Consider the following 144179-nt stretch of genomic DNA (forward strand, 5'->3'; position numbering starts at 1 on the left):
AAAGAAATAAAATGGATTTTTGAAATCATTGTAATCTGAAGCCACTGGAAAATATGTGGGTGGAACTGGGGTAAAGGTGGAGGAAGAAAAATGCACCAGGACACATATAACAAAAACACATCTTCCTTGAAGTTTACTGCTTACATGCCTTTTGATAGAGAGGGATGCAGGAGCTGAGATGAATGATACAGTGTAAATCTGAAATCAGTTATGTTCGGTGTGCTGTGTAATGCCAAGGTTTCAAATCTCCATTAACGTCTCCTGTACATCAGTTTTGACACTAGCTGTTCAAAAGCCACAGAATCACTACTGCCTCAAATGTCAAAACATAGACACTCAAAACTACAAACAACAATTGCAAGGCTGTCTTAAGAAACTAAAATATAAGGCTGAGGAGCTCAGCAAAGTAGCCAGATTTTCCAGCCTTTCCCAGTCAAAAGAGTCTCCAGTCTCTGTGTCTGTGAAAGAGAAGGTATTCCAACACCTTTTGCAACAGCTATCCAAAAGCCGTATGAAATGAGACCAGTGTGGAGAATTTAAGGGTCAGTATTTGCAGTTATCATATTTTTCTACATTCCATTATAAAGGGCAAATTCTTTTTCCAGACAGCTGAATATATGAAGGAAGCTTTTAAAGAAACTATGGACATATCAGCTCCAAGCATTCTAAAAACACACACAAATGTATGACCTTCAGGAGTCATAAATCCACCTTAAACATCTGAAATGAAGACTTATTCTCAGAAAAGTAGATGGCAGATTTGATTTCAACAGAGTATGGATTCCACTCAGTCAGATTTCCTAAAAAGCTTCAGGCTGATTTTATTTGCAGGTCAGGTTTCTAAGCCTGCAAGGTGCATTCAAGTTACATTTTCATTTTTGTCCCTGTAGAAGAGCTGAGAAAAAATTACTTAGATTTTGAAGGACTTAAATTCTCATTAAAAAAAAAAATTAAAAATAGAGACATCTGGAATTTTAACATATGCCCCCTTTTGAAACACAAAATGATGCAACACTTGTGTAGTTCAGGGTATTAAAATCTATCCAGTTAACACACTATAGCAGGAAATAATGCACTAGTATTGTCAACTCTGATGAAACTTGGATTGGGTTTTGTTTTGGCTTTTGTTTGTTTTTCAATAATAGGTTCTGAAGTAACCTGGTAAAATAAAAAAGCTGAAGTTTAATTTTAAAACATAATTTTGCAATATGGTAAATGAGCCTTGCTCTTAACTTGGTATGCACCAAGCTCTGGAGTTTTAAAAAGTCAGCAACACAATCTACTATTCATCTTATCAAGACAGGATTTCACATGGGGATAAACTCTTATCTATCCAGACAGGTAATTTTTTTGCCAGCAACAACTATGAATAAAAGTTGTGCAGTGTTAAAAATAATAAAAAACAAATCTATTACATTTTTAAATTATCAGAAACAGTCCCCATTGGTATAGAAAATTTAGAGAACAAAGGAGTCAACAGGCTCTAATGTATTTTTGTTAAGAATGTAAATTCTATTCAGAAACACACAAGTTAAAGTCATTACAACCTACCAAGATAGAGATTTTGTAGGCTATTAAGAACCAAAAACACAGCTTGTCTTCAAAATGCTTAGGAAAGAAAAAAAAAAAAAATTACTTGGTCCATCCAAAACATTACTTGACTCAACAATTTAAAATTGCCCACAGGACTACCTGGTGGTAAACAAGGCCCCCAAACTGTGCTCACACTGGCTGTGAGATGCACTAGTAACTTGTAACCATGCTGAATTGCTTCTCTTATCTGTTTCTCAATTTCTGCTTTCCTATCTCTCAATAAATCTGATTAAATTGTGCTTGCTTAGTCAAGGGCAAAGGAAAGAGGAGATGGAACTGGTTAGGAGTGAAAAACAAGGAAATGAAAAAGGCAAGAAATAGAAGTTAGGTTATTTTTTAAACCTTCTCTACACGATGACACCTCACACCATGCAACTGGAAACAAAAAGTGTTTTGGAAAATCTCAGAACAAATACTGTAAAATAAAGGAAAAAAATCCACTTCAGATAAAATATTTTTCTCAGCCTTGTTATTACATTGTAATAACATAAGCAGAGGTAGGGGTTGATTTTTAAATTACCTGTTTGACTCCTGTCTCTCCAGCTGTATAACTAGCTTTTTTTTTCCTTTGAAGTTTTTTTTCACTTTGAAGAGTTACAGAGTTAGACACTGGTTCTTCATACTGTTGTATAAGCCTTTGTGTCATGACTGCTGAAAAGAATTTTCTGAAAACACTTTAGACATGGGCATGGAAACAAAATACAGAAAGTAGGGGGGTTTTAATTGTTTGGTTTAATCCCTTGAACAAGAAATCACAGCCTGAGAGGAGAGGTCAAACTCAGTTTTCAAACCCTACATTCACTCAGGCTGCAGCATTACTGTCAATTGTGTTCATAGCTGTCCCGTAATGGAATTTACGAAGGATTTTCTAAGTTTTATATTTAAAAAAGCCAACAAAAAACCAAAACCAAAGCAAACCCCAAGACTAATAAAGAAAAATCCATGCCACTTGATCAGGTTCACCATCACACTTTTTAGACGACTACTCCATATGATCTTTTGTCTGTCTCCACTCCTCCCCGTCTGTTCAAATGGAACTGTGCCCACTCTCAAATTGGACAGTCCCTGTTGCAGAGATGGCAGATGTGGAATGAATACTTGAAAACAGGGAAAAAAAGTAGCTTACAGACTAATGCTGTGCGGCGGTGAGACACAGCTGCATTGCAGAAAGAATATTAAAAGAAAAAGTAACCTACACAAAACCCTCCAAGAAACAACTGTGGCTAACTTTTAAAATTATGTAGCTGAATTATAGCTGCAGAGCAGACAATTGCCTCCTCAGTCATGCGTGTGACTGTGTTGACAGGCCAGCAGATACTGGAAGCACAAAGTTATTAAGAGTTAAGATTTGCTAGATGCATTAGTCAAAGAATAAAAACTTTTTAGCAGGTCAGATAAGAGGGTGTATTATTTTCAGTGGCATCTCAGTGCCTGAGGAAGTCCTGGCCAAGACTGCTTTATCCCTGCTAACATTTTTCCTGCCTCTGCTCTTCTGGTACTTAGGTGGTAGGCTGCAAACACAACCAGATCTGAGAAGAAACATTTTCTACATTTTTTACTGCACCAAAGCCACAGGAAATGTCATCTACCCACACATTTACTCCGTCAAATATTGAGATCAATATTTTATTCAAGTCTATTCCATTTGTTTGCCAACAATTGCAAAATAGTATATTCTATTGTAGTATAGGAAAATGAGGGAAAATAACAGGGACATGAGGGGGAAATTAGGACACTGCAAAGTGCACCCAGCAAAATGCCAGACATAGTGATGCTCCCCACTAACCCCATCCAAGAGTGTGCACCTGTAAAAAAGTACATTTTCAGATTCCTTCCAGATGCTGTGAAAATGGACTCAGGGCAATACATAAAGCAGCCATTCAGATATATAACCAGGGTCAAGTCTTGACAGAAGTTCAGGGAAAGATGTCTAGGAGAAGAGAGCAACTTTTGCTGATGGCTGAGGAGGTGGCAATGACCTATGGAACTGCTGCTCTGCCAGGATGGGAGGTGAAGCCAGAGGCAGCATTTGACTGTTTTATGACCCCACTATAACTTCATGTAAGTAGCTGAGACAGATACTGCTTAAATTTTAGGCCAGCGGTAAAACTTTTAGGCTCAATCTAATGACTGCACAGTCCCAACCAATTTCTGTGGCCTACTGGAAAACCCAGCAGCTGTCACCGCTTCCCTTCCACTACAGATTCAACTCCATGCCCTTTTGCCTTAAACTGCTATAAAAAACAACTGGATGGAGAATACAGTTCTAAACAGGGAAGAGTTATTAAATGTTAAATTTCTACCAGTAAGTCATTTAGTATTAATAACTTCACTTCATAATTTACTTTGCATGACAATAGTAGCCAGATAGCCTCATGCCATGAAAAGCAACGCCTCTCTGCCTTGGAGATTATAAAATCAAAACAGATGAAAGATAAAAAAGAACAATATATGGAGAGATTAAGTGAATGTCCAAGGTCACAGAAACCATGTGCCAAACAGGATTGAGCTGAACTTAAGTATGTGGAGCCCCATTGCAGCTGCGATTAATTTAGTATTCCTGAAGCAGACAGCCCTAAGGCAGCACAGCAAAAGGATGGTGTATTATGGATTTAACTTCCACGTAAGGATAAGCCAAATCAACCACCAGAGTAGGGTCTGGTTCATCTGCAGTCTGGAAGGTGGTCTGTCATCCATCACACCTCCACAGTGAAAGGTAAAAGCAGTAACTGACATCTTTGGTGGCATCATTTAATTTGATCTTTTAAACTGACTCTGTCATTAATGCTACAGAGACAATAAAAAAGTAGATGAATGTCACAGCCATATTAATCTGGAGTGATCTTAAGGTTTATTAACCTAAAAATGTTTGGGGAGCATTAAGAAATGAAAACAGCTGTGTGTTCTGCAAAGTATTTTTTCCTTCCAAAGCCTTGTCTTACTTGATTGCTTGTCACCATGATTGTCACTTAAGTAATTGTTTCTTTTTGTCACTGAATGTCTAAGCATTTTAAATGTCCAGTGCAACGAGGACATCTCCTTACTTACTTGATGAAGAAAAGACAGGAACAGATAGTGCTGTTTATCTGCTTTTTTATTGTTGGAGTATTAGAAGGTTATCAGTACCTCTAAAACCTATAGCAATTTGACTTTGATATTGGTTTCATTGATGCCCTTTTCATCTAATTTCTCAGGAGATTTGGAGTCCCATTCTCCTTTGATTCTCTTCCTCAGATCCTAGAGAGATTGAAGAGATACTTAGGTTCAGGTGTAAAGTTCATTAAAAACTCGAGAAAATCTCCAACACTTTCTCTATCACGGCTTTATCAGTCTCCTGCCATGTTTATCATCTACTCAACAAGCTACATACTTAAATGAGATAGTGATCTTTACTATATTTACAGAATCATCCAAGAGCTGTTTATTAAATTATGTGCTGCAATTATCTGCGGCTGAAATTCAATCTGAAATGTAAACAGAAGTTGTAGAAAACAAATTCAACCAAGTTCTTTCTCAAATATTGTGAGCAATTGTACAATTTTTTCTCTTTTATTGACTAAATATTTAATACATACACATATCCAACTTGGAGCAGTCTTTTAGATCAGAATAATACTAATGATTTTCTGTGTTGCCTTTCACATTTGATCAGGCAGAAGAGAAGTTCACATCCAATCATCCAGACTTGAAAAAATTGTCTTAGAACACAAAGATACTTAAGCGCACACTGTGTATTCCTTCTGCAAGGGACAAGGGCTGAGCTCAGCCCTGAAGTACTCCAAGTTGGTGGCCTGCACAAGAAGGCTTAAAATTGATCCAGTGTTGGTAAATCAGTCAAAAATCTGGACTGATAATTCTGGGTTACCTATAGTAAAAACAACAATAAAATCCTGCCCTTCTAAAGGCATGATTTAAAGCACAGTATCTGGTCATGTCCCTGGTTTTGGATAGGACTTTGAACAGTTTTCTTTGCTTGTGGAGGAGGTAATGGCATGTAGAAAATGAGTAACTTTTCTGCATCCACAGGGAATCATTAATTCTGCTGAGCTCCATGTCCCTGTATTGAAGATGTTTGCCTATTTCTTTTTTTCCCCAGAAACCCATATGCAAAAGAATATCTGTACTACTGCAGAGAAACATCTCTAGAATTCATCTATTTTATTTCATCTTCATCCTTTCACCACTTATTCACATCATCTCTCACTGTATTTCCACTATTGAAACAAATGTTTGATTCAAAAGGCGTAGGAAAATATTCTACACCCAGAGGGTGTTTGGACACTGGCACCAGGCTCCCCAGGGAAATGGTCATAGCACCAGCCTGAACTGAGTTCCAGAAGTGTTTGGGCAATCTCTGAGGCACATGGTATGACTCTTGGGGTGTCCTGTGCAGGGCAGCAGTTGGACACGATGATCTTTGTGGCCTCCTTCCAACTCAGGGTACTCTATGATTCTATGATCCTAAGAAAGCTTCTGCCATTAATGTCTTCACTTAACCTGCATCTTCTTAAACTTACCTTCAGATAGGCTTCTACAAGTTACAGCCAATCCGATACTGATACTATTTTATGTCACATAATTATGAATCATCTTAGGAAAAAAAACCCCAAAACTAAAAAAAAAAAATTTTCTTCAGCCCAGCCAGGCATTAATGACAGAAAACATATTGACAGTAAGTTCATTGCACTGACATAAACTTTTTCATTGGTAATAGATTATATTTAAATATAAATCACTCACATAAATAAATTAATGAATAATAGATTAGGAAAGAATCTGATATTTTGCAAATGAAAATCCCTGCTATTGTTATCACCAGGTCAGTCAGGAGCTAAGGCTTTGCAACTTGAATTGCCTGATCTGAGTTTCCCTTTTCAACGATACTTTTACCAAAATTCTTCATATATATATATATAAAGTTATTTTACTTCTTGAGAGATCAGTCATGTTATCATCTCAATCTAATTAGAGACAATTGTCCTTAAAACAATATTGATTTTGTACTAAAGCTTTCCGTTGTATTACTAGTAGGCAACATATCCCTTATTTAACCTTGGTGACAGATAATGTCAAATTCAACAAAAAAACCCAACTGTTAGAGAGCATAGTCAAAGCAATTTTGACTCTTAAAAAAGAAAATTAATTAAACTGTGCTAATTGCTCTAACAAATACAATGCATTCTCTTATAAAAGGGGAAGTTACATCATCTTATTTTTGATTCATAATTTTTCAGAGCCATTAGAAAACATTTCTGCTGTACAAACAATATATATTTAATCTTTGCCGTACCTTCAGAGTATGGTGTGGCTCCACTGTTAAATTTCATGATTGTTCTCAAAAGTAGGTGAAAACTAGTGTTTACTCATCTGGTGTTATGTCCAGTTAAGAATCTGTTTTATGTTTTCCCGAAGTACTTTTGCCAAATGAAAATAAATCCTTCAGTCAATCAGGGAACATGAAATTTGGAAAATTAAAATTGGGAACATTTATAAACAGGAGCTCAGGTGCCTCTCCTGCAGTAGTTTGAGGCAATGAGAGAAGTTGCTTCAGTGCAACAGCCGAAGCGCCATGGGGCTATTCCCCCTTACATCTTCAAAAGTGCAGCAGACACCTGTCATGGGAAAGTGAAAGCTGGCACCAAGCTGAGAGCAGTTATTAGCTCCAGATTTCAGCCACAGCATTGCAGGTATCCAGCACAGATACTTGTCCACAACTGTAAAGCAGCCCAGATTTGAAGCAATGGAGGGGGGAAAAGTCTACTGGCCTGCTAGCTGATTCAGTAGCCACTGGCCCGGGCTGTGAATGCACTTTAAAAGATGGTGACATTTTTACCGTCTTCTTTCACTAGCCCCAAGACAAACGTGAGGAAGCCATGAAAACATCCTCCAGAAGTTTCCAAAAGATATTTGGAAAAAGAGAGTGGTAAAGAGGGAATAATATTTGGCTTGACTCAAACTGCGTATTTTATCATTACTACAGAAACTAATACAGAAGCAGTTTTCAGAAATACATTTGCAAGATATCCAATCTTGAGGCTGTTTTGTACGTTCAAAACATGTCTACACTTTCAACTACACTCAAAATAGTAGGCTGTAATAACTGCACTTTTGCTGGTAATGGGAAAATTCCAGTTATTTTGGTAATGTTTTCAGTTCATCTTGGTTACAATGCATATTTTCATGCCAAAGCCTGTAGGAATTAAAGAGAAAGTTGACAATTTTGCATTTACTATTATTGTGGTTGTTCTTTTCTTGGCAATATAGGAATGTACTGCAATAAAATTAGCTAATGTGTATTGGATGTTTTTGTTCAGTACAGTTTAGTGAACTCCTGGCTCCTTGGAAAGGATCTGGAAAGCTACACCTGGCTGAACAAGTATATATTACCTTTCCTTGCTGATACTCTATGTTTTTCATGTATTAAAAACTATGAGAAATGGTTTTATCTTTTTCATCTCTGGTCACCACTAGAAGTTACAGAAAAAACATCTCCCTTGACCTGAGCACATACAGTCACAGTTCAAATAGGCGCCTGACCACAGCCACATTGCTGGAATCAATGCTCAGGACCAAGACAGAGAATGGCACTACCAGCTCAATGATGCTGTGTCAGGATTTTAAGAGAGATGGGACCACTGGGAGACACCTTAAAATATGATTTATTGACTCAGTCTCAAGGACTGAGAACATCTTAACTGCATACACTGGGAGTTCCTGGTCAGTGGTAACAAGACCTGAGGTTACAAGGAGTTTTAAAGGTTTATTAGCCAATAAACTACTGCCACGCGTATTTTTTAACTTTTGCACCAACAACTAATTAAACTGTATCACATGTCCTGCCACAGTGCGGGCTTTTTAATGCAATCATATAGTGACACACAAACTACTTGCCACACCTCAAAACTTTTTACTATTTCTGTAACTACTTCTATTCAAACTTTAAGCTTTAAAACTTTCCACTACCAAGCTTAATATGTCTCCATCTATATTACAAACCCACATTCTTGCTTATGGGCTCTGAATTTGGAAGCCTTTTCCAAGGTTTCAGGTTGAACCCAGTATTCTCTTCTGTATTTGGGGCTGCATGCGCAGGATTTTGAGAATTTTCTGTGCCTGGAATTCCCACAATACTGCACCTGGACAGGGACAGGGGTTATAATTTTCAAAGACCCTCCAGTAAACCAGTGGCTGATTATAGTTAGTACTCATCCTCAGTGGTCCCATTTTCTCCTCCATACACACATAAGGCCTTGGCCAAGATAAGACAATTTTTAACACCATTTATTCTCTGAAGCTTGCTTTATCCTCCATTATTTATATATATATGTGTGTGTGTGTGTATGTATGTATGTATGTATATGTATGTATCCAGAGGCACACTCCTCTTAATGAGATTCTTGTCTGGAAACAGCATCAGATTTTGGCTCTGCCAAATTAGGATGGCTCATCTTTGAATATATATTTAAAGTAAAAAAATCCTGTAAAGTCCAAACACAATCATCGATGTTATTAACATCATTTTATGCAATAAATGGAAAGAAGTAGAAGTTCCTCTAGAGACAGACCTGTTGCCTGGACCTCCATTTGTGTGTTTACCATCAATAGGACTCACACCCTGAATGACTAGCTGAGCCACCCAAGTTCCCCACTCCTGCAATACTAATTAAAAACTAAAATTTGAGAAGCAAGCCCTTAAATGCTAAATCTATCATAGGCAGTAACTTCTACCATGCCTAATATATTTTGCAGCATTTACATAATTTATTGTCAGCCACTGATTATGAGCAACAGGCCTAATTAATTCCTATGAGTTTTTTCTCAATGGTAACTGAGTCATCACAGAAAAAATCCAGAAAAACACACTAAACGGTCTGGATCCTCAGTGAGCTCTATTACTGCTTATAATTTCCAAAAGATAATCAGGCAGGCTTAAGCAGGCAATCCTTTCTTGAGGAAAGGATTGTAGGAGGAGCATTTTCAGACCAACTGCTGTTCTATGCCAAGAGTGACCACTGACCTCTGCAGCCTCTAAGTCAAGTTATCTCACTCTTTCACTGTGCAGGCTGGGTGAGTAGGCATCTCTGCAGCAGAGATCAGGCTGTGGCTGCTCATGCCTGTTAATTATTCTGGTGAAGCTCAAGGCATTTTGCTCTGGGCTGGGTCCCCATCCCCACAAGAAGATCTGTTAGCAACCTATGTAAGAAACCACCTATTGGTCCTAAAAATAAAATGCATGTATGTGGGAAATAAACTGGCCACTAAACATGGACTGGGATATCCATGAAAAGTCATATGGAGAAACAAAATTCCAAAATAATATGAAATGCATCAGTTTACAAACAACTAAAAATATTTTTTAAAACAGCTTCAAAAAAATTCCATGCAAACAAGTGAAGAGTAACCAGTGTCTCGCTGAGCAACAATGCGTGGAGGAAGTAACACAGATTTCTAAATGCTATTTTATCATAGCATTTGAAGTTTGGATATACTGTTCCACTTAGCTAGGATAACAGTCTTGTAGAGCCAATAACCTTCCCTGCTGATGGACAGCAGATCAGACATAACAGGATTATATTATTTTCTTTCACGAGTTCCCTTATCTACTCAGTCCTCACTCTGATTTATCCACTGGAAACAATTGCAAATGTTCTAGCACCAATACAGGAACCCTAAAATTGTCAAAATAAAAAAAATTGTGCTGAAGTTAATTTTTAATTTTCTGTGAAGTCATTCCTTTAGTACTTCATGTCTTTATTTCTTGCCAAATCTTCTAGAATGTTTTGCAACAAAATACGAGAGGAACCCCTCAGATTCTAATATTTAAGATTATTTTCATACATGTCTGTTTTTCTAAGAAAGTTGTTGACTGATTAAACATGAAAAAATAAGAAACTTTTATTTCAGTTTTAGCATCAGTCTTTTCTATTTCAGTGGCTGCTGCTGTTCTTTCTACCTTAAATATACTCCTGGGCACACTTCTGGACCAGTAGTTACTGTATACTGTTTTCAAAATGTCTGAAGTACACCAAATCTCATTGACTTTCAGTTTTGCCCAACATGCCCAACTCAGAACAGGAAGTGACAGATGTGTCTATTGTCCACAGTAGGACTTAAAAGGCATCAGTGCTTTTTTGACAGGATTCATTTTCCCACATAAAATGTTCTGTCAGACAGAAGTTGGCTGAATTGCGGTAAAACTTCCTTTTTCTTGGGTCATAACCATTAAAACAGAGCTTTTAGAAAGGCATCTGGAGGGCTTCTGGACCTGGTATGCTCTCCCACATCATCTTGCTTGATGATGGATTCAGGAAGAATCCAAAGCTTTGAAATCCTTCCTGTGAAGGATCCTGTGAAAAAGAGAATTAATCTACTCTCAATTGTACTGTATTTTGGACATACAACTCCACTCTGCTTTTGGGTTTTTTTTTCACGAAACTATTAAAATTTATTCTGAAATAATGGCTGATTGTAGAAAAACTCCCATGCCTATTGCTCATATTTGAAAGGCTTTGGCCTTTTTCACCAATCAAGAGCAAAAGAAACATGAAAAGTGATTTTTAAAATGTTCTTCAGCTGAAAAACAGTTGGCATCATTGTACAGGCACAGCAAAAAGAGGCCAAAGGAAGCAGCCAGGTGTGGTAGCTCCCCAAAATGAGCCAGGCAGGGGGCTGCAGCGGAGCTGCTCCCATTTCTGATGCTGACAGCAGAGCAAAGTGTACCTCATCAATGTTCCTGGTGCTCCCTGGTACAAACAGTAACTTGTCATCATCGCCAGCTTTATGTTCATACTAAGGTCTCCTATAAGGGTAGGAATCTGCTCAGGATGTATCTGGCCAGTTTAATGCTCTTTAGTGCATGGTAATCAATCCTAAAGAGTGAAGTTAATGAATTTAGGTTGAAAACATAAACTTGTGCAATCATGTAATTTTATATTGCAAGTAGCCTGCCTCTTTTGCAGCCCTCAAATCTTCTGCACTGGCCTCTGTAAAAGAGCCAGATCTCCAAGGAAAACAGTTCATCCTGTGCAAAAAATTTAACAGCTAAGGCACAAAAGAAAATAATAGTACCTGGCAACTGCTCTCTATATAAATGTCTTCTTTGAAGTTGGATCTGCTAGTAAAGCTCCCTTTTAAGTTTGATGAGCAAATGCTGATTGCACCATGGAGACAGTTTCTACAAGTAACCACAAAGTAGTGAGAAAGTAGACAAAAGCCTGTAATATTCAGGGAACGCCTCCCTCTGCTAATCAGAGAAAGCTGAAAGATCAAATGCTTGCTCAGTGGGCAGCTGTTACTGGGTTTGCTTTTTAGTTCAGTTCAATAAATTGACTTGCTCACTTGTTACTAAAGCAGATTATTGTTAATGGGCTTCTTGGTCAACAGCACCTCTTGATAACATTTTAATTAAAATGAATATGTGTCTCATTTGTTTTTGGGGGTCTAATATGTGACACTTCAGAACACTGACAGTGTCAGATGTCATTTTCTTCAATTAATTGGTGTATAATTATTCTCAAATGGCTGGAAAGCATACAACGTTTTGCTTTTGCCACATTTCCCACTTTGATACTCAGTCCACCAGCCCATTAAAAAAGTCATGCCTTCCTTCTGAAAGGAGACACCAAGTTGAATTTGCAGATCAGACTTCTGTTGCTTACAATCATTCTCAACTCAGCATAAACACTTTTTCAACTGGCTCTGCCAGGCAGTCCTGTGTAGTCTTGGCTCAAGAAAGCGAAGGGATAATGCCAGGAACCAGAGAACACATTCCTGCTCCCGGCTTACCCCTGCAGGAGAGTCACAGGCAAAGAGACTTCTGGCCAAGGTTATCCTGGAGGTTTGGGAATACCACTGCCACACTGTGCAGGATCAACATGACCTTGTGAGAAAGAAAATAAATAAAAATATAGTGCAAAGCAAATGCAGCCAGACTCCCCAGTCTTTTCTATCCTATGAGGTCTAACAGGAGCTCTTTCTGCCTAGCTGGGGCTCCTGCCAGGGCCATCTCTTTGAGACACTTGTACACAAACCTGAATATACTTAACTCACACTGCTGCTTTAGGAACAGGAGTGATATCCTTCTTCTTCTTCTACATTTAGAAAACTAAAGCACAGGGACTGGTTCAAATGCACACAAAAGGGCTCTCAGGGAAAAAGCAGCAAAAGGACATGGGGCTCCCATGTTTCCGGCTACCACATGAACCCCAGCATCAAGTGTCGCCAGCATGAATGATAAGTAATCAGAATCACAGGTTTAGATCTTGTACCATGTGTCCTTCTGGCAAATATAGATCTAATTCAAATCAATAATAGATTTTCTCCTCTGGTTTCATCTTCAGAAAGGGGACTATTTTTTTCCCTTTTGTATGAGTTCCACTATGCTAAGAAACAATGATTAAAAAACATGGACATCACCTGCTTCTTTTGTTCTGGCATCCCTATCATTATAAATATTTTCCTACACTGTTACCATTACACAAGTTCTGTAATGAACTATTTGTTCATCAGGGAGCTAACTTGTAAGCTGTAAAGATCAGAGCTTTATTTCAAAGGGAGGGAAAACATTATAGCATTTCATCTTATGTGCATTTGTCGGGGTTTAACTCCAGAAAGCAATGAAGTCGCTCACTTGCTCCCCACTCCCTCTACAGGATAGGGAAGAGAATCCATTTAATTAGAGTTTAATAATTAAAGAAAAAGCTGTGCATGCAGGCAAAGCAAAACAAGGAATTTATTCACCACGTCTCATGGACAGGCATGTGTTCTCAGCCATCTTCAGGATAGCAGGGCTCTATCATGCACAAGGATCACTTGAGAACAAAGTCAACAAATACCATCATTCTAAGCATCTCCCCTCTTCTGTCGTCTTTCCCCAGCTGTATATGCTGAGCATGACACCATAAGGTATAGAATATCTCTTTGGTCAGTGAGGTCTGCTGTCCTAGCTGCGTCCTCTCCAGTCTCTTGTACAGCCTCAGCCTCCTCACTGGCAGGCTGGTTTGAGAAGCAGGAAAGGCCTTGACACTTTGTGAGCATTGCTCGGAAGTAATCACAGAACTGTAGAATGGTTTAGGTTGGAAAAGATTTGTAAGATCATCCTGTCCAACCAGATGATGCAATGCAGCTCTGGAGGCAGTGCACCAAAAACTTCTGGCCATATACCACAGCTGTGACCAGCCACAATCAGTATCTCCCAAAACTTGACATCAGCTAAATCTTGTCACCACGCAGTCAAACCTTTAAAGTCAGCTGCATTTTCCTCTCCAGGTCTCCAATTGCTTTGGAGTAGACATGAATGTGGCTAAGACCACTATCCAAGAGTAAAAACATCTTCTAACACTGTTTTCAGCACAAGTTCAAAACATCCTCCCATACTACTACTATTACTAACAAAATTAATTCTATTCTGGCCAAAACCAGGACAACATAGAGTAGAATAATAGAATAATAAGGTAAGATCATTAAGGTTAGAAAATAGCTCTAAGATCATTGAGTCCAGCAGTTAATTCAGCAGTCCTGTATTCAACCATATGATTTCTCTAGGTGCCACAATCCACATTTTTTTAACACTTCCAAGGATGGTGTCCTTCCCTGAGCTCCAATGCCTCACCAGCCCTTTCACTGAAGAAATATTTTCTAATATCTGATCTAAACCTCCCCTGGTACAACCTGGGGCCATTTCCTCTTGTCTTGTCATTTTTTGTTTTGTAGAAGAGACCAACCTGGCTACAGCCTTTCTACAAATAGTTGTAGAGAGCAACCGAGCATCATTCCAGGTCAAACACCACCAGCTCTCCTTGTCGTTTTCTAGACTTACTCCAGCACCTCAATGTCCTTCTTGCAGTGAGGTGCCCAGAAGTGGAGACAGGAATCAAGGTAGGGCTGTAGCAGTACCAAGTATGTGGGGACAGTCCTGCTTGCCACATTATTGCTGATCCTGGCCAGGACGCCTTCTCAGCCACCTGGGCACAGCTGGCTCATGCTCACCTGCTGTTGACCAGCATTCATGAAAGACATTACAGAAGCTTACTCACAGCTTCGGGTGCACCAAAGGGGTACAGCAGGATTTACAAATTTTAGGTATTTCCATAAAGACCTGTGGACTCCATTTTGCCACACAATTTATCCAATGATCAGAGAAGTTAGTCTGTTTCCAATGCCCATAAACTCTCTGCTGCTGCAACCCTCTATTTGTGCAGATGATTTTTTTTCTTCTGTGATGGACACCTGTTCACTTGGAAATATATATGTCACGAAACAGCTGTCAGACACTAGCAAGTTTTGGTTACTCAGAACCAAGGCTGGATTCAACTCAACAGTGACTGAGAACTGAGAGATTTGGTATCATCTTATCAACTTTCTGAGCCATCTGGTTCAAATTTGGTGCAATTTAACAGTGAAACATTACCACAAAGAATCTAGTAGCATTTATGATAACCTCTGAAAGGATAATCCCATCAACTTCAGCATATTATATGTTTAAAATATACCTACAGTGAAGCAAAGATACATACTTCCCAATGAGTTTGGAAGTGTGGACGTCAGCCTGGATAGACAGTCCTTTCAGCCATTCAGAAGCTTTATTAAAGTTAATACATATCTAGGAAAAGGAGGGCTATGATCCCTACTACTGAAACAGTACTTCAATATTATTTAAGATTTTATTTGAACTTTTAGTTAAATATTAATTCCTATCCTGGTCCTAATATAAAATTCCTTATTATGTACTGGCAGTAATTTTAAGAATCTTGTGGTTTTAAAATAGGCCAAATGTTAGGTCTAAATATCCTGGAAATGTATTTCTAGAAGATAATAATCAGTCAAATGCAAAACTGAGCTTGAAAGGTAATGTTTGTATGCTGGTTCAATTTTGAAGACTAAATCATATCTAATTAACTAGGCTAAGATAGCAGCTTTTTTCCCACATAAAATTTAATTTAATTGTTAAAAGCCACAATCTATACAATAACCAGCTCTCCACCTGAAATGTGGGGGAGTGCTGCTTGCAGAAGTTTCTGAAACCAGACCTAACATATCAGGCTGTGCAGTTACTTACAGCTAAGAATTTTGTCAAATGCTGCTCTCTGTATCACACGCCTGACATTGGCTTTTAAGGAAGGATTCAGCCTGAAAACCGCTTTGAAGGGGAACAGAAACTTTGAAGGCATCATCAGAACAAAATCATGTTACACTCCTCACATCTGTCTGTGCACTTGGCAGATTCCACACACCAATAATTAAAATTAAGGCATTTTTCATTTTCAGGCATTGTGATAATTCCAGGGCATTTCCTCCATCATATTTGTAACCTATTCATTATACCATTTCACTGCATAATGAAGACAAATGCCAACACTTTAGCAACAGATTTGGATAATGACAAGATGTACAATAACACAAAGTAATGTGACCAGGCCTGCAAGTTCTAATTCAATATTTTTCTGATCCTGCTTCCATTAATCTTTCCTCCTGTTTCATTTTTCTAGCCATTTTACATCGCCTTCCCCTTTTCCCCCTTCCCCTTCAAACCACTCTCAAAGCTTTTTGAGAAATAGATTCTGCCTCCGTTGCGGGTTCAGGCTTTCTCCTTATCAATATACATGGCTCACTTGCCGATGAGCCATTGAGCTTCTGACGGAGGAAGCAGCGAGCATCCCAGGCATGGTGCTTAATTGGTATGCTGGCCGATGCAAAGCTATCTGATTACATTCAGTAACTGGCAGGGACAGAAAGCATTTCCAAGGGAAATAAAATCTAGCTGTGAATGTGGAATATGTGTGTAAGAACTGAACAGTAAACACCAGCCTTAATTTTAATATCTCACATTATGCAAAACTTGAAAAAGATGAGTGTTCCAATATTCAAGCAGACCTCTGCGGGATAGGAATGTTATCACAAGAATATTATAGAAACCAATGTAAAATATCCAGCTGCTGTGAGAGTTTAAGGGGCATCAAACGATTTTGAATCACCATTTTCCTTCCACAAATGAATGTATTTACCTATTAACAGCAGCAAAACTATATTATTTTACTGGGCAGTACGGCCGCAAGCAACATTGCCTTTCAGTTTAAGCTCTGATATGTTAGCACTTAATGTCCCAAACAGCCCTTAAAAGCTCCAAGGTGGAAATGTAAAACCATAATCCAGTCCTAAATGGTCATTTAAAAAAATGATCATCCCAAAGCTCAAGAGTACCTTTATCTGTTTATGAGGCATTCCAGTTAAAATAGTTACACTAGGAATGCAGGGCGGATGATACCCATTTAATTTTATGGTGTTTTTCTCTCTCTCTCTCCAATGATAAAAGGTGGCTGGGACCACAGCAAAAGCCAAATCCTGTTTGCTTTGTTCACACAGCTTGTCACACTGACTACAACGGGGCTGTGGAAGGGATTTGGCCTCACCTTTTACTGTCTAAATTATCTTTCTTTATAAGCCACTTTCTGTTTGCGTCCTACTCTCTAGTGAACTGTTACTCCTAGGCTTCCACAAGGAATGTGGGACAGATAAGAGCTAAGATGTGAAAACAGAAAAAAGAAACATCCATTATGTTCAGATTAAAAAAAAACCTTGACAAAACAGTCATGCTGACATAATTTTTAGGGAGCTGGTCAAGGAAGATTTGCACGGAGTTGTTTAGATAATACCTGTTTTGTTCATCCCTTAGGACTTACAACTCTTTTCCCAGAAATGAGAAGGCAGGAAAGAATTTGTGATATTCAGAGAAAATTCGTGTGCAATTTAAATATCATAAAGATGTACTAATGTTCTCAAGTTGAGTCTATTTTTTTTCTTTTTTTTTTTTTTTTTTTCCCCCTAAAGTAATGTGTGACAAAAAGAAAATTAAGCGCCGATCTTGCTGGGCAGTCATTTAAGCCAGGGCAATTAGCTAACAACCTGGCAGCACCACACAGCTGTGTTTGAATCCTGCCCTGCAAGCAGCATGATAGGCTCTTGCTGATCACTTTTCACACCTCAAAGATAAATTTCATCAGTCTGGATAGACACATCCAGGAGCACCTCAGGAAGATGGTGCTGAGAGACAGCAGCTGCCCTGGTGTTGCTACAACTGTTTTCAGCTATCCAGAAGGACCTTTGCCACTTCAGACGTGTGTCCCCACTTTCCCAGCCTGGTTCCAGCTCTGCTTGCCAACTTTATCCAGGCTCACTCCTGAAAATAAAAAACATAAAAAAAGTCTGTTCTCCCATGATGTCCACTCTGGGTGAGGAGGAAGAACTGGAATTCCATGGCCAACTTTCCAGGTTCCCCTTGAACTCTCTGCTCTTGAGGGATAGGGAGAGGGTTGCTCTTTAAATTTTTTTTGTTCTGCAGGTGGCAGAAGAAACCTCAGCAACTTGGGCAGACAAGCTCCTTGCAGAGCTCCAGCCCTGTGAGAGAAGGGGATCTTGGCATCACTGTTCTCTGGCATATGCCTCAGGAAGGAGGAAAAAATCTCTGCAAGAGCCCAGATATTCATCCTGAGAGACTAAAAAGCATGGCATGGTACTACTGGGTCCTTTTTGCAAGCCTGGAAGAAGCACAGAAAGGCCTTGGGGAACTAGCATACCTACTGAACAGAAAAACTTGCTCTGCTTAAAATCAGGAATTTTAATATCACCAATGCAACCCAATGAAAAAATTCCTCGGAAAACACTATTATTTCCAGAACATAAATGCAATATTTTAAACACTTGCCATTACTTATTGTTCCAGAAAATATGTGAATCATGAATTTGTTTGAGACCAAGTCCAAATCATCCTCAGTTCTTGAAGATCTCTTCCTTCTTGTAAAATAATAGTAGGGAAAAGTGAAAATTCAAAAAAATGTTTTAGCACTGGAGATAATAGCAACAAATCCCCACAATGGCATAAACCTTCAATTTCCCATATTTAGGCATTCAGGTTCTTTCAATTATGGACATCAGGGACAAAGATTTGATAAACCATTGATTGTGCCCTATTCTGGGTGTGGGTCTCCTACCCTGCAGCAATTGAAGATGTTAAGTCTAGCTATCAAGGCAAAAAAGAACAGAGATAAATGGTTACCCCACCTCACAACTGTACTTACTGCCAACTAAGCACAAACACTGTGTTTAGAGCCCTAACATTTGAATAGGTTACAGTGCACCTCCAAATGAAAGTTTCTACAATTAAAAAAAAAAAAAAAAAAAAGTGACAGAATTTCTTTGCCTACTTGCATAATACTTTTCTGAAAGATAGAATTTGAGGGAGACTGGATTCACCTCAGCAAGGCATGCTGCCCAGTCAATTGTCTGATGTTTTCTCAGTACATTTTGCCAATTTGATCACCAGTAGTAAATTGGGTGAACTTTTGGATTTCAATGCATGAAACTCCTCATGCGTCAGGATGAGACAATTCTGTGACTTGGATGATTATTTCTGAAGGCAAAAGGCCAAAGTTTTCTCCTTGAACTTTACATAGGAATTGATCCACTCAAAGCCTTTACATAGTTTTAGTTACCTCCCAGCTTTGCCTAGCCACATCAAGGGAATACGGTGGTATAAAGCCATTTTCTTTCTACTTGCAGAACACGTTAGCATTTGACAGGAAAAAAAAATCTATAAAGTACCCTATAAAAATATTACAAAAATGCATTAATCCCAGATATTTTGTTCATAGTTCCTCACAGAGCTATTGGAGTGTGTAGGTTATTGACCTATAATCCATTAATAGGATTTTTAAGTTCTGTTATGGTTACTCTTCATGAGATGAGTGAACAGATGGATAGGATGGTCACCCCCTGCTATAACCTCTGCCTAACAAAACTGATTAATTCAGCCTTTCTAGTTGATAAGGCATCAACTGTGGCTTTGTCTACCGATAATTAACTAAGATCCAAGACAGAGGAGTCAGAGGAGGTGAACAGCAATGTGAACTCTCAAGGCTAAATCCAAGAGATTGGGGTCTAGAAGCAGAGGTGAAGTAAGTGATGCTGTAAAGTATGTCAGTAACCACCACTATGTCAGCCCAAGCAAGAAGCAAGATAGAACCCAGCAGATGAGCAGGTGGTGAGTGATGTCAGGCACCAGGAGCGCTTGCAGAAGCTCTGACAGGGTACCATACCTGCAGCCCAGCACCTCCTTCACTGCTTATTACACTTACCTGAACAAAACCTTGAAGTCACCTGAAGATAGTTGGTGGACTATTTGTGCATTAGGCAGTGCTGGAGGTGGCATAGAGCAACACCCTTGTCCTGCATAGGGACATTTCCAGAGCAGGCAGAGAGGCAGAGGGAACAGTACTATAGCTGCAAATGCCTTGCTAACCCGTGATGACATGATTCTCTCCCTTCCTGCTTGCTTTTGTTTGGCTCTGTGGAGCGTTTCCACAGGCCTGTGCTGCACCAGAGGCTAGCCTTGCCTCATTAGACATGAGCGGTAGGGGTTGCAGCCACCTACCACACTTAAGATATTCAAAAGCACACAGACACATAATTGACTCTTCAGCTCCTTTCAACCCCAAAGCAAGCTAGCTACAGTCAACAATGACAAATAAAGAAAGAATTCAGGCCTGGTAAATAACCTGAAGTAGAGCAGCTGCAATGGGAAGGGAAGCAGCCAAGTGAATTAAGCCTTCCATATTCCTTGCTTAGCCTTTCTTTTCTCTCTCTGACCTACAGCTGAATACAGCTTTTTACCACTGCTCCTTGTTGCTTGCAGCTGCAGCACTCTAAGGCTGTCAGGAGCCTTGTAACACTCCTCTGGTCAGTAGCAGGGAATTTGCAATACCAAGGCAAGTACACCATGGTGCTGCCCCTTTCACTTACTCATCTAAAGGCACATCTGCCTTCCTTGGCATACTCCCAGATCATCCCCAAGGCCAGTCCAGCACACACCACTGACTTCATGCTTGCAAAGCAGGTGTCCTAATAAAGTACCTTAGGAGTCAGCCTCAGCCATCAGTTTGCAGCCAGAGGGTTGACATAGGTACAGGTTAGCTGATCCACTGCCTCACCTTGCAGTGGGGAGCAGAAGAAACACACAATCCATACCTTGTTGGGAAAGTGGAGGACAAACTGTTTTTCACATCTTCAGTTTAGAACTAACACTTTCAAGTGTTGCATCTTATAAGCAGCTGTGCAGAGGTTTTAATTCTGTTTCTGAATAGAAAAAAATTAAATTCACTGTGCCAGAGCCCCACCTTTTTTTTTTTTTTTTTTTTTTTTTCCCCCCCCCCCCAAGGACACTGGCTGAAATATTATCAACAGTGAAACAGGAGGTTGTGCAAAAACTTTGGGAGATTTTCACACTTAGACACCAATTTCTGATTTACTAACTGTTGGTCCAGCTGTGGAATAGTACCATAGCTTCCCAAATATCTGCTTTGGGATTGCAGAATTTTGCATTGTGCAACTCCCAGAAATATTTGAGTGTTTCTAAGACAATCCAGCTCTAACCCCATCTTGTGCTCATGCTTCATCAGAGGGCACAAATACGCAGCCCTCTTCTTACAGGTTAATTACCAAATTGAAGGCTCCTCTGGGGTGGTGTCATGTTGAGGCTGGCTCACTGGAAGCAATGAATTTTAGTTCAGTTTCTGCCCCAAGATCTACTTAATGTATTTTAGTATCTACCTATTAAGGTAAACTACATATGCAGCCCATAGCAGAGAACAGAAACCAAGACCAGATTTGCTTTGAGCCATGGTCAAACTGACACTTTGCTCCCATAAGAAGCTACGATTACCCTCTTTATTAGCTTGCTTTTTAGATCACTTTCTTAGAAGCTGGAAGACTTTAGTGCCATGCAGGCAAAGAAGAAACTGAGCTCATGTTTATCTTGTCCTAGATGAGCACTTTGAGCACGTAAATGGTGTATTAAAATGCCACAGTGACATTGGTGCACGCACAATGCTTTACGGCAAGGTACAGATAAGAATGAATCCTGTCTTAGCCAAATTTTAAAATTCTATACACCTACATCCAAACTTACACTGAAGATTGTATATAGACCAAATTTCAATAGATGGAATTGGAAGGAACATGCACAGTTAAGCATTTTAACCAGGCATTTATGAATGTTTAATGCTTTTCTGTCTAGCATGGGTGTATTTTCTCTCTACTAAAATGAGCAGTGCCACCAGAGATGTTATTCATGTGAGCACAACAGCATGATTTAGCTCTGTCTGATTTCTAAAACTCATAGTAATCAGGATACAAGCTTCAAAATCAGGGCTGACTTGGCTATTTATTAGCACAGTTATGTCTGCAACCCTTCTTAGACTGAACACAATTTCGGTAGCAATTTTCAAATCATTAGCACACTCTTTTAGCAACGTCTTAGCTATTAGACAGGCTGTACTTAAATTGAAGTCATTAGCAAACACTCCATTACCATATTGTTTTGCAGTATGCATTTAGTATATTGGATTATATTGTAAAGTAAATATCCTCTGCATATGAAACAAATCAACAAATATCTATAAAACATAATTATAAGGGCTACTTAACTTTGCAATGTATAAAAAGTACTTTCAACTTTCATATGAAGTAGCTTCTAAATAATAGAATTCATGGTACATGATTAATTATAGCAATCATCTCTCTGTGCAAAAATATGACAGTTTAATCTTCTAAATCGCAACAGAAATGAAACAATTCTGAATCCAAGATATCCCTTTATAGGTTCTAAGTACAGATCATAAATTACTATGGCTTGTAAATCTCATCTATTTTTCTGCAGCAGACAGGCAAGACAATACTATGTTCAAGTCTACAGTCTTCTTCAAGTAAAATTCTCGTTCATTAAAATATTTCAGAGGAGTTTTCATAGCAACAGCTAACTTCCTCTGGAAGAACAACTTCAAATTCAGTGTTTGCTAGGGTAGGTAATTTTTACCTTTGGGGATTTTTGAGAAATAATCCCTTCGGTGGCAGCTTTGCTACATGGCACAGGTGAAATCTCTGTTGAGAAACCCCTGTGAGATGAACCTCAGGTGTTCAGTTCCTTCCTTTTTTTTTAGTAACATTAAAACCTTATAAAGAATCATGAGGCTCTTGCCTCATAAATGGCCTGAACTGTGACTTTCTCTGTGGTTCACAGCTGTTTACGGCTGCCCTGATTCAAACTGGGGGAGCCCACGCTGTGACCGAGGTAGCTCTGCAACTAAGTTCAGGGGCCCCCTGCCCCTGTGCACAGGACATTGTGTCAGGACAAGCTCTCTGAATCACCTGCGGGCCACTTTGGTCTTCAGTGGGAATCGGGGAAGCTTGCAGAGAAGACAATCACTGTGAGCACAAGACAACAGAAACAAGCACAGAAATTTCTTTACTTTCATTTGGAAAGAAGAGTTAGCTCAAACCTACCCCACTAGAATGTAGATTCTACATCTAGTTTTAGCAAAATAGTGCTGAATAATGTCCAGATTAATTTAATCTGATGGCTGAGGTGCATAGAACCAACCACGGTTCAATGGTAATAAAGACCTGGGGTTTCTCAGTAACTCAGAAAAAGAAGAGGAGACAAGAAGCTGTATCATTGTGTGTGCAGCTCTTGGGCTTTTCTGTTCTGCAAGACTGGTGGCAGGGGAGCAAGTTCAGCACAGGTGGCTTTCCTGGGTGTCTATGTTGCCATCTTCATTCACAATTCTTTGCCAACCCTAACTGTTCCTGCGAAAAATACGGGTTTAAAGGCAAGACTGGGAAAGATCTAGCTATGGTAAATCTACTTTCCTTTATTAACCTTTTCCTAGGACTTGTTTTTAAAAATTGCCAAAAGAGCCGCAGTATTCCATGGTGGTGTGAGTAGGCAAGGGGAGAGGTCTCAGTAAAAAAGACAAGTTCCAAAACAAATAGCACAAAGAGTAAAAATTATGGACAAGTTCTAACAACATTTACAGAAAGTGTTTAACCAAGTGAGCCACTGGCTTTTTTCTTGACCCTTACTATAAATACGTAACACCAGTGTGAAAAAAAAAAAAATATTCACTGCACATATATTTGCTTATAAAAGTGATCAAAAAATATGTTGTTGTAGCAGAAATTCTTACCAGGATGAAGCAAAAGAAATGCTCAGTAAAACGTTGTTTTATTGCTCCTGGAGACCTAAGAACACTACTGTGCCTCATGCAATGACAAAAGGAATGACTCTGCAGCTGCCTTTCAGAAGAATTTCTTTCCACCATCACACTGATGCTTTTCCAAAATATTTTAATGCACATTTCAAGCTCAGCAAGACACTTGGCTGAAAATTGTGATTGGATGTATATTTTCACAATACAAATAAAAATAAGTTTCATTTCAGCTTTCTAAGCTGAAATGGTGCTTAGATGTCATACATGTATTTCCAGTTCTCTTCTCCAAGGTCAGAAGAATTAATAGCTTAGTGGCTGAATTGGCCAACAAGCAAATCATCTCTTGAGTTTTCAGTGAAAGAATTCCTCTTCTGTTTATCAGACTGCATGAAGGTAATTTGCCTAACACAAGAAAAAAAGGGGATTTCTGTTTTGTTCAAAAATGTTTTTTAAAAAAATCTGATTTTCCTTCCTGAGAGGCTTTCAATGAGAATAACATATTCAAAAACAACACTTTAGAGTTTTCATTTGGCTGTGTACTTTTACTTCTTTCAGCAATCTCCTCCAAGTTGTCCCTGATTTGAAAGCAAATGCAGGGGAAGAGGAGACTGTAAAATGTGGGAGAGACAAAGTGAGGCCTTGAGATGAAAAATAGCTGCAAAAAGCTTTTATTTTCTTTGTTTGTTTCAATCTAACTGCATTTTTATTGCCTAAGAACTTCATGAGAAAAGAGCATAGTTCAGTAGTGTAATATATTATAATGTTAGGTGCCCAAACACATAATCCAACGTTGCTGCACATATGGATATCCTCCAAGGTGTTTGTTATTTTTCATTCCAAGTTACTTTTAAGACTTTTTTCTTTGTACTCCTATACATCATCTTTTTGATTAGTTTCACCTTTCATGTTGTTATATGCTTTGACATAAACTCATGGTAATCCTTATTTATTCCTCATTTCAATGCTTTATATCCATTTGCCCCTGTTGAGGGCACCTTCATAAGCTCTCAACAGCAGCAGGGGAAGAACAACTACTGAACCACAGGGAAACATAATTTAGGAGCAGGTCATCCTCTGGACATCCTCTGCCTCTCTCTCCTGTGTTGGCAGCTCCCAGCATGTTCCCACAAGCAAGACCTTGTACTGAAACATTGAAAATTCCATTTTGCTCTTTCACTCAATTTCAGGAATAGCCTTTCTCAAAACAATTGAAAGTTGATGGGCTTGGTTCAGGAATGCAAACTCTGTGAATTAATACCAATACATTTCTGCCCTGTTTTTAGCAGCTCAAGGCAATGGACTTAGGAAATCCCTGCAGCAAGGCCTGGAAACCTGTCACAACTTCCAACCCTCTGGGTACTTCCTGATTTTTCATTGCTGTTCCCACCTGTCATCATTTTGAGACATCAATATTATTCTGCACGTTATAGTGTGTGAATATTTATGCATGGCTAGAGAGGCTCCATTCATATATTGCCCTAAAGATAAAATATCAGCTCTCAGATTTTTTCCTAGTTTAATCAGATATATATCTGTTTAGTGTATTAGATACTATAACAGCATGATAAATATCCACAATTTATATGGAGATATATATATATATATATATATATATAAAAAAAATTGATTATTTATATATCCATTTATATATGGATAAACCATATGACTGATTTAATCATTAATGAGCCATCACATACAAACTTACTAAGGATTTTTAATAACATCAGTACATTCTCAGTTTCACACATTCTGAATACCAATGAATGGTGATCTGTATATTTACTAAATGAATGGCATACTCTATATTTGTCCACTGCTACTTCAAGGGACTTCATTTTTCTTGCTGTAATTTTTGAAATATCTTCTAATGTCAGTCTTTCCTCTGCTATATCTGGAATCTCCTCATCTTTGCTACAGTATGCTAAATATTGCTTATAATAGTGTAAAAAATTCACAATTAGACATTTTAGAAATTATACTATATACATTGCTTTTAAGAACTGCATTTTTTTTTTTTTTTTTATCCAGAGTATCTGGTATTTCCACCAAAGGGAAACCTGGGACCAAACAATGCTGTATTGTGATCAGGGAAAAAGCATGTTCTCTCAAGGGGGTTGGATGCCTCTGGGCATTGATGTCTTTTGGATAATAGGTCTAAACATAATAAATTCGAAGAAAAAAATCTGTGTAATGGAAAATAGATGCCTCCTCAAATGCACCTATTATCCTATCAATTTTAAGTTAAGGTGAGATTTCAGGGTAATCTAAACCATTTAAACAACAAATTGTTGCCTATAACTTGGTCTAAAAGGAGATCAATGGGATTTGCAGATATGACAGGACTGAGGTGACAAACTCACCAGCAGGATTTCTGGTGTGAATGACTGCAGTTTCATTATCTATTACTAATAAATCATTGCATTTTCCCTCCTTCTGCCTTGATTCAAACTTACATAGTTCATGTGTGTGGAATATGACATGGCAGAACGTACTGCCCTTGACAAATGACTCCCCAGGAGAATTGTCTGAAGCACAGGTTGCACTGATGATCCATAGCAATTATCAGTGTTTTAGTGTTATTCAGTTTCCTATTTACATGGAGTAGGATCACAAATGAGAACCTTAATTCGCACATGCTTCAAGACTTATCCCTGCTCAGTAACAACTCACCAGGGAGCCCCCAGTGATGCCTCTGTCACATCTGTGACAGCCAAGCCTAGGCAGCTCCCCTCCCACTGCACAGAAAAGATCTGGGAGTTCTGATATCCTGGGGTGATAAGGGGCTCCCAGCTGCCTGGCATGAAGCTGGTACTCAAACTACCACATCAAAACACGGATCATAACAGCTCCCACATACCCAAACTGTCAAACTGACAAATCTTCTAACTGCACCACTTCTTACCAGCCATTAGGTATGAGTCAGGTTTTCATGAAGTTCTGCCTTGTAGTAACCAGAGATTTTTCAAACCAAAACCAAAACAAACACAAGAAAACAAAGAAAGAAACCATGAAAAACGAACCACCAAAACAAAACCCCAAAAGAAATCAAAAAGTAAAAAAACCCCTACCAAACCTCCTCATTTACAAAAATGGAGGTTTTCGTCAGACAGCAATAGTTCCAATGACACAAGGCTTGACGTTTCCACACCTGAGGATCAGATGCATGGTATTACTCACGCAGAACAAGCGCTTGTAAGACTTTTGTGTTCCGCATTTGCATCATTGAGGTATCAGTGGAAAAGAGGTGATCACAGACTAAAGCAGAGGTACATATTAGCATTATTGACTAACAACACCGAGTGATCTGTTTTCTTTAATATCAGATTTATCTCCCTGCTGTCTACAATGACAAGAACCTGAAGAATAGCAATTTACAGGAATTGTCACATGGAAAGACAAGATGAAATAATGTAGTGTGTTTCCATACCAAAATCAAATTCAAACTCAAAATTACCCCAAAACCAAACAAGCAAGCAAACAAACAAACAAACAAACAAGCCCACTTCACAGTGGAGGGTGATTTTTGTTTTGTTGGGGTTTTTAAATCTTTAACTGCCAATGTTGCATATTGGCTTGAGGTTTTAATTATTCTGTAGGTGCTATTCCAAAAAAGTAGTGTCCCTGGAGAGTTAATAGTATATGATCACTAGAATAACTCTTCACAAGTCCCTTGAGTCTCTGTAATTAACACATTAAACTGCACTTAAAGGGAATAAAGTACCATTATAAACAGAATAAATAATTTCAAATTACTGAATTATTTGTCTGTACAATTACCCAGATAATTATCTAAACTTTATTAATAAAAGGTTTCACTAACTACCATTTACCACTAACTACCATAGAACTAAACCATCGAGCTTTTACTCTCAAATACTTGAACAATGCAAAATACAACATAAATGTTATAGACAATTTAAAAAAAAAAAAACACAGAACTTAATTATATGCTGAGCTGAGCTCATTTTGAGATCGTCTTTTTGTTACATAGGGTGCTTTCCTAAACTGAGTTGATTAGAGGCAGATACTGCATCATAACGCATAAGAAAGGAACTGAATATTTACAAAGCAAAACCAGCCAAGGAGAATCTTAGGCTTAAGATACAGGGTTGAAATTGAGGAGAACTGACCTGTGACAAATTCAAGCAAAATTTCATGCACCAGCTTGCCTATATTTAAAGGCAGAACCTTCCTTCAGCAATTTGGAGTTTATCTAAGCTATTTTCATGGTGGTACACTGTGGTGGTGCGCCTTTTTGCCTTCATTATCTTCTCCAATGGTTGGCTTCTATTTTTCCCTGGTTAGTTACAGTTAATGGTTTCCCCCAGAGTTGTCACCTCTCTTTCCCAGTTGTCAGTCACCCCCCTAACCCTGCCCTTCTTCCCAGAACATCCTATGTCAATCTTCCCCAGAACTAGCCCCTCACTTGTCACCCCATCTATTTGGTTGTCAGTCAATACTTACTCCTTCCCCCTGTTCTAGCAAATTCCATGTTATTTGATGCCCCATTGGTCTGTGTGGACTGTACCCTCCCCCTGTATTCTCCCATAGGTCTCAGCTTTGTAATCCCCTCCTCAAGCTCCTCCTCGGTTTATCCTTGATTGGTTGCTGTATTTTACCCTCCCCTTGTACCACCCCTGTTGAAAAGTCTGGGCACAGTGATTGTACTTGGTTTTCGGTCCCTGTCCCCCTTGAGGAGTAAACCTCTTTGGGACACACGCTGAAGACTCCTCTTTCCTCTTTACCCTGGTCCTCAGTGCTTGGCACACCTATGCTGTGGTAGGCACAGCCTTCTCTCATCCACCACCAAGGTCCCTCAGTGGTCTGGGGGTGGAAGCTTGTGGCGTAAACCAGGGATTGGAGCTAGCTAGGGATTTTCTCCAGGCTGCGTCAGTAGACAGTTTGATCCTAATACAAAGGTAAGATAACAAAGTGAGAAAATTGACAACAAGGTGGCATTACTGCAAAGGCTAAGACCAGTGCTTAAGCAAGGTCTTCCTAAGCAACATGGCTGATCACGCACATGCCACTGTTCTGAGGGAAATGAAACCTGAATGTCACGCTCTTTCTACAGCTGAGACACACCAGATGCAGATGTGTGACCCAAAGGGGATGACTTTAGAGCTGTGGCTTAAACAGTCTAAATAAAACTGCCATATGATCTCATTATCAGTAAGATGTAAAACCTTTGGGAAATTTGCTTTCTTTCATTTTAAATCAAGTCAGTAATGACTTTGTCATTGTTATAGCCTGCTGCACATGCAGGATACATGCATGGACTTGATATCATGCTATGGCCCCAGATTCAGCTCCAAAATCCAGCCACCACACATCAGCTGAACTCCAGTAACTGCTGCCAGCCCTCAGCAAATGCAAATTGAAATGACTGAGGTAAAAGGTCATATTTCCTTTAATTTGCAGCAGACTAAAAGCATGTACGTGGACAGCTATAATGTTATAAAGACCCATTCTGCAGCCACCTCAACCATAATTCAAATACATGTCTAAAACCTTAACCATTATGGTACGTGAAGAGACATGTAATGTTTTATACACAGACCCCCTTGCCATTTATAAGTTGCACAATCACATTTTTCCTCCCACAAATCTCACTTCTGGTCGCATGGTTTTCCAGGAATTAGGCACAGAAATACCCTTGTTTTCTGGCTCTGAGAACCTACCAATTCCTAAACTTCACATATTAACTCTTTCCTTCTGATACATCCCAGCCTCAGCTGCACAACTTGTAAACGTACTCTAGAGCTGTACTCTAAACCCTTTGACTTCTAAAAACACCCCATTCCAGAGGTGATAACTGGTGGTGTTCATAGTTAGCCAGCTGATGAGTTATTTGGATGCTTAAGGCTTTACCTGAAAGCTCTTTGTTGAGGTTTAAGTCTCCTGTAGAATTTTTTCCTCTTCCCAAGTTGCTAGGAGAGTAAGTGCTGAGTGCTTAACCTGGACAAAAGAACTGATAACTTAGTTTTGGGGGAGGGAAAAAAGCTCCCGGAGAGAGCTGAGGGTGGGGGGATCTCGCGGCTCTTTTTTCTTCTTCCGGGGGGAGCACGGATCGGGCCACGGCTGGCTTCTGGAGTCCACGGTTAAGAAGGAGTCTGGTCCTGGGAATTCTACCATCTGTTGGAGTATCCAGGAATTCGGAGTTTCTTCGCTGTCCTGCTGGATTTTGGGTGAGACCGGGTCCCGCCGCTGCGGCTTTTCCAGCACAGCCACCTCTGCCTGCCGAGGACACCCCCTGCCTGCAGAGGACAGTCCACCGCACCCGGCTAGCTCAGTCGGTAGAGCATGAGACTCTTAATCTCAGAGTTGTGGGTTCGAGCCCCACGTTGGGCACCAAATTCTGTCTTGGTTTTGAAAAGACAGGTGTCTGCTAAGGAGAGGCAGGCCTCTCTAGGAAATGAGGAATTTGAATCCTTCCTTCCGTGTTATTATAATTTGGAAGATTAAAAATAAAACTTTTCAGTCAGAGCTATGGGGAAAAGGAATAACAGTCCTTTACTAGTAAATATAACAGGACAGACAAAAAAACAACAGCAATTATAACAATAGTAGAACAGAACCAAGAACCCCGAGGGCAAACGGTGGAAGCTCCGGCGCTGATGGCTGGAAGCCGGGCGTGGTGGACTGTCCTCCGCAGGCAGGGGGTGTCCTCGGCAGGCAGAGGTGGCTGTGCCGGAGAAGCCGCAGCGGCGGGACCCGGTCTCACCCAAAATCCAGCAGGACAGTGAAGAAACTCCGAATTCCTGGATACTCCAACAGATGGTAGAATTCCCAGGACCAGACTCCTTCGTTAACCATGGACTCCAGCAGCCAGCCGTGGCCCGATCCGTGCTCCCCCCCGGAAGAAGAAAAAAGAGCCGCGAGATCCCCCCACCCTCAGCTCTCTCCGGGAGCTTTTTTCCCTCCCCCAAAACTAAGTTATCAGTTCTTTTGTCCAGGTTAAGCACTCAGCACTTACTCTCCTAGCAACTTGGGAGGGGGAAAAAATTCTACAGGAGACTTAAACCTCAACACTCTTGAACTTGTATCGGATATCTGAGTTGGGATATCTGGTGTGGAACTTTCCAACTAAAGTTGTTCCACTTCAGGTGAAACTCTACCTGTCTTGGTAGCCATGAAGAAGGTTAGGTCCCAAGTGCCCTTTCCACTGGATTTGCTATGCAGTGTGGGACTTACTATTAATATGTAACTGAAGACTTTGTCAAAATGCATGTTAAGATTGCTTCTCCCTTATTTTGAGATTTGTCTGTGCATACACTTCTAAATAGAGAACCGGGCATCTTTTTGTTCTTTGATTTTGTGTATGTTGTTTCATAAGTTTATGTTATTTCATAATTCTATCATATGAGCGTAGATACTCTTGAGGAAATAATGCAGTAACATAGTTCATTAATAGTGTTGGAAAGGCTATATTCAGTGGATAGACCCTCACCTCAAACTATTACAGCAATAATACTTTTGACACTTTTTCTGTAAGTAGCTTGTGGTTCCAGGGTTTTGGTTTGAATATTTTTGGTAATCTGCTGAAGAAAAGAACAGGCATAAAAAATTTCAGCCTGATCATGGTACTGACAATTGGAAGCGACATATTGTAACAAAGCACTGCACAACTTTGACTTCAAGAATCACTACTTTGGGTGAATAATGTTGTATATAGACTTACACAGTGTCTTCTGACTTTACATTTGAAACTGCCCTGTAGCAGAGAAATATCAGAAATGGATAGTTTTCCCTCAGCTAGAAAAATTGTCAAAGTCGGGACAGACTTGGCTACCATACAAATTCCAGTTCAAGATATAATCTCAGAAAAAGATTGCTAATTACTGGGATCCTGCTCCCACTCTCAGGAAGGGAAGCATGGCAGGTATGAGCATCCCTTCTGAACGAGTTGTAATGACTGGAAACAAATGTGGATTCTTAGACACACAAGTAAGAACTTCCTGTCTTGCAGACACATCTGTAAGTGGTTCAGCTTGGTGGCTGAACAGGAGACTAGCTTTTCTTCTTGCCATGGTGTAGGGAAAGGAAAGGATCACACCTTGACTTTTGTGAGTTTATAACCCCCGTTTTCCATATTCAAAGGTATTTCTCCATCTTGGAAAGCACAAAAGATGGAGATGTATTATAGAAAGTCATGCTTAGCAAGAAGTTTTGTGAATAGGAAGTGGTGTGTACAATTTTAACTCTTCATGAACCCACAGCTCAAAAAGCGTGTCTGGAACTCACAGAATACCATGTAAATATTTTGCTGTATGTTAGAAACTCCATTGCTGATGCAGGTTCTTGAAAGGAATTTTTTGGAACAGAAATTTTACCAGGGAAGTGAAATTCTTACAACTTTGTCCTCAGGACTGTGTAGCCCTAGACTGCTGTCCACACCTGTGAGGGAGGAGACACAGACCCCTCTGAATGTAGCTATCAAAGCAATTAGACTCAACTGTACACACAGTATTAGAAAAGACACAGGCTTAAAACTAGGAGTCCCTCACTAAGCATAACCAAGAATTTCTGCCACAAAAATGCCTAAGTACAAGACATTGAAGGTCTCATTTCACCTATGTGCTTGCTATCCAGCTCCACGAAATTTGTGATTGAGAAGCGTGGTGGTGCAAAACAACCTATAAACCCTCATGAGCTGCTTTTCAGTAGAGAGAGGTGTGCAGTTATGCTGAAAGCAAGATTTTTTTTGTCTGACTATTGCTCATTAATGATATGAAGTGCAATTTGGTAGTGCATTTGCTTGTTGGTATGAAGGTGACGATGGCAATTGGCCTCCAACCTAACTGGTTGTCTCTGAACTGTAGCCCAAAGCTGCTGAATGATGTTGCTTCTTGCCCCTAGGTCAGCAGAAACCTGAACATTGTCACAAACTGAACAAAACACCCACCACTTTGCCCAGCTTCCCACACTCCAGAAAGTGTGGGTGGTGGAAGGGTTAAGAGCCTCTCTGGTAGCAGACTGTTCATGTTGAATTCTTCAGTACCGCTGTTGTGAGGTGTATATAAGTGTTTTTCAAGATTACATATCTCCATAGGTTATACTGTCATTATTAGCAACTGCATTTACACAGCAGGGATTTTAAGTTGGAAATGTGACACTCCTAGCAAAAATGCAAACTGGAACAAAAATTACCCAGGGAAGAAGCACCTAAAACCTTTCATTTCAAAGAATCTGTGCTAAGCCTGAACAGAGCAAATAATAAGCAATGAAAGGAGTCTTTGTTTTGCCATGATTTCAAAGCTCTGCCAAAATGTCAAATAATCCATTTAATCAATCAAAAAATTAAAGAATGTGGTAGATTCCCGAGGTAATTTGACATTTTAGGTCTGCCAAGTAATTCAGCATAAAGCTTATGTCACAATAGCAATTATTTAATGAGGCTTTTTTGTCTAACTGTGTTGATGTAAAAATACTGTTTAGTTTTCAAATTATTTTCAGCTGTGCTCCTACTTGGATCAAGCATGCAATAACTCAGATGTTTACATTTGTTAAGGCACTGATGTAATTCAGTTTTTATCATAATACATCCTTCAAAAGTTTGCTGTTATCTCAACACAAGAAGAAAACAATTTCTTAAGATAGGCATTCATGAGGTCACGCAAGGAAAAGGAGACACTATCTGTTGTTTCACATACAAGACTCATAACGCTCTTCAGACACCTCTGGCAGAACTCCTATGACTTCAAATACAGATTCTTTATGATGTTTACATTTAAAAATTAGTTGTTTATTTCAGGACAAAGTTTGACAATCTTGGGGATCCTGGATTACCATGAATTAAATTCTGGGAATGTGAAACAGTTTACACTGAACATTTTTTATATTATAGGTCCTTCATTTTCTATTTCTCTCAAAGGACAATTTTGATAGACTTGTTAAAAATGTAGATTTTTTTTCTTCTAATAACAAGCCAAATAAAATTAAGGATCCATTTTGTTAATGTGTAATTAAATACAAAAGTTTTATTAAGGTAAAAAGTTCAATGACCACTTAAATTCATTGTTACTTTAGAAAATACTTGGGTGTACTAATATTGTCTGCCAAAATAAGACTCCTCAATAAAAATGAAGTTCAGCTTAAATCAAATGTTTTAATTTTAAATCAAATTATTTGTGATATTATTTTTTATTATTTACACTTGTGCATATTCCAGAAACTTCTCATGTGTTCTACCTTGTGTCAGTGGCAAGAAATACATCCTATGTCTATTTGTAACTATATGGACAATGTCTGGTTTTCTTTTTTAACTTTTAAAATTTAAAATTCTGACATGAAAGAATCATAAACTCTGCCAAATATATACCTACACTTCAGTTTTTAAAGAAAAAAAGCATTCAGCACAGCAAACAAAGCCTGACCTGTGGTCATGGCAGCAGGTGGTGAGTGTCTTTGTGATCCTGGAGCCTATTAGTATGATCTCGTTCAGCGGCCGGATGAATAGGGAACTTCCTTTCAGAAGCCACTGTGAGTTTCACAAAAGCTTCTCTGCAGAGGAGGGCTGGAATGAATCCAGTCATGCAGCTTTCACTAACCCCTACCTACCTACCTCTCTCTGTCCCCCTACATTTTGTTTCTTGGTCTGGTTTTATTGCCAATGGGAAAAGACTGCAAGGAGGACAGCAAAAATATCCCATAGAAATGTATTGAAATAGACCATAAGTGGGGAGCTCCTCAGCATGACCAGACCTGCACTCACAGAAAATTCTGCAGAAAGTGCAAGAACTTTGGCCAGAGATTAAGCACCAAATTTTTATCACCTCTGAGTATTGTTAGTCTCCACATTTTATCAGACCGGGGCATCTCTGCACACTCTTACAATTGCACAAGCGCTTCCAGGGCTGAAGCACCAAGGAGACACCCTCCCCATTGCATTTTCTTTTGGAGGTAGGAAAAATGACCATGAACACCAGGAAGCGTAAGTGAAATAACAATAAAAAACCTATTTGTCCCAAATAGGGACCAAACTTTTTTTCTGTAATGATTCTTGAAATTTCCCTACTTGTTGATGTCCTAAAAGTGACCGAGTTAACTCATTCAAAACAACACATGGTATTGACCAAATCTATTGGATACTTGGGTTAAGCCAAACTGTTTAATTTCAAAGTTGAAAAAAAAAAATCCTCTGAAAACATTTAGCTGCCCAAGTAGGTAATTAGGAACAAGGATTCTGAATTTTACCCAGAAGTATGAACAATAAAATAAAGAGAGAAAAATTTGTAAGGATGCGTAATATCTTTAAGTAAATCATATTGAGCTGGAAAAAGATGGGCACAATTCTGGCCATAGGTGTCTTTTTCCATGGAAAGAAAGTGCTAGTTTTATTTTAGCAATAACTGCTGTAGATTATAAAACCAGAAACCAACTCACCTAATGTGTGCCAGAAGTTTTGGGTGATAACTTGTAATTAAAAAGCATGTTTAGGGAGAGGAATGAAAAATAACATATTGTGTATAATTTTTTTTTTTAAGAAATCAAGAAATACTAAGAAAATTAGAAGAGAAAATGATTTAAAGGTAGTAAAGCAGAGCAGCAGGTTGACAAGGCCCCCCCTTTTAAACTAACTCTAGAAATTCAAATAACACAGAAAAATTTGGTCAGAAAACCTTTTTTCCCCCTCTCTGTATAAATCTTTCCACCCCCTAACTCCACAAAGTGACACAACTCCCCCAGCTTTTGTCAAAAGCCATACCTGATTTTTTCAAAACCCACCATGGGGTTGTGGATGAACAGTGAACTGATGCTGACATCAGCATGACAATGATAGTGCTGGGAGAATAGGTAAGTGCCAGCCTCCAGAAATAACCTTTCCAATTTTATGTTTGTAAAGAAATTGCAAACCTCTCTTCTCCCTTCAGTGACATGGCCTTCCCAACAACTAACGAAGACTTTCTTACATCCAGATGAAATTGCTGTAATTTATTCTCCATGATGCTGCCCTTGAAGACTGCTTTAAAGCACTAGCTCCAGCAGAAAACCATGGCTCTTGATTTTATAATCCAGGCCGTGGAAAACACATTACACTTGCTTTCAGAGACTTGCCCTCTTTACAGGTGACACTAAAGCTGTTTGCATTATCCAGGAAAGACTTGGGAAGTCCTCCTTGAATCTGAGATTACCAAGATGCTGCGTCTCCTAAGAGCTGGTGTGTCTACTACCTCAGACAGTATTTTGAAGGTATAAGTAGAACGATGTCTTGCTCTTGACTAAGGCTGTTAATTTATTAAGAACACACATAATATCGACATTTATAATATATTTAACAAAGAGGTAACTTTAACATTTTATCTTTGTGACAAGATCTTACATTTTTCTGACAGCTGACTACATTTTAAACATACACACTTTTTACTCAATTTGACACTGACAAGAAAAATACTCTCTTTGCCATCATGCCAAGGTGTCACTTAAAACCTGATTGTCAAGGTCCTACAATGCATGATTCAAAGAAGTATGTATTAAGTCATATTTCAGGATTTGTTGGAAAGCATATTTCGTGATCAGAAAATAATTAAATAGATCAGCTCTGCCCTGGAGGCAGAGGGAAAAGAAAATAATTAGGATATAAATACAAATTTTTTTCAGAAAAGAACAGAGTAAAGAAGAACTACTACAAGAAATAAAATATAATCCCAAAGTAACACTCTCTCCTCCACTAACACCTTAAGGTGTGACCACTCCAGGACAGGTCATCGCTCATTAACTCTAGGGCTGAACGCTCATGGGCACTTGGAGTTGCTTCTGAAGTAGTCAAAGGAATGCAAACATGCCTGAAGAGGGTTGTTGTTGTAGCACATTTAGGCCATTCTAGTGCCTGGTTTCCAAGGATAAGCTCACCTCTGGTGTTATTTCAGAGTACTGTAATTTTTGACTCTTGAAATAATACCAAAGTAGGTATGGAAAAGATGAAGACAATTTTTTTTTTTAGCCAAATACAAAGTTGAAAAAAACCCACGGTTTATTCTCTTATACTACACATCCTGGATACTATTGGAAAAAATCTTGTTAATACGTAAGGAAGAAAACAGTTTTTCTTTTAATAGGAGTCTGAAGATAATGTGTTTTAGAGTGGTTTACAGTGTGGTTTTTATAATTTTCTTTCACATGGCACCATTCGCACTATTGAAGCAAATCTGTGTCTACCCTTTTTAAGCCCAAGTAAGACTGAAATAATTGCCACACAATGTCTGGGAAGTTAATCATGATTAATTTCTTCATGTGCTATTTGATTTAAAGAAGAAATTAAAATTTATAATAAAATGGGAAATATACATCTTGCCTGATATTGCTGGGATTTTTTACCAGAAGATGACCTTAGTTACAATAAAGTCAGTATTTTTAGCAGGGAGAAAAAATCACACCTAAGAGAAATAATAAAGGAGTCAAAGTACCAAAAAATCAATAATGTTTATTAACATATGGTTCAGAGAAATATTAAAACAGAAAAATTGGAAATAGTGGCATCAGAATAAATAACATTCCCCAAAACATTCCCAAAGGAAATTGGTACACAAAAGCAAAGGAGACAGAGCAGTAAGGCAATATGTGGAATAGCAGCACTGTAAGGAATTTGTCAGAAATTTTTTCTGAGCCCAACACTGACAACCTTCATCTCAATTCCAGAGAGGAAAAGAACAAGAACTTTCAGAAAGACATGCAATAGAGAAAATAATTATTTTTTAATCCCTGGATTACCTCTCAGATTTGCTCTTAAACATGGAAGCAAAGAATCTGGACCAGTTGCTAACAGGGTAGACCTTGCTTTCTTTCCTTCCTTATTTCTAAGCATTTAGAAATTAATTGGCATTTCTTTGTATTCATTTTGGCATGTGTTTATTAGCTATATTAAATTCTTAGCTAAGGGTTTCATATACAGTGTTATCTTTGGCAGAAAATGAAAGATGTATGAGCAATTTAAATACTGAACACTGATGTAAAGATGGATCATCTCATTACAAACTGATTTCCTCTCATCAAACTACATGGGTGAAGGATGAAGAAACAAAATGCAAAAACATGGTAGTCAAAGTGATGACACACTAAACCATCTTCCAATCATTCTCAATAACTCTACAACTACAGCATGCTATCCTGATGGCCCCATCTGAGTTGATGATTTTTCACAATGTATTTCATGGCTTCCATCCCTACATGAGACTTTATTACTATCACATAGGAATAAAAAGCCATAAAACACTAGAGTGAATTTATCTTGATCAGATGCAATACTTATTTTCTTCACATGATTTCACCACCATTCCAAAACTAACCAATGATTTCATGCTACATTACTGAACATTTTGAACTACATTTCAATGACAAGAAAGACACTGAAATGGTTACATCACAAATCAACAGAGCTTTAGCCTTTAAACACATTCCTACCTATGAGAATCAACAATCACAAGACACAACCATTTAGTTCACTGATAAAAGACAGGACACCACAGAAAAATATCACTTCCACATAAAGCTTTCAAGACATTAGGAAAGACAAGAGACACAAAAGAAACTGGTATAGATAAACGCTATAAAAGCACCACTACCAGTATCTTTTTCCTAATTTTCCTTAGTAACTTCCTGGCATGCATTATAAAAAATCAGACTCCAGCACTAAGACATCTTTAAGATATCTGAACTTAATTGCAGAAACAGAACAAGATTTCCTAGCTATGACACTGAAACAGCTACTGTCACAGAGCACCTGTCAAATATGACCCTATCATCCCTAGGACTTTTAACCTTCTTGGCTGTGACAAATTCACTATAGCTCCAAAGTCCATATTTCTCCTGATGAAAGACCAAATGAGACAAATTGTAAAGTATCCTTATTTTCTAACCCAGACTATAATACTGAGGTCCTGGTCTGAACACAGTTATTTATTAGTGTAATTACTATTCATCTTCTTATTACTACTAATTGGCCAAGTAGAAACACAAGTCTCTAGGGTCATTGAAAAGTCAATACAATAATTTAACTGCCATTTGAAAATAATTTTGCTTGTGCACTTGCAAGCAAACTAGGCTGCATCAGAAACGTCTCAAGCTAAAAGTCTATGCTTTTACCAAAAATATTTTACATATTCCCAGCCATGTAAACCCACTGGCATGGTAATATTAATTCTGATCTAGTGTTGACACTAGAACTCAAAATAAACTTGGGTTTGATGTATATACTGCTATCCTTTGTCACCTACCACATCCTACTTGTTGTATAATATAATGTTGATAGCATAGAAAAGAGCGAAAAATCATTAAATGAAAGGAAGTGCATAAATAAATTCAATTGTCATGCATAAAACATGCAAATGACTTAAAGACTGCATATGAAACTCTAGTTTATATTCATTAATCTCAGGTTGCACTTTTGAGGGAGAAGGAGACAGTAATTGGGTCTAGATTAATGCACAACCAAACCTTCCCATTTGTTTTTAGGTGAGGGTTAAAATAGATGTATTTAAGTAAACACTTCCGCTCACTTCCCTCAACTCTGTTTCATTCGTGCAAGAAAGTGAAAACTAAAAATTATACCACAGGTTTGGGAATCTGGGTTTTTCCTAAGCTCCTCGGGACTGCCACTTATCCACTTGTCACTGTTTTGTTTTGTTTTTTTTTTTAATGGAAGACAACTTGGTCTGTAAACTAGTCCAAAACCAAGCTGGTGGCTTGACAGAGAGAGCAGGGTGGGAAGTGTTTGGGCTTGCCTAAATCACCCCCTCCTCTTCCCTTCCCTTCCTGAATAATGATGCAGATGCATCATATTAAACTGTATGTAGTCCAGTCCTAAAGTGGCTCCATCCAAAGCTGGCACATTGCTGCTTCATTGTGTGGGAAAAGGGGATTCACCATGTGGCTTATGCAGTCTTGCTTTGTTCACCCAGCCAGTAGAAACACAGTACAGAATAGGGCCAAACACCTTTAACCTGCCACCTGATCCAGGTTTCACTGCCCAGGGATTTCCTCCCCGCCCCCAGCCTCTGCCCAATGATCTGGCTATAAAAATACCAACCCCCCAGCTCCCCTCCCCTCTCCTGCTAGAGCTGGGTGCCGGTCCCTGCCGCTTACCCTTGCTTAGGGAGCACCCAGGGACAAGCCACTGAGGATGAGACCAGTACCCACAACAGTGAACAAAGGGGAAGTGGGATTCCTGGGGCTGATCCTGCCCCAGGAGAAAGGTAAGCATATGGAAGAAAAATGGCCAGAAAGAAAAAAAGAATGGAAGGTCCCATTCCCATCTGCTGGGAGAGGAAGGTTAAATAAAGCAAACAAAAAAGGTCACCAAACTAATTTCGTACTGGAACCAATGAATTTAGATTAGGGGCCCAAAGGGGAAAGGTTAGGATGTTATCAGTGACATAATTTCTTTTCCCTTTTGTCAAAATGATTGGATATTAAGCCCCTCCAACACAATGGGAGACACTTTCTGCAGGGTGGAGGGAAGCCTTCAAAATCTTACATTTCTTTGATTATTTTTTACATATTATTCTCCTGAGCTACAGACATTACACCATGAAGGCACAAAAACACATACATGTAGACTCAAACATATATTCACACATATAGTTTCAGACAGAGACCAACTTCTGCTGACAGCCTGATTCAAGAGAGCTTTTTATAAGAATTAATTTCTGCATGTTTGCAGATGCTAAATTATTTGCAATAAATAACAACAATAAGACTGAAATCTGTCAATATCTTGGCAAATATTCAGAGAGCTATTTAGTATATGCTTATAATATTCATTTCTCCTAAAAGAGAAAATGATTATACAGTAACCAAACCCTAAGTAAGAGCTAAAGATATTCACCTCATGAAGCCATTTCTCAACTAGCCCCTTGGCACTTGCTGGAATTATTCGCAGCACGAGCTCTACTTTTTCATTTTCTGCTGACTCCATGTGGGTAATTTCTCTCTTGTGATTAAAAGTGAGCTTGTCAATTCCTTCAAAGCATTTCCTTAGGTGTGGTTGGAGGTGGATTGGATCCTTAGTCTCAAAAAGGATTCCTAAGAGATCATTGCTGCATCTAGGGAAAAAAAAATCTGAAAAATGATAAAGAAATGGACTTTAGAGGTATTTATATTAACATATTTTACACCAACAGCAGACAGATGAACACCCAACAGATGAAATGGACTGTTTACCTTGGAAAGAATAGTCTTTTCTTCACCAGATAATCATTCAAGGCCTTCCTGAATGTCATCCAAAAGTGATTCTGCCTCATTCAACTTATCCAGCATCTGGGGCTGTGAGATAACCCTCGTGGCATTGGTCTCCTTCACTGACTCCTTCGTTATTAGCCTCCTGGTGGGTGAGATAGAATACAGTGAATGTAATAACCATACTTCACACAACAGGCTCTCTCTCTCTTTTAAATTGAAAATGCCCTTATTACAAAACAAGGGGTGTTCTTTTTCTTCTACCTTTAAGTAGGACTGCCACATTCATTGCATTTTACAAAAACGCAGCTGCTTTTTAAGCTACAGATAAATAGAATCTGCAAGGCAGTAATTCTGCTCAGTCTGAATGTATTATTTTCTAAGTCACTTTGGTGAGGCGCTTTTTATTATGAACTGGAATGAACAGGGAAAGTCCTTTTCTCAACTAATTATGACTGTGCTTTGTTCTGTACTATTAACTTACAGTGCCAGATTGGTCAGCTTTTTTTTTTTTTTTTCTTCCTTCAACCTGTCAAACAAATTACCATGCTTTTCCTGGGAAATTAGAGAGCTAATTATTAAGACTTTATAGACTAATAATGAAAATATAAATAACGCTGAACAACAGTGTATCAATAACATTCACACAATCCCTTTGATAAGCACAATGCAATCTCCTATTTTAACATCACTGATGCGTGGACAGGAGTTACTTTGACTCAATCTACAGTATTTTCTTCTCAAAAAGATTTGTTAAACTAGATCTCTTCTAACTGAGGGAAAAACAAAGCTGAAACACTATTTTTCATACACCTATGCCTGGTATACTATTATTGTACTCCTTATTTGTGAAAAACATGAAAGACAGAATAGAAATGAAAGCTATAAAGACATTAAACTGGGAAAACATCAGGACATCTGTTGTTTCCCACTATAAGACATAATGTAGTACGTTTGATTTGAAAGACACTTGTGGTTTGTTTCTTTTTTTTTAATTAGCTAGTTTAAGGAATAGATTAGTTTTCAAAGAAGATTCCTATATTCCTCACTAATGACAAAAACTGATATATTGTCCTGAGTTATTGAGACCTTCAGTAATTCATAATGCATGGCTTTGACAAAGTAAAACATAGCTACATTCTGAGTGGAAAACAACACCTTTAGCTTTATGGTTGCCCATACAGACACTCCAAGAAATGAAGTGTAAGCATTTAGATATCACAACATAGATCCTTTTATGTAATATATACTGTGCTGAATGGAATTCAAACAAACAAACAAAAAAATAAATAAGAAAAATACTTTCCCCTTAAAATCAATTTTCAATGCTTTTGAGCTGAAAACCATCAGTATGCTAAAAAAAACCAGAACTGCTGCTGCCCAGCATTCGGGTTTGTAATTTAGAAAGAATTCTGGAAATAAGAACTTGTTCAGTGAAAGAAAACTTGCATCACCCCCATCTCAATATCCCACTTCCATTCAAAGTTATCCCATTCCTATGTATTTCTGCCTGAAATATTATGGGGAATATTTATTGTATATTTTTCAAGCACCTTCTGTAAATAGATAGAGATAGAGATATAAGATATATAGAGATATAGCCAATAACAGTGGCATTGCTTTGAGAAGCTAAAACTTGCTACTTCCATGAGGTATTTCTCAGACCTCTGATACTTGGTAAACTATGGACCCTTTTGGATTGCTTGTCTCCATATCTAGAGACCAATCTGAATGCTGGAGAATCAGAAGCCTAATTCATGTAGGCTGAAAAACAGTTGGTTCTACTAAAATATAGCTCTACATGTATCAGTGAAAATTCCAAGATTTGAAAGCAAATGAACCTATCCACACAATTTTTTTTTTTTTTTTTAATATTAATACGAAGCTGGGTGTTTGTGTACACTCCAGTATGTCCCTCCATATTATCTCTGAAACAAGGACACGATCTAGCATATTGCAAATTTAGGTGTGCTCTCTTTTGCACTAAACTAATAAAGTAATTTTGAAATGCTTACTTCCTGCTTGATTAAAAATATAACTGGATCTGTCAATTTAACAACATTTCTTTTCAGGAAGAGACAGTAAGGACACTAAAAAAAATAACCTGTGAATGCGAGAAGCCTCACCAATGTGGGGTGCTGTTTTTCCTTAATTAATTTCAGAATTAAAGATATCCTCAGTAATTTTGTTGAGAATGCCATTCTTTCAGGCATGAGAGATTACTGATTATTTCACTTTCAACATGGCTAGCATCAATGGAGCACAATATATTTTGATTAAAAATGAACCTATTTTATTTTAGGTGAATCAATTAAACACAGTGAAATAGTCAGATTCCAACCTGTGCTCATCCTCTGCTGAGCACTCCCTGAGAGCTTTTCACAATAGCCAGGGTTATGATACAGTGGTTGAGTGACTTGACAAACATTACAGTCCTAGCAGAGGCCCATTTACATACAGGGACAAGATCTGTAAACTCCCAATTTTGTACTTTACCCATCTGACCATGGTTCCCTTCACTTCAGACGAGAGAATCAAAATGAAGAAGAATTCAGAAAAAAAAAAAATCTCCTATCTTTACCAAACTATTCCAAAGCTACTCCTTGCCCTTGCAACTGTATTAAGATAGCTACATATATCTTCCAATGTGTTACTTGCATGATTAAAAGCAAGCATTTTACAGGTTAGAGGCTCATACATTTGAATATTCTTCATGTCATTCATTAGCAGATCAGATATGTATCTAAACACAGGCTTAGTATTTCAGGGAAGAGACAGCAGTAAAGCCCAGTTTTTACAAATTTAAAAACAATTTAAGAAATATTTTGCTAAAAATGTTGCCTATTTCCAGTTTTTCTTTATAGATTACAATGAGACACAAGACATGCAGAAACTGTTGTCTTCGTCACTTGAATCCTAACTTCCTGGGAGGCTGTTTTTCTACTGTTTCTGAGCTCATATCATAAAAACTAAATAAAAATCAATTTAGGACAATGAACTTTAAACTTTACGTTCCCCTTAGTATTCTAAAGTGGCACAGCTAAGTTGGAAAACTTTTAAATAATGGAAGTCAGTGAAGCCTAAATCACACACAATGGTTAAATCTGAGATGTGAGATCGAGATGAAATCTAAAAGCTAATTAAATTCAACAAGAGCCTCTCAAAAGCAACATACCAGCTTAGCCTCCCATGCTAACATTTTGTTTTGAAGGGTGCAGTAAATGGAGGGCCTTTCATGGCTGCAGATTTCACAATATGATCCACCAGCTAAACCTGAGAAGGGAGAGAAAAAAAGATTAGATGCATGGATTACTGTACTGAATAGATGCCAAGGCCAAGATAAAAAGAATAGACAAGTCAGGGCTTCTGAGGAGCTAAATTTGAAGCCAACCGGCAAAACGGATTGAACTTTATTACCTCTAGTCACTGAGAAATTCCCTAGACAGTTGGATGTAATTTGAAAAGGTCAGGAAAAAAATTTCCTTCACAGTGTTATTGCTCCATGCTTTAAGGGTGTACAGTTGTGATATGCCAGCTCTAATCATTTTTATTGACTTGCTCTAGAGAGACAGACAGATGCACAGGGAGTCACGACAGACAGATAAGACATATCCTACCTTTGTTTCCAGTTTAAAAACATATCACACAGTATTAGGTATGTTTTCATGTTAATAATTTCATTTTATCCTTTGCCATATCTGAGAAGAATTTCCTCATTTCTCTAAGCACAGAAGGGGGGAGGGAGGGAAACCCTGTCCACAACATTGGAAACTTGCTACAGTTTTTCATATTTGATCTGAGCACTCATTGAATTCTATGTGAATCTGAAATACATAACTGAAATTCAGTAAGTGTAATAGGATTTTCTAGACGTTTTTAGGCATGCTCAGTTGATTTTTTTTCACCTAAAGTGGAGCAGATCTTACTGAATAGATTATAGGAATGATCGTGAGCATACTGACAGTATAAGCTTTATTACCAGTGTGGCTGTCTTGGGGTTTAAAAAAAAATAAAAATAAAAAAAAAATAAAAAAAATATATATATAAAAACCTCATGAAGAAACAGAAAACAAACCTGCTCCAATTAAAGTAATTCAATTCTTTGACTTAGCATTCACAGATGTTTGTAATCAAATATGAACATTTGCTAACATCACAATTACAGTCAATTTTTTCATGCAATTAAAATCAAAAAAGATTTAATAACACAAAAGAAGAATTATCCAACCCAACCCCTTGAAAATTTTAATTAACATTAGATTTTCTTTTGCTCAGAAGATATTTTTCCTTCCATTCATAATACAAGCATATGTATTCCATGTATCCTGACCCTGAATGCGCAGGAGAGGATATTAATGGCCATTAAAGTACAGCTCTGTGAGTTCCTCTACTGTATTAAGTTTATGGACCCCTCCTGCAAGCTGACTAAACCTGTTTCCACTTGGATAAGAAAGTTGTTTCCATATTCATATTCCCTCCCTTCAAGCCCTGTACATCAGAGGGTCACATGAAATTGCAGCAGAAGAATTGCATATATATGTTTGGGGTTTTTTCACTCCACCAGAATTTTACGCCTCTGAAAGGGAGTCAGAAACAAACTACTTAGCCACAACAAAGAAAAAAATCTGCTAATGGCAGCAGATACTTTCAATTGAAATGGACTTTCCAACAGAAAAGATGCACAGATGATTTAAATGTAACAGTTTCTTCTACAATTTAGGAAGCTATTGAAAGCAGGCAAGTGCATCTGTACACGTGGAAGAGGGGCCGGGAAGAAGTAATCACTTACTAGATTTGCAATAATTGATCTAGACTCTACTGCTCTTATTTTATTTTTTTAATCTGATTTCCATTGTCAGCTTCAGGAGGATGCTGAAACTGAAATAGGGATTTAGTTTTCTAAGATCACAAATGTGTAACTACAGCGGAACCCTCCAGCTTCTGTGGCAACATGACATTATTGTGATGTTCATTCCTGGTTTTGTCCCAACAGAAGGAGTGACAGAGAAATTAAGTTCTGTTGTCCTCCTGACCTATGCTCAAAGACAAAATCATGTGCCCTATCAATCTTTTGGGGGGGGGGGGAGGGGGGCCGGAAAAACAACAACAAAAAACAAACCACAACCCACATGTCACCCCGGTTTTTCTGAGGTTTTTAAAGCCTTTAATTGTTCATAAGATGGAGTCAGACCTTTTAGCTACTGTACAATATTCGGAGCAGTTTCTGCCTTTTCTCACACATGTAACATAAACAATTCCTTTGTTTTTCATTCTCTGTCCTTTGTTTGCATACTCCTAACCTGAAAACAATTGTAACTGACAGTTGGTCTGGCCACTGAGGCTGGGAGGTGATAACTCCAGAAGCCAACCCACAGCCAGACCCACAAATGTATAAAAAGTAAGAAATAAACAGGAGGAGGGCTCTCGGCCTTAGCTCAGCCTTGGGCTCTTGGAGGAACTCTCTGCCCTGCAAAATCTCTCATCTCTGTGTGATTGCTTTGCGTGTCCCGATCACACCCACCCAACTTATTCATCATGAAAAAATATTTGTTTAAGACACAAACATTTAATGTCAGAACTCAATTTTCCCAAAATATTCCCCCATCAACATATTTTGATGCCATTTACAACACAATAACATGATGCCATGTCAGTCTATGTTTAAAAGATCCTCACTACCTTTGTTGCTGTTCCTTTTTTTCCCCTGTCTCCTCAAGGGCGGTACATGTTAACAGACAAGTAACTTTAATTCATTGCACTACATATGGAGGGGGTAGGTCTTTAACACGTTCCATATGACATCCTTCACACTCTAAGACAAAAAAACTTGTGAGAAACTGATCTTATTTAACCCTCACACATAGGTAACACTCTCCTTTTTGTAATTACTTTTATGATGGTTTTCTTCCCATATGATTATTAGCCATGCTGATGGTAAAATTGCATGAAATTCAAAATAATGCTAACTTGCACTATAACAATAGGTTTCATTTACCATCAAAACAGATTGCTCAGAAAGGTGAGAAATTTTCAGTTACTTCTAACTGGGATTTCATTTTAAACAATATTCTCAAGGTTTACGAAAGTTGTTTGGTTAGGTGCAGGAATCACAGTTCCTGCACAGTTTCCTTTCCAGCCTTTAACTCTAAAGTATGATCCAAGTAGAACACCGACTGGTGTAACAGGATCGCACCAGTAGGATGTGTTACTTTCTGGTTTTCTGTGTGTGACCAGGAGACAGTGACATTTATATATATTCAATTTGAAAATTAAGACCTTGTGATTTTGTGTCCTAACAAAGAAGGGAATTGTAGGTGCCTTTGTCTTGTGAACACTAGATTACTGAAATCCATCCAGCGTGTGATTTTAGCCAATTGAAAAAACATGAATCCACCCAATATTTTTTCTGTTGAAAGCACATAACCATGAGAGCTATGAGACAGGTATTCCCTGTACAGTCTTTCACTTGAATGAATCCTGCCCTTACCTTCTGATGCAAAGCCCCTCCTCCCCAAACAGCTGATAACAAAGGAATATGCTATTTGTCTGTCCTGACCTACAGCCAGAGTCCTCACAGGACTTGAGGGAGGGCTGCATTCTCATATTTGTTTTAATAAGATTAGATGTCAATCATGTGTTCTTCAGTTTTGTTCTGACCAGCTGAAATGCCTGTATACCTCTTTTTTAAGAGAAAAAAATCCAATCAAACAAAAAACCCACAGAAACTCAAACAACAAAAAGCTGGCTTCAGAGCATGCCCCGGACACAATCCTAGTTTTAGACGAGTTCCAGCATCACTTCAGCCTGCAGCAGGCCATGTGGTTCACACATAAATCTCACGCAAAAGAATTAGGTAACTATTTTACAGATGAGGAAGAAATATTTGAGAGATGGATATAATTACTAAGATTAACTCCAGGAAACAGTGTTAGGTGGTGGCTACCAGTTTTACTACTTCCAAGTACTCCAATAAGTCTTCTTTCTGAATGGACTAGCTACTGGAAAAGACTGGTGAGCTTGTTTGTTTATTTCTGTGCTTTTGGGTTTGCCTCTTTTTGTTATGCTCAATATAAAAAGTTTCTCAGTGATATAGGAAAGATATAGGAAACATTTCAGCATCATCCATCATACTGGGGCAGCTAAACCTGGTTTGCATCCTTCAGAATAGGTCCCAAATATTGATGGTCTTAAAGGTCTTTTCCAACTTAATAACTATGATTCTTTGACAGTTAATCACTTAGTAAACATTTGCTTTCTCTTAAAAGTCACTCCATGATGTAATTTGAACCTGTCATTTTTTGCTATACAAAAGAAATACAGCATTCTCAAAAAAGGCTGCAATACACTTACTAGGTATAAAGTTTATATCTTGAATGGCAACTCATTCTTAAAATAAACTAGACCTTCTTCAAGACATAGGAAAAAAGCCCCCACTTTTGGATTTACTATGCATAATAATACATTTTGCCAAATTCTCTCATGTGAATACTTATTCAGCTCCCAGCTCTAGTATCATTAGACTTAGCATGCAAAAAATTAGGTTTGAGAACAATGAAATGCAATTAAAATACCATGTGTATTACAGCAGAGATAACATTTTATGTATGTTTAGTGGGAAGGAAGAGAAAATCCTTTCTTGTTATTAAAGTTATAATGAAGGAATCTCAAAAAATATACATAGGTACAGGAGGAATTTATAACTGATTTTTCCTCTCAGCATGTCAGCTAGCAATTCAGTGTTGGTTGATCATGTGAATGAAAATCTAAACATTTGAATAAACAATAGTTGCTGTCACTTGAATTCTTCTGTATTTCTAAAAAGAAAAGTGAATATATATTTGCAATCAGCAGTTGTTTTAAAAGGATTCTCTGATGCACAGTCCTTAATGATTTGGGAACTGCACACTGAACTTTAAGCCTTTCACCACTCTTCTCAAGTAAAATTTAAATCAGCTGTCAGAAAGCATCTTTATTCAGTGTATTGTTGAATCCTCTCCAAGTTGTACTCACTATAAATAATTATTTAATAAAACTGGACATCAATTTTTGTACATTTTTTCACTGGTATTAGAACTGGTTTTGGAATCCAGAGCATATAGGTGAATAAACTGTTTGGCTGTCCCACAAAAGTATAATGGAGATGCAGCCAAAGTTCTTCTCATGCTGTTTGTCATATCATCAAGCAAATTAGAGTTTATATAATGCAATACAGAAACCACAGGTTTCTTTTTCAAATTTTGTATTCCTGAGAAATGAATGTATTATTTTTTTTTAGGACTTGGATGTCACTCTTAGTGAAGTTGACTCTCTGTGGGTTCTACTCCAAAAATTCAATTCTGAAATCATTTAATGCTATTAGCTGTGGTAAGAAAAGCTCTTTTTAAGGGCAGACTTTATTTAACATCTACCATTAATTTAGGTATTCAATAATTTCTTAAAAGAGTTTTGGAGGACTGTTTTTTTCTTTCTATCCTAACACAGCAATGACCCATCTCCAGCCACACAAGAGCTAGAAAGCAGTAATGTGCACTTACTTTTTGCTGAATTCCCCTGTTTGTCAAGTGAAATCAACCTTTCAATTACACTATACATACATATAAATGTGTATGCATCCATAAATACATAATATATTACATTGGTGAATGGTCAGGACCAAGAAGTCGTTTTGCTTTGTACTCTACAAGCTAGAATGGATACACCTGTTGCCCTGAAGAGTCTTCCACTGAGTTAAAAAATACAGCATTTTGTTTATTTTGTAGCTGGCCACTGCAGCCTTGTAACATTTCAGTATTTGATCACTTACAGCGTATTTGTCTTTGACAAACAAGCACAAGAGGTCAAATGGCACCATTCATATTTATGACTCCCTTCTATGTCATGCTATTTATAAGAATGTGGGGTTTTTTCATTTACTTGTATCAAAATAGTACTTGAAATCCCCACAAACTACAACCCAAAAAATTCTGTACTTTCCTCCCTCAGAGGCCTTATAGTTGAAGTTGGAAATGAAAGAGAAACAAAGTGATTTGACTAAAATCTTTCTTTTATCTCTCCTTCACACATGCATGGACTTACACTGTCATTTTCTTTTCCAAAAGAGATAAAAGAGACCTTTTAGAGAAACACATGGCACAAATAAAGAATCAAAGTTCATACTATAATGAGGAAATGGGGAAAGAGTTAATATCGTGCATAGCATTTTAGAGCACATTGACATTGTTTAAGGCAGACTCAAATTGTACAGGTACAAAAGGAAAATGACAATCAAAGTAAAAATATTTTAAAATTACACAATCTTAAAAAAAATAGGCTGGATAAAATAATATCAAGATTTGATTTTACGCATCTGAGAGCTCATGTGCTTGGCAAGAAGTATTTTGTTCCACTGAGAATTTGTCCAAATTTTCTTCCTTCTTTCCAAAAGTAAAATTTTCACACTCATATCCAGAGAGAAAATTGACATAAAAATAGTCTCTAATTTAAATATAGTCTTATGCTACTCTAGAGACTAATGAGCATACAGATAATTTTCATCTAAGAGGAAAAGGACTTTCTAGACTTTTTGGAAAAAGACAGTAGCAATTGTTGGAATATGCTCTAAATGCCCCAAAAATGGTCAACCAAAGTGGAATTGTCAAGAAAAAGAGTAGGGTGATAGTGAGAGTTTTGATAAATTTTCTGAGTAGCCTTTACAGTCATTTTGATGGGCTATGCATTTGTACGTTCATACACGAGTATGCCAAGTATAGATAGAAACACACTTGCTATACTCTGGAACCACAACTTTCAGACAGGTATTTTCACTACTTCAAATGCAGTTAGGCATATTTTTATCCAGTCTTAAAATTTTCCTTCTGAGAATCTATAGGCTTGGAAATGCCGTTATTCAAAAATCACATCTCTTGCAGTAGACACTCACCCAAATAAAATGCTCTGAGTTTATGTCAACATAAAAATGCCCCTTATGATTGCTTCATAACTGCTGTGCAAGCATCATTCAGCACATACATACACACTCAGGGAAGAATCAAACTAAATTCAAATACTCAAAATGTTTGTTCTGCTTCTCAGTTGGCACAGCTGACAATTGAAACCTGAATCAGTTCATTAACAGACATTTTAACATAGGAAAACCTACTGTCTTATGTTGAGGCTTTATTAATTTCATGGCAGTTCTGTCCAAAACAGGAACCTGCCTCATAAATTCACATATATGCACACTCACACAAACACACATATACAATACCTACCAGAAGAAAAGGTTGCAGCATCATTGTCATCAATGATGAGGAATGTAGATGGGGGAAACACAATAATACGTGAGGGACTATTGAGGAGAGAGCAAAGCTATGTGAGGTTGAAATGAAGACAAGAAATCTCAGCTAATGTCATTGACAAAGGAGTTAATGGAGTTATCTAAGAAAGGAATTTATTCTCACAGCTTGAGTCTTCCTTTCTGAGCATATTTCTGCATAGATGCGGAGAACACAACAAGCAAAGTATCTATAATGTGGCAGAAAAGGTGGTACTGACCTACTCTTCTTTTCCTTCTCTTGCTATCTTGTGTAGTTTTAGATAGTTGAAAGTAATTTTAGATTAAAAGCAGATTGTTTCTAACTAGTGCAAAAAATACAAGAGGATTAATATAGTCTATACTGAAGAATAGAGAAAAATTCAGGAAATTTAGTTTAGAAGTAGAATTAAAAAAGACCTCTGATGTGAAAAAGAAATTTTTAGTTATCAACCTTGATCTGATGGAAGTTTGCAGATAACATAGTTATTACGCTTGCCCTTTTGACGTACATATCATGGCTTGAAATATAGACATGAAGTAAATTAATGAATGAAAAAATGAAGGTTGAAGCTGAATCTGAGCATAAGAGGCATAAGAACATCTAGCAGAGAAAAGCATATGGAAAAGTTCATATACAGAGTGAGTGTGATTCTGTGATAGCACAGAAATAGTTGATCAAGTAGGAGTTTGCAAGAATTTTTCAAATCCATGCTGGCACAAGACACTTAGAAAAAAATATTCACCATTGCTGATAGCACTCCCAGATGTCTAGCGTAGCCTAGTAGAATAACACCCTTTGGTTTTGCCTTTCAATGGTAAAAGAATATTTTTTCAGTTACATAGCATTTCTCACACACTATTAGAAAGAAAGACCAATTGCGGTATAAAACTAATGGTCAGCCTAAAGATCTTTAAGTAGAAGAGAAATATGATCAACAAGAAAAATCAAAATCACCAAAGTTGTGTACCAAGCACAAGGAGAAAGGGACAGAAGGAGGATCAGGTTAAATGATAAGGCAAGATACAGTGATAGTATAGAAACAGTGAATATAAAATGGCAACTGTACTGTAAGAGAAAAGGAGCCTAGAGAAGGGGGACACAATCTGGAAGAGACTAGAGGACTTCACTTCTGGTAAGGTCCTGAATGCCTTTTTAAACATACTTTCATACCAATGGATACTTTCATACCAATGGATGCTTTGAGATAGAACATGAAAAAGAAAGGATATGTAATATGTGCTTCCCTTTTTCAAGGGGAATGTTAATTGCTTAATGTTATAAAATGAACTTTAAAAATAGAGAATATTTAATTGTGCAATAGATTCAGACTACAACTGACTTTAAAAAGCTCAGGTGTGTAACTGAGGTGTAAGGTATTTTCTGTAAGTGAAACTGTAAGATTTTCTACCAAACTTGTAACAAAAAGACTACAGCAGAATACATCACATATCAAAAATTCAATGCTGGAAATCAGAATAAATATTAAAAAATTCAAAAAATTATCCATAAAAACAGAGGATACTTTTTGACTTGCACTCTATAAAAAATTCCCTAATGCAGCAACAGCAGTCTCCTTGTTTTGAGAAATACCTTAAGTCAAAGAGGTAACCCACAGAGCCAAAACTGACATATTAATTGCTTGGAAGACCAGAAACATTGCTCTGATTTTGGAAGCAAAAAATCCCTGGAATCCACTGGAAACATCTGAACAGAGAGGTTGAGTGTATATAATTATTCAACTCATTTACAGAGCAGAAACCAAGAGAGCACAGTGTCTCATCTTTCCTTCCAAGTCAACCCTGTATTAAAAGAGTTACAATAATGTGGACTGCAAAATAAAAGCCCTAAAGCATTTAAGGAGGAGATGAAGAGAGAAATCCTGCATTAGCAACAGGTTGGTCTCTCTGTTTGAGGGGGGGAAAAAAAAAAGTAAAATTTAACATGAATGGTTAAGTAAGAAGCAAGACAGATGAGTTTGAATTCAAGATACATAAAAACAGCGCTAGAAACCATTCCCATTCTTAGATGGCCTTGTCCCTGACAAGAGACACAATGTTGCTACATGATGTGGGAATGTAAAATCTGTAAAGGTGGTACTGAGTGAGGAGGAGGAATCTCCTTTTGTATTATTCCTCTTTGGTTCATGTCTGCTGTTCGGTTAAGTACATTTCATAAGAACCAAGTCTCCTGAATACTTCAGATCTTTTTATGAAGGTGCTTATTATATCCAAGACTTTCACATGTGCTTTAAAACATTTCAATTCAAAAGTGATGTATTTTCCATAGGAATTTGATGACCACTCACTTCTATTGATGCATAAATTTTTGAGAAATAAAAGCAAAAACAGGGAATTAGTCCATGATTTTTTGTGTCCTTATTTGACAGTTGACTGAAGAGCTCATAAGTATTTATTTATTGTTATTTGGTTAATTTATGCCTAAACTAGCTAATTTTGGAACTAAAGAATTATGTAATCTTAAAAATGTTATTGTATCTCTTTACTAAGCAATTTAATACAAATTCTGTAGAATGCATAGTTCAGGCATAGCAGGTGTCAGAAGATACCAAACACACCTTTATGTTGTTGACTGGAAACAAGAACCTGTTGCAAGGTAAAATCAGCTTTTGCAGCTGTCCTGATGCTATGATCCTATCGATGCCCTGAGTAAAAGCTGACTTCTGCCACCAAGATTCTGGCCTGAACTTCTATTTCAATGGCCAAAAGCAAATACTGCAGACTTCTTTTGCACAGCTTTTGCTCTCAAACAATGGTTGACTAAAGGTCAAAGTTTGGAGAGATGTTCTGCATCAAGTGTTGTCCTTCTTTAAATGTTTATGTGGAAGGTGCTACTTTATTTTCTACAGAAAAAAAAAAGGCATTGGTAGGGTCTTTTAAGCCATAGGTTAATCCATTCTTTTTTTTCATCTACCAGTTTATTTGAAGATCATCCACTGCCCAAAAGATCTTGTCTACGAATCATTTATTCCAGAAATTTGCTCATGAGAGCAAAGTCTGGACTCAAATTTTCATGTTTTTTTTTTAATTCCATCTTAAAACTAATTTGGGTTTGTGTGTTTCCCTCTTTCCCTTTCTGTGTTCCAGAAGTTGATGCTTCTCTCTCTCTTTTTCTCTTTCAGCTACTCCTTACATAAAGAAGTCAAGCTCTATTAAGAGTGGTGAAGTACTTGTTATTAAATGGTCTAGTACAACATTTTATGACTCAGAGCTGCTGATGAATGTGATTTATTAGGGACAAAAGCTTTTTCCTGGGTCAGATGTCTGGACTGAAGAGACAGTTCATTATAGAGGATCACTCATATTTAGCAATGTAATAGGAATGAAGCGATTTTTGTATCATATTGGTCCAAAATTGACTTTTACCACTACTGTTCTCCTCTTCAGCCAGAGTTAATTGTCAGCTGAACAATGAAGGTACCTGGAACTAATTTATTTAGGAATATGTTCCATCTCTAAAGCCTCCGCTAATGGAGTACAAGAGGCCATGACTAAAGGATTCAGGTACAATGTTCAAGACCTTAGATAATAACTTGCAGAAAATATCATCAACTCTAAGTGTCAACTTACACAAAAACAGAACTATTGAACCTTTTAAAAAGGTGTATTGTGTTCACAAAGCTAAAGTAACCAGGACCATTTCTATTCACCATAATGGTGGAATAACAGAGTCAAAAGAGTTCTCTCTCTCATTGCAACACACAGAAGAAAAGAGATTCCAACCAATTGGGATCAAAAGATCTGACACTTTTTATATCTATAACTGTAGCTACCTATGTTGAACCAGCACCACTACAAATACCTTGAGAACATTTATGAAAGGACTGTCCAAATAAGAAAATTGCAATTCTAATCATTATTTTGGTAAAAAGAGGTACAGTACTTACAACACTTGCTTTTCATTTTTTCAAGATACTGTGCATAAAGCTTCTGATGGAATTACTGAATTTCATATGGGAGCTGACCCCTGAATACTTAAGCTCTGAAGCAAAAGAATAAATGGATTGAAAACTGGACATATGCCGTATGGTGACTGATCTATATTAAGAACACTTATGCTCTAGATATTCTTTTGTACTACTTTAAGACTTATTTACAGTTTTGCATCCAACTGAACTATGAAGAGGGATTAAGTGCAGTAATGATTAAGAATATCTTAATTGGTGCTGCTCTAAATAAAATTAGGAAAATAAATTGTATTTGTATTTTCCTGAATAGATTAATGCAGTTAAAAGCCTCTCCATGACAAGCTGAAACATGTAGCCCAATTGTCCTATTATATAAAAACTGGATTTTTTTTTTTTTTTAATTCTTGCAAAAGGAGAAATTTCTGTTGTTGCAGAAGATCTTTTAATGAGATCAGTTTAATCTTTCTGTTGTTTGGTTTTATTCCATTTTCTATCTAGCCTTATTAAATTTGCAAAATAGCTTGTTTATCTTCATTCTGAGAAAGTAGGTGCCTATAATTTGCAAATATGTCAGTCAAAAATAGACCAGTTAGATGTTCCTGGCTGGCACATTGTCAAGGCACACAATGAGGGAGCCTCCCTCCTCTCTCTCACATACACACTCATGCACATCCTTTCTCTCAGACATACACACACTCAAAAATGTATCCAGTAGAGTAAAATATTCACATTAATACTGGAAGTGATGGAGAAGAACCCCGGTCGCCATCCCATCTGTTCCCTTGATTTAAATTTAGAATTCATATGTAATATAGACATTTCTGTCTGAATATCATAAAGCTCTGACACATTCAGGCTTTCATTAAAAAGCTCTGAGATGTGACTTGAATAATAATCTGTCTTAGCTAATTAGTATTTTCAGTTTAGCATATTCACTTTCAAACGTATTGCTGTTTGCACATGGTAATTTAGGTAAACAGAGCCCATCCACAGCTGCATCAATTAACACTGCTAATCAAAACTGAATTCAGGTAATTAGGCACATTTATGCAAAAAATATGTAATTTGTGGGGAAAGCTAGATTCTTCAGTATTATTTCAATAAGTAGGGGTCCCTTTTTGCAAATAAGGCAAGAATATAATGGTAAATCAGATCTAACATATACATGATACATGGTCACAAGTATCTACACTAAATCTCACTAATTTGTCTGTATTTTCAGAAACTTGATGATACTTTTTTCATATAAACATTTTCCTCAGTGTTTCTACATGAAAGAGGGGATTTGTTTCTGACAGAAGTTTTAGTGATTTTAAAAGTTAATGTTTTCTCAAGTGGTTTTTGAACTGTTGAGCAAGATGGTCTAACTTGTTCTCATTTTAATGAGAAAGCCCTCAACTAAAATAAGAGTTTAATTTATTCAAAGAAGGCACATTTTGGTTTACAAAAGCTAGAAATTTCTACCACCATCCATTTCAAGAATGTAAAGTGGTAAATACGTCAAAAATATCCTGCCTTGACCTACAAAGTTTGACATCCTTTCCTTCCCCCTCTCAGTTAATCCAAAATTTAAAACCCTCCAAAACCTAAAAAAAAAAAAAAAAAAAAAAAAGGCAACCAGAAACAAACAAACAAACAAACAAACAAACAAAAAACCCACAGTGTAAGAAACTGCACATTCATAAGAGAATTTCAATTTCTATTCAAATGGAATGAAGGAATGTTCATTGAAATATTATACTCCAAGAGTTTGCATATGCACCTATTCAAGTTATTCAAATTCCATTCTCTGTTATGCACACTTTCAGAGAGCTACACAGGTCTGATGAACAAGGAATGCAATTATCAACTTGCGGCTAATATTCCATAATGAAAAGAAATACCTAGGCAATGGCTGATTTTTAACAGAAGCCTAAATTTAATCTACAATTTTTGTATCTTCTCCCTGATTTGAGGCTATCTCTTGGGGGAAGCATTCAATACATTTTGTGCAGATTAGCAACACCGAATATATAGCTTCTGCTAAAAACATCATTGTGAAGAAAAAGAATTCTTTACAACTTTAAGGTCTAAGCCTATGCAGCTATTGAAACTGCAGTGTATTTTCCAATCATATGTAATGCAGTGCATGTCTCACTTCTCAGAAATTTTTCTCTATATAGAAAATTGCAGTTTGTTTCATTATAAAAATATTTTTTAAATGCTGCAGATAAAATTGCATTAAACCTCCAGTTTTCATTTAGCAATTGGCTGAGTAACATATTGAAAGAATATTGAAATGAGAGGGAAGAAGAAAAATAAACCTTTTGTCAGTAGTAAAATTTCGAGGTATTTTCAAATAATAGTAATGACTACTGTTAATTTTAGAAATGCTAAACAAGACAATGTCTAAAGTATCCGACCAACATAATAATATAGGAGCAGTAGTGGGGGCAAAAAAGGTTTTAACTGCACCTTTTTTCTGGGTTTTTTTCCCAAGAGAGAAACAGTCTCCTATATGACATCTCACATGCTAAGCACTTCACCAGTCTTTTACGTGACTTGTTAACACTGACACACAGTGAAGATCATCAAAACAATCTTCTGTGACCTGTCTCTGAAAGAACCTGCTTGATAAATTGTTGTTCAAAAGAGCAAAGCAAAAGGTGCAATGACTAACAGTGTTTATTTAAGATGTTATAGTCCGTAGGAAGTGAGGACAGTGACAATATCCTTGCTTTCTCGCTCCCCCACCAGCTACATCATTAGCACTCTTTTTGCCTAAAGTAGTCAGATATAGTATTCCAACATAATTCCCGAGAAAACTTGACTACACTGCCCTGTCCCTTCAACCTGACTGCCTCACTAAATGTAAGTAGACACAGTTAGGAGAATGTCTTCACTGAACACGTGTATATTTCGTGTACGTTATTACTTCATCATATGGACCACCCATTTGAAAGTTTTATATCCTGCTAGAGTATCATTATTTCATGTGATTTGGAGGGGTTTTTTTCCTGTGGAGGTTTAATAAATGTATGGTAGTATTAGCTGATAACAGGCAAGGAAATAATGCCAGTCTCAAGAGAGAAAATGCTGTATACGAAAGCTGGCTGGCAAATAGGTGTTTCTGACACAGGTAGCTCCATTTTTTTCTCTTCTCTATTGCTCTACTCTAAAATATGGAAAATAATTGAGGCACCTTTCTACTAAAAAAAAAAAATAATTAAAAATTGGATTTTACATTCCTATTAAAACTACTAGTAATTAAGATATTATGGATATGTATTACTTAAAAGAATCAATAAATTCTGTTTTCCGCAATTTAAAGAAAAGTTTCATCCTACTACAAGCAGTCAAGAGCATTCCAGAATTATAAACAAACCAATAAATATTTGAAGTTATTTATTTTCTCCACAGAGCATGCAACTCATTATTAATAACATAAAAACTGTTGAAATGCTTCATGTTCTGTATATTCATAGGGTTAATTCAAGAACATGCAAAAAATTTCTAGTTTGAGAAAAGCAAAAGCAAGAGCCAAAAGACAACAATTAATATTCTTCATTTTACATGAAGAAAAAAAGCTCAATAATTTGCAAATGTTGAAGGAAGCGCAGGTTCCATAATTAAAAATCAGGCAGAGATCCTTTTGGCAAATGGATCTCTTTGTCAAACATCCCACTAATCCAAGCCTGAAGGTATAATTCAGTACCCTGGAGGATTCCCTCTATACTTTTGCCAGCTGTTCCATTTAGGTCACTTCACCACAAGTTTAGCTTTTATCTATTCCTCACTTTCTTCACAGGGTCCCAGAAGCAGCAACCCATCTCTCTGAAGGCTGTTTAAAGTGTAAATGAAAATATGAGACAGAAGTGAGCTGCTACCTCAGGGTCCTTAATTTCTGAACTGCAATTCCTTGGACTTCCCTACCTTGACAGATGCAATATGAAATCTTCCTTGATGAAAAGTGAGGAGATAAACTGAATATGGAATGCAGATGGCACATTCATTATCATTTTAATGCCTTGCAGCTTCATTAAAGACTGGGAAATTTTACTAGGCAGAAAGTCCACTCAATACCAAAGAGTTATAGCAGCCCTTCTGCCCTTCAGCCCAATTCTCAGCACTACTGCTGTTGGCGCGCAAGCAAAAGCCTTCAAAGAGTTATTTTATCTCTTCTCAAGTGGTCAGGGAGAGGTGGATTCAAGGAGAGGAAATAAAAAGAAAGAAAAAACAAAGGAAAAGAAAAAAATCCATCACAGTCTGATCCAGTGTATGCCAAAGACCATGAAGAGTCCTGGGTGCAGACCTGACTCTCTTGTCTCCCTTTTCTAGACTGGCAGGTGAAGGAAGGAGACAGTAATCCTTGAAGGACTTGTTCATGCAAATTAAACCAACCTCAAATAACAAAACCACTTCTAATTTACCATTATTTTGGTGCTTTTAACAAAAATCTGATTTCCTAACAAAAGTGACAAAAATATGTGAACTGGATCTATTTATAATGGCTGTAGTCCATGTAAATTTAAGCCCTCAGAGAGTCATTATAATCCTCCAGAATGACAGTATTCTCTTTATAACAATGCCCTGATTTCTTACTCTGCAAAAGTTAAGTGTAATTCATTAGGAAAAAAAAACCAAAATCACTGCCCTGACTTCCAGTTGTCTGCTAAAAAAAAAATAAAGAGTCAAGCAGATACTCTGAGAAGAATTCCTAAGTGTTCAACTTTTGATGAAAGATTTATAAAAAATGCAGCAAGCATATTACTGAGGTCTCTCCAATTTAATATTAAGTAATAAAGTTTGCACACACAAATATGAACTGTAATGTGAAGCAGAATTATAAGATCTATTAGAAAATAACTTTATAGATTTTTTTAAAGGCTGTTCAGTAGCATAGCCGCAGCAACTCTGACAACCATCTGCAAGACTACACTTGCAAGTAATCCCACAGGCTTTAGACAGCTACTAAGATCATGTCCTGATCCTACCCAACCAGCATGACGTACTGGCTACAGCCTAAGAAGCCACTTGTTCACACTTGTAGGAAGGATGGGAATCACAACCCTGAAGCAGTGCAGCAATTCACACACCTGTACTCAGCCTGCACTGGAGGTAGCACTCTGTCAGTCAAAAAGTTCAGTTCTGCAAGCTCATACATCTGACTTTTAAGGATCAGAGAGAAAGAAAAAGCAACTCAGAGAACAACAGAGATGCAACTTAATTTCTAATTCCTGGATGGCTTGCACAGGTGAGCTGCCCATCTCCGACAAGCCGCCCTGTGAGGCTGGGCAAGGACCCTCACCTGTGTCCCGCTGTCCCTGTACACATCAGCTGGCTCGGGGTCTCCGCTAGCAGATAAAGCATATCCACAGCGATTTGTACCGCTTACCTCACTGATGCTTCCACGCTCTTCGGCCAGCATTCCCGCACGTGAAGGTTCATTGCAGGCAGCTGCTCCCGAGTCCAGCCTCTCCGTGGCACGGCTTCTCCGGCGGGAGCCAGCAGAGCAAAGGCAGGTTGCCACTGGCCAGTTCTACCACAGCCCAGCTGCGCGCTGTCTGCAATCACATCTCACTGAGTGCAAAACGAAAATTAAAACATTTTTTTTTTCTCTTACACTTAGAAGAGTATGCTATATCATTCATGTTTGCATTTAAATTGGACAGAATAATTTACTGCTGGCTTTTAATTTCAGAAGGGTTAATCACCTCAGCAAAGGTCAATCAAACTTTAATCTCCAATAAAATTGCAGTAGCTTCAGTCACCTGCAGGACATTTATTATTTTCTTATTTCTATGCAAAAGGATGCATCACTAATCTTTTAATTCTTTACATTAGCACATTTGCCATTATCATTTTACTAAAATTATTAATTCCTCCAAAACTATTACAAGAGCTCATTTCTACACATCTAAGAAGATAATCCTGTTAAAAAACAGCCACATCTACTGTGACATTGCTTTAGTTGTCTTCTCTAATCCTCACAACCACTTGATACTCCAACTGAGTCCTAACAATGCATGAAGTCTCAATTACAGAAAATATTACAGGTTTTAGTTAAGAACAACAATATACTGTTTTAGTAACTTAATCTTCCCTATTGTCTGCAATCACAATACTAATGTATTTTGTCGCTGCTCAGATCATTTTCTATTCAAAGCAAAATATAGATTTTTAATTTTGCTTAGCAGCTCTTGAAAAGCAGTAGATTTACAAGAATAACTTAAAACCTAAAATCCATTACCAAGGATAGGAATAATAATGATAACAGGAATATGTTTCTGGCCTGCAGAGAAGTATTTCCTCACAAAACAGACATCTCTTTTGGGGTATAACCATTAAAAAATAAAGAAATAATAAAAAAGGCAGCTTGTTTTTATAGTTTGGTCTACCAATTAAGAACAATTTATCTGCTATTAAAATTTACTCATAACTGCAAAGTCTCTCTGAAAAATTCACATCAGCATTAGTTTTAAACTATCATTGCAGTTACTAATATCAGCTCAAAATGAGAAAATAATTTAACTCGAAACAGATAATTGTCAAATATAAAAGAGCACATCCTCTTAAAAATCTTGGGTTTAGATGAACATCAGCTATGCTAGCTACTAAACAATACATTTCTTTAAAAGCCTACAGTAACAATTCCATCTGAATGTTCAGAACTAGTTTACCTGTAAAGACACAGAGAAAAGCAACAGAAAACTCAGGGAGAGCTCGTTACAGAACCGAAACAAAACACAAACAATTCATTTCCCAAATTTTAGAAGCTGATACCAAAAAGTCAGAATTTATTGGGCAGAAAAATACTAACGCCACCAAAATGCATGGGTCTCCCTTATCCTCCTACCACGGTCGTATTAGCTCCTGTGAGAAAGAAATCTTGTATCTATTTAAAATGGATTTTTTAGCCATAATAACATTTTGACATACCGTAATGTAAATAAACTGTTCTTTCCCATCCCAATATTTCCTTCTCTGTCTCTCTGTCTCTCTCTGTCTCCGTCTCTCTCTTCTTTTTGTTTTAATATATGGCACACAGACAGACACACGCCCCCGTCACTGTCAATATGCACACTCATTAGCAATATGTCAGGCTGGCATTTTCAACACACTCCAGAGCATAACTGAACTACCACACAGTGCACACACACATGCGTTAAAATACAATTGCAAAGAAAAAGAGCTCAGTGGAACAATGTTTAACTTGAAAACTAGGTAAACATACAAAAGGAGTAAGTGACATTCTCAGGCAGTATTTTACGAAGCTGCTGTGAACACCCAGCTAGCATCATCGATGCTCCTCTCTTTTCACACACACAAACACACAGACACAAATACACATATACAAAAGAGAGCATTTTAGCAAGACATTCTAATGCTGAATTACAGATGCAAGAACACCGGGTTTTCCCCGTTTATTATTTTTTTATGCCTATAAGTTACATTCTAACTTGAAGTAATGCATGAAAAGAAATACTGCAAAACATAAACCCAAGCTGAACTATGAACATAGATTGTCAGCTGCATTACTCTATTGGAAGCTGAGTAAATTAACTGCAAAACAACTGCATCCTCATTTTTTTTGCAAAAAGCATCCAGCAAGACACTGAAGACCACTTAGAAAGGGTGAGTATAACTGAATTGTGGTTTTGATTATTCACCTCTTGACGCATTGATAAAACATATTTTAGATTGCTATTGCAACTGCTTTAAAATACGACAGAATAGCTTCACATGGCACCCTGAAACGAAAGGACCATATACTTTATTTTTCAAAAGAACGAACAGTGATGAAATGTATAGGGAAAGAAACATACCTTTAGTTATCCCAGCGAACGACTTTGAAGCACATCTACATAGTCCTGCAGCTCCACCAGAACAAAACGTCAACACTGCTGCGCTTGTGATCTCTGTGACAATGGCATCATACTGCCGGCAATTTTTTCAATTAAACTTTTCAGACATGGTAGCAACTTTGTTAATTATGATATTAGCCAGCTGGCGGGTACAATCAATCATCCACTGTAAGAAAACCAGACAAAGAGACATCTAATCATTGCAACCAGAGCAGATAAATTTTGTTCCTTTCTTTTACGTGTCACAGATTCTATCCCTCCTGACCCTCTACACAGCCATCGACTGTCAAATTTAGATTCAGCAAGCTCCCGGCTTTTCTTTATCCCTGCCTTAGATCTGAAACTCTTGGTTATCAGGAAGACAAGCGTCACCAGCTGTCTCAGAACAGGAAGGCAATCAGGTGAATAGTACTTATTATCTCTCATTGCCTTCTGAGGAGCAACAAGATTGATTTTGGATCAACAACGCATTCAGATCTCAGGCACAGTTACTACAGTGTCAAGTCTAGACTGCAGTGCATACTTAAAACTGACCTCAACCTTTATTAATACTGTATACCCAAAAAGTTTGGGGGCTGCTCTTCTTTTAGTTTTGTTTTGTGTTGAGTTTGTTAGGGTTTTTTTGGGTTTTTTCCCCTAAGAAAACTATTAATTTTTTTTCTCCAAAGCTGCGTTGGATATTCTCCTATTCCAGGCCTCCTTCCCCCCAGCTCAGAAAACCCAGGCAAGCAGACCGCACTGTTACTCCAGGGACTCTGTTTCACAGTTGGATAGTCTTAATTGGGCCCAGAGAAGCAGTTAGCTACCATTAAATGCTTCTCTGTATACATCTTCCTCTCAACTAGTCTGATCATACATAAAACCCCACAAGTGAAGCCTATGCTTTGAGAAGGTTAAACACTCAAATATGTTATAAACCCAGAATATAAAAGCATCTTAACGGAATCTGAGCTGATGGTGAATTTCAGCATTGGTCTAGAAACAGGAATATATTTGGGCTTTTCATTTAGAGCAGCATTAAACAATCATGCACTCTTACTGTAAGACCTTTTTTTACAAATAAATGCTCTGCAAAGCAGTGAAAGATAGCTTGTATGAAGTAAAAACAAAGGTTACAAAAGAACACAAGCTATCAGAATAATGCATTCTGGTACAAAAAACACCACCAACTAACTTGATACATTTCAAAATCCCTGCCGACATTTCCATTTAACTAAATAGAGTACAATAATAAATGAACATAAATTTCTTAGGACGTGCAAAAATTTACAGGGTTAGTTTTGGATTCCTGGTACGTCGGCTGCCCTGGCACTTGGACTGAAGACTGCTTTTCCAAAACCATACCTTTTCAGAAAAAGTGATCTTATGTTTACTTTACCTTAAGTGGATGCTAGTTTGATTTTTAAGGTGGTATCCAGCAATACAGGCTCAATCATAACAATTACATCCTGACTTGCTCCCTTGAAATTAGTGTTGCAGAACCTCCTTTGCCTTTGGAGAAGTTAAACTTGTCTCCTATGTGACTTCCTCATTTGGAAAGTTTAGGAGGCTGAATACAGGAATAGCAATGATTTTCATAATTCATTATTAAACACAGCTAATTTCTTTCTGATATTTGTTGGAAAGGATGAGGACAAGAAAATAAATTACATTCTCAAATATGATGTCATTGTTTCATACATTTTCGATGACTGAAGTATAAAACCAGCTTCTCAGGCAGATATTGAAGGCTACACCAGTTCTGCTTTACATTCTGTAACCAAATTGTTAACAAATTGAGATCTAGCCCAAGTACCTCCACAACACTTTGACACCAATGCAATGGCAGACACTGTTAGAAACTCTTGACTAATTCACTTTATTAAAATATCTACCACCAAGAGGATTTTACTCAGAAGGAAGACCTTCATGAATTATTTGCTCTCATTTCTATTGCTTTACTCAAACCAGAACTTGCTTTATCTAGGCAGCAGTTAAATATGAAGAAATAGTCTTGATTTTAGAATTGAGATTTAAGGCAAGAAGAAATAACTGAGCATAGCAAATGATCGAGGGACTTGAGAAGGACACAAAAACAGGAGGCTGCCATAACTACCAATTAATTTTTCTGGAAGGTTAACCAAAATCATCAGATACATAAGCCTATCCTTAGATGTATCTCCAGTCAGCCACCAGCATAGACCTGACTAGGTTTCTAAGCTGTCAGAACAGATCTCACCTGGCAAAACTGGAAAACAAACAGGATGGTCTCTGACAGATACATATTGACCTGATCAATTATTTTAGAGAAGAAGGGATGAAAGATCAAACTTGGAACCTCAGCAGAACATGCTTATGTCCATTTTCAACAATTATATCAGGTTTTCCTCATATCCACACTTTTTTCCCTTTTCATTACTTCAAAGATCATTGTGGAAAAATATGGAATTAACTTCACGTACCCTCAGCTATAATAAACAAGGCAACTGGGATTGTCACTATGCTCTCCTCTGTCAACACTAGGCTGTACAGCATGACAGGACTCTGCTGAGCATGAATTATTATACCCATTTCCATACTTGGATACTGGTGGAACAACTCATACACTGGATGCATATACTAGCTCTCTCTATTAGCTCTCGTCGAGATTGAAAAGCTGGTCTGAATTCAGTTTTAACCCTGCTTGAAGCAGAATGCTGGACTAGTTGACCTCTGGATGTCTCTTCCAAACTGAATTATTTTATTTATCTATGAACTGTCTAAGGCAAAAGTGACATAAATAGTAAAAAAATTCTGAGATGAACCAAATTACAGGATTCAGAGATGTAATTTCTACAGGAGGGCAGGACACCTCCTCTGGGTACTCTGGCCCTCAGTTTCCTAAGCCTTTTGAAAAGTCAGCCATAAATACTTGGGTTTTTTCTCCCGTCCATTGAGACAAAAACATTAGAATTACCAAATCCTCCATGCAATAAGAACTTCAGAGAAAAGGAAACATATCAAGGGGAGTATACAAAGGAAGTGCACAAAGACCAGCATGGAAGGAACTTGATAACATACTTGATACAGGAGGAGAAAAGGAAAGTGAGTGGTGAAGGAGTAAACTCAGGGTCAGGTAGAAGAAAAAAATCATTAGAATGGAGGGAGATAAAACAAAGGCTAGGCCATGGTTAGCTAAAAGTACATTCAGTTTAAAAAAGAAAACATAAGCTGTGGCCATAATAATGGTGTTACAGCCTCAAAAGATAGGTTTATTTTGGTAATGACAGGATTACTCCAGGATTTCCACACTATTTGCTACATTCTTAGAACACAGAATACTGGGGAGAAAAAACCAAAAAAAAACATAAGAAACAAAACACCCCTGAAAATCCCAAAGATCCAATGCAGAAAGAGGTAAGCTTAATTTTAAAAATGTCCATCTAATAAACCTTCCATTTTACTCTCATAAATCCTGTAAATCTTCCATTCAGTACCTCATTATTAAAAAAAAAAAAAAGTGAAACTAAGCAATAATATCCATAAATTAAACATTTAAAACAATGAACAATGTAATGAAAGGACAACTCTTCACATTGCAATCCAGTGGGTTTTTAAATTAACTTTTAATGCTCAGCGACTGCCAGTTATAAAGGAGCCTACATGTTTCATTCTGCTAGAAAACACAAACCAGGAGAAGGAAGACTGTAACATGAGGGCACAATGCCAGTGCAGGAGGGTACACTAATACCAACCAGTGCAGAGCTTTAAGGGAAAAGATGTAGCAGAGTCTGGGTCCAAGGACCGAAATCTGCCTGCAGTTAAGCTCTTCCTGAAAACAGGAGCTTTGAAGGCTTGGTAACAAACTGACCCTCTCACTCACTGATTCCCCCCTCACTCCAAGAAAAAGTATATGCAGCTACAGACATAGACCTTATGGTATGGTTTTTCATTTTGGCATATCATATGCACCTGAAATAGCCACGTATATTTTTTCTTTTTAATTTTGTTTTAAGCAGTTGGCCTGCATATAAACTGCACATATATTCCACTGAAAAGAATGAAATAATGAAGTTTCACAGTGCAGAACAATATCTGCAAAGGTCACACGTAGCTTCTTGAGAGGGAAGCGCCATGAGGCAGATGTGAAGAGGCCACATGTTGTGTCAATCCTTAGCACAGAATGAGCAGAGGTGAAATATTAATGCATTGCAAGGAAAACAACCTTGCCTATATTCTAGGAACTGATAAAGAAAGAAAAAGAGGAAAAAGACCATTTCTTCACCTGCAGCATGATGAACAGGTCCAATTTTATCTCACTTTAATATTGTCAGGACACATGAACTAAAGGACTTTTTTTCTGTCCTACTGTGGCCAGATGCCAACAAGACTGAAAGCTGCAAATATTTTTTTCCTTGCCACTCCCTGCTCTGCAGTTTTGTTACCTGCACTAGTAGTCAAACATACCTCTTCTTAAACTGACAAGAATATAGACACTGCATATATATACATACACCAGCGCCTTGCCTTTGACAATATCCAGTAGCAGGTGTCCAAGAAAAAATGTAAGGGTGATCAAGGAGCAATTTTCATGCCTGATGTATGTTCCCATCTTCCACCCACTCATGGCATGGAAGTTAACTTAGCACAAAGCCAGGGATGGTTTAACGCAACACATTTGAGAAGAATTTCAGTTCTGTTACTTACATAGCAGAATGACCCAAAAAAACAGTACCAGGGGTACACAATTAAATTACTGACAATATATCTGTAAAACAGAAATGCTCATGGGAATAATACTGAGCTGAAATCTACAAAAAATTAATCTGTCCTAAACTATTTGTTTGCCTGTTTTTCAAAAAGACAGTATGTTCATTAACATTCAGACTAAAAATTCTGGATTTGAAGTGGGATTGGGGGTTGTATCATTCTGTAAAAATGAAGCAAAAAAATCTTGCATTGTCTTATTGGAATGACAGTATACAAAAGCACCTTCCCAGAGAGCCTTTTGCTAGGTCAAGTGAGATATCTGAGTACCACAACTCTAGGAGCTAGTAATAATTCTTCCCTAAAGGCAGTGTTTGCACTGTTTTACAGGAAACTCATTCCCATTGTTGTGGTTTAAAACCTTTTCTACAGCCTTAAGGCATCTCTTATGCAAAAGTTCTCACCTGCAGTAAACTGGAACTGGGACGGCAGACACACACACAGAGAACAAAATAACAACTGAATAGAACAAATGCCTATTCTGAAGACAGCAAACACAAAACACATTGGAGAAAACATATTGCCATGCTACAGCAACACAATCTCTTTAGATTATATGGTACTAATGTTTAATGTGTCATTTTATATTTTTCCCCAAAATAAAAAATACACTTACAGCTGAAGTAGTCTCATAAAATTATCCATTTTGCCTGAACAAAATTGAAACATGTAAAACACTAATAATGAAACAAACTCTGGTACATGACCCATTAGAAAGGTTGCTACTTTGATGATCCAATCAAAGTGGCATAAGCCAAACACCCAACAGACAGAAAAAAAAAAAAAAAAAATCCAATAACATAAACCACTAAAATTGTCTGATTATAATTCATTAAAAATAAAGTACAGAGTTAATGTAGTTACATTTCGAGTCTGAATTCTATGAAGATATGTCTCAAATTTTGAAACTGCCCAACACAGGCATCCAGGATATTAATAATTTTCTAAATTCACTTAATGAGCTTCTTTCAATACAAATAGTTAATTTCCTGACAGATAATACTCTACAAGTGATTTATTTCAGAGCAGTAAAATGCTCCAAAGGCAAATAAAAAAATAAAAATAATTAAAAAAAAGGATGCCAAGTCAGTCATATTTTTTTTCTATATTCTAAATTTCTTCCTTATATATTTTTAAACTGGTTTTCACACAGTATCAGTTATCTATTATCTTCAGTATTAGGTGAGAGAGAGCTCTTACAGAGTCTTATGTCAAAAAGTACATGAAATAAAATGATCGAACAGCAAGAGAAGCATAGTTTAGGGTTGGAGAGAGGAGGGGGGGCGGGGGGGGGGGGGATAGTTTGCTTGTTTGGGGGAAAGGTATTTATTATATCAGGCAAAAATGATCAAATTATCTTTTTTTGCAGCAACAGCATATTCATTGTATTATACCGGATTCAGGTATTTTACTTCTTCATTACAGAAATTGTCACTAGTAACGTTATCTACCTATGCCACAGTGAAATCAAGCCTAAAATAAGAAATTTTGTGAAGTTATGGTTCCTTTTAAATAAAGCCTAACAAGTTCAAAAGTAAAAATGTTGTTCTTTCTCAAAATATACTTGTTAATGCTTTTTTTCCCCTCACTTATGAAGATGGTATTTGCACAAGGATAGTAAAAGATTCTTGTGTAATGTGACTGAATGGGTCATACGTTATTGACCAAAGAAGCACCACTGGAGGATCCATCTCCATTTTTAAATGTGGGTTTCCCCATCACATAACAATCAACTGCCCCAGGTTTTATCACACCTAACAGGGGAGTGGAAGCTCTGTATAAGAAGCCCCCTCCAGAGGAAGAGCATTAAAAAAGCCCACCAAAACTCTGGTGTCCAAATGCTGGCTATTCCCAAATGGACAAAATATTATGTGTATCTGCAGAAAAATGGGGAACAGCTCTGAGTATGCCATACATGTAAGATGCTAGACTGCAGTGAAATATATCAAAACCCCTTATGAGCAATGACTCAAGAATTTTGCTGTCTTAGACCTCTTTGCTCATTTGAAAACGCTCTTTCCACTCTAGCATTATTGATCATGAGAAAAATTAAATTTCTACTCTCACTTAAAGCTGAATGCTGATTTAAATCTTTTTAAGAACAGAATTTAAACTCCATTGTATGAGTAGAGGAATCAATCATACCATTAGAAAATGCTCAGTTGGTGGTGATAGTTTCAACTGAAAAGTATAATGAAAATTATTAATTTGCTTGCTTCATTTGAAAAAGAGTAATCCCTTGCTGGTCGTCTTACTTGAGTTTAGGATTTGGGGGGGGGAGAAACCCAAAATGTAACTGTAGCTCAGTATTTAACCAAGTTAGAACATGAAATTTTGAATGTCTTTTAATCAAAACTGCTTGGAGTGGAATAAACCCACCGTTAAGAAAAAGTATAACTTCTTAACAGTTCTTAAGGAGCTGGTTTAATTAATGGGAGTTTAGAAGGGATGAACTTAAATGTATACGCCTTTGCGGCAGGTTGTCAAGGTGATATGCCTCAAGAAAGTTCTGCATTAAACCAACTCTGCCCACTACTGCTCAATGACACTGCAGTTCAGGTATCGATACCCAGTGGAAGGCTGCTCTAAATGTGTGTACTGTCACCTGTTTCTTTGGCTTGTCTACTATTTATTACCACTATCACCGAATGTAATCTGTAAATTTGTAAAAAATTACACTAATCCCTTTAAAGTACTCAAATCAAGGCTCTAAAATGCAAAATGCCAACCCTGAAAACTAAATGGCTCTCCCAGTCTTTGCCTGTGTTTTAAATACCCTTACTAACTTAATCATCATAATGTTAAAGCTGTGCAATCAAGTTCATTGAAAATAAAAAGTCATGCTAAAAGAACAAAATAAAATTGATGTATTCAAGTGTAAAAATGTAAAATAAACAAAATAAAGCATTATCTAGAAGTTAGGAAGATCATGCATTAAGATGAAAGATGAAACAGATGCAATACACAGCAAAGATCAAAGAGCTCCATCAATTCATTCTGAGAGTCAAAATCCAGCTGAGCATGGGAGCCCTGTCCGCATAATAAGAAAGGTTGACTAAAACATAAGGATTAAACAGATGAGCTGTCTCCAGTGAATGTATGGCACAGGAAGCCCTGCTGAGCCACTTGTAAAGACACTTTGGAATTGTACACCTGCTACTCCACAGTGAAACCTACAGGAAGCCAGTCTGCAAGGGGAAAGAAACCCACTAATGGACTAAATAGCTATCTTTAAGAGAGAAAAAAACCCCAAAAGAGTCAATACAAGAAAACAGCAGCTAACAGATTTGCTCTTTCCCCTCCATTTCATTTATTTACCAAATATTTCCACCACAAATGACTATAAAGAAATTGTTATCACCACCCTCTCACTCCCTCAAAATAAAAGAAAAAGCTCAGCACTTAAACTATTAACACAGCCATCCATATGGCTGTACAGGATCAGCCTAGTATTCTCAATGAAACTGTCACAATATTACTGGTTTGGAAGCTCTTTTTGTATTCCTGCACTTGTGTTAAGTAGCCAAATCTCTCATAACTTCAGTGCTGTTGGATTAATTTTAAGGGTCAGTAAAATTTATATTATTTCTAATACTGATGGAATTTAAAATAAGGTTATATAAAAGTCTTCATTTTTCTCATCCACTTCATGAATAGAGATGGAGATATTTCAATCAAAATTTATAGCTGATGACTAGTTTCTCTTCTGTTATCATTGGTAACAAGAAACAAAACTAGGAAAAAATTAACAAGTAAGAAACACTATTCAATTTAATTAATTCATTAACCCTTATAAAAAAAGGAAAATGTAGGGCTAGTTGTTATTTCATGATTCGAAGAATCCAAACTGCAGGGGTTTCCAACACCTCTGACAGGATCAGTACTATCCATTGCACCTCCTTACATAGAACAGATCAGGGACGCCCTCACATCACAAGACGGCAAACCATAACTTAAAACAATCAGGAAACAAAGCTTGCAAGTTTCTTAAGGCTTTGCTTTCTGACATATGTACAATTAATATCCACTGCAGGCTACAGGTGGTTCCCTATTTATTTTTCAAATGGATGTTACTAACCTGCTTGTCCCACAGATGTTATTTACAATCACATCTTTTATTCTTGTTTTAGCTGACAGGACAATCTCCTCAAGGATCTGGGCAGAGCTGATATATTTGATTTTCAGGTTATCTACTGCCTGCAGATACAAGCACTTTGATTGTTTACAATGCAGGAGTAATTGGTAACTGTTAAATAACTCCAGAGACTGATTTAAGAGTCCTTCACCTACTGCCTTAAAGTAGGGCTTCATCCCACAGTCCCTAATCTGGCTAAATGCTTAAAGGTTTCACTACAAAAACAGGATATTAAAAAAATAGCAAATGCAGTCATAATCTAATCATCACACACAAGCATTATATTCAGTTTTAATGATTTAAAATCAATTTATATTTCAAAGGGGAAATTAAAATAAGAAACAAGCATGTTCTCTCATTACAGTTCCAGAATCAGTTACAAATATTAATTCATGTAGCACAATTTAAAGCAGAATTTCTAGAGCTGCTCTCAGCATCTCAAGCCAAAATGAGGATACTAAAACAAAATTCAGCCCGTATTCCTATGAGGAATTTCACGTGTTGTTTAATTGGTGATACATTACTTGTGAGTGCATAGGTTCAAGTTGCTGACAATATTTAAAACATCTTTCAGAAGCGTTTGCCTGGTCTTGCACAGACAAATAGAATTACTTAGCTATAAAAAAATCTGGGAAAAAGTCACAGAGGGTTTTTTAACTATTTTCTGACACCATTTAATTGTCACTAAACTTTCCTGCTTCACAAAATGGCAAGGAAGCACAATACTGTTTGGCAGAACCCATTATTTTTTGGCAGAACTCCTCTGAACTTAGTATTTTGTACTGGAAAACAGGAGTGAAATGCATCATTGAGGATATTACACATTACCAGACAGCACCATCATGGATGTGGCCTAAATCAGATGCTAAAATACACTGCGGCAGGCCATCCAGTTAGAACTGCAGGGAGCTCACCATGCCCGTGTTTCACCACAGAGCCAACGTTCACCATGCTTTAAGGAGCGAGGTTGAAGTATGTCACAGCAGATACGGGGATCTCTTGTCATTCCCTGCCCTTCTGGCTTCTCTGGGGAGCGCAACACCAAGACTTTGCCCCTGTTTCCATGAAAATAATGTGGGTGCTTAAGGGCTAACCAGCAGTGGCCTCCCACTAGAGCAGCTCCACCTGTTCATGGACCGAAGCGACACCAGTGGCAGAGCATCCACACCTGTGAAGCACTTCGGCTGACCTAAGGAGTTACAGAATCCTCTTCTGTTCCACATAAGTCTAACTGCAACCCCTCAATCTCATTGAGACAAAGCTTTCTTTCCAAACAGAAAATCTGAGGAAAACTGAGATTGTTCCTAAATCATTAACAATATCAATTTCCTGACTTCTTGGGGCATAAACGTACTTGTTAGTACACTGTAAATTAGTCAAGTGGAAGCGCAACATTTCACAATTTACAGCCAGCACCACATGACGCCTGGACTCCTGCAAATCCCAGGTGCGCGTCCTGCAAAAGTCACATAATATATATAGCAGAGAGTGAGCCAAGTGCTCTTCCAAGTAACCTGGTGGCTATACTATCATAAATCTTACTGCTCATGGGCAAACCACAATATGTCCAGACCAAATCACAACTGATTTCAAAGAGACATTTCAAACACTTTTCTCCCGAGAGAGAACTGCCACTTTGAAAAATTTCAACCTGTTTACCCAGCTGTTTTGGTCCTACAGCTGTCACTTAAAAGGTCATAAGCATCCATTTTTATAATGAGGTAATGATTTTACCTTCTTCTGCTCTACAGTTTTCCATAAACTATTGAAATAGCTCTTGTGTTGCAAGTTTACTGTTGAAAATTTTAGAGCAGTATGCGAAGAGTTCAGAAGGTGATGATAAGTCAAATACTGAAATTGTCTCTATTGTTAATTTATCCACTAGGCTCCTATGTAAATTCCACAGTAGGATGTATGTACTCATTTATTTGTTCTGCTTTTACATTTGACTACTACATCCCCAGTTCTGTTGCTCGCATTTTTTTAAACATATATGTATATAGAATTAGTAGAAGGCAAACAATACATTATTTCACTCTTTCAAGAAAAAAAAAAAATCCGGCAACAAAAATCCTTTATGAGCTTTATAGTTAATGTGGAACTGTAAGAAAAAACCCAAACAGTTGGATATATTTGTAAGTATGCCAAATGAGGAAAAAAGTATGCCCTCACACTTAATTCTGAAACATTTCCTCTTTGTGTCTGCCTTAAACCATGGTTGGTTCAATACTAAATAAGAACTGTGATGATTTACAACTTTTTATATGGAGGCAGGAGTAAAATTTTCCAAGTTGTACTCACACGTTCATGTGTGCAAGGGACATGGAATAATTAGTTCAGCATAATACTCTGGCTTATCGCTGTAAGGTTACTTTTCTGAATTTCATTTCCTGAACTAAAATTGTAGTTCTTCGTATTTCTTGATGGAGAATATCAGAGAATAAACTATATGCAAATAAAAGTGTCATTTCAGGGACTAGAATTATCTGTATACCTTTTTTTTCTTCTCTGTCCTACCTTCCAGTTTGTTTAAAAGCCTTCCATGCATTGTACTATAACCTTGGCTTTTCAATTATATGTCAATCAGAAAAATATATTCTGAAAAAAAAAATTAACATTTATACAAGGTTGCTGAATCTGAGGTGAATTTTACAGTCATATCACACACAGAAAACTCTGCCTTATATGAAAGTATCCATTAACAGGTTTTGTTTTGTTTAAATAAAAGATGATACATAAAACCACATGTAAACTGTATATGTTGTTATACCCTGCATGAATTCTGTTATTATACTTTACTTTGACACCATGTCATGAATAAACATGCTCCAGGTCAAATTTAAATACTCAAGTCTCATCTTGACCCCTCACCATCTCTTGGTCCAGCTTCATTCAGAGTGGATAGAGTGTGAGAGAAGAGTAAAGGAGCTCAACCTGCAGTTTATATCTCCAGCAAAGAAGAAATTGTGAGATGCAAATGAAACTAATTAAAAAAATAAAACCAAAATAAATTTATTTCCTTTTAGGTTTACAATAGATGCCCCTATACAAAGCCCAACAGTATTTCCTCGGTCTTCCAGGTTTGACTTCCACTGATCAAGATAACAAGATCATGCATATGTCATCATGCATACCTACATGCATGGGAAAAACTACTGAAGTTTTATAGAGTTCATAGTCTGAGCCTATGGATTACCAACATTTCTTCAAGTGATATCAGGCACCAAATGTTGCAAACACATTTAAATCTGCCTCACTTCAGCAATGATCATGCATTTACTCTAGTGTTCTTTATATCAAAAATACTTCATCTTCATCAGCAACAGATGATTTTTTTTTTTTTAATAATTCAAACTTTTTCCAATTTTTATTAGCCCCAAGGTTCTTTCAGCAGTATTGGCTCTTTCTCTGTTCCATAAAATTGTAATCAATCTCTATTATTGTCATGAAAATGGTATTTGTCACTTTGCTGAGAAAAAAATAATCAATACATCTTGCAGAGTAGAATAGGAGTTTAATGCAGTGAATTGATGTCTGTTAGAGAAATTTAGCTTGCCAGCAGTTTGGGACAAGCTAATAGAAAACCAGAAAATTCACTGGAGGTTGACAGATGAATGCACAGACATGCCACAAAAATTAATATTTGGGCACTTTGTATAGCCTGTCGTTTCATATGCTGGATAGAAAATAGATGTAGACAAGCATATCCCTCAGGAAATCCTTCTAGTTTTTAAAAGGCAAAAGCCAAAAGCATATAAAAATGAATTCTTCACTGTATTATTTTTATGTTTATATAAGTTTCTGAGGAAGAAGTATTCTGAAACAACCTTCTATCTAAATATTTTGCGACAGACATGATACTGAATATGAAAACATTGCTGAATGATAAAATAACACAAAGTTTCTGAGGCAATACTTAATTCCTGATCCTTCTGGATACAATTTATCCTTCCAGATACAATGCACTGCAAAACCAAAACAGAGCATTACTTCAAAAATTAGTACAGAAACTGAACAACAGTACTGCTCACAAAATGTTGTGGATCATGAGGAGGGAAATAAAAAAAAAAAAGCCCAAGTATAATTTTCATAACCAATACCTAGAAAGAGATGCAGTCATATATTTCATGACAAATAAAATACCCTCAAAAGAGCTGCTAGAATGATTTGAGCCTTATTAAAAAAAGTTACATTTTAGGAATACAATCCTCCTTTCTGTCTATTGCCATCTGCAGAAGCTGTCAAAACACTCCACCTTCCAATTACATGCTTTCTGTCTTTCACTTGCTCTAACATAAGCCTATAATCTGTTTAATTCCCTTGTTTGGTTGGTTTAATAAACAATGCTTTTAAGCAGCAGGGCTTAATAAACCCAGCATCCACAAGAAGCAAGCTGCAGTTATCCCTCCCTCCAGGAGAGCATCAGCACCACTGACTGCGGAGACAACACGCTGGCCACAGCAGGAAGCAGCACAGGGCACCCAGCTTTGGACTTCTGTTGCATTACTTTCTGAATTTCATTCTTCCTATGAAAGCTGCTGATTCTGCGTTGGATATAAACAGGACACTGTCTTCAGGATCCTGCGTGTGGTTCCCAGAAAGCTCTACAAGTATGAATTTTAAGACCTCGGGTACCCACCAGGCCAAAGAGAAGCATACAGGTCTTTAAATACCCAAGAAGTCAACCAGCTGATTATTTGTGGTAAAACATTCATGCTATCATTCCAGAGACTTCAAGTAAGCCTGGCACATGAGCTCAGTTTCAGTAACAGGAACATCTTTTTATCATGTGCAAAAGAGTATTCTTGGGCAAAAGGATGAGACGCTAATGATGTCAGTAATTTTACATGGAAACACACATGTTTAAACATAAGAGAACAGAAGGGACAAAATTTAACAGCTCCTTGATTGTAAAACTAAAATAAGACCAGACAGCAGAGGTCTACAATAAGGCGGACACTGAAGAAAGTCTGCATCTATTAGTGCATTCACCAATCTGTCATGGATTTAAAAATACACACGTGAATTAGAGGTCCCCCTGCCTATTCCTGCACTCTTTCCTGATGGCAATGCTGCTAACCCTCCTTTCTGATGGCATCAGAAATTTGATACAGGAAGTGAAGAAATGTTAACATTAGTGAGGTTCTCCAAAAATAGGGAACTTAATAGATTTTTGCCCTAATCTGTAAACGAGTTTGACCTCAACCTGATGAAAAATCAGGTTGAGTTTCCACCACCGCAAAAGTTAAGTTAAATGATAAAAGGAAACTAAGCTTCTACTGAGACTGTGTCAGTCACAATTTTGCAAGCCTAATAGAAAGCAAACAGCAACAGTACATGTAAGAAAGCTATGCATTCATTTAAAAAAAAGGATGTCATACTCCATAGGAATTTCACAACAGTAATGTAGGAGGGAGGTCCAAAAAGTCAACTGTATGGTCCTTACTTCACAACTGAGTTCCAGCTGCTATTGTACCATTATAGGATGGTGTAGCTGATGGTAATGACAAGAAATCAGTGTTGCATGTCACTGTCAACATTCCATGAGTGCAAATATGTGTGGTTCATCCTAGGAAAGGTAAAGGGTTATTACAGAAGGTGACAGTGTTAGTAGAGCTAGTTCAAAATGGGAAATATTCTGTTACACACTGTCAAGCCTGATGTATCAGATTTGCATGTGTGGTGAGAAAATGAACACACATGTTATGCCCTGGGAGTTACATATGTATTTTTGTCAGAAGTGCAAAGCAGAGTTTGGTGTAAACGCAAGCTGTTAAAAAATTTATCAGAGTTGTAAGTGCTTGCAACATTACAGGCTCCACATGAATGTATACACTGAATCTCTCTCATGATAAGATGAAAAGATACAAGCATAAACTCAGTATTAAGTATGGATATTTTTTGTAATAAGTATGGTGGATCCTGAGGGAAATATTCCCATTGAATTTTCCTTGGGCTTTCTAAGATAATTTGTACAAGACTGATGAGGAATTTGAATAGGTTTGAAAGCTCAGTCCCACTGAGGAAAAGGGTAATAGGTATTTCCCAATTAAACTCCTTCAGATTAGCGTACTGACAAAGGGACATAAATTTGAACCCACAGCATACATTAAACTTAGATGAGCTTCTACTGAAGATGGTAAATTTTCAGATTTTTTTTTGTAATTTCACAGATATTTTTCAGTCATTTCCACATGAACAGCCAGAAATCTCACTGTACTTGCAGAACAGATTAACAAGTAACAACAATGGCTTGGAAACACCTTCCACCTTTAATGTACTCCCCAGTCATTAAGTGAGAATTATACCCTGTAAATTTTTCTAGCACTTGCCATAATGCAAATACAATCTACAGGAATCTGTTCTATTTAAAGTCTTTTTCCTTATTCTGTAAACATAATCATAATGAATCACGACTTTAAAGAGTTAAGATTTTAGCTAAGGGTTAGAAGCAATTTATATTGATCAAGATGTAAGTTAGATCAGTAAATGGTAGGTTAATGATTATTAAATGCCGAAGCTAGAGCTAACTGTTATATTATGAGCTTGTTTATAGAAAAAGTGGAGTAAGTGAACCGACATAAGAACAGATTGAAACCACTAAGAACAATGGCCAGCACCTGGACTTGGTATCAATCAATCACAAAGCAGGGGACCTTGGATCGTGCCAGAGGGTCACAGAGACCTGATGAAGACTCTCCTGACTTCATCCTTTGAGACCACTGACCCAATTCGAGACCACCGACCCAATTCAAGAGAAGAACAGCGCAGGTGTGAAGGACTGATAGCCTCATTTTAATACAGAGTGGGGATGGGAGGTGCTGGAGTTATGCATATGTATTGCATGTAAGAGCTTGGAAAATAAATAGAGAGCAAAGAGCCTTGTTCGGGGCGGCCACGCCTTTCAGAGAAGACTCCCGTGCTGCCCGCTGGTGAATAAACATAGCACTTTGTAACTTTAACTAGTTAGAGGGTCTTTGTCAGTGATTATATCAGTTTTCAATGACTCAATAATGTAGTCTGTTTCCTCTGAAACATGAAACGTTTCCAGGGTCTATGTGAACACTTTTTCCAATAAGATTCAATAAAATTATGATCCAAGCGCATGATCCTCCATCCATTGAAGTTAATGAAAAATGTACTCTGGTTTAAACAGTACAGAAAGAATGTCTTTAAAAAAAAAAAAAAAAAAAAAAAAAAAAAAAAAAAAAAGGCAGCCAAAACAGTGGACTTTCTATCTAACATCTGGCCTCATTTAGCACAAGTGTCAGTCATGAGCATTAGGTAAATACAAATTAGGTCTTACAAAATTCCTGCAGCTTCATTTCCGATGTAACTCCAATGTTCATTAACATCAGCAAATACATTTGCCTCAGGTGGAAAAGAGTTTTTCAAAAGTACCAAGTAGGTATTATCTCAATTTCTCATTTTGCTACTGACCAAGCAATAGCTGTTCACTGCTAACTACTGAATCTCTACTAGCTGAATTTGGATCTGATTTCTTTTATGAAATACAAGGCTTTATACCATACAGATTTTCTTCTGAATAATCTCTTTCCCCTCACTTCATATTTGCAAATGAACTTATCAGCAGACAAGGGTTTATATGGTGTTGAAGAAAACATATGATAAATATAAAAAATTTCTAATTTCTTCTCAAAACCTTACCCTCATTTTTAAGAACAACCATCACTGGGACTTTGCATAGCATGCCCTTTAAAAACTATATTTAGTTTTAAGGGCAATGTTTGAATGGATCCTCATCCTGGTTTTTGTGAGAGGCGTTACCTTAAACCTGTTTACAGAATAACAGCAAAGAAATGTGGTAATATGTACCCACAGCTATGATTAATTAAAGACAGCAGTGATGCCTTCTATCAGAGAATAAGTTCTCCTAGTTCTGTTTTACTTCCCTCTTGAAGTGTGCTAACACTTCTCATTTGGTTAAGAGATTTGAAGTCAAAGTGTCCTCAAACTTGTCTGCATATTCATTGATGTACACCAGAATGTTACCTGTTTTGATTTTTAAGGAAACTGCCTGCACTGACTAGCTAGAAATACAGAAAGGCATTTGACAGCAGACAAAATGGGCTAGACAGCACTCACACCTCCTCCCTAAGCTTCTCTTTTTGTCTTCACATAAAGAATGTTTGCTGCCTAACCCAATGCTGTCTTTCCTGTGGTTCTCTCCTGCTCCAAGTCAAGGAAAGGGCCTGTCTCCACAGACACCAGCAGAAGGAACCACGACTGAGCAGGAGGGACAAACTTCATAGCATCCATCAGCTGCCTCCTTGTATCCACCCAGAGGTCCAACTGAGTTGGACCTCAGTTCCTCCCAGAGAACAGATGGGTGGAGGAGATGGCCAACTGGTGGTCAGAGATAACACCTGGTACTTCATTACGTCTTTCACTTTCCCAGGAAAGTGATTTCAGATCTTAACTTTAAAAACTCCTTAAACACTAGATGCCAGATAAACTCACAATTTAGTAAACTTCTTTGACAGAATTTTTACTTTGTATAATAATGAGAAAATGATGATGAAAATAATTTTGGTGCTGTACAGTACAAGCTGTTATAAGCCATTTAGTCAACTGAAGTATGTGAAAAATACACCATATCCTTGAATTGCAGATTGGCATTTGTTTTAAAAATAGTTTTGTGCAAGTATAATTAGTAATTAAAATGCTTTAAAATGGCTAAGCGAGCTAGCAGTCAGGATTAAGTTTAATCCTGAGTGACCACAATTAAAATTCAATTGTCACACTTTAAAAATTTTTCAACCTAAATATTTTGTGTATTTAACTTAGAAAAAGCTGAAATTTAACCTAGTTACCAATGAATTTCAATCTACATGCTTTAGAACTTATTTTTATGTGTAGATATGCATATACATACAAGATACATGAAGCCAGGTCAAAAAGAAGTAAATTAAACTTCTCTTTTGAAGCTTTCTGATTAGTTTTATGAGCCAATAGGATAAGGGAGAATGGATCCAAGAGTGAATATTAAAATTAATTGAGTATCTAGCCTGAAGATCAACAACTTTGATGACCTTTGATGCCATATGGTTAGTGGTGTTTCTCACATTGTGCAGCTGCATTGGTTTGAGCACCTACTCCGGACATCAAAGAAGCTGATGTACGAGGAAAACCCTTAATATGCAGAGACACTGACACTGATCTTGCTAAACACATCCTCCAACAAGACAATTGCAGAACCTGTAGCAGCTCAAGGCCAGTTTATAGTACACTTGGACAACTGTGTTGCTCTAACAGCAATGCTTGGGATATTATCAATGTTATCCTGCTGCATATTAAAGTTTGAGTTAACCTAACATGGAAAGTTACAGTCCACAAGATTTAATCATGGTACTTCAGTTCATTAGGAATATGTCATGCCAAAGAGCAATCTAATCCCAAAATGATCAACATACTTTGCCATGGAATTAAGGCTGTCTTTATATCAGAAATAAAGAATACATACATAGGTTTTAAATAGACAGTTAGTCCAGAACCATAAACCAAAGAAAAAAAGAAGCAAAGAAAGAACTGTTAGCAGGTTAAACATGGTAATACACAACAAAGATGCCCCAAAAGCTTTAACTTTGGACCATATATCTTCAACAAAGAAAATATGTGCAAAACCTCAATTTACTATTCAATGCTGAAATTTTCAAACACAATCATATTATACTTACAGGGCATTTTGATTGAGTGGAATCAAGACAGGCTGTAGCTGTGAATTCCCGTATTCTGTTCAGTACACTTTTTTAAAGTAGAACTTCAAGCATGAACACATAAAATGTTATGTTTAAATTCCCAACTTGAAACACACATTAAAAAGTTGACTGCTCTATGACGGCATCAATTTACTAGTTAGCGTTGTTCAAATGGTGTCATGAAATGCCATGAATAGAAATCTTTTCTATAATTTTCAAATTGAATTAAAATTCTAGTGAAGAAGGCAAATACAATATTAAACCACTTTAAGCATTATCTTCCTTCACTTTTCTGAACACTGGTAAAGCTATCCATTTTTATATGGACTTATTCAATCTGAAGAGCAGAAAGATGCTCAAAGTTTATATATAATGTGTGAGGATGGAGCGCTGCACTTGTATTATACCTACCTTGTTATTCAGTTCTTAAATCTATTACCTTACTAAATGCGACGTGCTATGATTATTTCTCCTGAAAGGACAAAAACAAACATTGTATCAAAAACTTAACAGTCTCTTCGGTATTCTGAAAAAGCCACCTGATCTGTGCCTCAAACGTCACAGACACGTTTCTTTCCTCGCTGCAAAGCAGGGGAAAGATGTTTAATTCACAGATTGACTCCTCACTACTTGCAGGAAGCCCACACGAGGCTTTTGCTTTTGTTTCGCTAATAACAACACCAAAGACGAGGTGGCTGTCAGAAGCTCAAGGAGAATGCTTTCCTGTGGGCTGTTCTCGGTGAAACTCTGCTCTGCTCCAGCTGGGGGAGCGAGGGAAAGGAGATAAAGACAGAGAAAATGGCAGAGACCAATTAGTCAACACAGCCTGTCAAGCAACCCAGCACTGAGAACCAAGACGCTGCTTCATTGCACACCAGCCACAGAAACAGCAGGTAGAAAAAAATGTATAATTGGTCAAAGTAAAGTAAAACTAAAAGGCATTTCTCAGAAAGAAAATAAGGTAAGGAAACTATCTTTTTTATGTTGTTGGGAAAAAAAAAAAAAAAAAACTACACAAAAAAACACACATAAAAAGAAAAGCGATAACCACAAAGTTGGGATCTGATTAAGACCCTGAATCTGTGATGCTGACATAATGTGAAATATGAAAAAGACAACTAAGAAAACAGAGTATTTGGAAAAGTATCAGTGCCAAGGACAGCACTGATCTATTTGTTTAACTTTCCGACATAGCAATCTTATCACTTCGCTCAATCTGCCAAAATAAGCTGAAAAAGCAGAACTCTAAACGTGAAAAGTGGCTGCAGCAAAACCCAGAACAAGATTCCTTCTTACAGAAAACTACAAGAGGAGAGAAAAATATTTAAAGGTTGGGAAAATTACGGCAAGAGGTAGCAGTTGAGGAAACAATCTTAAAAAAATACCCCAAAACATGTGTGTGTCTACTATATCAGCAGTTTTAGAAAGGACAAGGAAAAGCCTTTCCCAGAGAGGGAAAATCCCTTTCTGAACCAAGGCTCCAGAGAATCCCAGTGAAGTAGGGGAAAGACATGGTTAGATATTTAAGGGCTGTGCAAGAGGAGACTTTACTTCTATGCATAGCATTCATTCACGCAAAATAAAGGAATGAGACAAATACACCTGATTTAATTTTTTTATTTAACCACTGAGGGCAGAAAAGAAAAACTAATTTAGGTTTACCCATAGTACTTTCATTTAAGGAACTAAATTTGATGAAAGTTTTCTTGGAAGAAGAGCATTTAATTTCAAAGAGAAAAAACTTTCTTATTTTCTATGCCAGATCACATCAAAAGCTGTCCTTCTTTGAAAGGTTGCTGAATTTAAAACATCCTCTTTTTATTCCTAAATTCCCTTGAAACGTAGTTGCCCATCCAGGCTGGATGTTTGCTACCCTCTATTAAATACATGTCTGAAGTTATAAAAGTACGCTTGAGTCTTGGTCTCTTTACAAAGTCAGTTACAATCCTGCTTTAACTACATGGAACTACAGTTTACTATTGTTAGTCAGATAGTAATGACAGATGGCTGAGAAGACACAACACTGTTCTCCCTCTATTTGCCTAGTTCTGATTTGCAAAGTAATAATTAAAGTGTCACTGTGGATGGATGACAAATGCTGAAATTATGTTCATTTCTGAAGACATTATAAAAATAGAGTATAAACTTAGAACACACAGACATCTATTATAAATAAAACCCTTTTTAAAATGCTCCCTCCATGTATTCCTCAGCCTATATATTCCCTATTCCCCACAGGGATAGTCTCCCATTTCCAATTCCACTCAATGGATATAATTTAAATAGGGACTGACTTTGAGGTCGTCCCAATTTAGAATAAGATAGTAAAACAGTTTTCAAGTATTTTGACTCATTCAAGCATCAATAATATTTGCAGGTAATGGGTGAAGGAAAATTATGTCAAAGCTGGGGAAAAAAATGAACTTCAGAAGTTTGAAGCTTGAAGCTGTTGTTCAAGTCATGCTAAGTACATAATGTGATTGTAAATGTTTTTATACACTTTCAAAGACTTGGCTTTATTTGGTACTTTGATGATTAAAAAGTTGGCCTTTTAGAGGCCTAAATGGCTTGGAAAATATGCTATACCATTCCACAGAAGTATGGACTGATGCAGTAAAAGAAAAAGAGCATCTTATATCATGGCTGTCTCTAAAATTAATTTTAACATCAAATAGAGGCAAAAAACCCCATACACATACATATTTAAACTGCTCTTTCAAAATATCAGTACATCTCTCTTGTAGGAGTTACTGCTCTTGGTGAAAATACTCACAGCAGAACAGGGGCTTCTGATAATTAGTTGAGTCAAAACAGGCCAGCTTATTATTAAAAATAAATTAAATAGAAATAAGATTATTTTTTACTTCTCCCTTCCACATTTCAAATTTTTTTTTTTTTTTCTCTTGAACAAGGCATTCCATGGTACCCTGAGAAGCTGAAATCTCTCCTGTGACTTTCAATCATAATATCACAAGCACATTAACAATATTATTTCTGACTCAAAAATTTATCGACATCCAGTACAGAACTGTAAAAGTGGTATCTCTCATGATTACTATAAAACTAAAAGACAAAAACAGGCTACATGCATGCAACACAAGTACTACTACACATGATTAACCTAGCAAAAATTAGTATTCTCACATGGTGCTTCATCGCGCACTTGCAAGAAATAATACCAAATAATTCAATAAACCGGTAATTAAAAACCTGTCTCAATTCTCCAGGTACTGTGGCAATCATGCTCCCACAGCCTCGTAGTTGAGCATGGAGCACTCAGCTGCCTGCACTGCACTGCAAAGAAACAATCCACCCACGGCTGACTCCTGTTGTTTCATAGGGGATCCAATTACTGATATCATTCTGACACTAGAGATTAGCTGATTGCCAGTTCAGTGTGCTTACAGAATCTTATGTGTCACAGGAGGCCCTTTACTTGTTTCTGTAAGACAAACAGTGGTTTTTTTTAAAATCTATTAAAAGCCCACTAGAATATATTCTCTCTCATGTGTAGCGCTTCAGCCCCATCCTGTTGGACTCAAAGCAAATTGCTCCTTTAAAATTGTCATAGAAATAAAGTGCGGTGACAGCAACAGCAAAAATACATTTTTAATTGTGCTTTCCAAAGAAGAGATTTAAGAGAGGCAGAAGCTATATATGCCACTATTTTAGCACTCAGATCTTTCTGAAGTCTGAGATCGTAATTAAAATTTCTTCTAATTAAAAAAATGTTAATGGAACTTTGCACTTGTGCAAGAACTTGTGTGGAAAATGGTGGTTTGGTTTTTGTTAGAAAGTGCTTTCCTAATCCCCAATGCTGTAAATAAAATTCATTAGGACTATATGACATCAGTGTGTTAAATTCTATTACCATTCAAATGAAATATATCAGTGGGGCTCCAATACAGTTTTCCTGTTCCAGCCCTTGAACTGAAACAAAAGAAGAAATGGAAAGGCAAACTACAGGTCGGACAAATTAATATGAAGGCAAGAAAGGTCAGATACTAAGGAAAAATAAGGAAGAAAGTGATGAGCAAAAAATACTTCTATTTTCTCACCACCAGCACCAGTATTCTTACAGGCAGACATCATAATGACTGCTGGTTATTCAAGTGGTTAGGCTGCATCTACATATGAGAAATCAAGAATACACTTTTTAATGCTCCAATAAGTTTACCATCCATTCTAGAAAACAATGTCTTCATCATCTGTGACAAGACACATTTTATTACTTTGATTACCATAGGATTTTACTGTAAATACACCTTCTGTAGAGAACAGAAGCTTAAATTGTGGGAAATTATGCAATGCTACATAGATGTAGAATAAAAAGGACTTTCTTTATTTATGCTATGATATTTAAAAAAAAAAAATACACAACACAAAAAACAGAAGGGCATTTTGCAATCCAAAATTTAATTAATTTCCACAAATCTTCTTTAAATAAAAATGGAAGTTAACCCATAAATTTCTGGGATTTAATTTTATGTAATGACAATATGCAAATTTTGTTTCAAATTATTAGAAAAATAATTCATTCACAACACATGAACAAAGAATACTGCCAAATAACACAAAACCAAGGCTAACACAGTGTTAAAGAGACATGCATTTTCTTTTAGTACACTTCTTGGGAAAGGAAAGCTGTGGAAACTTGCTGGTCAAAAGTATATTTAGGTTTTATCTTACACTCTAACAAGAGCAAAATAAGAGACAGAATCATAAAACATATCAGGGTAAGGAAGCCACTGTAATTCAAAGTTTTTAACCTCACTTCCTCCCAAGCACAGTATAAACACAGAGCTGACCTTAACAGGATGGGTAGGGCTGCCATGAGCCATATTTGGCACCCCTCTGGTGACAACAAGGATCACTAACCTGCCTCTGACAGAAGTTTGCCTACCTCATTCCCAGAATCTTCAGTAGGGATGCTGCAGCATCTCTAATCCTTCAGCTGCTCTGCTTCACTAATTTCACACTTACAATGGTTTCCCCAATGTCTAACTTAAATCTCCCTCACTAGAATGTAAAAACATTATTATTCTTCTTCTGTTCCCCGTAGACAAAAGCACAGTTTAGTACTTTCCACTTTGCAACAACCTCTCATGTATCTGAATCTCAATCCAAAATCTTTTCTTCAACTGAATAATTCTTTCAAATTGTGGATTTGGGGAAAGTTTCCTAGAATGCTGACCATTCTGGTTGATTTCTTTGGGCTTGCATGGCAGTCGTAGATCAACTGAAGTATGATAAGGAACTACAAACATACTGTTAACTTCCACAGCACTGTCCTTTCTGTTGCCAGCATACACAAACGGTACCAGCCTACTGCACTTAGAACTTGCTGAGCGCTGCTGTTCTTCAACTAAACTGTACCTCAGCACTTTTTACTAATAAAACTGTTGAATGGGCAATAAAGACAAACATATGGCTAACTTAAAATCAGTTTCACTAAAAAAGCCCCGAATCCAGGCATCATTAATTTAAATTTTGCACTGTTTTGTGGTGTGACTTACCTTTGCCTCATCATATCACCTAGCCAAGGTACATTGTTACTAAAGTGTTATTTCATTAGGTAGGTACTTACTAGGTTAACAGACATTTCACATACACCCATTGCAAGTTGTTGTGCAAAACAAAATGTTTTGTTGCACAAAAATAAACATCATGTGTTCATACACCTGAAGAAAGTTAAATCCACTAAATAAGAAAAGTATAAGGAAATTCATTATCTTATGAAGATAACTAGTTCCTTTTGAAAGAAGTGACAATGACAGTGAGCTATAAGCAATAGGAATGTTCTAGATTGGAGGGAATCTCTTGCTCCTTAAATCTCATATGGATTAGGTGTCATTGCTCCCCTGGCTCTTGTTAAACATTATCAGCTAAACTTGTTAGAGCGTGTTCCCAAGGCAGGGCTCCTGGATCATTGAACCTGAGTCATCAAAATAAAAGTGAAGTTATTACAAATTAACCATAGGTGAGTCCATACTAAATGTTAATTTTAAACTACATTATTGAATTACATCATCTATCTTTAATGAAACACTGAGCCTCTGACTACATACCTTTCACCAATTCAATGCGTATGTGATTAGGAAGAGTGATTTTTATTTTCACTGAAGCAATAGGACTCTATCTTGATGCTTGCTGCAAGTATTTTACCATCCCACATCACCATCATTGTGACTTTAGCAGAGCGTCCTTGCTCATCAAGGTTACCCAGGAACCCTGAGCAGATGTACTACAAAATAGAAATGCATGTATGAGATAATACATTCCAAGTAGGTTTGCCATGCTGTGGCACTAAGCATTTCCAACCACTTATCAACTGTAGAGTTGCTATTTGCATTTGGTACTCTATACATGAAAGCAATACAGCTGCCTGTGGCAACAGAGGAAATGTAAAACTTGCTGGAAGAAAATAAATAAAATAAAACCATTTCCTGTGGGACAATTCAAAGTCTCACCTCATCATCCTGAGACATCAGGGATTCTGTGTTGCCTCTGTTTTTTATTAATAATGCAGCAACAGTCTTTCAACCACTCTCTCATAAGAGGAGCTTTTCCTTTGGAGGTGATATGAGTCATGTGATTACCTCAGTCATCTGGCATCAAAGGCTAAAAACTGATAGAGGTTCTCACCATCAACTAGCCTATAATTTGGCACCCAGAGAAGCAGTAATAAATGAGTGTTTATCTACTCAATGGGGAATTTCATTTCACACTCTGCCCCCAAAGTCATTACCTGCACAATAGGAATGAGCAATGGAAATTCACAACACAATGAACTATTACAGGCTTACTGCTTCAAATGCTTCTCAAAATCATTCCCTGGACCGGAAGCTATAAGTGAACTGTGCTCCCCACCGTAAGAGAAATTTGTTGATATGATGAAACAGAAGGTATTGGCATCTCCTAAGAACACAGAAGGATTTTATACTCCACATAAACAGTTTCTTCTGTCCTCAGTATTGTTTTCCTTGGTGGAGGAAATAGTTCTTATTTTCTTTTCTTAGAAACTATTATAATAAAAGAGCGTTACTAAGCAATATTTGTATGGTTTTTTTATCTAACTGAAAATTGAAAGACATTTTCTATCTTGTTGAAAAAACCTTATGTGATCAAAAGGGTTAGTAATAAGAAAATACTGTTCAATTAACTTGGTGTACCATTTACACTTAAGTATATTGCCAGTAATTAAAAACCCAATACTTTTAGCATAATATCCACACAAAATCCTGCACAAAAACTTGATCTGAATAACAATTTTTTCTAAAGTCTGCAGCTTACCAGGGAAAAAAATGAAAATATTTTAAATATAACATCACTGAAAATGGTCAGAAGTCATATTTTTATTCAGTATTTTTCTGGAATGTATTGGGGTGTCATTTTGAAACTAAGTTGTGAAAAGATATCACAGTTTCTAGCAATATCTCTCCACTGCTTTAATCTTTACAATCTAGTTTCTCATCACTGTTATATTTGTTCTAGCATGAAAAGCAAAATATTTTCCCCTTTTTTTCATTTTTTGTGGAGATATTTCAGTCTAGAAATCCAAGTTTATCTAGTCTAGTACTATATCACTGAAGTAACTGTGTAGTCATCTTGTGATCCCATGTGAGGAAACACAGCAAGAAAATTATGTAGTCATTAAGGGAACAACAGAAGCCACTTACATAAATTACTGTACAGTAATTCAATAGCATATGAGGAGAAGAGATGATTGAGGCTTATGCTTCTTTATTCTGAAAGCCTTGAATGTATTATCTGCCCAAACCTTGGGAAAGAGACCACCAGGTCACATTTTTAAGCCTAAGTGAATAAGTCAGTGTTTCTGTTTTTTCTAAAAAGAATTTTTTTTAGGAGTAATATGGTACCTACATTTCTTTACTACTTCAAAGTGATTAAGTAAGTAACTCCTTTAATGTTAAAATAGGTAAACATCCTAGCTCACCATGGGGATTTTTCTGTTTGTTTTCTTAAATCACAAGGGAAACTGGAAGTGAGCATATCATCCTTTCTTCGACCAAAGGAAAGTAATTTCTTCTAAGAACATACTTGGTTTAATGAAAATATCCTTCCTTTCCTAAAGCCTACTGACATGATAACTTATTAATTTTACTTTTTCCCTGCCTATAGGAAATTAAAGACCACAGAAAGAAGCAGACAGCTCCAGAAAATTTGCAATGAGAATCAAGTCCTGATCCTAGAAGGTACCAGCGATGTACACAAGTCATTCAAGTCCCACCAATCTGGTTGATTTCAGTCACCATGGAAATCTCACACCCTGGACTCTTTCAGTCTTGCCTTCAGGTTCAGAGTAGAGACAATCAAATTCTTTCATATTATTCAATTTATTTCTCAGGCGACAAAATAAGTCGATTAGACATTTTTCTCCATGCATCAGTGGATAGTGTTCTCCACCACGATGTTTACAGATGTCATTCTCGGCAGAGGAGAACATAACCTCCGTGTGCAAATTTCAGGGCATACCCATATCATCAGCCTTTGTACTCCAACAATACAGTGTGGAAATATATATATTTTTTCCCTTTTTTGTGCACATTTTTTGACTAAAGGAATAGTGGATTTCAGTCTCCAGCTATGAAGTGTGCACTTTTCACTGACAATAAATTGCAAAGGCTTCACATCACACCTGAACATAATCGTAGTAGCCTAGAAACTAGCATGTTCAGGAAAAATACCAGAATTGCTTATGAGGCCTGGCTTATGTTTTTCAGATCTTAACTCATCTTTTTTCAAAACTTGACTTTTACCAATCATTGACTTGTGGTCTATCAGAATATATTTATGTTTAGCATCATTATTCTGTCTCTGTGCTTTCTGACACTGATTATCTGAAACTGGACTTTCACTATAAAGTCATCAGAAAGGCTGAGGGAGATAAGGGAAGGTGCAACAGAGAACAAGAGAAAAGCAGGATGGATCAGACTTCATCATTTATCTTTGTTCATGGTGAGTCTGAACATATAGTGTAGTTCAAAGTCTCCAAAGAAGATCAAAAGGAGCAGAAAAAAAAAATCCTGGTTTTTTTTTTTCTAAAAAATGATTTCAGGACACACTAAGTAATTTTGCTCTGCTAAGAAAGAGTGGACAACCTAAATTTCAAAATCTTCAAATTATCGATGTGAATCAGAAGGCTGCATGCATGAAGGGCAAATACTGACATTTATTTTGTATAATGGTGCATGTCTTGAGAGGAATTGCCTGGAATATTATTCCCACTCTGCATGTCAAACATTAATATAAAATCAATATGGACCCACATTCCCAACATTTTTCACGCACCTGTGTTATCTTTCCCAGAGGGTTTTGCCACACTTGGCATTTGGCTCCCCCAGGACATGGGAAGAGGTGCACTGCAATTCTCCTGCTCGGCACAGCATCGCTGCTGAGGGTCGGCAATGGCTCAGCAAGACCCCAGCATCTGTGGAGGGAAAGTGCAAGGTGAGAAAGGTGATTTGTGGTAAATTTGCTGCTCTGTCAGCAAGTCCTGAAAAATAGAATGTGGGTTTTCCACAATACAGATGACAGCCTCATTTGAAATTGTACAGTTGGAGTTGCTTTGTGACAAAGACACAAAGACACTTTCTTAAGACATTTTCTGTCTTAAGACATGACAGGAAAAAAAAAACAAAACACAAGAACAGCTAACCTGCTAAATACACTTAGGCTCACAAAAAAGCTTGACTTAATAGATCCCATTTTTTTTCCCCCAAAACCATTATTTCCTTTTGAAATTATAATAAATTAGCCTTCATTTTAGAGTTCTTAAACTAGTTCTCAAACAGGCTCTGCACTTCAGTTTACCTTATGATCAGACATAGTCAAATACATTAGTTAATCAAAAGCATCACAGTTTTAAGGAAAGTAAACCCCAGAAAATCACATCACACTATTTTTTTCTTCAAATAGGATGTAGCAGATCTCCCTCCCTATTTACACTCTCCTGGAACACTGCTCAGGCAGCTGGTTTTGAGCTCAGCCTCCAAAAACTGCCAGTCTCAGAGGAGCTTCATTTTCCTGAGCATCCCTGTGAATCATTGGCACCTTTCAAACCTGGATTTGAAAAGATTCCTAAGTTGAGGTATTTAAGGATGCAGTTCTAACACATTTCTTCTGGATCAGGTATTGGTATGCCAACCTGTTTTAATGTATATAGTCAGAAAGTTACAATAGTGGTGTAGATAGAGAATACAATAGTGAATAGTTACTAATCTTCCATTGAAATTACACCAGCTAAGGCCACTGCTTACTTCTTGTTGCTGATAGACTAAATCATTGCTCCTAAAAATGGTGACCTAGTGCTCAAAAATACATTCAAATTCCCAACTGGATTTTGTTCCTGGATATTTTGCCTTATAGAATGGAACTCAGTTTTTTCTTTCCTTTTTCTCCACCTCAAGCTTCCAAAGGCCAACATTTTTCTGAGGTCCATGGGAGAAAACCACAGCTAATTTCCATGACACAGATGGGTAAAAGATCATAACCACAGCTCCTTACCTTCACTGGCTGCAAAAGATCCCACACTCAGTTCTCATTGGCAGGATGCTAGATATATTCTAGTCCAATGAGATCAGGGTGGGGACTATTCAGAGAAGCAGCTCCTGCACACCTTGTTACTGAAGATGAAGAGGCAAGCATGACCCCAATATCATAGGAAACACGTGTGGCAATTTCTACTGTGGCTTCTACTGCTAAAAATCAAAAGTAAAACCTTGTTATCCTGGACTAAAATATGTGTCTATTTTTTAAAACAAGATTTTCAGCAGAAAAGGGATCTCTGTGGAGAGATGACACCATGTTTGGTCCCATCTGTGGATGCATACTGGCAGCAGATCCTGTAGGGGAATGCCAGATGAACTCACAAACTTGTGAGGGCTCATGTAATTTATTGTCTAGTTTCATAACACAACAGATTTTAGAACCAATAACCCTATAGACATACTAAGGAAACCCAAGGCAAGTTTAGAACCTACTGGATTTGTGTTGTTGGATAATATCACACAGTGCAGAGTCATCTAAGATTGGTACCACACATCCTTAACGCATGAGATCTTTTGTTTTAATCAATGCTCGTGATGTTTCTAAAAACATCTTGAAACTTTTCGAAAATCTGAGAGGATCTTATGAATCAGTGGATAGACAAGCCTTTTCACCAACCAGTGATATGCAGCTTTGTAGAAGAGGGTGAGTGTATATAATGGACCTGTGACTAGACAGAAGTTTGGCCAAAAGAGCTTACTGTTATAAAAAGAGCCACATCTTTTGTAGTCAAGAGAATCCTGTGTTATAGGTGCTTATAAGACCAGCTTCCACAAAAATCTCATTAGTGACCATTTTATAGGCTTTATAATGGTGAAGGACCAAACAATCCCATCTTGGAATCAACCCCCTGGTTTCAGACAGTAAAAGAACTTCAAAAATCAGTGTTTAGACACAATTCTCCCTCAAAGGTCAATTTTTGAGGTAGAACATCCTGCTGAAACTTACTACTTCTAAAAAAACAGTCAGAGAATTAAATATCTAGCAAGAAATACTGTGTAATGAAAACAGGAAGTTTATAAAGATATATGCAACATTTAATTAAGTAAAATAATCACCACATATTTTATTACTCAAATTTTCCAAATACTCAAAGCTCCCAACTCAAACCCCAATTATCATGAGCTGAGAAGCTGTCTCTTATTCCTAACTAAGAGACATTGGAATTCCTCTGCAATCTATTGAAAATATCATTTGTCTGTGTACTAGTACCTACTTAACTAAAAAAAAGCTATTGAAAGAACCAGTTCTGCTAGTGTTAATTTGATACAACTTTTTTTTTCAGGCATGAACAAAAATTTATTATTCTATCCCAATAAAACAGAAATACAAACTGCAGGAAAAAAATCACTCTGTCCTCATGGAATAGGCATTAAAAAGTTATAATCTCAGACAGTACATTTACTATTAAATTATCGATGATCTGCTTCTATTGTCATTTTTACTTCTGTTACGAGAAATTAAAGCAAACACTAAATTTCTAAATACACCATGCCTAGGGAAAAAAAAAAAAAATCATATTCATAGGCACCAGAATTTTCTGCAGTCCCAAAGGGATTTTCATAATCTCACAGGTATCTTCAAGTCCTAGAATTTGCATTCTGCTTTTTGGCTCATCTTGTGGATGTTTAAAAATATATGCAACAAGACAATTCACTATTGTCTACACATCTAAGAGGTTCAAACATCTGAATTATTTTGCCTGAGGTCAACTACAATTTATGTGCCAAATTAGGTTGAAATCAAGCTAGGAAGTGCTATGAAATACTAAGATCTTTGGTGCTTGGGAACTTGAGGCTATTTCTGACCAATGTTCAACGTCTCAGATCTTATTCCAGGAAAAGAAGGCATTTTCAGGAATCAAATATGAAATATAAGCTTACAACTTATGAATCTGTAGGCCCCAGTGATTTAAATTTTGTTGTGCAAACAGATATAAAATGTGGGTTAAAATAGCAAAATTCTGTAAGAGCGTTCCTTGGATTTTGGAATTCTAGAAAATAAAGGACTACATGCCATCATATGCACTTGCCTTCCAACAAGATTTGCAATAAAGACAAAAAGACATCTTTCCCTGGGCTTTGACAGTCTATTGCTATACTGTTTAATGTAAACAGAAAATATTTTCCTGGAACTCAGGTTCAAGGCTTCTAAGATGTATATATCTAAGTGGTATAATTCCACCAAAATGTTATAGTGCATACATGCAGTACTAATTTTATACGCACGCACACACATATATTTCAATATAATTTCGTCAGTTACCTGGAGAATTCATGTACACCCCAATATGTATGGGCTATTTTTTGCACAATTCAAAATTGTGAAATAGTAACTAAAGTAAATGTACTATTTTTACTCTAAAATAATTTTCCATAAATTTCTAAATTATGGAGGATATTTCATATAACTATCTCCTGAAACTTTTCAATACAATTAAGGTAGAGCTAAAGAGAACTCAAGTGATTCTCCTCCTCAGGGATTCATGTTTAAGTAAATTCCCAACCCCCAACCTAAAAGCAATCTTTGCTTTCTATTTTCTTGGAACAGATAACACCAATATTAAAACTAGTCTTGGGAAGGGACAACTTGAAACAGAATTATCCATAAATGAAAAGGCTAATTAAATTAGCATATTTTTTTACTAAATATACTAAACTTCAAAGTCAAAGAAGGAATTTTAAAAATCTAAAGTAGCTATCAGCCTGTTAATGTCTCTCCTACTCACCTAAGCCCAGCCCCACCAGCTTCCCAGACTTATCTTAACTTCTTCCAGGAATAGAGAATAGTATAATGAAAAAAAACCAAAAAACAGTGGGGAATAGACTGAGATGCCCTCGTAAATATTTGTTTTAAGACTGAAAACTCAACAGCATAATTCTCTATGTGCCAGCCACATTTTTCAGAAATAATCAGCATACTACCGTAAACCTCAAATTTAAGCCTCAAATATGCTTTAATGGGTTGATTCCAAAAATATTCAAGATTGCCATAAATCAAGAAGCTACAGTAAAAAAGAATTAGTGTAACAAATAATTTTTGGTATTTTTTCTTCCCTAATTATAAAACTTTTAATAGAAAATCAAACTTTAAATATATTGTATTCAGCCAAAGCCCTCTTCCCGTACCAGTACCAAAAAAAAGGGGGGGGGGAATCATCCTTATAAGGGATTGAATGAGTCAGAATCTATTAAATCTAACGTGTCTGACACAAAATTACAAGTGTGATGTAAAAATCTAGCTAGCCTGACACAAAATTAAGCTGCTCCTGGTATAACTTTAAAGAACACAAACCATCTCAAAAGCAATAGAGGAAACCACAGGATACAGTTTCTAGAACTGGGATCCAAGATCCAGTTGAATTCATTCTGTAAGCATGAAGTGCGATGGTAATGATGTAACTGAATTCCTACAAGAGACTTAGAGCTGCACAAGATGGTAACTTCTCTTTGATCCAAGTTGCCCGATCACTATGGGTTCCTAATGAACACCTGTGAATTTCCTTCTTATGCAAATCAGAGCAAAGGTTGAATTCTATAATTTGAGAATTCATTTTCAGTGCAACCTTTGAAAAATACAGAACTATACACTGAAATAAGCATCTGATATCTGGAGGAAAAAAATTCAAGCTCCCTGACCTGCAAGAATAGTCTTGCCAGTACTGTGTACGCTTGTCCTTGACCATGGCTCAGAGCAGGCAGTCAAGGAGGATTATAAAACTAGGACAAATTCCTAGTTTTCTAGGTATTTGAAAACTCCCATTTTCTGGTTAAACTGGAGACTTAAACTTAACTTGAATGAAGAGGGTACATCATGATGATTACATTTTATAGCCACTATGATATCTACCCTCCAAGAACCTCACTAATTCCATTTTTAACTTACACCTTTGTCCTCCTTAATTTCCTCTGGCACTGAGTTCCACAACTCAACTTCACACTGCAAAGAAGGGTTTTAAAACTTGTTTTTCCTGGGCAGCAGGAGAAACATCATCTGTCTCTTTTCTGGTCACCGTCACCTCACAATGCCCTGGTGCAAGGAGAGCCAAATCTGACCTAATTTTATCATAGGACAGAGAGACTTCTCTTCTTCACCTCCCCCCCCTCAAATTCTTGTTTCAGCCCATTCATCCTGTGAACCCAGCAGTAAATTCCTTTTCTAAGAAACTCTCTCCTTCCAGCACACTCCTGCCAGGAGGCTTATGGCTGCTCTAGCAGTCAACCCTTCTATGTTATTTTGGTCCACAAGTCTTTCCTCAGCTGACTCTATTTAAATTAAAGTTGTGGGTCCATTTAAATTAACCATGGTATTTGTGAGCATTAAAATCACCATGCAGGAAAGCCCTCTGACCTGCTAGCTGATTCCTGTACCTTAGCAAATATTCAACCTGGCCAAAACTGCCACCTTACATACAAACCCAAGAAAGCTAAAGGCTCAAGGACCTGCTCAGAAGAGGTAAAAAACCTCCTTTGAGACACAGTGTATATATCCTGAGCCCAGCCAAAAAGAACAAAATGGAGGGAAATTAAATTGATGGAGAATGATAAAGTTTAAAAATAAGACACAATTTCTGTCACTTAGAGAGAACTGTTGATGACTGCACCAATGGCCGAGGGAATACATTTGTCTATATTTCACCAGATTCACTAAATCAGTGTGACATGGAAGATATGATAGTTATAATGAGATGGTATTAAGAAGGGAAAAATAAGATTGAAGAGTAGAAAACACCATCGGTTAGTGAGATTTGTTAAACTAAGAAAAGGTACTCTCTGTCAATGCACTTTATTTCTGAGAATGTTTAAAGACAAAAGGTAGGGGAAAAATTTTAAAGAGAATATTCCACGTGCAGGGCAGAACCAAAAATTAAATAGGTTTTCCAACAGGTTGATCTCCCTCTCTTCCAACAAAAGCCGTACAAAACTGACCTCTGCCTGAAACACACTCTACAGAATTGCAAATGCTGATGGATGGCTATCATATACTCACCAGGCAGGCAGACACTACTGTGGATAATTTGAGAGATGAATCAGATTAGCTCAAGTTGCTTCAAAGCCCCCTCCTCTCTCTCTGATTCTCTCCCTCCAAGGGCACTATCATGAGGGTGACATTCCAGAACAATGAAATTGGTAAAGCAACAACAACAAAAAAAACAACTCATAAGGTTGGATTAAAAAAACCCTACACAGAAGCACAAACAAGGCTGCAAAATTGCTTTCTAAATATCTCTTCCAAAATAAACATTCAGAGAAAAAGATAACATTTGCTCCCCACACTCTGAAAGTGCCCTGCAGCAGTACTACCATAAGTTAAATCTGTTCCATTCCTACAGACATGTGTTAGGACCTATCACATGAGTATCTAAGTGAATGATATCAAAACTGTTATCTTTTTTCCCTTTAGTGTGACTCATGCCAGCTGGACTAATCTAAATATTATTAAACATCATTAAATATATTAAGTTTAAGCTTAAATTGTGCCAGCAGGGCTAGTTAAGAAAAAGAACATAAAAATTAGTATTTTAATTAATTATGTTCCCAGGCTGTGGTGATGGGTGCTGCCCTCACTACTTACATACAGTCTCAATTATTTTTCACAAATGGATAGATATGCCTACCAATCCTTCTGGCAGCACTTCCACTGCTGTCGTGTAGTGCAAGATTTAAAAGACAATTCAGGAAAGTCTATAGTGTGCTACAAAAATTAGGAAGTATTTAAGTGCCTAGATCACCTTCCTAGAGGACCTTCCACACTTACCTGGCTAAATTTCATTGACTGACCCTGGAGGATGACCTGCTTTCTGTACTGACAGCAGTTTAACCCTACTTTTATTCTGGCATCTCTAAGAGATACTCAAAACAGCACTTACCAGTACAGTGCTGTGGAAGACCAACTCCAGGACCAGAGGGATTATTTTACAGTAGTAAAAATCTACTGAAATATGCTTTTGCATATTATGGCACCTACACCATTGCATCATTCAATATTTTTATGAATATTCTAAACTTATACGTGTGTATATGTACAAATATGTATAGCAAGCTATAGTAATTGATGCATTTTGCGGTTGGCTTTGTTGTTGCTTTTTCTGAAATAATGATGTTTATAGTCTTAGCAGCTTTTCAACGGTGACAAATACAGTATTTTAAAAAGTCAAATTGTGTATTGCATGTCAAATCTAGCATGCCTTTGGGAGGACAAATCAGCATCTGTTACACTTTCAAGTCTGCAAGCACAATTGTTAAGTATATTATGATCAACAGGAGGAATTCAGAGTACATCAAAGGGAAAAATAAAACTCCTAGTAGATAGTAACCATTTTCTTCTTTTCTGTAAGAAATACTAAGATTCTGGAAATTGCTCATCCTTAAATCACTATTAATTAAGATAAGACTTAGCTATTGCTTCCTCAGCACCTTATTACTTTTCCTCTCTCTGCTTCCAAAACAAGACTAAGAAAAAAGGAAATGTCTGTGTAATGGAAACCTCCAAAAATTTGCATTTGGAGGTAAGTCAAATTTATTTGGTTTACACTATAATGGTGCTTCAGTTTTGGTAACTTTTTCTAAAGGTTACTGAATTTTTGTACGACACTTTATAAAAAAATTTTGTTAAATGCACAGAGTTCAAATGCCCTCCTTGTGCATATGCCCTTTCCCAGCAAAATAACTTTTCTTGTTCAAATTAACCAGACACTTTGTTCTCTGCTCCCACCTGTCCATACAAAAAGATTTTTTTTTTCTCTCTAAAATTTCAGAAGTGCACTTCATACCTCTCATCTGAGGTATGAAGTGCAGGAGTTTATTCCAACTGAACTTTATCTAAATCAACCAACAGGGCTCCCAATTCCCACAAACAGCTAATTTCTGATTTTTGCCACCACTTTGTTTCTCTGGAGAGTTTTCTCAGCAGCATCACACAGCCACACGTTCACAGACATGCCCATCAGATGCACAAGTGGTCTTAGGGAACAAATCAGACTCTGGGTACAATATGTAAAACAGGAACATTCCTGGGCACCTGTGACAGGACAGAGAAGGCAGATACCACACTACCTCTGCCCAAGTTTCCCTCGATTCCTAAGGCATTGGTCAGAGGGATAGAACAGGACACCTCAGTCTGGGAAGAGGCATGCAAATGCAAAAGGATATCAACAAGTTGGTTTCCTCATTCTGGTTTAGCAACAGCATGGATGGGATATTAACATATTAAGTTACGGAGTTCCCACCTCTTTTGAGTGTACTACTTTTTCTTTATTTTTAATTTCTCAATAGATTTTTAAAAACTGATTAAGGAGCTGAGTCACAATCTCAATCTAGTTTCTGTATTCTAAAGGTTAATACAAGCATCCAAGTGTTATATTAACATAACAGCGGCAAAAATCAATCCAGCATGAGACTGAAAGCACGAAATTCATTCTTAATTCCAATTATGGCATGTTGTATAAGTTTTAAATTTCACGTAAGAAATTGATACAATCATAATTTCTCGCATCCTAAAGCCTTTGAAGAGAAAAGAAAAAAAAAAAAAGTAAAAGACTTGGCAAAGAATTCCCTTTTTCACTGATACACGATGACCTTCTTCTAAGATCTTTCTTGGAAAAAACGTCATACAATTTTTCTTGAAACATCCTAATGTCTACATTAGAGTTGTCAGTGTAGGGATAATACTGTGAAGGATAAAGAGAAACAAAACAGATTAAAGGGAATAAAATCCTAGATCATGTTTTCCATATGGGTAAAACACACCAAAATTTTTTTGAATGCAGTAAAATATACAGCTATTTTGTCAGTTAATATCTAGTGTGAGTTCATGGCTTAGAAAGAGCTTTTGTGCCATCCTTGAAGTTACTGTATTCAAAAGGACGAAAACAGGAGTGGAAAAACACCTTTAAAATGCATTTCACATTTTCTTCTAGTCCAAAATTACAATTACTACGCACTTTATAAGCCTGCAGCCAGTTTTAGTAAACTGCTACTTACAGGTCTCACATGACAGCCAACAGATGAAAGTGGTGAGTGAGAGCTCTCATTCACTGCTGCTGGCAACCCACTGCCTTTCTGATTTCTTTCTTCAGAAGCAAAGATTGGGTGGGGGAAAATAAGGTAAAAGGTTATTTTTAAAAGTCCTTATTTTCAAATCACTATCCTGGAGCTGTCTTAGTTGGCCTTTTGTTAGCTGTCTATCATCTTCCACTTCTGTCTCCATAGAAACCTTGCAGCAGCGTCTCCTGCCTCACTAGCCTGAGGTCTTCAGATCTGGCTGGTGCTAAGCCTGGCTGGGGTGAGCTGGGGGAGGTTATGGCAGCACCCCTCTGGCGCTGAGGTTCATGTTGCTGGCCCCCTGTCACATGGAGACCTTGTGTACAAAAGAGAGAAATCACCTCTAACCCATTGCACAGACTGAGGCAGAAGGCTCATCCCAATCCCAGCTGCTTCCCCTTTCTCTATTACCCTTGCAGAGATCGGATGCATGGATTGGGATGAGGGAAACACCTAAGACCTCATAAACTGAAACCCCAAAACCTGGAAAATAAGTGAAGTGGAGGAATACTGAGCTACATAATCAGCACACAGAGTCAGCTGTCAGTAAAGTGGAACACTTTTCAAACTCTTGTCCTCCTTTCCCTGCTTCTAGAAAAGTGCAGGGGACACCATCACGAAATGGATTTGGAAAAAAAAAAAAAGATCAGTCTGAATATTCAGAAGTACATTGTAATACCAACTCTACTGCAGAAAAACATACTTGGAAAGTCCTTTTTCCATGGTGTTTTTCTATTTAAATGGTTTATCTAGGAAAAAAACCACTTTTTTCTAGTGCCAATCAATTGTTTTAGAGAGAGAAGGTACTGAAAATTAACTTGTAATTTTTTTTATTTATTTATTTGAATGGCCTGCACATAAATAGAACAGTACTTTTTCTTTTACCTGCTTCAACTTTTCCATCACTATTATCCCAGCTGGGATATACCAAAAAAAGTGTCATTTTGAGATGACAGCTATGAGTCATCAGGTGGCCAAAATTGACTAGTCAAATGCAAAAGAAGTTACTGCTCTCTCCAGACTGCCCAAGGGGACTACTAAAAACTCTAAGACGGGGAATTGCTCTTATCAAAAGGAGAGGGCATGTTCACGAAGACAGTCCCTCAGCATAGTTTTCTCTGCCAGCCCAGCTAATCTCATTTCAGTTTGAGTAAATTGTTCTTAAAATAAAAAATCCCTGCTCTCAGGCACACAAACAGAAAGAAGTGAGTTACGGAAACAAAAACACAATAATGACTTCTGATTGTTGCTAATAACAAGAGAGCCTACAAAACACTCAGAACTAAGTAAGAGACTACAAAATGTATCCCGTGAAAATCCAGAGAAAGAAGGGTCTATCCTCCTGTGTTTGAGAACTACTGGAACAGTATATGAACACAATTTCTCCTCTTTGTAGCCATTAGGCCGTGCAGACAATTTTCTGTTCAAGAGATGTGAGCATGGTGTGCCAGAACTCTGGACAATCTAGAAGAAAAATAACTGATTTTTTTTTTATTATTATTATTTTTCCAGTGTATTAAAGCCTTAACCTCTGTATGTAATATGTACTTACTGAAAAATGAAACTGTGCATTAAAGAACAGATTTGGGGCTTTAGTATGTGTGGTAAGTCTAGAGATTGCACAATAAACTAATGTGAATATATATATTAATATCTGCACACAAAGAGTAAGTAGGAGATATTCCTTGTCTATTATTTTCAATCAAATCCTAAAGCAATTGACAATCCAAACGTTTATTGTGGTGCAAAGAATGTATCTGCATATTAGTTTTTATTATATCTAAAGCTGTGAAGAATTTATAAATATAAGGAATGTATAAGGACAAATATTAACGTTAAAGTCCATTTCATGGACATGGAAGGTGGTGAACACAAAGAAAAAATGTCAGATTTGTGCAGTAAGTTTGAACCAATGTGCTGAATGCAGACAGCAGTGATCACAAGTTACTTGCCAGGATGATGGTTATTTTCTGCAATATCAGTACACATTTACTCAGGCAAATTTTTTTGTCAGACCACTTAGTAGTTCCTTCTTCCAGAAGGCAATTTTTTGAAAGCATACACTCCAACCTACTAGCAAATAGTTTGTTTTCTAATAAAAATTTTCAAAGGTGTAATTTATGGGGATATAATACTCAGTATTATGCATTTTTTTAAGAGTCTGTTGCACTTTAGTGAATGTTAGGTGTGAATTTGTTATTCTCATCACAGAAAGAAGAGCAGTCTGGTCAAATCAGCATTCTTGGTATGGGACAGTACAGTTGCCTGTGTCAACGCAACAACCCTGCCAAGACATGCCAAGATCGTAGTTTAATTTGACAGAGAATCTTACAGCGCCCCCACCACACTCACCCTCTTTCAATTTACCATACTTCCTCAGTGACGGAAACCAAATGTTAAACAGCAAAATGAAGGCTGGTTCAGTTTCCAACAATGAGATCATTTTTCAAATCTATGGTTTCCAGCTGATGGCCAAGTGAAGGACTTGGATGCCTTAGTTCTCCATTCTTAGATGCAAAGGCCCTGTCATAACAACTGGAATTCAGATTTTTAAGAAGATATTAAACAGTAATGAACATAAGATAGCTACTCTAGTTATTTGTAGACATCGTGTTGTCACCTCTATAGTATAGCTGCTGTAGCAAAATTGAAAAAATTAATGCTGAAAGCTGAGAATAACACTACAAAAATTAATTTTTCCATTCAAGTCAATGCCATCAGCAAGGAGTACACAGCCACCATTTTGTGATGCCACAGGCCCAGAGGAAGATGACAGCTGTTATTGAAAATAAAGATGATTTTTTCAAAGTGCTTGAGGATTTATTAGCAAGAAATGAAAGAGCAAACTTCTCCTACCTCTTTAAAGCAGAGGGCCGGAACCCATGCAATCAATAACAGTAGACTGAACAAAAGCAGAAGCTAAAGGAAATACCCTAACACACTAGGGAAAAAAACCAAAAAAAACAAAAAACCCACAGAGGTATAAGACACCTCTGGAAAACGTAACCTATCAATTTTAGTAGCAGACCTGTAATTTAATCACAGCATGGCACATTTAGAGCATTGAGAACTGAAACTAGAATTCAAGGGGTCTACAGTCTTCTACAGGTTCAAGGGAATAATATCTTTGTCTAACAGGTAGACCTACAGACTGTTCCAAAAGCTTTGTTTGCAAGAAATGACACTAACAGTGTGGAACAAGAAACACTGAATCAGATCCTTTTCAAGACGCAAGTACAGAGAAGAGAAGCATCTTATTCACACATTATTTTAGAGTCAAAATCACCAAGGCATGTAGCTTTTGCTCCAGAAAGTGCAGGAGCAAAAGGGGCAGGAGTGTAACGGAGCTGCCTGACCACAAACACTGCTTTAGCTCCTGCTGAGGGCTCAGGATGGCCCTGGCCCAAAGGGCTGACCCCTCTCAAGCATCGTGCCCTGCTAGAGCTGCTTCTCCAGTGCAGGCACCAGGATGTGAGCAGCCATGCAGTCAGCTGGATCAGGTGACTGATCCAGCTGAAAACTAACCCTACCAGAGAAAGAAAAGGAAGATGTGGGGGACTTTTTTTTCAGTTGATCAGCAAAGCTTTACAAGTTCTTTCTACAGCAAAGAGGAGACAGGACCAGCAGTTTCTCTGGCATGGCTGGCCCAGGTCAGCAAAGCTGCTGCAATGAAGTGCTCCTGCTAACTCCTCCCTGCACATAATCACAGCACTGCTAACCAGGTCACCCTTTCTCAGGCGCTTCACATCACAAAGATGTTTAGTTTGGTGAAGGACATCTTGGCCTGCAGTTCAGGCAGAGTTAAAGAGCAAGTGGCCCAAAATATCTCCAGCCAAAGAGATGGTAACTACTTCTTTCTTGCATTCTAGAGAGAACGGCATGTACTTGAGACCTGAAAATTTTTTATATAATTGGTCAGTAGTATCATCAAGATGACTGAAGATGTTGAAATTGATAGAGAGAGACAAAGCAGAGTGCTCTCACTCAGCCAGGCTCTGGTAGAATTTATTGATTTACAGCAAACAAAACCATGTGAGAAACAATATTCAGACAATCTTGCGGGTATATTTTGGTAGCCAGTTCATTTCAACAAAATAGATGCTATTCAAAGCCACAATTCTCACAAACTTTAAGTTGACTACACACACTCTCTCTAAAAATACACAGAAATTAATATTAAAGATTATGATAGAGGGTACAGAATTATCATATAAACAATTAGAGAGGAACCAAAATTAAGATTGCTGATTAAATCAGAACTGGACCTAATTATGGCATGTTTAATTACACAACTATATTTTTTTCCATTTTTGATAGGACCCCTATCTCATTAAGTACATAGGAAAACTTACTGAAAACCATATCTTTTAATCCAAATTACTCTGTTCTCAAGAATCTTTGGTCTGCAGAGTGACCATAGCCACGATGAGAAGGAGAGGAGGGTGGCACGACCTGGATCAACCATCAGAGGTTAAAGCTGTTTGTGCTGTTCATCATCAAATTTAAAAGTCCTCCTCTGTAGGCAAAATAACAACATGAGCCACGCAGACACTACTTCAAATCCTCCACACAACTTTAATCAATAAGATATCTCAAAAGAGAGGAGGCAAGAACTGTGGACAGTCAGACACTGAACTATGGCAAATTACACCAGGAAATTAAAAATAAGAATACATTAGTAGCCTTTGATCAATTAGGTAAATAGAAATGCGTGTGTGACAACAAATGCTGACCATGATAGAAACAAATATGTGGTGTTTGGTTGTGTGAGAGCAAGATGATTGCCCTCAGCCTCAGGTGAGTGACTCTATTGTCCCAGTTGAAGCGAAGAGGAACCAAGGGCTTTTAACAGTAAACCGAATATTTTGCTCAATATTTATGGCCAGGGGCAAGAGCAGGCAGGGTAAGACAGGCTTTATCTGGACACCTAATTTGGTGTCTCCAACGTGTGAACTGTGCCAAAGGAAAGGAAAAAAAAAACCCAACATATTTAGTTTATAATTCCACTGCATTATTTCATTAGGGTATGCCCTACTATAGCCTAGGAGGTGTAGAAAAAACCTTAGTCAAAATTAAGAGCAACTTTCAGAAATGTATTCTTGCACAGTTTTGGCTTCATCCAAAATTCAAAAAACCATAGGAAATGGTTTTACATGTCACAGCTTCTTCACTCTGGGTACCTGTGAGAGAACATGTGTAATTCTCATAGAAAACATGAGGGAGAGAAAAAGAAACCAGCAAGGTTTATGATTGTGTACTTATTTGTACATAATATTATTATACATTCCTTTATTTTTCTTACAAAGCAGACTATTAGTTAACAGAGGTCATAGTGTATATATCCAAAATATGTACATGTTACCGGCAAGATTACATGCAAAATCATGCATTTACTAGGGCAAAAAATACTGGGGTTTTCCACTGTTTTACCTTTATTTCAAAACCTGGAATATAAGTCAGCTAAAAAGGCAGCTGTTGACAAGAAATGATAATGACTTCATTCACATATGACCACTGATTAAAATAAGCTTATAAATTTTCCTGGTTTCTTGCAACAAATTGCAGTTTGATGGATCTTATATTTTTTCATAAATGGAGAGTCTGCTACAAAAATTAAAACTGTACTACCAGTAAAGGAAACTTCTTTCATAAACTGACGGAACTCCCAAAAAAGAGTAAGGACTTTTTCCTCTCACTTAGGTACTCCGTCAAGGGGGTAGTGACTTTTTTTTCAGTTTTTCCACAGTCTTTTATTATCCTCTATTGAAATACAAGAACAGAGTGTCTGCATTCTCTCCTTGTAAGCAGAATTCTGTAGCTTTGAAGAGAGTATTTCATAATATACTTGCATTTGACCAAATCCTAACAAGAATACGGATATACTGTGTGTCCTGATCCTACAAACCTTTATTCCAAAAGCAATTTCTGCATGCAGAAGCCAGTTAACTTAAATACAAGTGTGCAAAAGACAAAAGATACAAACCCTTCAATAAAGCTTCTTTAGTCTCTGTCCCATTAAATGAAAAATTTTCACAAGAGTAGCAGACTAGCTATTCTTTCCTTACATTTGCAGAAACAAATAATAAACACTGAAACACATTATAATAACAAAAAAGTACTCTTGATTAGTATTTTTAAATGCTTTTCTAGGACATTTCTCTTTAAAAAACTGTCTTTTTGTTTGGTTGTGCTTATATTAAATCTCATCAATCTACTTCAAAGTATGGAGGACTGATTTAAGAGTTTCTTATTGTATAAAGCAGTCCGTAGGTGAACATTAGACTATTACAAAGCACCTTTATTGAAAGAAAATCCAGGTTAGTTCTGTAAATAACATCCCAGACCATTTTTAGCAATAGTTGTTAATAACTCTTAAAAGCCCTGAAGCAGTAGCACTATTGTGAACCAACCCCAAGGAACTGCTTTTGTAAATTCTGCTATCAATCTGATGCTGCAAAGCAGCTCAGTATAGTTCCAGAAGCCTTTGTAATTTCCATCTCTGAGAATTGATTTCAACGACTATCATCAATTGAGTATACGGGGAAAATCTGTTACTACTGTAGATTCAAATGTTAAAAATCCACCTCAGAAGAACTAAAAACTGCTCAATTAAAATACTAACCCTCACCATAGCCTAATATTAAAAATAAGCTATGAAATCAGGCTTCAGGAAATACCACTTTTTCTTCTAATACACTAATTTTAAAAGGCATACAACTGAAGAATGATTTTTGTCCAAAGCTATACTGAACTCTATTGTATCCAGGTGTTCTTTATATTTTATAAATAAATAGTTTGGTGTTTTTAAGCAACATATTTATAATACTGTGAAGTACTAAGATAACAATTGAATTGACTTTTCCCTCCACAGTAGCAAATTTTTCAGGAGCCATTTTTCCATCCAGCTTTGTATAGTTTTATACATTTATTACTACTATATCTAGGAAAAAAAAAATAAAAAACCCTAACACAAAACTAAATAATAACAATAATAACAGTAATAATGACCAAAAAACCCACTAAAATATTTTGCTTCTGCTACTGTGCGTTCCGTATCACATTTGCTCAGTGTTTGTACAATGTACAAATTGAATGGCTACAAATAATTTCAGTGGAAAAATTTACTACTCATATAATAAAAACCACTCTGTATTCTCAATTACCCCTTAGAGCAGCTCCTACTGAAAGACGTTCTAATGCAGATGAAAGACTAAGCACCACTAAGAACCGCACAAGTAGTACATGTCTGGAAGTTTCATATATCTGGTATCACTCGAAAACAAGCAACTTGCCTAGGAAACTGGGAATTCCCTGCAGCTAGGATACAGTTTATTTGAATGCAATTACTTTTTCAGTTAGTAATACAAAAATTGCAGGCAAACAGCATAAGACATCATACTTGTGACTTTTTAATATCTGTTCAGAATAAATAAATTCATAATTGATCAATTATATATTCAGGCGGGGAAACACAATGCTAGCCTTTCATTGTCCATGGACACACAGTCTCATCACCAGAGAGCACAAATGAAATGCTAATGGCAGAGAAGATGAATGCCAATTTCCTTCACTTTGCTCCAACTTTCAGTGGCTCTCTACAATAAAAGATAGCTATTTGTGGAGACTGGCTTGTTCCATACCATTAACTCAGAACAAAACATATTTTTAGTGGGACAGCAGTGTTTACTTGTAAGAACTGATGAATTGTACACCACCATTTATCACTTGTAGACAAAGACATGCAGGCACAATTTTGGACATAAATCAAGGTACATGCTCCTAAATAAAAAAGGGATTGCTTAAGTCCCTAAAACTGCATAGATTGAGGTCAGATTGGCCATAGCAACCAAGAATGGTACTTAGGCCTTCAGTAAGACTTAGCAACCAATAAATGAGCTCAGATCTCCTTTCATCTCCACTGGTGTGAAAGCCAAAATTAAAAAGATTAGATCACGCTGCACCCATCACAATAGACTTCACAGTGAAAAAGTCATTTCTAGCCTTTGATTCACATCCAATAAATAACATTCATCCCTTCCATAATGAACAACTTTCAAAGTAAATTGAATCTCCATAGTGCTGCTTTCCCTTGCTGCACCGTATTTACATAACAATATATCACAGGAAGCTCAGAGTGGGTCTTGCAAATGGAAGACATGCCTTTAGCACAGATTACACTATACTCAGCTTTAAAATGCTTGCCATTTAAACATAATGCATAGTAGATTATTATAAATAATAAAGAACACTTTAAATCTTGCGGTATGAAACTTTGACAATTCCAATATGGAAATTTCATAGTAAACAGCTCCCTCCCCATTTCCTTTGAGTCCTTCCATTTGAGGATATCCAGCAAATTCTACTTTCCAGGAGCACTGATGATACTATCTCTTGTGTTTCCAGGAAAAGGAATGGTACATTATTTAATTTTTCCTGCCTCTTTTCATGCTGCTGCTCTTCTTCTCTTTTGTATATCTTTTCAAGTACCTGAACAATTCTTTCTAATGTTCCAAACACATCAGTAACCTATTACTCCAGTCTCACACAAAGCACTATGTATTGCTCATTTTCCTCTCCCTAGAGCAGTAGTTATTTGTGTATAGGTGAAGCTGATCACAGCTGCAGGAGTCTAGCACAGATCTAACACATGAAATCAAAAAACGCATCCAGCAAATGTTTATGTTGCATTGCCACTGTATGCCCTGTATTTCCCATGCTCAGTTTGTCATTATTGTCATTCTCTTCCTACTGCAGGTTGCATAAATTGATGTTTAAAGGAGTGTTCGACAGAAATATTTCAAAACAAAAATTCTACACCTAATTAAAAACATGCAGGAATAATTTCAGCCCTCTGCACCAACAACTCATGTAGATTATACTGTGTGAACTCAGCAGGGAATCTCATTAATTTTTAAAACTCTCTGACCCTAGTGCAGTTAAGGGTGTGAAAATAATTACAAATTAGGGTTGAGGGAGCACTGTTTTATTATTGCATGTGTGCTATCAGCTACACAACGTTTTATCTGATACGGATATATATGATAGCTAAGCATAATTTTAACACATCCAAAATAAATTTTAAAAATGCAAATATTAGAGATCTTATATTTTCAAGAACATAACTATAGTAGGCACTACTTTCACAAAAAAGAAAGCCTGTCTGCCCTCTGCAAGCATTCTCACAGCACAAAGCATGTCAATTACAGATTAAACGCTAGTAACAGCCTGGATACGGCAGTAAACTAAGACATTTCTACAACAAGACATGTTTGCAATCTACCAATTTCTAACTTATTTAGAAGGCTATAACATATTTGGCAGAGGGTATAAATAGTCTCGCTTACCTAAAACTTGTCAGAAGAAAGATCCTTCTTCATTGCTGTCACCTCCAGTGCCCTCTCTTGCCACCATGGAGATTGGTTCTGCTATGTTTATTGCTCTGTGCCTCAGTTACAGCCGTGACACTAATCTGCCTGCACAGACCAGCAAAGGGGTGTGTGTGGGTGTGCGGGTGTGTGCGCGCGTGAGAAAAGAGAGCCGGCTGACTTCAGGACTGGGAACCTAAACCTCAGGCCAAGTCAAGGCTGAATGAAAATGATCAAAGCTCTGTCCCTCATCAACAGAGCAGACAAGATTTCTCTCCCCCCTCCCAATGAGAAGTAGGGCTGTCATTAGGGATTCCCACAAAAAAGCCTCTAACAGAGGCAGACCTTCTCCAGACTGCTAGTGCCTGCCCAGCAACCCGTGCAGAATACAGGTAGCTATTGTTCCTGAGACAGATATGTAGCCAGCCACTCAGACTCTGACAGATCTCAACAAACCACTGAGCCTGCCTTCGGTTTAACTCTTTATTTACTAGCCGTTCACTTTTTACAAACATCTCCTTGCCCTGGAGGGGGAGGGACAGGGAAGGTAAAAAAAAAAAAAAAAAAAAGGAAAATCCGTAAATTGTTCTGGCTTTGTTAAAAACATGTTTCACGTACATAGGCAGTAATCCTATGCAAATTAGGAGTACTGACTTTCATTTGAAATCTCATCTAGTCTGGTGCTGGACAACACAGCAATAGCACTCTTCAGCAGTAAAACAGGATTCCAGCCCTGTAAGGAAAATAAGTCCTGCTCTGCTTTCCTCTGAATTTTCATAATTCATAGGGAAATAAAACATTTGGAATAGATAACATGCATTCTTGCTCAAATAATCTAGGTATTAAGAAACAGAGAAATCTAGTGTGAAAGCTTCAGCAGTTTTCCCAACAGACATGCATTTTAAGCATTGACTGAAAATGAAGTTAGTATCTCCAGCAGCAAATTGTGCTGGAGCAAGTAGATAGTAATTAGCTGGCATAAAAAGCAGAGATACTCATTTCAATCTCATAGCAGTTATATATTTCTATAAGGAGATTTTATTTGCACAAAAAGTTCTGGGTTTTTGTTTTTGGGTTTTTTTTTTACATTTTATATGACATGGAGGTCAATCATTTATTTGCAAAGACATGGTCAATGAAGTTGTTGGAGGAAATATCCTGACATTTACACTCTGTGCTTGACTTTTAGGAAGTAATGCATTTTTATATGAAAAGCTAATGATTTTTCATTCTGTATAACTATTGTGTAAGTTCAAGCCAGGTGCAGACTTCAGCTCTAAAACAGTTTCTTCCCTTCTGTATAAGTCAGTCTTAATTTTATTTCAGGCAGATTGTAGTAGGATGTGTATATGCATGGGTATACTTGCCTTAGGGTGGGTTGCTTGGATTGCATAAAAGTTTAAGGCATAAAGGTTGAAGATTACCAGAAAAATTTTCATGTGCCAATAAAATCAGATTTATAAAATGCAGTTTAAAAAAAAAAATCAAGACTGCTAACAAAAGTGTAAATTAGAGACACGATGTCAAAAGCAGTATTTTACACTGACAGACCCTATCCACTCAGAGAAGCCTTCCTACTCATTATAAATAAACATTTTATCAGCAACTTCCAAATTACATGCTAAAAAAACTGCATGCAATTTAATTTGAAAGTTGCCAATGGTCATTTTGGAGAGTCTCAAATCAATGTTTGAGAATTTAATTGTATTTCTACCAGAATGCCAGGCATTCAGAGCCATTCAAAATTCTTCCAGTGCAGCGAGGAAACAAACAGACAAACAGGAAAGCAAATCAGTGTTATTCAGTGTAACATGCCCTGTGTGGCAGAATACGTCTAGCCTACTCAATGCATTTTAAAGAACCAGGACTTTGCATTCAAAAACCTTGTTGCTGTTTAATTCCAGAGTATTTCTTTCATATCAATTGGAATATCAGTCCTTAATGATAGACTTATTCTTTGGACTGTTCTTTTTATCATCATTTTACATACATGCCTGTTGCTATGTAGGAATATAGCTTTCAGTTATAAATGTGTTTGCAACTTAATAATGTTCTTAGACAGAAAGATTAATTTATTATGAATTCTGAAGCATTGTGCACCAGTTTCCCTTCTATTTAACCAAACCAGTAATAAACTCCTGCCACCAAATGGAATTTAAAATTTCTGGAGAAATATGTGCCAGAAAGATCCTCTGCTGCTGGCGCACAGCATGCAAAAACTGGTGAGAACATGGCCATGGACCTGCAGCAACAAAAGCCTGTGGAGTACACATAACTGTCTGGAAACATCTACCCTGCCCAGCACGCGTACTCTGCTGCCAAATGGAGAACACCAATACCATGCCGTGGAAAGCCTGTTTTGAAGCCCTGCAAAGGACCTTGTGACAGGCTACTGAGCATGGTCACATTTGATTTCAATCTCTGGCAAGGCCTTGCTAAGTGTAATAACCTTGGAGTATTTCACCCTGAGTCCAGGATCTCACATGATTTCCAGTGCTGTGTTATCCTGGTACATGCTCGCCTGCTGCTGGCTCGCTGTCTCCATGAGCACACAGACCATTCAAAAGCATTAGTAAATACCCCTTTATAGGAGGATGAGCATGAAAACTTTCTGGAGGGAGCTTATGTTGGAGCTGGGCACTTTGCAGGAAGACAGAGAAGTTGGCGCTTGCTATGAAGGTGGGACTTCCTCCTCAGAAACCCTGCCCGCTTTTACTGGTGCGAACCCCAGGCTGCATTCATGAGGAAAACATCTTTCTCCAATTTTGGAGAGATGTATTCTGCCCAAAGACTTTCACAGTCTCTGGAGGTCACCTTTGACAGAGACAATGGCCACTCTTCCCAATCAAGTCTACCCCAAGTGATAAGTAACAGATGTCTTGCTATAAAATACAGGATTTAAGTAAAGGATGATGTTTGTTTCGATTGATTGACCCTAATTTTTTTTCTCTCACTCTCTATTTTTTTATTTTTTTTTTTTTATTTTAAACAGTAAAACTACACAAGCACTAAGTGGAAGGGGGAAAGGGACCACTTAAGGGGGAGGAAAAGCAAGGCTTTTTTCATTTTTTCCTTTTTTCCTTTTTTTTTGTTGTATAAGCCATCTATTAAAGCAAATGTGGATACAACATTGGGTAACTAATCTCACGTACCATCTGATGTTTGAACAGTTTGAATTGATTTCCCAAATATAAAGCATAAAGAAAGGCAGGTATGTCTTGCATAACAATTCTGCATCTGAGAAATTTTCTTGAGAACAGATTGCCGGATTCATTTTCTTCAACTAACCGACACAGCCCCACTTTGGCAAACAAAGGCACACACCAGTATCACATATCCTTTTTTCTCTGGAGATTCCATTTTAATGATTCTGCAGTAAATACCTTTGTATTTAGAAATTATTCATACCAGATAGAAAAAGCACAATGTTTCAGTAACTGTCTTACAGAGGTGAAATGCACATGATGTATTCAAATATGCAACCTCAATTAACATTTTACCTCATGTTGTGGACAAACCTATCTATGAAACATGAGCTCCCTCCATAATCAAAAGTCAGTTTTACGAGTTCACATTGTTTGTGGCTAGTTCCCTATATAAAAGAACGTAACAGGAGGTGATCTTCATGAAGTGCAATTTAAATTTAACTCATTTTTATTCTTGATTTTAATCTCCTTAATACAAAAGCTGCTGTATAACATCATATAAGTAAGCATTGATTTTTTTTTAACCAAAATATGTTTATTTATTATGTAGTAACTAGACTTCATTTATCTCAGAAAATAGTGAAAAATGTAAGATAGCAAACGTAAAGATATAAAGATATAAAAGATATTGTGACAGAAGCCAGTACCTATTTTGCTTTGGATGTAGGCAAGTAAAGCATGTTTTTTAGGAAAAAACTTATGATTAACATACATTTAACTATGTTTGCATACTGCAATATAAGACAACCTGGAATTACAGTCGATAAAGGATCCTTAACCTTCCCAAAATGTGGTATGCATATTATTAACAAAATTGGTTTTCTTTAAAATGCTCTTCTAAAGAGTGCAACTTTTTTTCCGCTCAACTCTTTCACAGAAGTATAATTAGAGTATTGCATTCTCTGCTAGATGCTTTGTGAAAGCAAAGAAAAGTCAGGGATTACGACTCAGCAAGACAATTACAAACATTCTACATAAAAGCATAGGAAACCAACATCAGAGGTAGATTTCACCAGTTCACATTCTTCCTACAGATTACATTTTTGATACGTGATCTGTTGGAGAAAATGAGTAGAAGGTGACAGTATCTTTTTCTTCTGCCCCGATTACTTTAGAGCTAACATCAGCAGAACAAAGCACTATCCAAATAAATAATTTTCTTTTTGTAAAGTTTCAGATTCTGAGCCCCAAATAAATACTTTGTAAAGCCTCCCTCCATTCAATGCTGAGCCCAAACATTTGCCTAGCTAACTAGTAGTACATGAATTACAGTAACAGGGCAATTCACACAGAATTGTGAATTAAATTAGAGTGAATTAAACCATTTCTTTTAAAAAAGTTCACTTTTTAAGTCAATCTTGTACCCAGTTCCATATCAAGATAAGAGAAAAATAGAATAAATAGAACAAGATATTTTCTATATAAAATCCCCAAACAAACAAAAACCTGCAAAACATAACCCCAAATCCCCTAAACAGTATAAAAACCGCCCTAAAAGTGTTGAACATTAGTAGGAATTTCCCCCTTACTTCCTTAAGAACAATGATTTAAGTAGGCACACTACATTACAGATGTTCCAGTTTGACAATTCATTTGTTAGGAGGAATTAGTATTTATCACTTGTTTTCATCACCTTGGATGGATTTGGACCTACCGTTTTAAGCACTGGTCCCTGGAAGTTGCTGTTTTTTGAAGGGACACTTTTTGAAGTAAAGTAGTTGGATGGAGAAAGTCTGGACTGCCCCTGTGACTTCAACCTGCCGTGGATAGCTTTCCTTCTTGGAATCTTTCGATAAAAGCCAGAACACAACCTGATTTATTAATGTAGCAAAGTCATTACAATTCAGAGCTAAAAATGTTATTGGACTTCCCTCCAGCTAGTGCTGTTTAAGCAAGTCTTTAAAAAGCAATTTAATTCCATTCCACAATGTCAAATTTCCTCCACAGATAATTGGTTTTCATTGTATGTATAAAAAGCTGCAATGAAGCCAATAACTAAAACTATATATTTTCTTAGAGTAATATTTTCTACTGAAAGACTGGCCTGCTCCTGACAGAATTGTATTGTCTCTGTTTTTCTAATGTTAACCTGGAATCTTTCTGTTAATAACACAAGCACACTCTATAGTAGCATTCATCAGTGTAGCATTCATCAATGTACTGTGAAATCCAAATACAATCAAGAATTCTTCTGGCCTTTCACATTTATCGCCAAATAACTTTGTGCTGTCAGCTATCATAGATTAAATCTTCATATATAAACTTATTCAATAGGAGTTAAAGCATTCACACTGTTTTGAGAGCTTGAAACAGAAAATACTTGCCTGTCTTGGGTCATTATCAGTATATTTGAAAGCTGCCATACTAAAACAAATATTAAAGCCTGGTTTTGTGTACGCATATATAAAATGCAATAATATGTATTACTCGTGAGCATGTTTGTATTCCAAGAGCCTTGGAACAACACTGCTCTTTTGAGCACCTGGAAAGATCGGACTTGGAAAGCTTGCACACTAGTAACAAACAGCACAACAGCAAAACAAAGAAATCCAAAAACTATCAAAGTTGGAGATGCAAAGATAGGCATGAAATTTTATATAACTAAAAAACTTCACAAAAGCCCCACACTCATTCAAACCTTGTTTATAGCAGATGTTTACGACTAAAAACAATCTTTCACCTCAAGCAGTCAAATGCAATAAAATACTTACCAGATATCTTGCCTTGATTTGAATTAATATATTTATTTTTCTTTTCTTTCTTAAGAAGATTCACATTTAAAGCTGTATTAGTTACTGTCCTCCTGCTCCTGCAGCTCTTCAGTTGTAAGAACGGAGGAGCTTGGCTGGTATTGTTTTGAGATAAAGAGAATGGCCCGTGTGAGCCAAGATATTCTGTACTGTCTGATGATTTCTGCAGTGTTCTTAAACTCCTTCACCAAGACAGGTATTTTTTTTTGCTGTCTGTTGTCCAAGCAGGTTCATCAGAGCTCTTAGAGCCACCTTCATTTTTCAGTTGTGGGGGCCCTATGTGCTGAGGGCAGAGAGGTTTTTTTCACTCAGCATTTATTTGCTTTTGGATTGGAGGAAGAGGCTGAGAGATTTTCAATTTGAGATCAAAGACAAGCACATGCAATGGGATGAAACATGGTTTTCTCAATTGCACTCAGAATAGTAGTCCCTGAGTTCCCACACTCGGTGCTCTCAACTCTATAAGTTTTGCAGGGTAAAAAAGATGGATAGTTATATATATATATACACACGCACGCAGACGCACATAGACACACACACACATTTTAAATATATTAGTTTTCCCCATTGCAGCACTGCAGTCGCTCTATTGTCAAATAATAACTGTATCAGAAAAGAAAGCACTTAATAAGGCTAAGGTCAGACTGCTCAGACTTGGCATTTGCTGCGATAACAAATCAGAGATGATAGCATCGTACAGATTTATGAATTTTTTGCCCCCGCAGTCACAAACATCAGACGTTTACTTTATAAAGAAAGCTTTTAGATTCTTCCTGCAGTTTCCATAGTGATTTCATTTTTTCCCTTTTATCACAGATTGGCTGAAGTACTGCTACCCTTTGTACTTTAAAAGGCTTGTGCTACCAACTGTCGATATAAAGTCACTGTAGCTAAAGCCCACATGCAACACAAACTGTCAAAAATAATTGAAATAGATAAATGCTGGCTGGAAAAGGTTTGGGTATTTTCTCTGCTTGTCTGGAACAGTACAGTAGAATAGTATTTCATTTGAATAAATGTAATTAACTTGAGCCAACCACACTTCTGTTTCATTTCCCATAACCTGTGAGCTATTCTATTTGAGCACTTGTACACAAAAAATTTGTTTTCTTCTCAAAAAGTTTTAATACAGCCTACATCAAGCAAAATGTCTATGTTTATTATCTATGTTTATTATGTATAATGAAAGCACATTCATTAATTTTTGGAATCTCCTAAAGACATTGCTTTTGCCAATGATACTCTTCCTCTAAGAAGTTTATTCTTTTAGTGAACATGATGATTTAAGGAACATTTACACTCTTTCTGGCAAAGCAAACAATACTCTCTCTTGCTGGAAAGATAACCACCTTTCAAAGTAAGCCTAAAGGATTAGTTTCTGTTTAACCCTTTGCTAAACAAATGAGACCACCATCTTCTCAACAAAACAGAACTCAGCTAAGCAAACACCTCTATTCTGTTATCTTTCCTTTAAAAATGTAGTCTTTGAATTGCAGAATGCAGGCACAGTATTCCCCTACCCCTCTTTTAACCAGCTTAATAGAAACTGGGTGTGTGGTTAATCCCAGCCACTTCCATCACTCTCATGAGTTTCTACACTTGTGAATCAGAAACGGTCTAACTCATTCAAAATACTGAACTCCTATTATGTAAAGATAAATATACTACAAAACCATTTTGAGTTGGAAATTTTCCAGGTGACTATAAATAATGAGTTTCCTTACTTTCATACAATAATGGAAAAGTTAGGGCAAAATTCATATGGACAAATATGTTAAAACCCTAGAGAAATCAGTAGAATTTACAAGTTATTTTAATTTAGAGGGGGAAAAAAAGAGAGAAAAAACCAGACAATTTCCTTTTGGATGCATTTATGGCAATTAATGATTTATTTCCAAACAGATTATCTAATGAAAGCTACCAAGCTCCCTATTTTATTTTCATCTGTTTATACAGCGAATTTAAAACTGACTTTTGCTTTTGGAATATGAAAATCAATAGGGACCCACAGCCACTAAATAGGCACTAAATGTGAGCATAAAGTATGTTATTACTTATGATAAATTTTACTGGAAAAAAGAATTTGCAGCAAGGTGTAAGTGAAGGACTAAATGTAAACAAAAAGCTGAGAGTTACTAAAATTGTATTGATTACTGAAATACTCCACAAGTGGTCCTGGCCAAAACTGGTACAGAGAGATGCAGCAGTTTTTGGAAAGATGCAGACAACTGTTGCTGCTCTGGGACAGGAGGGTGGGCTAGACGAGCTACCTAAAGTCCTGTTACCCCTTGGCAAGCAGTCACTAAACGGCCCCTTGTAGCAAACCTGACAGAATCTGAACCTACACTTCATATCTATTTTCCCCCAGAACCTTCTCAAGGACCATTTACTGAGCATATTAAGCACTGCGTTCAAGTAATCAACATCATCTGACTCACGATGATAAATTCTTGAATGCTGTCTTTGTGCAGATTTTTCATGCATTGGAAAAAAAGAATAACCCATGCTAACCATTAGTGACTAGAGCCCTGACTTTCCAATAGGATTATGACTTTTACACTCCCTATTTTAAACACTATAATTATTTTAAAATCTTGTATGCACACATACCTCAGCACAAACCTGAATGACCAAGGAGAATTTCTATGCAACATGGGGGAAATGCAGATCCTCAAAATAACACATCAACAAAAAGAAATAGGAAAAACTTCTTCTCTAAATGGGTAAGGATAAGAAATTTGTCTTTCACAAAACAAAAATCTTTGAAGTTGGTTTCCTCCTAGCTAAAAAACACTAAATCATGTTCTCACAATATTTTATTTCCAAACTTTATATCTATAAGATGTTCAAATGGTTTCTGCAAGACTCACAAGGCAACTAACTTTCCGGAGATTTTATGAAGCTGTTGAATTTATCCCCAGTCTTTCCCTAAGCCAAGTTACCCTCAGGAAATTACTTTTTTAGAAGGAAAACACAAACTAAGTTGTTTTCTTTTTAGCTGTTAGAGACTAAACAGGGCATTTGAAATGAAGAGCTGACTAATAGTCTACGTTAAAAAAAGAATTTCATGCTTCTTTGCACACAGCTCTGCATGTTCTCCTTGGAGAAAACTCTTAAATACAGCATGAATGTGCAAACTAAAGTAAATAAATATTTGTTGCTATACTCTTAGTTAAATCTTTTTTAATATAAATGATTCCTCAGTCATACAGCTGACAGGCATCCAGGACATTCACTCATTCTCTTCATCAAATAAGGACAAGAGGTCAAGCTCAGAGTGTGACAATCCTTCTTCCTGTCACACTCTGCAGGTAGACCTCACACAGACACTGTTTGTCTTCCAGCTTAGGCAGTAGAGGACAACACTTTTAGATCTCACATTTATTAATTAAAATTTATAGTTTAAAAAAAAAAAAATCAGAGAATTCCCCTTCCTCAGCAGTCCTTCAGCAATGAGACCTTTTTTCTCATCCTCCAGATTAGAGTGGGAAGGGGCAGGGGGCAGAGTACATAGCTAAAAATGGGCTATATAATTATTGGTTTAACAGCCTGAAAACTACCCACAAAAGAAATTAAAAATACTTTTCCTGGCTATATGGGGAGGGCTTATCTTCTTTAAAAGATAAAAGAAGCATCCTTTGTTTCACTCATATAGTGTTTTCTTAATTTTTCCTTCTGGGGAAAGAATTTCTGGGGAAATCCTTCCGCCGATTTTCGAAAACCATCTTCCATACAAAGTGTGCTTAATCAAATACTGAAAATTTGCAACCTACTGTTAAACATGAACTACAAAATGTTTTAAAGTTTGCAGTCCCTAGTTCAATCAGTCAAAAACTCTGCAGTCTTAGAAATCATAGAATATCTCAAGTGGGAATAGACCCATAAGGACCACCAAATCCAACTCACTGCTCCTCAGAGGATTACCTATAACTGAATCATATGACTAAGAGCTTAAGCCAAATGTTCCTTGAACTCTGTCAGGTTTGGTGCTATGACAACTTTCCAGGGAAGCCCATTCCAGTGATCAAACACCCTCTGGGTGAGGAACCTTTTCCTAGTGCTTCTGAACTTCTCTGGATGCATTTTCATTCTATTTTCTCTGTCTAAGTGAACTCCAGATTTATTTACCCACCAGCATGAGAAGCCAGTAGCATATTTTCTCTCTGTCAAAACCAATGCCAGTAGCATCAGAAATTCCCTGTCTAAGGTATCCATCATTTCCTGAGAAAGACAACCAAAAATCTCCACTGAGATTTTTAAATATATATTTAGAAAGAAACATAAGGCAGCCTTTTAGACTATCTTTAGGATCACAAAGATATTTCTGTTGTACAGTAAGTGGAATCTAAGAAGTCACTTGCTTCCTAACAAGAAAAGTACAGGATGTGCAGTATCAGACCAGTCATTCAGAGCCAGTTTAAAGCTCCTAAAGTTAAATGCTTCATTTCGGTCAGTGCTAGAGAATATAGAAGTGCTTTGCTGCTTTGTTTTCAGTGACATTTCAACTTGATAAATATGCAGATATAAAACATTTTGCTGGAAATCTTTCGTAATGAATGAAAGCATCAGATGCATCCAAAAGAGCATCAGCAACAAATCAAAGACATAACTAACTGCTTATGACAGTTTAGCAGAAAATATCCATGCAGATTTTCTCCTTCAAATAGATGGAGAGACAGAACTGTGCTACACAGACAATCCTTGAACATACTTCATTCTTCATCATGAAAAGACATTGCAAATTTTTGCTAGAACACAACTAAAGTGAATGCCATTACAGTTGTACCTAAAGGTGCACCAGTGTACAAGGGCACCTTGTTATCGTTGGAAATCAACAACTAAACACCAAGAGATAATTTCTTTTTAAGCTATGTCTACTTGAACATGCATGTGAGCTTATGCATGACCACTTCTCTACACCATCTGGCACGGCTGTGAAAGCAACTATCTAAAGTTACTTCAATACATGCATTGAAAACAACAACCACCACCGCAAATTTTGACACAACAGCAAGAACACACTAAGTTGCTGTTTGAAGGATTAAAATGAAGGGAACTGTGGTGGAGTTTATTTTATTGTTTTCTATATACTGTTTTGCATTTACACTGGCAAGTTTAAAAATGTTCCTTACTATGAGAAAAGACATTAAAACAAGGTTTATTATGATTCTTAGCTTCTGGGAGAATCCCAGAGCCTTGACCTGGACTCTAAGGAAGAGATGATCTTTAACACTACCAAAGAAGCTTACAATGTAGAAAAGGAATGACACTTGCAACCACAGTTTCATCATGGAGCTCTAGACAACTTATAGATTAGAAGAATTTGTGGGAGGAACTTTCTTAGAAACCCTGATTAAAGTTTAATTTTAATTAGATACCACAATAGCAAAAAGTGGCCTCAAGAAAAAGTGCAAGAGTAGAAAAAGGAAAATCACATTCAAAACACACACAGAAATAATTGTACAATAGACAAAGTTTCTCTAGAAAGCTCCTCTTACTGTTCTCTAAATTTTGGAGAACACATACTGTTCCTTGGGGTTATGCTGCATATTTTAACTTTATTGATAGGATTTTCCAGAAATACCTCTGATATATATTTTTAAAAAGAGTACAACCTCTTTCAACAGGTTTGAAACAAGAAGAGAAAATTTAAAAATGCAATGCTTATCTTCCAAGGACTGCTGAGAAAGGGATTAAACAGGATTAAGCACAAGTCCAGGCACCCCAAAACTCCAATATTTTACACTTTGCTCTCCCAGCTTAGAAAAATAAAAACATTTCCACTGTGTAATTTGTTTTTACCTGTGAAATGTTGAAAGAACGCCACATGAATGTGATTTTTAAATTATGTTCTTTCTTTATACTTGAGTCTGAAGAAAATAATTTAAGAAAATATCTGCAGAAAAACATTTTACATATGATAATACAATAACAACCATATATTCTTCAGATGAGGAAGACCTGTACAACATTTGCATTTCAAAGACTGTTGTTAAAGAAAACTCTGATAATGTCCACAGGTCTATGGGTTTTATGCAAGTACAAGTTAGCTTTTTATTAAAAAGAATCATAAGTGTTTTCAAGAGTTATTTTGGTAAATCCCTTATTAAATTCAGGAGAGGCTTTGTGAAAATCTGAGATAGTCAATACTGAACCCTAGCTCATAAAGCTGTGAATTAAGATCCAAAGTTGATCATTTTAGAGAGTAATAGATCTTTTAAAATAATACTTAGCAATTATTACCTATACTAATTAGGTAATTTACTTGCCTGTGAGGTAGGCAAGTAAAACCTCATTTTACAGACAGGAACATTTACAGTAGATAGAAAGGTTATGTACATTGTCACTGATTAGAAAGAAAAATCTCTGACCCATAGTTGGAATTCTTTGAGCAAATTGTGAGCACACATCCACACTGTCTAGCTCCTCCTTCAACAACTTACACAGTTTGCATTAAACACAAAACAAGGAAAAGTTAGACAAATACAGAAAAGCATACATATTCTCAAAGCAAAAAACACTCCAGACAAGTAATATTAAAAATGGTTGACATCATCCTATCTTACTTCCACTTCATCAAGTTAAAGGAAATACAAAGGTGGAAGGAAATTTGAGAGAAATATATAACTATGGACAATCATAAAAATGCTGAATCCTGTCTAGATCCATCCCAGGACTTGAGGATAATTTTTCTTATTAGAACTCTATGATTACCTGTCAAGGGTCAGAGACAGTAGAGAAGAGCTCACAGAAGCAATGTTGGATTCTACTGAGTAGAAAAATACCCTTCAGAGAACTAGCTTGCTCTTTTCTGAAACAAAACAGAAAGCATTTGTTCTTCTCTTGGAGAGAAGGAACAATCTCTTTGTGGCGTTTGTTCCCATCTGAAAGAATAACTTCATTATTAAGTCTTTCCCAAGTCAGCTGTGAAGAGCTGCTCCTGTTGTTAACTTCATCAGGATGTGCCCTGCCTAGTGCATACATTGCTGCAGAAGTGATGGGCAGGTGAATGTGCCACTTTCAATGACAGATGGCCTCTGAGATGAAGGATCTGAAATACACTCCATTATGGCAATTTATGTAACACACCCATAGTGGTGCTGTGCTGGAAAGAAAAGATTTAAATGTTAGTATGACAAACCTGTTTAAATTATTTTATGTACAACCAGATCTCCGCTTGCATGCAAAGCTAAATGATTAACTAAATTCTTCAACATGTTTTGAAGACATCATGTAGAACGATTTCAAAAACTGATGTTTAATAAAACATGGACAGTCACCTCTAATTCTAGCTGCAGCCCCTCCCATCTCCCAAAAATATCTTTTACTCAGTGTGGCAAAACAGTACTACAGAATTGGAAACAAACAAACAAAAACACCCATGAGGCATCTCAGTGTGTATCCAAATATCCTAAAACAGTGCCTTGAAAATTAGTATTGCAGCACCTGAGAAGTGCAGAGACCTGACAAAGTCTTGGGTCTTCACAGAACGAGAGAGACTCAGCCTGCAAAGAATCTGTAGACATTCTGTTGGTCTCCTCAGCTAAAGTGGTATTTGTGTCAATGTATTCACACATTCTTAGGATTTAGAAGCAAGAAGGAAATGTCTGGGTTTTCTTCTAAAGAAAACTGAATCTTTTAATAATCTACAACACTTTCTTCTGTTAAAGATACGGATTCATTTACCAATCATGAAATACGTCAAGCAAAGTAAAGAGGTGAAATGGCAAAGTTTTATGGGGACAAATAAAACTAAAAGTGGAGACAGGCATTTCCATACTGATTTTGATTAGACCAAACCACAGAAAGCAAGTCTCATGGTAAAATATACTTGCCACCTCCTTGGCCTGTTGTTGGTGCATCTCTTGCCCCTGTCTTAAATTTGTAAAGAGAGCAAAATAACCACAGAAGTGAATGTATAAACACAAAACTGAACCAAGAAAATGATAAAGTTTACAATTGTAGCATGCTAAAAGGCAGACTAACATACTTAAGACCAAGATAATGTTACTTTTCTCATATAATTGTTTATTGAAATAACACCTGCTTCATTTCCTCACTTGGTGGAAGAACTTTCAAAGAAGGCAGCAGTGTCCTGAGAACATTAACCTTGAGCAAATTTGAAGTAACTGGTCTGCCTAGGCAATGTGCATATATTTTGCAAAATAAACACCAAATTGTTTGTTGATATCCACAGATAGGAAGTTCTTCTATAGCTACAGAGAGGATGCTTCCTTAATTAGGTCAGAATTAATACTGTGTAACAGTGAACAACACTGATCACATGAAGAAGTGAAGGAATAGCCCAGTCCCTGTCTGCGTCATACAAAGACACTACTTCCTTGATAAACAAGGAATTTTTCTTCCAGCCTCGGCTTTGAGATATTTCAAGGCTGGGATTTGAAACAGGGTTCAAGGATAGCCTGAATCTGATAGATCCTGACTCTCAAATTGCTGCTTATGCCTCTAAACCAGCAGAGAGTCAAAATCTTCTCTCAACATTATCAGAGGAAAGCCTAAATGAGATTACTGCTCCTCTGTGCTGATATTTGTATATTCTAAAGAAGATTAAAGTCTCAGCTTTATATTACATTTGCATCCTATGTACTCATTCCATGGAAATAATGCATTAAGTAGTTAGCGTATAATTTGGGTGTATATCAGCCAAGTGTGCATCCTACTCTCAACATTGGCTTCCCACATAAACATTATTGCTAGACACTGAGAAGATTAACTATGTAAGTGAAATAGTCTCAGTAGCCTTAAAATGATCATAACAGATCTACACCATATATCCAAAGTGCTTTTCAAAGCCTGGTTTCTATTTTTATAATCAATTTCCTAACTAAACTACATTTGTCATTATGAAAACAAATCAAGTCATACACACATTTTTGTCTCCTTGCAACAGACGTTGCTTGAGAAAGGAACAACTAGTTTCATCCTCCAGTAAACAGCTGGTATCCTTAGATAAGAAAATCTATTCACATGGCCTGACTTCCAATATTGTGAAAAAATGATGCCCTAAAAAGAAAAAGACAACAGAAGTCTCAAGTGCTTACATGAGACAAAGTAATTTATAACCAATATTCATAGCATAACTTAATTATCACATTCTTTTTGTATTCTGACACTAAACTGCAACCACAGCTTCCATTGGCATCTTTGGATTTGTTCCTGGGAAAATAAAAGGCATTGCGACAGGAAATATTTTCCCTTTAGTATAAGCAAATCAGAGAATGATTGAAGGATAAACTTAAGCAATAATTAAGCTTCGATATGTGACAGTTCACCCTTCATGACTCAGTCATAATATCTGCATATTCTGAAAAGTCAGAGCCAAGTTCAATCCCACTACCAATTTAGCAAGTATCTCATGGTCGAACTAGAGTGCCTGATTGTCATTTTAGCATAAATACTATGAGAGTAATTCAAATTCCCTGCTTAGAAATCCGATTGGTGTATTGAATAATTTTAAAGACATGCCTTCTATAAAACAATAACTCATCCAGATATCCAACTGGGCAAATATACAAAAGTAAATAAATAATAAAACTTGAATAGATATAACTACTGTTCAAAGTTACATTCTGGCTGAGTTATAGGAATGGCATATAAAAGGCCAAACCAGCTTGCAGTGACCACACATTAGCTTCTTTCAAAATAATATAATGAGAAAAATATCAGTTAGTGATGAAAGATGAGAAAGTAGAGGATTTCTTTGTGAATATAACCCCTTCCCCTTTTAGTAGGAGGAAAGAGAGAGAGACACAGGATATGTTAAGTAAACTCCTTAAAAAAAAAAAGTATTTTCCATATCATCTACCAAGGTAAAAGAAAAACTGAAGATCATTCTACATATACTTAACCTAGACTAGGCCATCACAATCCTTCCTAAATAAGGGACAGAACACTAAAAAGTCCTTATTGGCTCCCTCTTTTTCTTCAGGATGCTAGTTAAAAAGAAATCACCATAGAAGCTGTTGTCTCTTCTGTGCAGTGCACCATACTTTGGCAAGCTAGGCAGGAACAAAAAAGCAAGCATGGTCCTCCTTCAATTAAGCACTCAGGGCAGACAAAGTGGCCTTCAGCTTCCATAATTAAAGAAGAAAAAGGCAACTGGCTTGTAGGCCATAAACTCTTGCTGAAAGAGTAGCTAAGATATGAAAGGAGCAGGAAGAACTAAATACTCAGATAATAAAGCTTCTAAGTTAGGGTGGGTTTTTTTTGGTTTTTTTTTTTTTTAAAAAAAAAGGGAGAAAAAAAGAGGAACAAAGGAAAATCATGCATATAGAGAATTATCAAGAAGCATTTAAAACTCCTCTTTTTTTTTTTTTTTTTTTTTTTTTTTTTTTTTTTTTTTTTTTTTGGTGGTGGTGGTTTTTTTTGTTTGTTTTTTGTTCCTGTCCATTAAGTTCAATCTATTAATTTTTCAGGAGGCATAATCACTTTTCAGAGATTCTAGATAATTTTCTGATTTAAAGTAAAAATTTAAGCTTTTGAACGGTTCACATCAACAATAATGAATTACATCTCTAATATGTTCAGTCAATAGTACTCATGGTTTTAGCTATACTGTGCCTCATGTCATTCTGGAGGTACTTTTTTATTGTTATGTATTGAAGTATGATAGATGACAGTTCATAATAAAGGGTTGCATAATATGTTTTCCCCACTTTTCAGGAAAAGGTCATTGCTGTCCGGGTCTGCTTGTGGGATAAAAACAGGGATCTGGGACTTTATGAGTTTGACTATTGATAAACATGTTACCACTAGGACTGTCCAGAAACACACACATGCAAGGCAGCAGGGAAAAGAGTTAAGTTACTAATTCTCCTAATTCTGAAGGAAAAAACAGAAAACCATAATCTTTTTTTTTGGGGTCACTTATGAAATAAGGTGTTGATTTCACATACTGTAAATCCCTAAAGAACCACTGCTGCACTGACCGTGAAAAATATCACAAGAATTCACAAGAAAAACAACATTTTTTTATGTGCCATGAGAAAAATAGAAGGAACGAGAAAGATATTGAAGTCATAGAGTCATATTTGTTCTTTATCAATGCAGTAAGCAGAGATCTTTAAACAGAAGTTGCCTTTACAGACTCCTTACAATGATACACCTGTAGGCTCATTTGGTCATAGGAAACCACCTAAAGCTCACTACTGCAAAAAGATTAAAAAGTTTTTATCAGACAAAAAAGCCAGCACAAAAAAATTTATCCTGATCCAACCAGAAGCATCTGCTCACACTGTCTGCCAGTCTGTTCTGCAGACCTAGTAAAAAATGTACAGCTGAAGAGACAGACTTAATTTCAAATGCATTAAATCATAGCCAGACTGCCATTTGGCATAATGAGAAAGACCTTCCCCACTCCTTTTCTGTTTATGTATAAAATGCATTTGTATTGCCTGTCATTATTTAGACTGACTGACCTTGAGGGTTCGTGCTTTTTTGTTTTGTTTCTGTTACTTCTTAATGTGTATGCTGGATTAAAAAAACACTGCACAATGTGATACAAGTGAAAACTTGGATAGGATGAGTTCTCTGGTTTGGTGGAATAGCACATCATGGCTGTGCTTCCGTCATGATGGGATGAACTGTTTCAGGCTGCTCCTTTTCAACATATGTAAAAATAACCGATTAATTTCTTTCAGTTAATGACACATATGTCCTGTTCATAAGCATTTTAACCAACACTCCTCACAGTATTCAATTCTCTGGAAGGATTATATGACTGCTGTGGCACTGCAGCTGGAAGGCTGAGCAAAGCTTCTTTCAGAACGTTAGCTTTCTGAGAAACAGAAGTACATCACCTGTGAAGGCCATTTTCTGTCTGGTATCTAACAGCAGTCAGTGTTAGAGAAGTCCTCAGACTGAGATGAGCACAATGCATCCACAACACAGTTGAAACCAAAATGATAATTAATGCCTGGGAGGACATTGGATTATTGTTTCTTAATGTTTAATGAGAGTTATGAATGGTCAGGGTCCCAGAAACCTCTAGTGTAGAAGAAAAGCTGCAACACACGAATTAAGGTGGCCCCCACAGAGGGATTGCGTGTGTATGCACACATAGGCCATAGCTAGGACTGTACACATACATCTACACTACACAGAGATGCACAATCCTCATGTTACAGCTCCTCAGCGTGTTCACAGCCAACAAAACTGTCATGCCGCATCCAGTTATGATCACTTGCCTGTGTTTTCAGAGACCTCCTCTTCTGAAACGGAAAAACACTTTAAGAATTCTTAAGAACACCAGCCAAAACAAAGGAAGCAAAGTTGGAGCAAAAGTGTTGTGTGTCATGAAACCAAGAGACAGCTATGAGTAACTCAGTTTACAAGAGAGAAGGAAACAAGCACCAGTTGCCAAAGACATGCAATTTGATGTGGAGTGAAAAAGAACCAATGCAAGGGAATGCAAACAAAAGGAGTTGTAAATGTATGCCTTGAGTACTGAGGGCTCTTCTTTCACTTTACTGTAAGTGTGGTAGTGGATTGGGCAAGGCCTGGCTCTAAAAAGGATTTCTGAACTATATTATATTGCCTGCAAAATCTGTTGAGTAGAAAGCAGTCTGATTTGAGCCTAAAGTCCATGGAGATATGCATTTTAATTCAAGCCAAAGGTTATTCCTGTGGCTTTAAAGTCTTCTGTTGCTATATCTGAAAGAAGAAAGTTTTGACAACTGAAACTTAGATCTTTGAGAAAAGATTCACTTTGAGACAGTGAATAAATGTCTCTGAATATAACTCCACAGGGTTCCTCCTCACAGACATAAAGATACCCAAATAACAGTTCTAGACTTGTTCTTTTCTAATATTCTTTCTGCTATCTTCCTATAAAAAGGAAAATTCACCACCTTTAATTCATTTTTAGGAAATAAAATGGATCACCTTATTAATATTGAGAAGGAGAGAAAGTTACCATTCCATGAGATGAGCTGCAGGGACAAAAAGAGTCCTGAGGGCACATTTTTTAACTCTTTGACCCTCAATTAGCCATTCTTTAATGAAACTGTGGAATTAAACTGTTGTAATATATCTTCTTCTTTGACCAATATTAATAATATTACATCACAGCCTATTTGCTATTCTTTTCCAGTGGAAACAAAGGAGAAAAACACTTTTATCTCCTTTCTTTTTCACATTTCTTAACAAAAATCAACAAATGCAAGTCTGCTCTTCATTATCAGCTACTCTTGGCATTCACATCCATTAAGGAAGGAGTCGATGTATCTTAATTATTCACTTTTCATATGCTAAACAACTCAGCCTCCCAACTCATGCAGAAACAAAATAAGAAAAGAAAGGTGAAATATTTCAGCTGCTATTGCAGTTCGTGAACCTTAACACAGGAAGCGAAAATTTACAATTTCAGAGAGCAGCAGAAGTGTCAAATACTGGATGGGAGCTTATTTTCTGAAATCCAAGCAGAAGTTCTGGAGTTGCCATAGGTCTATTAGAAGACTTGAGGATGTTAGAGCATTCTCAAAGTTAACTTTTCTCTAGCTTAGTTTTCATTCACCTCTGTTTTCACACACAAGGCATCACTTTCTCCCTTTGCCCTGACAGCATTAGTCACTAAGATTAGAATTGTCATCAGATCTGCAGTGTTCAGACCCACATTTTCTTTTCTGATGATGATAAATCTCACTGTATGCATTTCAGAAGTGGCCAATGAGAGACAAAAGCTACTTGGGATAATTTCCCAATGGTGCCAATTCCAGATGTCCTTGTTCCATTCTCTACCCATTTCTCAACAGGGAATGAAGAGACAGCAATTAAATTCTATTTACATTGGTACATTCCTCTCTAGAGATAAAGGCTATGACAGAGCTCTGCTGAGGCACAGAGGCATCCTGTAGCATTTCTCCTGGCCCATCCTGGGCTTCAGCTGCTCACGGCTAGCTCCAGTAACACTGCCAGATAACTCGGGATCAGCTGCTGGGAAAAGTGCTGCTGCCTTTGCCCCTCAGCTTAGGAGCTGTATTTAAGCTCCAGCCCATGGCCTGTTCCTGTGCTATGCTGTAGGCAGACCTGCACCTCGCTTGGCCTCATCTCCCTCAGCCCCGGCCCTGCAAAGCAGCCCCTGGCCCAGGCGAGGGAGGGTCCCCAGGAGCAGAGGCCACAACGCGCAGGGCCGCAGCAGCAGAGGGCAGCACACTCACCGCTGAGGGCGCCTCTTCGGCCTCGGAAGGGCAGGAAAGCCCCGAGAACTTTAAAAAGCCCTTCTACGTGATCGCGTTGCGGAGCTTGCGCTGGTCCACAAACGCATGAGCAGAAATACGCAGAGTATAGTTGAACTACATGACAGTTTTAATTTATAAATTTCAGTTCTATAATTTCTATTCAGTGTGTTGGCAAATAATAATTGTGGTTGATGACAAAATCGCTTGCATGGGGGGGTAGTGATGGGAGCAGTGTGTGATGGAAGGGAGAAAGACAAGGCTGCGTTGCAGACCTGAGCGAAGCATAGAATATCAAATTACTTAGCTGCTTATTTCTTTGCTGATTGCTCTTGCATCAGAGGGATACACAGTCCAGCACATCTCACTCATGCCCAATGACATTTTCCTGATGCATTGTTTTATATTTACATTTCAAAACATATACGCAGTTAAAATTAAGGTTACATCAATATCATCCCCAATCAAGACTCAGGAAATTAAAACCCACTTCTACTAATTGAACTGTACATCTGATCCTTTAATAATTGCTATTAGCACTGTTTAGCTATTGACAGTGTACAGGAAGGCAGTGTATACCTTGCAAGGAAGTGAATTTCTTCCATGCAGAGCAAAACAAAAGGTAATATAATAAGCTTTAGAAATCTACTGGGGAAAAAAAAAAAAATCTATTTGTGCAAAGAGGCGGAGCTAGTGTTACCCTGAGAATATTAATTTTTCCATTTCCCAACTTGAGTTTCAAAAAAAATTTACTTTTAGTACAAAAGTTAACCCAAAAGTTAAGAGCCCTTTCAATTCTGTTTCTCTTCCAAGATGCAAACAAACACCGCCCCAGATGAAACCGCTAATCTCCAACTTCTGGTTCAAACAACATACAAACCCAAATAGCTCCTCAGTTTTTCTGATTAATTAAGATAGAGATTGCAACCAGAGGGACATCTGCCTTTTTCAATACCTCTATAAGAGTTATAATTAAGATAGAGAGTACATACTGAAAGTCAAATATTGTGGTTTTTCCAAAAGAATTTGAAAGTGAAAAGGAGGAGACTTTTGTTCTTATTTTAGTTTCATCTTCTACTGTATCATTAAAAGAAATAAATGTTTAGAAACAAGTTTTACTACCAGTTTTCAAGTTCCACCAGAATTATGCTCATTCATTATAAGAAATTATCTATGAATCACTACAGTACCGCCAGTCTGGGGCAGGACAATGACTTAGTAAAAGGCAGCAGTGAAAGCCAGCCTATCTCCTATTTACATCGCATTTGTCATAATGGCATACATTTTATTTGGAACTATAATTTACTGTGAGTAATTCCCACTTCCTATACCACATGACAAGGAAGCTTTAGAGGTTACATTTAATTTTTATGGGGTTTTTTACCCAGTTCCCTAGTTAAACTGGTTAATGAAGTCAGTATTATCTGCCTTGTCAGCCAGATTACCACCCTCATTAATCACATTCTGAACTGTTAGTTTTGCTGAAATTAAACTTTAGGGTGGAGAGGTTAAACACATTGCTACCACAGGTATTGTCAAAAGAGCCTTCTGGTGAAAGGGGGAGACCTCAAACATACCCCTAAAGAGGGAGGAGGCTATGGCCTGAATGTATGCACAGAGAAGCCAAAATGGGAAAGAGCTCAGGTACAAAACCTATGAAAAGTTCAATCAATGTTTATGTCATTCCAAGGCTCCAAAGTAAAGTTAACCACAAGATAAATAAGTAGAAGAGGTTTCATTAGTACCAGCAGAACTGGCACCGAGGAACTAATGGCTGTTATTACTTCAGAGGGTGTATGAGGAAGAGAAATGGTCTTCTTACACAAGAAATGCTTTGTTTATCATAGAGTAAAAAAAGGGAAATAAATGGTAAAACGGTGTTATTGTAAACAACTTTGTATTTCTTTTGTATCTTCTAGAAGGAAATAAATTGTCATACTATTGAGTTTTAACAGCATTTAATTAAATTACAAGAAAGGATATTGCCAGCCTATTCTCCCTCTTTCCAATATGTGTTTGCCAACAAAAGGGAAAATTTAAAAGCGAAGAGACTATTCTTGCCCTTACAAGTTAATAAAAGCCTTCCATGCATTGAATAGGGACTGCTGCTTGCCTAATATAGATGGGGAATCCACAGTTAAATGAAAATAAAAATTTAGGATTTTAAATTTTTGCTGCCAAGTATACAGCTAAAACTATTTTAAAAACACAATAATCACATGTCCTACAAAAGAATATATATATTTATCTTTTATTATTTTAGTCTCTTATCCTTCTTAATAATTGCATTCATTTCTTAAAAAACGCTGTTTCTTCAATACTCAGGTGATAGCATGTGGATCACACAGATTTTTAAGGTTATCACAGAGGCAATGAAACAGTCAAGGTGGGATTTTTTAACCTGAAGTCATAACTAAACTACTGTATTTCAAGAAATCTCATAAGAAACAAATCAAACTTTCAAAGGAAGACCAATATTGATATCAATTAAAACAGACTAGGCAGAATTTATAGATGCACAAAACTGCAGAAACCAGATGATAGACGTAAACTAAAAAACAATCCTTTAAGAAATTTTTGCTAATTTCATTTGGTTAGATGGTTTTAAATGATTTTGTGAAACACTATTCTTTATTTAGCAGGTAGTATTCTTTCTGTTTTAAGTCATTGATAGAAATTTGGTTAATGTGTGATCCAAATAGAATCACCCAGCATTGTTTTGTCCTCGGATAGCAAGAGAATAAATGGAGCAGGCAGGCTCCAGAGCAGGCACTATGATTCCTCCAAGCTTATTAAATCTCTACAGCGAAGAACACTCCTAAAGCACACAGCAGAGAATCTTACCAAGCATCTCTTCTGAAATGTGTTACTGCTTTGTAAAACTGTGAGTGTTCTCCAGGAAGCTCCACACCAGGCTGCTGCTGCTGCCCATGTCCAGCTCCTGCTTAGAGCTCACATCAGGAGTTCCTCAGTTAAGGTCCATAAAACAGGGTATCCTTACAGCTGTGTGGTCACCAACCAGTAAGATGCCTGGAGTGCTGCAGGTGAGTCACAACCCAGGAACACATCATAAGCCCCTGAGAAAGGAACTTTTGGGACTGCTTTTTGGGTCATAAAAATGAGAGCATAGCCAGGAGGGATGTGGGCACAATGTGCCAGAAGCAGGTTGGTATGCAGTTCCTTGACACAAAAGGCAAAGAGAATGAAGAGGGAAAACCCCTATGGAAAGAATATGTCTCATTTCCTCAGAATATTCACCTTTTTTTAACTAAAATATGTGCCTAAAATTTAAAATATTTCTTTGCAGCAATCCTGCCATAATGGCCCGTTAAACATGAAATGAAACAGTTTCCTCTGCTCCACTTTCCCCTTTCCTGGCTTGATTCATGAAGACCAATTTTCCCTGCTCATATGGGACTGTCATAGTGCAAATCTTGTCTTCCCTTGGAAAGAAAACCAATGCCTCAACAGTGTTAGAGTTCTAAAGATGATTAAAAGTACTGAGCAAAACACCTCCATGCCACAGCCCTTCAAAACCCTATACCATCACTTAACATCATAGTACTTCAGTTTTTCATTACAAAATAAACCAAAATGGCATATCTGTCATAGTGGTCTAAAAAAATAGCAAGGAGGCTGCCCGATGTCACTTATTGCACCAGGCAGAACCACGCTATGGACAGTCAAGGACAGATCTTCAAATGCCTGGGAACAGCCATAGCTTAACTTAAAAGGCTGCTGAGATGACAGTACAGAGAAAGGGAAGGAAAGTCATCCCAAAAATGTATCTAGTTTTAGACTTTAGAAGCAAAATCAAGACAATCTTCAAATGGTTTCAAGACTGACTCACCCGCAACAGAAGGATGTAGTAGGAGTGCAATATGCTAACAGAGCATCCTTTTTATTTGTATGCAGATACATGGAATTACAGGCATAAAGATGTTGGGATGTACCTGAAATAATGTATTTTCCCCCTATAAAATATTTATGACTAATCTAATCTTACATTAAGTGTTTCTTAATAATGGCAAATATTTGAGGCATTATAATCAGTGAATTGCTAGGAAATACCATGAAACTAAATACTTAAAATGTAGAAATTACCTTTAAGTCATCTAATTTGAATGAAATTATAAAAAAATATGTTCTATTCATTATTTTATGTATGTTTCATTATAATAATATGGTTTAGTTTATGTAACAAAAGAATCCTAATTAGATCTTTCTTAAATTGATACGAGTTTATCAGTTAGCATATCCTGGGCAAACCATTCCAACTAATGAAGCTTTTGCTGCTAATGCCGTGTTTTAATTCTTTCCAGCTGCTAGAGGAGTTATTTATACGCACAGCATGGAGGCTTATACTCATGCTTCTTTGGCTGCACATGAAAATAAAGAACATTCAAGTAGAGAGAGAGGCTAGAAAATTAACAATTTTAAATCTCAAACCAACCCACATTTTCAATAAAGGAAAAGACAAATAGATGAACACATCATGATAAATAAAACATGTGCTTTGACATCTCCTGGATTTCGTAGACAAATTGATTTATATCTCTCAAGTATGAGACAGCAAGGAATACTTGCTTTTTGAGAACTGGCACACTACTAAGAAACCAAAATGTTTTTATTTAATTATGATAATTGTCTATTAACATTCTAATGCATGCTAAAACATTAGAAGCTCTTCTTTGCCTTTTTTCTCCCATCATGACAGATAAATTCATCCAAATTCCCTTCCTTCCACCTCCTTTCTGTCAACACAGATGAAGTTAAAGAAAATCAGTGGGAAAAAGAAGAGGAGGAGAATAATTTTGTTTTAAAGTGTCATTGCTTATGTTACAAATTCACAAGTATCAAAATACATGAGGACAACTGACAAATTATATATGCTATTCAACAGCAATCAATCCTCACTTGCAGCCCCAAAAAAATCTTTTGTTCTCTTTGAAAACACTAAATGCTAAACACATTTCTACAGTTCCTTCTTAAAAGCACCATATCTTTTTGTCTTAACATTTTGGCATGATTTCTTAGGAAATTAGGCTTGATGAGATCATAGTTTTTTTCTAGGTACAGTGATTTTTTAACTTGTTGGCCAAATATAATCAAATCTGAGAGTGGGATAGTGATCTCATAGTAGTATTAGAGACAATTTATTATATCAATAGCTTATGGTGGTAAGGTCAGCACACTTTAGAATACCAACCAGCATTTCCTCAAAAGCACATGCCTTCTGAAATCCAAGAGTAAGCCTTGTCAAAAAATCCCAAAGGGTTTGTGTACTTTTATTTCTCCCTTTTTCTTACTTTTAATGAAAGAGCTTTCTTGAATTTTTAACAGTAAAGAAAATGGTAAAATAGTAGCTTTTCCACCACAATTTCAAAAACAAAGTGTCACCTGGTTATTCTGGAATTTCCATTCAAGTTTTAGCACATTATTATCACCGTTTGTGATGTAAGTTTTATATTTCTCACTTACTCATGATATAAGTACTATATACATCAGACTGTGTTAGACATATATGAATATGTATGTATGTGTGTATATATATATACACACACATTTTCACATCAGTATGTGCCAGTTGAAACATTTCATCTTTACTTAACTAAAAGATTTTCTATTTGTACTATAACATAACTGTTTAGCATTTCTAGAAACAGATTTTTTAAATCACTGTGAAAGGAAGCTCTTCTATAGCACTTCTTAAAAGCAGTCATATGGAAAGACAAGATTTATTGGATACAAGTTATTCCTGAGGAGATTCTAATTGATCACACGAGAAAAAAATTTTCACAATGAGGACGATCAGCCATTGGAATAACTTCCCCAGAGAAGTGGTGATTTCTCCAACACTGGACACTTTGGCTGGACATTGTGCTGGGCCATCTTACTGAGACAGTGCTTTTGCTAAGAAGAGTTGGACCAAGTGACCCTTGAGGACCCTTCCAACATAATATTCTTTGACTGTGGTTCTGAAGATGTTCTTCACTGAAAATGTCATTAGGAACTGAAACAAGCTCACCTGTGAAGTCATGGATCCAAGCAAGCCAGTGCTCAAGAAGTGTTCGAACAACACTCTTAGACATTAGGTTTAGCTTTCAGGTTGCCCGATGTGGAGTCAGGAATTGATCCTTGAGTCCCTTCCAACTCAGGATAGTCTATGATCCTATGATTCACTATTATGGCTTCCTGGACAAATGGCAATCAAATACATATGCCAAATAGATTTTCCTGGTGAAAACATAGGTATACACACAATAAGCAGGAACATGAATAGTTTGCAACACGAAATATACACAAGGAAATTACATACACATAAGTACATACAAGTCAACAACCCACATAAGGGGAGTAGTACTATTCCTCATCACACCACGCCTTTAAGTTGTCACTCACAGGTTTTAGAAGCAAGCTCTTTATTCCACTTTAAGGAATAGTTGCTTTTCTTTATTGTCTTTAGATATAACACAGTACTGTTCAGCTCTCTCCAGCTATTCATTCATTGACCACAGGTAGGTAACTCCCTTCTTTGCCGCTTAACATTCTATAATCCCACCCTGTGTCCTCTCTATTTAATTTCAGTCTATATAAAAAATGGACTCTCCCAGATATGACAGCATATGAAAATCTAAGAATATTTTCTACCAATTCCAAGAAAAACACAATGAAAATAAAAAATCTACACAATCTTAAGGACTAGGATCAGAATTGTCTTACATGAGTAATATAAAATGCAAATTTCTGTAGATTTAGGAAAGTAACAAGACTAACTTGAGATTCAGGGTCCATTTTTGAAAATATATGGTTTGTTATAAAATGGATAAAGAAAAATAGAGAACATGCTAAAATAGAAGCATTTTTTCAGTGCATAATTTCCTCTTCAGCTTCCTCCTCCTTACAATTAGGTGGTGGAACATAGTTAAATAATGATAGGAGGTATCATCACTTTAAGTATAAGGAGGTTATAACTTAGCAACACTACTGCTCTGTTGAAAGTCAAGAAATCTAATTCATAATACACCTAAATAAAAGATCTCTACTTATGAAAATAACATTAGCAAGCATACTACCAATAATGAAACCTGGGTTGCACATTTTAATCAGATTCCCAAAAGTAGCAGTGTTGGTTCTCTAAAAAAGAATAAATTCCAAAAACATTAATTCTGTTAAAACAAAATGAATAGATGGCATGAGTACATTTACCCTCCCTTAGACAATCCATTTCTCCACATGGACAAGTCTAAAGCACCTTGATCCCTCTGTCTCTTTTGATCACTTTTTCCTAGACAGAAAAATAGCAGAAGTAATGAACCAAAAAAAAAATTACAGATCTCAAATTAAACAACAGAGACCTATTTAAAATTAAAAAAGTTATCCATTTATCACTACAAATTTGACACTACTGTGCCAATATGAACTAGAATTTCAAACCTTGCGGGCAATGAAGCATAAAATAGATTGTCAGAAATACTGTCTGAAATATGAATCCACTGAAGAAAAATGATTGAAAATACCTAAGATAATTTAAGAGAATCAAAATCGGCTGAATACACCTCTAAAATGTTTCTACCTCTCTTTCTCAGTTCATAAATTGTTTTCTCCTGGTGACGGTTTCATACAAGTAGTAAAAATAAGCTTCTGATTTCTACACTTGAAAACGCTGTGCATTTCTGTGGTAAGCTAAATCACTTTTTATCCGGAAATTATTTATTCCGTAATAGAAACTAATAGCAAAATAATAGGCTCTCCCCTACACTGAAGCAATCTTCTTGGAAAATTCAGGAGGTTGTGTTATGAAGCCCATGGTGTACTAACCACCATGTTGTATGAAGTAGAGCACAAATTTGACAAATTAATAGGCACATCTGTCCTGGTTTAGGGCAAATTTGTGAGAAAACCCCTGAATGGGATCCCTCCGGGGAGCAAACCCAAACGGCCCCTCCCCCCAACCGGTCCGGGAAAGAACTTCCTTAGAGAAAAGTGCCAAAAAAAAAATTTTTCTTAACAAACAAAGTGCATACAAGTGTAAAGAATGAATAATATGAAACAATAAAACCTCTCGTTCTGGAGTGAGATGGCAAATTGAGAAAATTCTTGCCATGGGTGTAGCTTGGCTCTGTCTCAGTCTCTCCTCAGTCCCAGTCCCTCCAGTGCTGCTGGAAAATGCCGAGCTCCAGGCCACGGTGGGCTGCAGGTGCAAGCCCCAGTGCTTCCCTGGGTTTTCTGTCCAGAGCAGGTTTAAACTGTCCAGAAACAAACAAACAAACAAACAAACAAACAAGTCCAGGGAATTTCTCTACCCTACTCTACCCTAGCTAGCTAAAATTAACTAAAACCAAAAAAATCTCTGTCCTGCAGTCTGTCTGAGCCTCTGCCGAACACCCCATCTGAAGGAGAATCTGGAGGAGTCAGGCAGTTTTCTCAAAACAAACTCCGCACTTCTCCTCGCCCTTAGAACCAGTCTTAAAGGCACAGAACTCAATATACAGCACAAACAGAAGAGAAGACTGGCGATACAAGCATCATAAAGTCACTCTCGGGCAACATCAGAATTAATTTTTTCTAGCTTTAACTCAGAACAGAAATTAAAAAAAAAAAAAAACTTTATGAAAAAATCATACTTGTTATATGCCAGTTGAAAACAATCATCCCTCAACAAACACCTGAATTTTGGTCAGCCTGAATCCTACAGCACCACGTTAAAACTCATTAAGGATAAAGATGGCTACAATGAGCTTCAGTGGTTCTCTTACCAGGTTGGTTGCCTTGGCTAGATACCCCGCCATAGGAGTACCTGGATTAAACCAGGGTAGTGAAATGCTGTGTACCCCTCTTAGCTCATGTTTTGGCCAAGGTGGTTTTGACTCTGCTGATACTGTTCTGCTGGGCTACTCTGTTTTGATCGTCTTTTTGCTATTTAATGAGAACACTCCAGAACTAAAGTAACCCAATCCTAACATAAGAGCAGTTATGTTAAGAAGGTAAATGATAACAAATATCCCTTTATATATTCCCTAATAAAAATAATTAAAAATGACAATTAAAAACAAAGAGTATTTAGCAAGCTTTGAGTTTTTCCTTATTCTTAGAGCTCAATAAAAATGATCACAAGCTAATTTGGGATACACTAAATAATGGAGGGGGAGAGTTGTCTGTATATTCTAACTATAGTTTTCCTTGTAAGAATAAACAGAATGGAGTAGAATATGAAAAAGAAATATTGAATCTGGGATTATTCATAAATAAGCCAAAATTAATAAGGAATGAAACAGAAGTTGCAGTCATATTGAAAAAATTTAGAGTTATCTCAGAATACCCAACAGCTCAAAACACTGACAGTCTCCAACACAGAATTCCTGAATTAGTAAGCCATCTCTCAACTTTATTTTGGCCAGTGGACAGCTGTGGGTGGTGAGGGAAGCATTCAAGACTGCAAAGAAATAAGACTCACTGACTCTGAAAGATGGCAAGAATTCAGGGTTAAAACAACCCTTCTTCTTGATATCAGTACATGGAGAGATGTATTATTTGAAGCTGGAATTGGGGAATGTCTGCCCACTGACAGAAAAAGAGCTAATGGCCCAGTAAAAGAAATGGAATTACATAACTGCCCTTTCATTGTGCTGATTCTAGAAGGCACTCCAATGCTCCAGGTGGTTTTTTTGACATTTTCCCCTCCATCTCCCCCACTGCATTTAGTCCCTGTAATCACACAATATTAAGAACACTTTGGTCCAAAACATTTTCTAGATATGGAATCGGGAGAGGATGTGATTGAGCTTTTGTTCCCTCACTGACCCCATCTGACAAAGTTTGTAATCCTTTTGCAATATTTACAGTGATTTAGAGGTAGAGCTCTAAGACGTACAATTAGCCTTGATTTGAAAATCTGAGAGCCAAGGTAGGTATCCCACTGCAGCTTTCAGCCCACATTCAAAGGCAAAGACATCCAATAATTCTCAGCAGTAAGCCCCAGGACCGTAAGTATAATGGCAATCTGAAATCTTCATGAGTTTCCATTTAGTATTCTTACATCGTAAATAGGAACACAATATTTACCAATGATTGATATCCGAGGAACATAATCTGTCTTACACGAGGTTATTTATTTATGAAGAGTCCTGCAGCTGTGCCTGGAGACAGAGTGGATGCTCTGGGAAATGGAATGGATGTGTAAATATATGCCCTGTATTTGGTGTCAAATTGTGACATTTTATCTAAAATTCCTTGGGTGGTGCATCTTCATAGAATCTTATTGCAATGGCTTAATGATGTTAGCAAAAGAGCGCAGCCAAGAACTCCTGTCTTGTCCTCCCAGTTCAGATTCCTTAATGGATGGGATTCTTCTTACACATAAAAACAACTGGCAGCATTTTAAACATACCTTGTCAGTAACACCACACGTGAGCAGGCTTATAGTCAACTCTTACCCTTTTGCTTGAACAAAAGGCAAAAGCATATTTGCAGTAAAGTTCAAATTTCATTATTTCTATGAAAGGAAAGTGAGGGAAGGTATGTATGGGTATCTGTGCTAACAGCATTTCAAAGTTATCAGCTGTTTAGAGGGCAATTGGGTCCATTCTGAATGCTAAAACATGGTATTTAAAATGTTATGACCTTTAGATTAAGGGATAAATCCTCAAAAAATTCCTAAGTAAACTGCACTAGTGGCAAGGATTCCTCTTCTGTTTTTCATTCCTTTGATGAAAGCTCCTAACACAGAACTCCTACACAACCGTACCCAAAAAAGGACAATATCCAAAGTTCAGAAAGTTACAAATCTGAAAGTCAGGTAAATCCTTTGTTTTTGCTTCGCAATTATTCCTGTGAGGATCATAGGAATAATTAAAATCAATTAATTAATTAATTAAAGGGTTTATCTTTAAATACCTCAGACTTTGGAAACATGCCATTTTACCTGAACTCACAGGTAATAATATTTGGCACCTATGAAATTACCATCAAGCTCTTTCAAGGCATGCTACGGGGTATCTTTATATGCACGTCTTTAGGCAAGGGCTTGATCTCCCTGTGATTGATAGAGGCACTTACCACAGCAGAATCCTAATCAAGACACAGATCCTCTGGAGAACTAAGAATAATAACGACCGTAGTGCTTTAATATCCAACTAAGCAAGAATCATCTCTGCTTTCTTGAACTGAATATTTTTTTCCCCTGTCATGTATATGCATGAAATGTTGGGGCTACCAAGTATCCCTATGCGCACACTCTGGTCTTCTGCAGAATACCAGACAGAACTAAACAGCAGTGTGATGAAATAGCATACACATTAGGAAGTCCAGGCCTTTTCAAACAAATACTTTTGTAGTAGAATTACTTGCCTACAGAACAGAAGGAAGAAGCTTGAAAAAGCAAAGGTTTATTTTATAATTTCAAAAAACCAAGAGACCCAGCATTTCAGATGATAACTGAGTGTACTTCTTGAAAACAGATGCTCCTGTGAATTCTTGGGAGACAAGGGACTATAAGAACCCAAAAAGATTTTTATGTTTGGAGGTATATCGAATGTGTTTCTTTAGGCCAGTGGGGAATGGCAGATGAAAAGCTAAGGTAGAAAAGCTGGTAAGGGGCTGGATTTAGAATAATAATCCTACCAAATACTTGAGACTATTTGTTGTCCCCTTCTCCTACAAAGTCTGTAAGACATCAGCATTCCCTGTTAACTCCTGCAAAATGCAGACAAGACACTATGTCTGATGCCGATGAACTCTATCTTTCAAACTGAAAACACAACTAAAATGATAAATATTAGATGGAAGGAATATGCCTATGATAAACAATTCTGTTGGTGAAATGCAATTAGTAATCTTATTAGTTGATTCTGGAAAAACATGTTTGTTCAGACCCTGCAATAAACAACCATATGTTCCTTCATCAGAAAGTGCAAATCAGCCAACTTAGTTAAGAACTATTCTAAGAACACTTAATAGTGGCCAGGTTCATTGACTGATTTTCTATTTTAAGCAGGAAGAGAGGTACAGCACAAACAATCTGGAGGATAAAAACCTGACAGCAAAATCTCCACATATACCAAAGAAAATAACATGCCTATGACAGCTACAACAGCAGCAATTTTCAGCCTCTTACACCGCTCATGCAATGCACTTTGCAGTCATCCCTCTTGCATAAATCTGTACATTATAATTTTGCGTTCCAATGGATCAGTTTGCATGCTCCGTATCTGCAAATGAGCCAGATAATAGGAATGTGAGAAGTGATTTGTGCTATCAGTGACATCAGGAGTTTTGCAGCTGTAGTTATTAACAGATTTTTTTTCATCCAGCAGCATTGACTAAAATCAATCACTCTGATAACCAGGCATGGCATCGCCTGTCCGCCCTGTCATTTCAATCTGATTAATCACACATACACAGACCTTTACCTTAAAGGAGCAATTGTTCACATTTAATCACAAAGATACATTCAAGCATACCATCATAGATTACTAAATTTAAATGCAATTTATGTCTTACAGTTTGGCAAATATATTTATGATAATATGGTCTTGGCATATAGATGCATTGTTTTGTTCATTTTACAAACATTAAAATCTAATCTAATGTGTTGCACTTTGAATCATTTATCACATCAGATTTGCAGCTTTTGAAGCTTCCATTATACACATATCCTTATCTGCAGATTTATCCTAATAACCCAGGTACAAATAAGTTATTAGTTATTATGCCTTCTTCACACTGCTTTCTTAACTGTAGGCACCCTCTTCATCATGGATTAAATTACTTTATTTTACCTAAATATCCTATATTCTATTAACTAGTCATTATTTTGTTTCAATTTTCCTTTTTAACCTCAGAACAAAGCACAGTTCTTCCATTAAGAATTATGCAAGACCTCAGTCTCTTTTGGGTTTTGGGGCATTTCTTTGTTTTTTTCTCTTCAAAAGGAAAGGCATACAAGAGAGTCAGTACACTATTATAACATCCTGCAAGTAAAAGCAGACTACTCTGCAAAAACACACTGTTATGCAAAAAAAAAAAAAGGTTGAATTTGAGATCAATTAAACCAGTAACATATTTGACTCTGAAACACCCTCTATTCCAGATATTTCTTGATTAGACCAAAGCACATAAAAGCATTCAAGTGTCCTGGGGTCCACCACCATTAAGGAGTGCAAGTGTGCATAAGTTTCACTTTCAATCCAGAAGCCAATGAAATATAATAGTAAGGTGAAAATTTGAGTATAAGCCTAAATGTTGTTCTGACAAAATTGCACAAAGCCATAATCTTTGGCTCTGTTGTTAAAGTCATATACAGTGGTTATTACTCAGTATGCATATTAAGCAGGTGACTCCTTAAGCTTTTACTTCTTCAAAAGTATTAATTCACCAACATTTCAGAATTGTGTGTATTTTCTATAGAGCCAGATCCATATGTTAGGAATTAGTTTTTATTTACTGTTTCTAAACTAGATAATATTTATGTTTTAAAATAAATGCCTTTTCAAAGACTGTTGTACTTAGATCTGTACATGAATTGACTGAATAACATGTTTATGTTTTACTTTTAAACAAATAATTTTTAAAATATTTAATCAAATTAGGCAAAAACCCCACATTTAGTTAAAAATATAACATCATGAATATAAAGTGAACCTTTCTTTCATTTGTAGCACACTATGCAGGAGTCCTCCAGTAGCAGGCTCCTGCTCTGACTGCTCCCCAGCTGAATTCTCAGGAAATGACAAGTTGAATAAGTTGACAAGCAACTCACCTCCTGAAGGAGGAGAGAAAGCATTCTTGTGCCAAAGAATTTTAAAAGAAAAGCCAAAGTCTTGGAGGCAACTAGAGACTTACTTATGCTTTAATAAATGGCAGAGACACAGATTCATGAAGAGACTACAAATAATTACTCAAAACTGCACGGTGCATTTATTTCCTCAGTCCAAAACTGGAATGCAGAAAGATATTGCTTTCCATCACATGTCATGCACGAACAGTATATACATTATAAAGCACCCAGAGGTTCAATTGTCATTCTGTAATGCGATCAACAGGAACCAGGCAGAACATAACTTGGGTGTAATCCCCACCAGAAGCTTCAATATAAGTGCCCCTTATACAGAAAAGGCTGACTTTTTAAAACATTCCTCCTCATCACATCCTAGAGTATTTTCCAGAGCAAGAACAGCTGTTAACCTTATTGTGCTCTCACCCAGTTCAGCAAAACTCTACCACCTTTGCTGTTGTAATGTACCTTTATCAAGTAGAACACAGGCAATGAACCACACAGCGACCCATACCTCATGCGGAGCGTTTTACAAGGATACACTACAGCAAGTGATTTTTGGAAAAATATTAAAGTGATGATTTTTGTACATATTGGAAATCTAGAGAAACGCAACTGCAGATCAGAACATTAGTCCATTTATTACACAGTCTATCTCCATAGCTGCTACCGTCAAGGAATGTGCAAAATACCTGTCAATAATAAACGAGGATAGTATCTCACAATTCACAGGTTGCATCCACAAAATTGTCTTCAATAGCTATTCATTAGCCAGTTCTTTCCTGTTTTTCCAGGCCCTTTTAAAACCAGTTTGCACTTAAAACCATCCAAAA

At 37.0% G+C, this 144179-nt stretch overlaps 1 long non-coding RNA gene and 1 other non-coding gene across 3 annotated transcripts; one reads left to right on the forward strand and one right to left on the reverse strand.

The window, feature by feature from the left end:
* Positions 1-29908: 29908 nt before the first annotated feature.
* TRNAK-CUU (transfer RNA lysine (anticodon CUU)) lies at positions 29909-29981 on the forward strand. Its single transcript has one exon. It is a non-coding gene; the product is annotated as a tRNA-Lys (tRNA).
* A 7052-nt stretch (positions 29982-37033) lies between these two features.
* Positions 37034-109736, reverse strand: LOC120751844 (uncharacterized). 2 transcript variants are annotated; one of them, XR_005700540.2, is made up of 7 exons: positions 109401-109736; positions 90758-90896; positions 62828-63032; positions 60397-60581; positions 43978-44075; positions 40788-40947; positions 37034-40669 (listed from the first exon to the last, which is right to left on the reverse strand). It is a non-coding gene; the product is annotated as an uncharacterized LOC120751844 (long non-coding RNA). The 2 variants fall into 2 exon arrangements; XR_005700539.2 differs by having other exon boundaries at positions 37034-40685; positions 109401-109730.
* Positions 109737-144179: the final 34443 nt, after the last annotated feature.

This window comes from Hirundo rustica, chromosome 4, assembly GCF_015227805.2.
Source record: "Hirundo rustica isolate bHirRus1 chromosome 4, bHirRus1.pri.v3, whole genome shotgun sequence".
Classification (NCBI taxonomy): Eukaryota; Metazoa; Chordata; class Aves; order Passeriformes; family Hirundinidae; genus Hirundo; species Hirundo rustica.